Source organism: Panthera onca, chromosome X (genome assembly GCF_046562875.1).
Source record: "Panthera onca isolate mPanOnc1 chromosome X, mPanOnc1 haplotype 2, whole genome shotgun sequence".
NCBI lineage: Eukaryota > Metazoa > Chordata > Mammalia > Carnivora > Felidae > Panthera > Panthera onca.
In genome coordinates, this window is record NC_138357.1 from 89,794,861 (window position 1) to 89,939,039 (window position 144,179).

The 144,179-nt window shown below is 42.2% G+C and overlaps 1 pseudogene; it reads right to left on the reverse strand.

Annotated features, from left to right (window-relative positions):
* Positions 1–39,032: 39,032 nt before the first annotated feature.
* LOC145713803 (nucleoplasmin-3 pseudogene) lies at positions 39,033–102,580 on the reverse strand (annotated as a pseudogene).
* Between the last annotated feature and the right edge of the window lie 41,599 nt (positions 102,581–144,179).

Consider the following 144,179-nt stretch of genomic DNA (forward strand, 5'->3'; position numbering starts at 1 on the left):
TATCCACGGCACAGCGATCAGAATCGGGAAATTGAACGCCGATACAATGCTATTGTCTAATCCCTGCTCCGCATTCAGATTTCACCATTGTCCCGATGTGCTTTAGAGCTATTTTGTCTTTGCTGATCCAGAATTTGATTCAGGATCATGCATTGCCTTTGGTTGTCATGTAATCCCAACCTCCCTTAAACTGGAACCATCTGTCAGCACTTCCTTGTCTCTTTTGGCCTTAGCATTTTTGCAGAGTACAAACTATTTTGTAAAATGTCCCTCGGCTTGGCTCCGGCTGGTGTTGCCACGTGATCAGATCCTCTGAGAGGACCACCACAGCAGCGAGGTTGCGCTTTCCCAGTGCATCATAGCAGGAGGCACACAGCGTTATTTTGTCATAATATCGGTGATGTTAAATTTGATCCCTTTGTTTAAAAGGGTGTCTGCTGGGCTTCTCCATCATATAATTATTATTTTCCCATGGTAATTAATAAGTGCTGTGGGGAGATTCTGTGAAACAATGTAAATACGTTCTTCATCCAATTTCTACTCATGAGATTTAGCATCTGTTGATGATTTTCTAACTCCATTATGCCTTCCACATTTATTGGTTGACATTCTACTCTCAGGGAAAGCTTTCCCCTTTCCCCCTGTTTGTTGATAACAGTATACATTCCTAAGACTTTATTATATTCGTTGGATGAGAATCTATTACTGTAGTTATTTATTTTAATCTCAAATTATCCAAGATTTCACCAGTGGGAGCTCCTCCAAGCTGGGTTCTGTGAAGTCCCCTCTATTCTTCGAGCACTTCCTTATTTTCCAGCATAACAAGATATTTCAGGATCATCTGCTTTCTATGCCGCAGCCCTGGAATCACACATTTCTCCAAGGAACCCGGGTTCCGTCGAATGGAGAATGGTATTTAGAAAACAAGATATGGCACTAGACATATTCGTTGTTCCTGATGTGTCCGTATTTCTAGAGCCTCTCAGAGAATAGAGCTAAGACATATAGGCATGTATGTGGACATCCAGGCACACGCACGGACACACACATATGTACACAGAAGATTGCGATTTGGGCTTAAGCCAAAAGGATGAAGCATTAGTTCAAATTTTGTTCTGTACCACGGTGAATGGAAGATGGCATTTTAAGGAGCAGGACAAGCCTTTTGCACCTGGGAAGGAGTTGGAGGCAAGCGTGACAAACGGAGGCTTTCTCTTTGGAAGTAGGAAGAAGGGAAGGAAGGGCAGGCGCCTGTAAAACTCACGGAGCCTAAAGTTAGAAATCTGATCTCAAAGGACGAAGAAAAATGTGGAGGGATGGTATGGAAATATTTTAGAAACAAGACTGTGCCGACATCGGAGCGAAACTGCTGATGAGTTGAAGAAGCCACCTGTGTAGAAGTGAGGTCACATTTCTCCTGAGATAGGAGATCACATATCTTCGTGAGTGTTTATTATTAGTTTCTTTGACTACCTGAGGACAAGTGGTCACTGTGTGTTGCTCAACCCTGTACCCCTGAAGCACTTACTACCTTAGAGTTGTTCAAGAAATGTCTGCTAAAAGTTTCTTACTTTGATTTCCATGGAATGTCTAAAATGTCCTTAATTGGCATGCATCACTTTTTCCTTTAATGTTTATTTTTGATAGACAGACAGACGGAGACAGAGCATGAACGGGGAAGGAGCAGAGAGAGAGGGAGACACAGAATCCGAAACAGGCTCCAGGCTCTGAGCTGTCAGCACAGAGCCCGATGCGGGTTTGGAACTCACGAACCGTGAGATCATGACTTGAGCCAAAGTTGGCGCTTAACAGACTGAGCCACCCAGGCGCCCCCGGCCCGTATAACTTTTGAAGTGACAATTGTAACTTAATTTTATTAGAAACCTTTAGTTTTGTTAATGACAATATATCTAGGAAAAAGAATGATTATAATATCTTAGACCCATGGGCTGCCTTTGGAAAAAGAAACGCACTGAGTGAGATAAATATTAAGTTCTACACTCAAAACACCTTCCCACTGGGGCACCTGGGTGGCTCAGTAAGTTGAGCATCCGACTTTTAATTTCAGCTCAGTTGATGATCCCAGGGTTGTAGGGTGAAGCCCTGCACTGGGCTCTGGGCTGAGTATGGAGCCTGCTTAAGATTCCCTCTCTCCCTCTGCTCCTCAACCCCACTGGTGTGCTCTCTCTCTCTCTCTAAAACAAAAGCAAAAACAAAAACAAAAACAAACACAAACAACAACAAACCCATTTTCCCACTTAAAAATAGTCCAGTTGCAGAGGGAGGCTGCCATGCTATCATCGTGCAAGCTGCACAGTGGAAGCCAATGTCATCCGCCCAGCAGCTCATAACTGCATCATCTTGGATAGATTCCATGACCTCTGGAACTCAACTTCCTTTTCTGTAAAATGGAAGCAACAATACCTGACTACTATAGCCTGAATGTGGCTCCCCAAAATTCATACATTGAAATCCTGCTGCCCACGTTGATGGTATTAGGAGGCGGGGTCTTTGGGAGGTGCATAGTTCATGAGAGTGGAGCCCTCATGAAGGAGAGTAGTGCCTTAGAAAGATTTTATTTTTAAGTAATCTCTGCACCCGATGCGGGGCTCAAACTTACAACCCTGAGATCAGGAGCTGCATGTTCTACTGACTGAGTCAGTCTGGTGCCCCAAGAGTAGTGCCTTATAAAAGAGACCCAAAAGAGATCCCTAGCCCCTTCCCTGTGAAGACACAGCGAAAAGGAGTTTGCTATGAAATAGAAAGAAAGGTCTCATCAGAATGTGACCATGCTGGAGCCTTGATCTTGGACTTCCCAGTCTCCAGAACGGTGAGGTATAAATCTCTGTTGTTTATTTTTTATTTTTTTTTAATTTTTTAAGCTTATTTTTTGAGAGACAGAGAGAGACAGAACATGAGCAGGGGAGGGGCAGAGAGAGAGAGAGAGAGAGAGAGAGTCACAGAGTCCGAAGCAGGCTCCAGGCTCTGAGCTGGCAGCACAGAGCCTGATGTGGGGCTTGAACTCGTGAACTGCGAGATCATGACCTGAGCCAAAGTCAGATGCTTAACCAACCAAGCCACCCAGGCACCCCTAAATCTCTGTTGTTTAAAAGCTACCCGGCCAGTGCAGTGTTTTGTCATAGCAACTTGGCAGATTAAGACACACTGATTTATAGGGTAGTTATGGGAATTAAGTGGGCTAATGTGTGCTGGAGATATTGCATGTCTCTTTAACGTCCTCCAGGTTCAGTTGGAAGGGGTGCTGAATGCGATGGGAGGAAGAGGTAGGGGGTAGATTCTTGGGTTGGGCTTGGCCATTGCAAAGGAAACTTGCCCGACTCTACAGATGTCCCTAGACATGTTGGAGTCAGCACAGAGCCCGACGCAGGGCTTGAACTCATGGACCGTGAGATCATGACCTGAGCTGAAGTTGGTCGCTCAACCGACTGAGCCACCCAGGTGTCCCACAATTTTATTCCTTTTTAAGGCTTCACGATATTTCATGTATGTATAGACCACATGTTGTGTATCTATTCATCCAGTCACGTACATTTGAGTTGTTTCCACTTTTTGGCTGTTGTCAGTAATGCTGCTGTGAACGTTGCTCTACAGGATGGCTTTCTGCCCTAGTGAAGTGGTAACTTTTAAACTTAGGAAAGAGATGCAAAGTGGGCTTTTAGGAAGCTTTGGTTCTAGAACATTGAAGCTAACTTGGCTTGGGTAAATGAGCCATCTGTGGAATCCAGCCTATTATCAGAGCTTCCTTCACATTTGGGTTTGGAAGCAAAATGCTAGTTCGTAATCAAGTTTTACTGAGTCTCACTTTGCAAGTGTTTTTGTTTCTATCTTCTGAGGTCCTTGCAAGGATGACAGACAGATGAGTTGAAACAATGTCCTTGGATCTCTAGCCCAACACCATCGTATCATGCCTTTGTCGTATTCCATCGTAGCCCCAACTGCAGGGTCTTTCTGGAGCCAATAACTGCCCTTCTAGAAAGAAAAAGATGATTTTGACATCTACTCTAATATGTGTTTTTTCGTAGAAAACAATGGATCAGACCTCGGCCCACCAAATTGGAATTGTGTGTCTACCAGATTTGGCCATTGTTGTGGGGAAAGGTTCTTTATTGGTGTGTGGGGCTTTCTTGTTGTTGTTGTTGTTCCCAGCATTTCCCAGGATTTGGGTAATTTATTCAAAAGTAAGGTGGGCCACTCATAATCTAGAGAGCTCCTGTTGAAGTGAATTTTCAAATTTCATCCATCCATAACAACCCAGGAGTGATTCTCTTTTAGGTTGAATTGGGTCTCCCTTCCCGGTACCGCTGCAAATTCTTATGTTGAGGTCTTAACCCCCAGGGGACATCTGACTTTCACCTGGCCAGAGCTATGAGGAGCACCCAGTGCTTGAGGATTCTCAAACATGAGCTTGCATCTCTATGTTTATTGGAAAACGCCTAGCCTGCGCCTTCTCTTAAAAATTTTAATATTCTGTGTGACAAAGTGAGAAATACGCACAAAGCACTTCTGTCCACTAACATGTGATAGTTGTCTGAAGAACAAGTAGTTGTACAATTGAGTCGTGAGCTGAACTAGCTGCCTTTTTCATGGAGGGCCATTTTCACTTGAACAACTAACTGAGAGACAAATCACGGTTATTCGGACTCGGGTATTTGGCAGATACATTTTTTTTTTTTTTTGACAATGAACAAAGTGAGTCTGTTATTTCAAGGAAAACAACTGACGGTGTTTGTTGCCAAAGATAAAATTCCAACTTTCAAGAGAAAATTAAAATTTTGGAAAGCTTACATCCATCACCATGTGCCTGGCAGCTTCCCGAACTTTAAAGACGTTTGCTGTTGAGATTAGTGTTGATATTAACAAATACGATTTAAAAGTTTTTGTGTCGTGAGATGTGTCAACATTTGGAATATCTGCATAACTTGGTGAACCAATATCTTCTAAATGACCAGTTCATGGTTTTCTAAAAGTATGCACAGGGGAAAAAAAATGTATTCCACGCGTGAGACGTCCCGATGAATTTTAATGTGATAGAGAATGAAAAGCTCACTGACGTGGTCTCAGATTCCATGTTGCAACGAACCTTTACAGGACTCTACACTTTGTTGCATTTTGGTGTAGTATCTAAAACAGCTATGAAAATACTCCCTCTCTTTTCCAACTACATGTCTGCATGAGCTGGATTTTGTTCATATGTATGCTTCCATCAAAACAACATATTGCAACAGCTAGAATGCAGAAGCAAATATGAGAACCCATCTGTCTTCTATTAAGCCAGATGATAAAGAGATTTGAAAACAAAATAATGCCACTCTTCTCACTGATCTTCTTGGTTTGGGAAGAGAAAAAAAAGTTATTTTTCACAAAAATATTTTACTCGTGTTAAATTGTAAAACGGGTATTGTTGTTATTTCAAAGATGATTTCTAAATAGATATTTACAATATTTCTCGGTTCTAATTTTTAATATGGTAAGAGTCAACAGATATAACCCACATAAGCCAAGGCTCATTGGGGTCCTAAATAATTTTTCGACCCTGTCAGGGGATTCTGGGCTCCAAAAATTTAAGAGGTGTTGGCCTAGGTGGCCCAGGACAATGGTTCCCAAAGTAAGGTCAGGGAACTCTTTGTATCAGAGCCATCTGGGTAGCTTGTTATAAAATGCAGATTCCTGGGTCTTGTCCCAGATTGAATTGGGCTTCTTAAAGGGCCAGCCTGTATTTGTTTTCACATATTGACCTTTCCAAACAAAACGAAACTTGGGTTTCTGCAGAGATGACTTAGATATGGAGAGAGAGTGACATATGGCAGTGGCATGCATTTGACACATTTTCTCCAGCTTGTTGTGGAGCCAAATATGTATTCCTTTTCCTTCTTTCTGTTCCAGTATTGAAGCCAACCACTGTGGTGGCCATTTGAGATGAGACGGGGTGGGGTGGGGGGGATGTGCAATGAGGCCAAGTTAAGCCCAGAAGAGTGGATCTTGGCAACTAAGACACACAGAAGCCAAGCTAAGGAATGTGTTTTTCTGAAAAGCCACATCTGGACCCCTGGTTAACATCCCGACTAATCTTTTGCCTCAGACAACAGTCCAATCACAGAAAAACACAGAATATGGAGATTGGTCCACTCCTTTGATTTGTCACATAGAGTAACATGAATCCAAAGCACTTTGGCCATAGTCATGAAGAAGCGTGTGCATGTGTTGGAAGCTTCAATATTCAACTGGGAAACACGTTGTCTTGTAATCTGCTTCCTGGATCAAACCCAATCTCTTCCTTTATGAACTCTCAAAACAGACAACACGGCAGGCTCTTGTCGTTGGAATAGCCAAGCAACAGTACGGGCTAGAAGCTAAGGCCTGAAGGTCTGTTGTTGGTACGTGGTACAGGATTTCTCTTGCTTTTTTCAATGACCATTTTTGTTATTGCACTGGACATGTTTACAGAGCGAAGCTTCTGACATGTGATTCTATCACACTCGATTCACTTGTCCTTTTCCTTTGTCTTACTCATGGATGTTTATCTCCCAATCCTTCCTCGACCCTACACTCCTGTCCCTGCGTAGACCTCTGAAGTTGGTTTCATTCTGATCAAGGCTTCTCCTCTCAAAGTTCGCCTGCGTCCTGCACAGCACAAAGCGTAAGAGGTTTGGTTGGCTTTATTTTTTCCATAAAGCAAAAAAATGTGGCTGGCAAGTCACTTACGTGTTACAGATGCAAGGGACGCGGGCAGGGAACATTGATTTGAGCGAAGAAATCCAGAAAACGGAGTCCATAGCGGCCAGACGTGTTGGAAAGATGAATTAGACTCGTGCAAGGTTAGGATGCGGGTCAGTATAACAGGCTGCGTTTGTGGCTTCTCCTTTAATACAGTATCCCCTCTGTACTGGCGGGGCTGCTGGCCAGAGAATGATATCTCTGGTTGCTCATGGCTTCCTCCGGCCTTCCCACCCTTTTTACCCCTCCTCTGAGAGGTGCTGTGTGGCCACCCCCCCATGCCCCACCACTGCAGAACTGCCTCTGAGCTCCAGAACAGCTTTCCTTCTTCCCTCCAGGTTAAACTTTTACTTAAGGACAATCTCTTCTGGGCCGGACGTTTGGTATGTGTTACTTGACTTGATTCTCACCGCAATCCCATTAGTAGCCCCTTTCTACAAGTAAGGAAAAGTGAGGTTACGACACCTAGTGAGTATCAAAGAATTCTGGGTGTTCATTCCACTGGACGACCCTATCCACACCCACCTGGACACCTTCCCCTTTTCTCATCCCTGAAATGGATGCAATGAGCTAGCATGATTTAAGCAGCTAGTGAGTGATGAGTTCTCAATGTGCTCCCCACAAGGATGACTTTGCATTTCTTTTAAATTTAAATTTAAGTTAGTTAGCATACAGCGTAGTATGTTCTGTGGCTTCAGAAGTAAAACCCAGTGATTCTTCTCGAACACACGACACCCTGTGCTCATCCCCCAGAGTGCCCTCCTTAATGCCCATGATCCATTTAACCCATCTCCCCGCCCACCTCCCCTCCATCCAGCCTCAGTTTGTTCTCTGTATTTAAGAGTCTCTTATTAATGAAGCAGCAAAAAGAGATATCAAGGAATCGATCCCATTTACAACTGCACCAAAAACCATAAGGTACCGAGGAATAAATCTAACCAAAGAGGTAGAAGATCTCCACACTGAGAGCGACAGAAAGCTTATGAAAAAAAATAGAAGAAGACATGAAACAATGGAAAAACATTCCATGCTCCTGGATAGGAAGAACACATATTGTTAAAATGTCAATGCTACCCAAAGCAATGTACACATTCAGTGCAATCGCTTATCAAAGTAACACCAGCATTCTTCCCAGAGCTAGAACAAACGATCCTAAAATTTGTATGGAACCAGAAAAGACCCGGAACAAGCAAAGTAATGTTTAAAAAGAAAACCAAAGCTGGAGGCATCACAATTCCGGACTTCAAGCTGTATTACAAAGCTGTAATCATCAAGACAGTATGGTACTGGCACAAAAACAGACCCATAGATCAATGGGATGGAATAGAGGCCCCAGAATTGGACCCACAAACGTATGGCCAACTAATCTTTGACAAAGCAGGAAGAGCATCCAATGGAAAACAGACAGTCTCTTCAGCAAATGGCGCTGGGAACACCGGACTGCGACATGCAGAAGAATGAACTTGGACCACTTTCTTAGACCTTACGCAAGAATAAACTCAAGATGGATGAAAGACCTCAATGTGAGACAGGAAACCATCCAAACGGAGAAAACAGGCAGAAGCGTCTTTGACCTCAGCCGCAGCAACTTCGTACTTGACACGACTCCAGAGACAAGGGAAATAAAAGCAAAAATGAACCCTCGGGACCTCATGAAGACAACAAGCTTCTGCACAATGACGGAAACAGTCAGCAAAACTAAAGACGTCAGACGGAATGCGTGGCTTTGCACCTTGAAAGAAAGGTCGTAGAACTGGGAAAGACTGCTGCAGACTTCCGGGGGAGTAGCATATGGTAGGGCACACGTTTGGGGTCAGAAGAAACCTCTCCGGGAAACTGAAGTTGTACCGTATAGCGGACGGCCCCAATCCTTGGTCCGTGGCTGGCAAGCATTTTATTTGACCCACACGGTGTTTTTAAAAACTTGAATATCCGCCAACATTTAAAAACTAGGCGATTCAACCTAGAAAGCTAGCTTTGTACTTTCTCCTGAAAAATCAGAGGACCTGACATGACCGTATCCATGTTCTTCGGTGACAGCAACCTTCTGGAGCTGCCCTCTGGTGAGATCCAAGCTCTCTTGTCATCACAAGCCCTACAGGTTTTCTGGTCTATTTTGCTCACTTCTGGGCTGCTGTAGGCATCTGAGTCGAAGGCCTCTGAAGTACATGACAGTCTCTTCTGCCCATGGGAGGGGCACCATCCTTGAAGGTTAAGTCTATGAAGAGACCTGGAGGCCAAAATACTGTTTGCTTTCTCTTCCATTTTCCTTCCAGAGAGCAGAGAATAAGTACATCAGCCCTCATATTCCAAGGCTGGGAAATCTCTGACAAAATAAGGGCCCCGTGAAATAAAAAGCGCCCCAGACTTGTGGGCAGGGCTCTGCAGTCTGATGAGGCTGTGTTCTCATTAAGAGTCAGACCTTTGTCTCAATCATAATTAAGGTGCTGAGGCCACGGAGAGCTGGCAGCTAGCTACATTCACCACTACGATTTAGCTGAGAGAATTGAAAAGTATCCAGGCCCACGAAAATGGCAATAGGCCCATAAAACTCACAGGACCTTACCCACTTTTGTAGGCATTCTTTCTCCCCTAACTTGGTCGTCGCGATGTCCACTCATGGGGAAACCTACTCCCTCTGTTGATCCTTAACTAATCATAATGCATTTCCAATCGAGGGGTCACATAGGAAAAGTCGTCAAGATTCATGCTATATTGTAATAATCACAACTGCAATTGTACCTCAAATTCATCCAACTTCTGGTTTATAACCAGGCGCTGTGCTGAGCTCTTCTAATGCCATATCTCATTTGATCCTTGCAACGATCTCGGAACTAATCATCATTACTATTCCCTGTCTACGGAGAAACAAACCGAGACCAAAGGGGTTGAGCCATTTGCCAAAGGTCGCACAGTTAAAAAGTCTTGGAGTCAGAATTCAGGACCAATTACCAGGGATGGGTACCCTTCCCGTGGGCAAAGACGGTCTCCATCTACACTATTAACTTTGGAAATCTTTCATTAAAAACCCACAATTAGGAAGCCTTTTCAATCAGAGTTTGATATGTGCTGAGAATTTAGTAGTGAGTGGGAGAACTTGAGCAGATCTGTTGAAGTCGAGACAGTACCAATGATTTCCCCTTTAACGGGAAATGCCTTAAACTTTATATCCATGGAATATGGTGCTCGCGTGTGCCTGGATAATTTTATGTCTCGGGACGGCGTAAACATGGCCATTATTCTACCAGCCACCATTCTTCTGTTTTATGTGGGACTCCATAGAATGGAGCAGTTCCATTCTCCTATTCGCAGAAGGTTGTTATTTTTTCTCCCCCGCCCAGAAGAAAAATATGGAGTGTGCTGAGTTATGTTTAGGTGGTAGCAAAGAACAAAGGTGCAAATGACAGTTTGAAAAATTTTGGTGTTGAGTGGGCAGCTCTAAAATGTCATAGAAATAAACTCAGTTAGATCTTTGGCTGGAAACCATCAACATGGATTATCACCGCTTAGGCTGGCTTCTTATAGCCTGAAACAACGTGGCACAGAAAGGGTATTCAAAGGCATTGGTTGTAGGAAAATTGCTACCCCAAGCAGGGCTTGGGCAGGGTGAGTTTTGGGGATGGAGGAAAAAGAAACCTCTTTGTATATGGGCCAGAAGTTAAAAAGGAGACGGTGATAAAACCGAGACAGCACTTTTCTGTATCAAAGCACAGACTTCACCTCTGAATTAGCAAGCAGGTGCCCTGAGCAGGTGGCCTGTGCGTCCACCATCAATCTCTATTGAGCTCTGCAAAGCGTGAGGGGAGCGCGAAGGGTGCCAGAAGGGCCAAGTTTCAGAGTGAGTTAAGGCATGCGGAAAGCACAAAGAACACAAAAAGGGCTCATTTAGTCATACACAAAAGAAATGCAAGGAAGGGAGCTGTTCACCAAACGGGATAAAAGCAAAATGCCTCAACTTTTTTTTCGCCTTCACAATTGAGAAAAAGGATCTTCAACCTCCCAAATATATAGTCAACAATGCACGGAGGGACAAAAGCGCCAGAGAATTAGAGAGCTATAAAGAGCTCTTACCCAATAAAATGGATTTAAATTATACCCTGGACACTGAAAGAGGGTGTGAGAGGCTCCCGAAGAATGGGGATGGTCCTATGAGTCTAGTTCCCTGGGAAACAGACTCTGAGTCAGAGACTCACATTAGGGTGTGCCTTCAGGACCAACGCTGGTGAAGAAAGAGGGGAAGCAGAACAGGAAAGAGAGAGAGAAACTGAATGGAAATTCAGTTACAACAAAGACCTGGGTTGATCCCATGGTGGGCTCTGAGGCAAGAGAACCAGGTCTTTATAAACTCACTTCCACCAGTTGACAAATATGAAGATTAACCACCCCCTCCCCCCACCCAGGAGCGGGAGGTGGCCTTAGGAGAGGTGGCTTCTCTTTAGCAGGGGGCAGTGCCCAGAGAAGGATGCAGCTATAAGCTGTCAATAACCTAACTCCCAGAAGTTGGAGAAATGAGTTCCTTGGTCTTAATGGGGTATCCAGCCGTGCACCGTCAGAGTATCCCGATTTACGAAAGGAGGAGAAATTTGGATTCCAGAAACTATATACTGGTAGTCTTGATATTGTACCTCAACCAAATTGTAGAAGGATTATCAGATAGATGCTCTTGGGGCCTTTAGAAAAGGAAGTGGGGACCACTAAGAACCTAGGTGGGATCGGGGTGCCTGGGTGGCTCAGTCGGTTGAGTGACTGACTCTTGATTTTGGCTCAGGTCATGATCTCATGGTTCATGAGATCAAGCCCCGCATCGGGCTCCGTGCTGAGAGTGTGGTACATGCTTGGGATTCTCTCTTTCTCATCCTATGCCCCTATCCCTCATGTTCTCTCTCTCTCTCTCCCTCTCTCTCTCACTCAAAATAAATAAACTAAAAAAAAAAAAAAGAGAACCTAGGTAGGATCATTGGGAACAGTGTTACATGCATGAATTTATTATTGTCCATCATGGTGACAGCCCTCTAGACTCCACTTAGCTTTGCCATTTTCAGCATTTTAAGTCAAATGCCTGGCGGAATACATATAAGACACATTTGTCAAATCTGCAGATGACCTAGAGTTTGAAAGCTAGCCAAACCCAAAACACGTATAATGTATTTTTTTAAACCGTGTCCAAAACATCAACAAAATGAAATTTAGGAAGAATGAATGTAAAGTAATTCCCTGAGGTCCAAAAGTGCAAGAAGGAACAGATTTGACGTAACAGTAGCCCATAATGAAAGGTGACGTTGGCTTTCATATAATTTCAATCAGCGGCGTGACGTGATTGCCAAGAAGGTTAATGCAGTATTGGGATTCACCAAGAGAGATATGATGTCCAAAGCAATTGAAGTAAATCCCAATTTATCAGCAGCTCTATTAGAGAGAGTGCTCTATGAGAGATTAAGTATGTGAGGTTTTTCATGTCTTTAGAGAGAGACCTTCTAAGATCATCACCATGGAGGCAGAAGCAAGGAACCTGCCTCAGAAGGAGTGGTGGCCTTGGAATCCCTGAAAGCAAACTTTCTTATCATGGTGGGACTGAGAACCTTAGAAAAAGGGTGCCAGATAGGCTTTAAGGGGGTGCCTATGATCCCAACCTTCTAGGATTCACACCTTTCTATGATCCCCTCCCCTTGAATGTAGGCAGGACCTGAGACTTCCCTCGAACTAATAGAACCCTAGCAAAGGTGATGGAATGCAATTCCTGTGGTTATATTTGGTTATATACCATTCCATCTTGCTAGTGGACTCACTCCTTTCCTCCGTTTCTGAGTCTGGAGAAGCAAACCGCCATGTTGTTGGGGTGCCTAGGGAGAGAGCCACGCGGCCTTCAGGAACGGTGAGAAGTCTCTGGGAGTCCAGGGCTGCCTCCAGCTGGCAGCCAGCAAGAACCAAAGCCTGGAATGGATTCGGACAACAACTTGAGGGAGCTTGAAAGCAGACCTAGCTCCAATTGAGCCTCTGAATAATAACTGAGCCTTGACCAGCACCTTGATCCGAGCCTGACAGAGGACTCAGCTAAGCCAGGCTCAGACTCCTGACTGACCTCCATAAACTGATACTTTAAGCTGCTACACTCGCGGCAAATTTGCTTCGCTCAGCAACCAGTCAGTAATACGGAAGGGAAGGCAGGGTGGAGGAAAGAAAGAGAGGTTGGGTTGGGGGGCTCTGTGTTTGTGAGGTAACAGATGCCCGATCACGTGCCCATACATGATCCAATCAGTGTGGCCACAGAAGGTGACACTCGGATTGATCAGGCCTGTGTCCTGTAACTACCCTGAACACAGAGTCTCGGAGGGCAGGTAGCGGACCCTGTTAATGCCTTTTCCCTCAGCCCATCTTTAGTCCACTGGTAGCTGAAGTTTTTCAACCTCAAATTCCTGAGCCTTTCTGCTTTTTTTTTTTTTGCCTGAGGGCTTGCTCAGCCTTCCAGTAGGGCAAGCCAGAACTATTAGCCATGTTACACCCCCCCTCCCCACCCCGGGGCCGCCTCCAGCTGCTGAGGGATGGGAGTCAACAGATAAATGCTGTGGCCTCCCTCGCCCTTGATGGAACAATTGTGAGGCGTGTTTGACACAATTCCTGTGAGGGTCACGGTGGGATTGAGCAAACTACCCATTAACACACCCTTTATTGACTTTCCTCTCTTCCTGTCTCACGCGTGCTTCTGGGACCATCTCCCAAATCAACTACCTACACCCAAGTCCTTGTTTCACAGCCTGCATTTGGAGAAGCCCAAAGTAAGACAGAGGATCAAACCCACTGGCGTCACCTAAATTGACAGGAGGTGGTGTTGAAGAAAAGCAGAGAAAACGCATTCAGAGCAAACCTGAATACCAGATTTCATGGCAGGATTGATTTCAGGCATTTTGTCGACTTCTCTGTTCCTATTCCATAGGGAATGCCAGCATCAGTTTCCTGTACTTCTAAGCCTGGCCATTCCCCTTACTGGAGAAGGCCACTGGCGACTAGAGAGGCCAAGTTAGAGTGCGGGATGGGTTGGAGAAAGCCCATTCTTTCACCTCAAAATACAAAAAGTCAAAATACAGGTTTAGTAGACAGTAGCTCAATGGTATCATCTTTCTATCCTTAAAGGTGAAATTTACAGTCCGTTTTCTGAAGTTGAGGCAAATTTTAACAAAGTGGGAAGATAATGTGATCTTGCGTACGTATACATACAGACTATCTTATTTTTAATGCTTATGTATTTGTTTTTGAGAGAGAGAGAGCACACACAAGCAGGGGAGGGGCAGAGAGAGAGAGAGAGGATTGAGAGAGGGAGACACAGAATTCACAGCAGGCTCCCGGCTCCGAGCTGTCAGCACAGATCCCACCCGACGCGGGGCTTGAACTCACAAGCTGTGAGATCATGACCTGAACCGAAGTCGGATGCTCAACTGACTGAGCCACCCAGGTGCCCCCAGAATATCTTATTTTGATGTCAATAACAAAATTTAGACAACATGCTCATGTTCCCTTGCTTTTATAAAATAATCCAGTGGGATTTAGAATTCAATACTCGGGGGGAGCCTGGGTAGCTCAGTCGGTTAAGTGTCCGACTTCAGCTCAGGTCATGATCTCACGGTCCGTGAGTTCGAGCCCTGCGTCGGGCTCTGTGCTGACAGCTCAGAGCCCGGAGCCTGCTTTGGATTCTGTGTCTCCCTCTCTCTCTGACCCTCCCCCATTCATGCTCTGTCTCTCTCTGTCTCAAAAATAAATAAAACATTTAAAAAATTTTTTAGAATTCAATACTTGGAAGACTGTACTGTTGATTACTAGGCATATTATAGGAGAGATAATATCCATTTTTGCCTTCTTTTACCTACTGGAACCCTGTATTAATGGAAGCAACTGTGTGCCTGGCTAAATGCTACCATCTGTTACACATAGGGGTGGCCGATAAGGGGTGCTGATATAATTGGGAAATGTACCTTTCCCCCTCTTCCCCTTTCCTTCCTTTCTGATGCGAGATTGTTGGAGCTCTAGAACCATCTCTAATGATGAGAGAGTCTTAACAAAGGGAGCCGTGTGTTAGGATGAGTTAGAGCCATGTGTTAGAGTCAAGGGACTAAAGGGACATCCGTCTCTGACATCTGTAGACCTGTTATACCAGTTCTAGAGAGCTTATCATCACAGTATAATGTGGGCAAGAAATTGGTGTTGCGTCTAAAACATGGTTAGTTGGCTTCTGTGGTACCTTCAACCAACCTTGATCCTAGCTGCTACTTATCCCCGCACATAAAGTCAGAAGACAACAGTTGAAAGGCTAGCTTAAAATTATCAAAAGTGAAGATGGTTCATTAATATCAGCGATGGGTATGCTTGCACAACGCAAGAATAGTTCCACTGCAAACCAAATTATGATGTGCACAAACATATCCACAAACATAGGCACAGTTGGATAACGCCGTTGTTTGGGAGTATGGTCGAATTCAACAGCAGGATGTTGAGAAAGGGGACCTGTTCTGGACAAAATGTCTGTGTCCCCTCCAAATTCATATGTTGAAGCCCTGGCCCTCAGTGTGATGGCATTCAAAGGTGGGGTCTTTGGCGGGTCATTAGGGTTGGTTGAGGTCACGAGGGTGGGCACCTCGTGATGGGATTCATGCCTTTGCAAGAGACCAGAGTCAGTTCTTTCTCCTTCTGCCATGGAAGGACACAGCAAGAAGGCAGCTTTCAGTAAGCCAGGAAGGGACTTTCATAGGAACTGATCTGCCAGCACCTCGACCTTGGACTTCCCATCCTCCGAAACTGTGAGAAAATAAACATCTGTTAGTTAAGCCGCCCAGTCTGTGGTCGGGTATAGCAGCCTGAGTTACACCACGAGAACGTGTGTGTTTTCAATTTTTCCCTTCCCCTTGATTATCCGAGACTCAGAGATCTTATATAGCTTGATGTAAACTCAAGCATCTCTTTTAACCCCGTCCCTTTCGAAACGAGAGAGCCAAAGTTGCCCCCTCCAGTCCCTCTGTTACCAAGTTGCACAAACCTTTCTTTGAAACACGGCAGATTTATCTTCTCTTTCTTGTGTGTTCTCCTCACATATCAAACCAGCTCTCACCGCTTCACTTGGGAGAGTCCACTACCCCCTCACTGAACCTCCCTGTCTACAGTCTCCCCTTCCTTCAGTTAATTCTATGCCTTTCTCCTGTGCCAACGATCCTCACAAAACCCTACTTTTGCCCAGCGACTTCCCTTTTAGAGCACCTCCGACGGTCTTCAGTGGGCTAATCAACCCACCACTGTGGGTCCTGCTTTTCCCCAGCTCTAAATTTTATTCTTTCGTGTTCGACTGTGCCCAGAGAAAGCGTTTACATCAATCTTTACTATTTCAATGGGCTCATTCATCAGTCTCAATAACGGATCCATCAGATTTAGCTGCCCCGCTGCACACTCAGGCATTGGTTTGACTTGCAAACAGGCAGAGGCAGGTTGAGACAGAAAGCAAGGACAAGGAACAGAAGCAGTGTGTGCAAGGACTGCCGCGTCCACAGGGAAATGGGATTCGCCACCTTGCCTTTGATCGCGCTGTGCTGACCCGGTGCTCCTTTCTTCTCTCCGACCATTCAAATTCTGTGACATCCACCCAGAGGAGTCAAGTCCCCCTCCTCTCTCTATGACTGTTGGAGGCATTTGGCTGGGGATTTTGTTTTATTTTCCAGCTTATTATATAGCCTGGTTTGGCAGTAGCATTGTCTGAGATATGCAAGGCCCATCTCTCCCAAATAATGTTTCCAAATAAAGAGAACTAGTGGTATGTTGTCGTTGACAGATAGATAGATAGATGATAGATAGATTGATAGATAGATAGATGATAGATAGATAGATAGATAGATAGATGATAGATATATAGATAGATAGATGATAGATAGATAGATAGATGATAGATATATAGATAGATAGATGATAGATAGATAGATGATAGATATATAGATAGAGAGATGATAGATAGATAGATAGATAGATAGATAGATAGATAGATGATAGATAGATAGATAAATGATAGATATATAGATAGATGATAGATAGATGATAGATTGATAGATAGATGATAGATTGATAGATAGATGATAGATAGATAGATGATAGATAGATTGATAGATAGATGATAGATAGATGATAGATTGACAGATAGATAGATGATAGACTGATAGATGATAGATTGATAAATAGATGATAGATGATAGATTGATAGATAGATGATAGATTGATAGATAGATGATAGATAGATACATAGATGATAGATAGATGATAGATACATAGATGATAGATATAGATATAGATATAGATATAGATATAGATATACATATACATATACATATACATTTACATATACATTTACATATACATATATTATCACAACAGGGCTTGGCATATAGAAAGTACCAAAGAGATTGACTGAGATTATCTGAATGTAGACAAGATATATTTAACATATATAAATATGTACAGTTGAGAAAATTTTCTTCAATATAACAAATATTCTCTTCAATATAAGTAAATTTGATTTGTATAATATTTTACTAATAAAATTGAACATTCTGTAGTCATTAAAGCTATACACACCCCGTAGGCACCTGAGTGGCTCAGTTGGTTGAGCGTTCGACTTCGGCTTGGGTCATGATCTTACAGTTCATGAGTTCGAGCCCCACGTTGGACTCTGTGGTGACAGCTCGGAGCCTGGAGCCTGCTTCGGATTCTGTGTCTCCCTCTCTCTCTCTGTTCCTCCCCCACTCACGCTCTCTCTCTCTTTCAAAAATAAATGAAGATTAAAAACTAAAAAAAAATATAGACACCCCAATTCTTTAAATCGGCAGAAATTACATTCAACATGTTTTTCACCATTAGATTGACAGGGACTTAGGGACTCTGATCACACAGATTTCTTTTTCATGAAAATTTACTATATATACACCAGCAGAGCAATTTCAACCTGGATGGTTAATCAGATCATGAAAATAGGCTCGTTATGTAATTATGACAGTTCAGTGGTACTCATTAAGATCAGATTCCGCCTATAATATTACATTTTATAACATCAACAATAGAACATTTTCTCTGCACAACAGAGAAATACAACGTCTGTGAAAGCATATTCCATGGACTGATGATGTTAACGGGTCTTACGTTTAAAAAAGAGGTTCCTTAGTCCAACAAGCTCGGGAAAGCTAAGCTGACATCTCGGTGCCTTTTAGATAGTAATGTGCTTTTTGAGTCTCCAAAAAGAAATACGTAGCTACGCCAGCTATCCAAGAACAGGCATCAGACGTGTGGATAATGAAGTCATCTGAGACGCCCCAGCTCTAGCAAACGTCATGCGGAGAAGAATCCAGGAACTCGACCAACAGGTAGAGCCGTGACAGCTTTCTCCAGCCATCCAATCTACTCTAGCTAAGACCTTAGTTATTGTGGAGCAGAGGCGAGACCGCCCCACCGTGCCCTGTCTGAATTCCTGGCCCCAAAGGCTGTGAGATGAATACAGTTGCTGTTTTGTGACACTAAGGTGTAGGCTAATTTGGTAGGCAGCAGCAGATTCCTGGGCAGTTTTGGTGACATGAGTACAAACGTGAGGTTTACCTTGATATTTGGCATAAAATGGATGTTCACTAGCATGAGTTTCTTTCCTTTTTTTCCTCCAGAGGCCTTCCATCATGTGGCCCACATGCCCATGGTTGACTCTATTCTTATGTAGGTCGTGATGCTGAAAGAGAATAAAGGTGATGACAGGACAAAAGTCAAGATTCCAGATACCGAAAACACTGAAAATGTGGATATCCGTGGGGGTGAATATCTGGGCGAAAGAAGGTCTGTCTTAAGATTGACCGGCACTCAGTCATTCTCCACAAGGAATGTAAATTGTCCTCCTCTACTTTCTGGTGTATTTGCAGTGATTTTTAAATATGTCTGCAAATTTCTTGACTCTCACCACATCGAGAGTTTGGATCTAGATCCCCACCCATTGAAAATGGGTGGGATTTTGTGACTGGGTTGACCAAACAGAGTATGACAGAATTAATGTTATGTGACTCTCAAGGCTAGTCATAAAGACGATTCAGTTTCTACCTTGTGAGCTGGAATATTTGCTCTTTTTTTAATGTTTGTTATTTTTGAGAGAGAGAGAGGGAGAGAGAGAGAGAGAGAGAACGTGAGCAGGGGAAGGGCAGAGAGAGAAGGGGACACAGAATCCGGATCAGGCTCCAAGCTCCGAGCTGTCAGCACAGAGCCCGACGCGGGACTCAAACCCATGAACCGTGAGATCATGACCCGAAGGGAAGTTGGACGCTTAACCAACTGAGCCACCCAGGCGCCCCTGGAGTATTTGCTGCTGAAGCTTTCGGCAACCATCAAGCAGTCTGATAGTTACAACGAAATCCGAACTAGCCCATGTAGAGAGACCACATGGAGAGTCCCAGAGACTCCTGGAAGAGAGATACCTGAACAGCCCCCGCTGTTTCCAATCCAGTCATTGCCCGGCAGCAACCACATGAGAAAATCAGAGCCAGAACCATTCAGATGAGCTCTTTCCCAACTCTCCTCTAAATTCCCGTCACACAGAAACCATTAGCAATGATAAAATAATTGTTCCCTTAGGCGGCTAACTTTTGTGGTGGCGCGGGCTAATAGCCAATTGGAACTGTATCCTTTCGGGGCGCCTGGGGGGCTCAGTCGGTTGGGCGTCCGACTTCGGCTCGGGTCACGATCTCACGTCCCGTGGGTTCGAGCCCCACGTCGGGCTCTGTGCTGACAGCTCAGAGCCTGGAGCCTGCTTTGGATTCTGGGTCCCCCTCTCTCTCTGCCCCTCTTCCACTTGCCCTCTGTCTCTGTCTCTCTCTCTCTGCGAAAAATACATAAACATTATGTGTCTCCCTCTTTCTCTGACCCTCCCCTGTTCATGCTCTCTCTCTGTCTCAAAAATAAATAAGTGTTAAAAAAAAATTAAAAAAAAAAGAAACTGTATCCTTTCAAATACATTAGTAAAGTGTTAGACTCTTGTTAAATTATGATCACCAGGTAGTGCCCATTTTCCTTTGTGTGTGTGTGATTCTATTAAATTTGGTACTTTTTTTTTTTCTAACCACTCAACTATCTGTGGGCAAATGATATATTTACCCGTGAGCGGAAAGCCTCCGTTCGTTAAGCTAACTCAAACTGCAAAAAACAGTTCCGACCTATGAAATAAAAAGTTACGTTGCGGGGGTGCCTGGGTGGCTTGGTCGGTTAAGCATCTGACTTTTTTTTTGCGTTTTTTTTTTTTTTTTTTAATTTTTGAGAGAGAGATTGAGAGTGAGAGCGTGCATGTGAGAGATGGGTAGGGGCAGAGAGAGCAGAGGGCAGTGGATCTGCGGCGCCCCTGACTCTTGGTTTCAGCTGAGGTCCTGATCTCACGTGGGATAGAGGGATCAAGCCCCCACTCTGGGCTCAGTGCCGACAGTACGGAGCCTGCTTGGGGTTCTCTCTCTCTCTCTCTCTCTCTCTCTCTCTCTCTCTTTCTCTCTGCGCCTTTCTTGCTCGCCAACACACATGTGCTCTCCCTTCCTCTCTCTCTCTCTCTCTCACACAATAAATAAATCAGCCTGAAAAAAGTTCAAGCGCATAATTGCTTTTTACATTTTCAAACACTCCAATCATTCTGTCTTCCAGTGGGCGCATACTTCCCCTGGGTATTGAGATTTCTGAGTTTGTGGACACAAGAAAAAGCATTGAGGACGGTGTTACTCAGACTTCTTTTCTTTGATTCCTATTCAGGAGGACATGAATAAAAGGACTATTTTTACTCCTCTCTGGGCCATCTCTTATCAGTCTACTCTGTATGGCGAGTGAGACGTGAATATTTTAGAGGGGAAGAAATTTCAAGGAAGGATGCACAAACTCTTAAGGGCTCAGCTAACACAGATCTCCCCTCTCACTATCACATTGAAAACTGCATAGCTTCTCCATAACACTAATCACTGTTTGGCTCATTTGGCAGGGACCCCAAGTCCACAGCCTTGGCAAAACTCAGATTTTTAATTGCTCCTGAGCTCTACTTCCAAATGTGCCTCTCCGCTTTCCACATGATTGAAAGTGAAAAGACCGGCTGGCTTCTTTACCTGTTTTCACAGAAAATCACCTCCCAACTACGATGACCAAGAGTTCAGCAACTTTGCTGTAGATCTTAAAGGCCGTGGAGGGTTGTGAAGTCACAGAAGACAAGGTGTTCTTTCTCTCCACTGGCTCTCACCCTCTTTCTCCTTATGTCGCTAGATCATCTTCTCTCCTTTTCACATGTACTGGTTTCTTACACTTCTCACCCAAAAGCCCTTTTGGATTTTAATTTTTGAAAGTAGGCCTTAAAAACTATAAATCGAGGGGCGCCTGGGTGGCTCAGTCGGTTAGGCGTCTGACTTCGGCTCAGGTCATGATCTCACGGTCCGTGAGTTCGAGCCCCGCGTCGGGCTCTGCGCTGACAGCTCGGAGCCTGGAGCCTGCTTCGGATTCTGTGTCTCCCTCTCTCTCTGCCCCTTCCCCACTCGGGTTCTGTTTCTCTCTCTGTCTCTCAAAACTAAATAAACATTTTTAAAAAATTTAAAACTATAAATCCAACTACAAACTAAAACTTTTGGCGTCTGGAGAGAAATATATAGCCTTAAATGCTTAAGCTGAAAAAGAAGAAAAGAAAAATAATTAACGGGATAAGCATCCGACTTAATAGAGGGTTTATAAAATCAATAGTGAATTCTTTGAACAGACTCATATATGTGCAAACTTGTGGTAAGATTGATCAAGAAAAAAAGCAAAAATACAAAAATACTAAGAATGACAAAGGATACAGGGGTGCCTGGGTGACTCAGTCGATTAAGCACCTGACTCTTGATTTCAGCTCAGATCATGATCTTACGATTTCTGAGTTCGAGCCCCACATCAGGCTCTGCACTGACAGAATGGAGCCTGCTTGGGATTCTCTCTCTCCCTCCCTCTCTGCCCCTTTCTCTCTGTCTTTCTCTTTCTTTCTCTCAAATTAAATAAATTAAATAAAAACTTTGAAAAAAAGAATGAGAAAGGATACAGGCATTAAAAAGAACTTTGTCCAGGAACCCATGGGGGAGGGGAAGGAAAAAAAAGAAAAGAGAGAGGTTAGAGTGGGAGGGAGCCAAAGCATAAGAGATTCTTAAAAACTGAGAACAAACTGAGGGTTGGGGGGGGGGGTGGGAGGGAAGGGGGGGGTGGGTGATGGGTAGTGAGGAGGGCACCTTTTGGGATGAGCACTGGGTGTTGTATGGAAACCAATTTGACAATAAATTTCATATATTTAGAACAAAACAAAACAAAACAAAATCAGGAAATTATTCTGAATAAAGTATGCACTTTAATTAATAAAAAAAAAGAACTTTGTCCATATGTTAAAAATTTCAGGCAAAAAATTAAAAATATGATCCAGCAAGGAATTTACCCAAGGGATACAGGAGTACTGATTCATAGGGGCACTTGTACCCCGATGTTTATAGCAGCACTCTCAACAATAGCCAAATTACGGAAAGAGCCTAAATGTCCATCAACTGATGAATGGATAAAGAAATTGTGGTTTATATACACAATGGAATACTACGTGGCAATGAGAAAGAATGACATATGGCCCTTTGTAGCAACGTGGATGGAACTGGAGAGTGTGATGCTAAGTGAAATAAGCCATACAGAGAAAGACAGATACCATATGTTTTCACTCTTATGTGGATCCTGACAAACTCAACAGAAGACCATGGGGGAGGGGAAGGAAAAAAAAGAGAGGGAGGGGGCCAAATCATAAGAGACTCTTAAAAACTGGGAACAAACTGAGGGTTGATGGGGGGTGGGAGGGAGGGGAGGGTGGGTGATGGGCATTGATGAGGGCACCTGTTGGGATGAGCACTGGGTGTTGTATGGAAACCAGTCGGACAATAAATTTCATATTTAACAAATAAATAAAAATATGTACAAGAAAATTTCAGGAAAATGCTCAAATTCCTAGAAAAATATAAAATTAACTCAAGATGAAATAAAGTGTCTAAAATACTACTTTAAAAACTCCTTTCACAAGGAGGACACTTACAAAGAACATACACATTTCTATAAGTGATTCCAGAGGGGAATTGCCCAACTCTTTTTATGAGACCAGCATAAGCTGGATGTCAAAACCCACCTTCGACAGTATGAGAAAGGAGAATCATAGGCTATCTGAATGATTGATGTAATGCAAAATACTAAATCAAATACTACCCAATAGGACAGTGTAATGTAAAATAAAAGTAATACATCATGACAATATTGGGTTTATCCCGGCAACGGAAGCTTGGATGAAATAGAAAATCATCTGAATATACGTAAATGTGTTTAATGAACGTTTAAACAATTCTGAGCAAGATTCATACTTAATGTAAGAACGGTAAAAGCATTTCCTTACAGAGCAGGAACAAAAGACAATGGACTGTGTTATCAGAAGTTCTATATCTACAATTGTCATAATGAGCACAGTAAGGAGAGAAATCAAAGATGTGAGGGCTCAAAAACAAGAAATAGTAAACTGCTGTTTTTCAAGAGTGAGATTATTGTCTCTATCGAAAACCCAATTTATTAGAATTTGTAAAAAGTTGAGCAGGATGCCGGGGGCAGAGGGGAAAGTTGTATTTAAGAACGGATTGTCCTCGACAATAGTTTGTTAATGGATAAACAATATAAAAAGGTGCGAATGGTGACATCCAAAGCGTAAAAAGGTGGAGACTCAAAGGGTAGAGTGATCCAAGTTAAGTTGCTATCAGCTTAAAATAAACCATTATGTCTATAAACAGTGTTATGTAAGCTGCACGGGAACCAAAAAGAAAAAGCCTACAGTAGATACACAGAAGATAAAGAGAAGGGAACTAAAGCATATCACTACAAAAAATCAATTCACAGGAGCGCCTGGGTGGCTCAGTCGGTTGAGCGGTGACTTCGGCTCCCATCGGGACCTCACGGGCTCGTGAGTTCGAGCCCCATGTCCGGCTCGGTGCTGACAGCTCGGAGCCTGGAGCCTGCTTTGGATTCCCTGTCTCCCTCTCTCTCTCTGCCCCTCCCCCACTTGCGCTCTGTCTCTCTCTCTCAAAAATAAAAGAAACATTACAAGATTTTTAAAAAATCAAGTCACAAAAGAAGACATTGAAGAGAGGAGGAAAAGAAAAAGCAGCCAGGGAATAATGAATAAGTGGCATTAATAAGTCCTTACTTATCAATAATTACTTTAAATGCACATAAATGGCTTCAGTTCTCCAAACAAAAGACAAAACTCAGCTATATACTGCCTACAAGAGACTCGCTTCTGTTCTAAGGACACATTTGTTAACATATCTGAAGGGAAAAATCAGCAGTGGTACAACAGTGTAGGGCTTCAGTACCTCACTTTCAACAACGAATGAATCTTCCAGAGAGAAAAGCAATGCAAAAATGTTGGACTTGAACTGTACGTTAAACCGGAAGGACCTAACAGACATACACAGAACATTCCATCCAACGGCAACAGATACACGCTCTTCTCAGAAGCACACATGAAGTATTCGCCAGGATAGGTCATGTTACATCACAAAACAAGCCTTAGCAAATTTGAGAAGATTAAAATCACGCCAAGTATCTTTTCTGACCACAATAATATAAAGCTAGACATAAGTAGCAGGAGGAAGATAAGGCAATTGATAAATATGTGGAAATTAAACAACACGCTCCTAAACAGCCAATGGACCAGAGAAGAAATCAAAAAGAGAATAAAAAAACATCTTGAAAGAAGTGATCACGGAAACAGAGCATACCAATACTTACGGGATGTAGCAAAAGCAGTTCTAAGAAGGAGAGTTATAGTGATAAACACCTACATTAGGAAAAAAGAAAGATCTCAAATCAATAACCTAACGTTACACCTCAAGGAACTAGAAAAAGAGCAAACTAAGCCCAAAGTTAGCAGGAGGTAGGAAATAACAAAGATCAGAGCAGAAATAAATGAAATAGAGACCAGAGGACAATAAAAAAAAAAAAAAAAAAAAAAAGATTAACAACATGAAGGGCTTTTTTTTTTAAAAACAAAAAAACACAAACCAAATTGACAATGCTCTAGCTAGACTAATTAAAAAAGGGAGAGGACTCCAACATATAAAATCATAAATGAAAGAGGAGAGATTACAACTAAAATAAATGTGTGTGTCTATAATTAACCAAATCGAGGGTTTCCGGGCCATTACTTTGTTGTTATAAATTTGTATTAGATTAAGAATCATTTTAGAAACGAGCAGAGCCAATGTAGCAAGAAGTCAGCACCTGTGAAGGCAGTCGGGATCACTGGATGGGCTGAGGACCAAGAAAAGGACAATCCTCCCTGTGAAAAGAAACCTTAACCTCTCATTCCTTAACGACCCCCTAGGCCCCCCCCCCAGGCCAGTCCCTGAAACAGCTACTCCCCAAAAAAACCCCAGGCCTGATCCCCACCTGTCTTGTCAACAGACCTTAGACCAACCCCTAGCAAAACCCGCAACTGCAAATCCCATTGGAGGGCAACGCATTCCGATGCACCTGCAACTTTTTACTCCTTGGAATTCTTGCCACTGACCCCTCTCTTGATCGATAGTACTATTTTTATCCCCACTGGCCAGCCTCTTGATCAACAGTACTATTTTTATCCCCAGCAGCAGGCCGAAGTTCCCTAAAGCTTCTACCTTATAGATTCCCTTATGCGGGCACTTGCTTGAATTCTGACACTATTAAATTTTCGCTAATTCTTCAAACTCTTTCTTCCTGACATCACGTACCCATGATTTTTCTCCTACTTCTATGTAGGAGGGGCATCCTCCTCTGGAGGCCCATCAATAGAGTTTCTCAAGACTTGGTTTGTTTGAGGCCCCTTTTCCCTCTCTCTCTCTCTCTCTGTAACTCTTCCTATGAGGCAAAGTCATCCACATCCAAGGATGATTGTTATTTTTTTAAACATTTATTTTTATTTTGGAGAGAGAGAGAGCACAAGTGGGGAAGGGGCAGAGGGAGATTGAGAGAGAGAGAGAATCTCAAGCAGTCTCCACCCTCAGCACGGAGTCTGATGCAGGGCTCGATCCCATGACCCTGGGATCACGACCTGTGCCGAAATCAAGAGTTGGACCCTCAAGCTCCTGAGCCACCCAGGTGCCCCCACAGGTGATTATTAAAAACGGTATAACCCCATCCCAAATCGCCCCTCTGAGATTCAGACCAGTGCATCCAATGTCAGACACCCCAATTCAACAGGTCCACATTGGACTTTATGCTTTCTCTCCAATGTCTGATCCTCTCTTAGTGCCCCTTACTGTTTTGATTGTTTCCAGTAGGCTCCATGCTGGGTGTGTCAAAGCTCAGGTCAAACTTCATTTCCTGAAGGAAGCCAGGTAGAAATGCTTTTCTACCCGCACCAGAGTACAGGCCAAAGGAGGCCTCCAGGGCAGGAAAGGAAGGCATTTGTAGAACCTTGTTTTCTCATTCTTCCCTACATCTGTTTTATATATTGGTAACTTGGGAGCTCTAGTTTCCAAAACTCCCTGCATCTCCTCATATCACCACAAGGTCACAGCCGCGTCCCTGGGAAACACGGGTCCATGGTTTTGCATCATGGCCAACTTGGCAGTTGACAACTGACTCAACTTTGAGATATAAAGGACAAAAAAATCCATCCTTTCCTTGTCCCCATTGATCTTGAGATCAAGGAGCTGTTATTCTTATTAGGCACTAAGGAGCAGAAACCAAGAACTTCCCTTTTTCAGCCCGGATGGACACAGATCTCCAACAGTTCAAGATTGGGTCTAAATTTAGAATTGCTAACGTTGGAGTGTTTGCTTAGTCCTACAAGTACGCTATTCTCCTGAGTCTAATATTTAAAGCCTACCTATTTGTTTTTCCCATTCACGAATCGCTACAGACTGTGACTGCTAGTCAGCTGGGAGTTCTAATCGTAACCCTTAAAAATGCTCAAGTCATTCTGACTTGGACCCTGTTCACCCAAAGACATAACCAACGTATTTTACTTTAGCAAAACGTACTTACCATTTTCCCCATGCGAGTCTGTCTTACATGTCTCCTGGTTTCTCCCCAGAATTTAGTAGTGAAACTGCCATTTATGGGAACACATTTTGCTAGTTGTCCCAATTTGGAAGAGTCACAGGAGCCACATTGCTAAGTTGTGATGACACATTGTGCTGTGGCTGAACTGCCCCAAACAGGAAAATATAAACTGTAACATAATCTACTCCAGAAATGGGAGAATGGGCCACCTCCTTAGATTTGATTAGATATTAATCGTGTCAATCATTTAGGGGCCCCCGCCCATTTTTCAATCATTTAGGCACCCCCCCCCATTTTTTCCAGCTTTCTTGAGATGTAATTGACATATGACGTTGTGTAAGTTTAAGGTGTACAATGTCGTGATTTTATATATGCATATATTGCAAAATGATTACCACGATAAGGTGAATTACCTCACCTCCATCACCTCACATAGTTATAATTTGTGTGTGTGTGTGGTGGGAACTTTTACATTCTGCTTCATTAGCGACTTCCAAATACACAATACGGTATTGTCATGCTGTCGATTACATCCTCTGAACTTAATCACCTTATAACTAGACGTTTGTACCATTTGACTACTGTCATCCATTTCCCCCACTCTACACTCCTCGCCTCTGGCAACCGCCAATCTGTCCTCTGTTTCTAGGAGTTCAAGTGTTTTAGGTTCCACGTATATGTAAGATCATACAGTATTGGTCTGTCTCTGTCTGATTTATTTCCGATTTAGTTCTCTGATTTCTTTAGCATGACGCCCTCAAGTTTCATCCACGCTTTTGCAAATGGCGAGATTTCATGAGTTTTTTTTATGGCTGAATATAAATACGAAGAGTATATCCAGGGGCGCCTGGGTGGCTCAGTCGGTTGAGCGTCCGACTTCGGCCCAGGTCATTATCCTGCAGTTCGTGAGTTGAAGCCCCGCGTCGGGCTCTGGGCTGACGGCTCGGAGCCTGGAGCCTGCTTCGGAGTCTGTGTTTCCCTCTCTCTGTGCCCCTCCCCCGCTCACACTCTGTCTCTCAAAAATTAATGTTTAAAAAAATTTAAAAATGAATATATATATATATGTATATACACATATATAGTCTTTATCCATTCATCCAGTGATTGATGGACACTCAGTTTGTTTTTATGTCTTGGCTTTTGTAAATAATGCTGCTATGAATAGGAGTTTGCAGATATCTCTTTGATATGATGATTTCATTTCCTTTGCATATACACCCAGAAGAGGAATTGCTGGGTCGTAGGGTAGTTCTATTTTTAACTTTTCGAAGAACCTCCATACTGTTTTCCGCGGTGGCTGCACCAGTTGGCATGCCCACCAGCGGCGCACCAGGGTTCCTTCTCTGTACACGCTTCCGAGCACTTGTTATGGCTTTTTGATAATAGCCGTTCTAACAGGTGTGAGGTGATGTCTCGTTGTGGTTTTGATTTGTATTTCCCTGCCGATGGGTGATGTTGAGCGCATTTTCGTGTCCTTGCTGTCCATTTGAGTAACTTCTTGGTTGTGACAGTTTCTATCGAATTTCTCAGTTAACTCGTTGCATTTCTCAGCTCTTGGATTTCGGTTTGGTTTTTTTATGGTTTCTATTCTTTTGCTGAGCTTCTCATTATGTCCCTGCACCGTTTTCCTAATTTTGGTGTCTGCCTGTGTGTCCTTGTAGTTCGCTGAACATCTTTATGAGGGTTATTCTGAATTCCTTATCAGAATTCCTTGGCGTTTGATAGATCTCTCTTTCCTCACCGTCAGTTATCGGAGCTTCGTTAGTATCTTTGGTGATGTCATGTTTACCTGATTTTTTTTTCCATGATCTTCGATCCCTTGCATTGGTCTCTATTCATCTGAATAAGGGGTCTCCTCCTGTAGACATTACAGATTCACCTGGGCGGGGATAGTTCTGCACCACTCGGCTCAGCCTGGTCCCCGGGATGGGTCAGTCGGTGCCATCCTTGGGAAGGTGGAGCTTCCTTTTGAGGGTCTCTATTTGGGCAACACGCCGCAGCCTTGGGGGTGGGGTCTCACACGCTGTGATCCCCGACGGTGCTCTGCGATGAGGCGAGGATTCGCGCTGTGCCCCGGAGTCGGGCTGGGCCGTAGGCTGGGCTTCGTGATCAGGTAAGGCCCCTGGTTGTGCTCGGTTGCTGGTCGGGCTCACTGGCCGGACCCTTTGGTCAGGAAGATCGTCCAGTTGTGTCTTGCAGTTGGGTGGGGCCAGAGACTTGGCTCCACGGTTGGGTGGGGTCACTTTTCCCGGGCTTTTTGTGGTCGTTGTTGTGGGGAGGGGCCGCAGGGAATGCGTCATGACTGGACTGCATCACTGGCTGGGCTCTGGGGCTGGGGGGGACTGTGGACTAGCTTCTGAGGCCGTCCAGTGTCACTATTAAGGTTTTCCGGTTATTCAGAGCCAGAGGCTCTATTCTTCACTGTTGGGCTGCAACACCGGCTTCATTTCCGGCCCAAGCATGGCTATCGGATGGGCTCTGTAGCTGCCCAGATTCTCTTGGCAGGTGACACTCCAGGTGGCAGTTGGGGCTTCACACTGGCTTTCCTGCCCGTGTGGCTCTGAACCAGGCAGAACTGCCCACTATGCTCCCCAGTCATACGGGGGCCACTAGCTCAGCTCTGGGGCAGAGTTGCTGGCCGGAAGCCCTTCTGGAGCACAGCCGGGGCCTTATTGCCATCATGGTGCACGTATCATCCGTCCTGTGCCGGAAGGCTTCGACTTGCTCGTCCATAGATGCTAATGTACTCAGGCCAGATTCACTCACAAAGCCACACAGGCATTCCCGCAACACCACACTGCCAAACACACCAACTTGCGCATGGTGGGGCATTATCCGCGTCTTTTTGGTTGACTGCAGTTGTTTTAGGGAAGGCCCACCGACAACTTTGCGGCTTGCTACAGTGTAGGGCCTGAATCCGTAGGCCATACTCACACGCAGCCTGAAAGCGCACGACTGGATTGGAGAAAAGAACCTGTCCCGATCAAACAGTTAAAGTCCCAAGAGCTTGGCAGAAGAGAGGAAGGAATCATGGGTGGCATCTTCTCAAGACTGGGTTTTCCGCTTGCCGGGTAATCATACACAGGTGAGGGCAATACAAATACATTTTTTCCTGAAAGGTAAGCTACGGTTACCAACGCCAAGGTAGAAAACAAGACGGGAATTGTTGTGACAAACAAAGAGCCATAAGCAATAGCAGCACCGCTAAACCCAGAGATCGTGCCAAACTTCAGGTTATAGGGATGACTCCCTAAGGCCGGAAAGGGTGTGTTATTACTTTAGGTTCAAGTTCTGAGTGCAGTTTTTTCAAAACCAGAAATAACATCCTTTGCAGAATTCAATTTCAACTTGGCAGTGGAGTCACTTTGTTTTCGTGCTGATTCACTCAGAACATGCCGAAGAAAGTACCGGCAACGATGTTCATGAAGTTCTTGATAAAGCAGGAGACAGAGCGAGTGGTCTTTGAGGCTTCTCTGAATGATTTCTCTAAATTCTTCTTGAATTTGAAAGACGAATCTGCACTCCTTCAGGCTCTGAAGGTCAGGCTAGACCAGTTACGACTTTTCCAGGAAATGAGTCATAGTAGGACCAGGGGACTCATTTCTAGAAGCCGGGAGGGACGTTTCATCCAGAGCCTGTAGGTGGGGTTTTCCCTCACAAAAGACTTCAGGGAGTTCCAGAGGCGTGTGCAAACTTGAGATGGGAATAGTCAACCTGACACAAGCTTGCCCTGGGGATTCTGCCAACTCTCTTAACTCTTGCCTTGGTTTTCCCCACCCAGCACGGCTGGTCCTTCCCATTCCTTCTCATTCTTCTCTCATTTTCAGCTCACTGTCCAACATTCCTCCCTACAAACTCCAAATCTTAAAACCTGAGAATTCTTAAATAAGCACCATTTAGAATTCTCTCTTCCTGGAAGACTTGGGAGGAGGCTGCAACAGCCATGGAGAATTCATAAGAATCATCGCTGGGTGGCGGGCGGGGGTGGGAGGCTGTGCATTCATAATTCTTTTGAAATTTGTCTTCTCTATAGAGTGAAATTTATAGTTTTTGTGTTAACATTCAGTTAAGTGGCTTCACTTCCTTCCTTCCTTCCTTCACCAAAAATGTATTATGCACCTACTGTATGCCAGGTGTGGTGGCTGGGAGATCCCGCGATAGAAGACACAGTCGCTACCCACGAAGATTTTTATGGCGTGGCGAAGAAGGTAAGAAACATGATAATGATAATTACCCAATTCCTGGAGCCCTGAAAGATGAGTAGTAGTTAATGAGGAGGTGATGTGTATGCGTGTGTGCACTCTCCTTTCAGTTGTTCAATGTCTCTCCTTCTCATTAGGTTGTGATACTCAACACTGACAACATTGTTTCCAAGCAAAGCCTTGGGCTCAGGAGTCTCCATACGAGGATAGAGCAAACCGATAAGTCATGCTCTCCCCAGAAAAGGGTGAGGAGACAGCGGAGAGATCACAAGGAGGGGAGCTACTGGGATTTTCAAACGTGAGGAACTTCTGGGGTTGCTCAGTTTTACAAAGGCTCAAGTTATCACCCAAAGTCACTTTCTAAAGCTTATGACATGGCAGTAGGATTCTGTAGGCAGAAGAGTGAAGTGGACCAAGCTTTCCTCAGTCTACCTTTTCGTCTCTCTGGTACCCCCAAGTTTTCTTCTCCCTTCCCCTTCTTTCTTCCCAATGTTCAGGAAAGAAGCAACAGGTTCAACTCTTCTTTGGGTTGTGTTTTATTGCTTACCCCTCACAGGGACATATGCACCTCAGTAAATGGCAGTGTCTTCATTCAAAGTCGAAATCTGTAACGGAATGTATTTGGAAATCAGGGGTAGGTGGGAGGGAACCCTTCTGGTGTCTTAACCCTTGCCCTGGTAGGCAAACACCTCTTCTGCCCATCCTGCCCATTTCTTGAAGGAATGATCTTGACACTTAATGGCACTGAGGAGCAAAAGGGAAACCTATCCTACACACCTTCAACTGTAGGTCAGGGTCCATCAAGGTGAATTCCAACGGCTGCCCAAATTCTGTAGCTCTATTGGAATATAGTTGCATCTAGTGTTAGGCAAACCGAGTAAACTTTGCACTGGTTTAGAAATAGCTAATGTCGCAGGACGGATGATCTCTCCAGCTCCAAAGTGCCACAAATTCTATGAATTCTGTCCCCATTAAGTTCTAGTTGTGACTTGGGGATAAGGCTACAAAATAAAATTAAAAGCTTAAGTTTGCCTTTTTTCATCTAAGTTTGTATGATGAAGCCATGCACGAGAATGTTAAAAAGTCCACCCTCTGATGAACATACAAAATGTGAACTAAATCTCCCTGCCACTCCTGGTTTCTCTACCCAGAGTCAAACACTGTTAATATTTTCTTGTAGATCTGCTCAGATATTTTCTGCGCATGCACAAAGATCTTAGTCTTTTTAAGAGAAGAATTTTTCCATTATGCAGGACTGCTAGAAACAGACACAATGAATAATATATTTTCTATTTTAGTGTATTTAACTTATTGTTCTTTCTACTGTTTCTCGTGTTAAAATTCTTGTTCTTAAAATGATTTTCTTAAAAAACGCATACATATAGGCAGCAGAATATTCTCGGATCATTTACATAAACTGGAGAATTTGGGGAACATTCGATTTTTACTGGTAGTTGGGTTCTTTTTCAAAACACACTTACATAACCTCAGATATATTTACACTTAAGTTAAAAGTGAGCAAATTCATGTCAAGCATATATTTTTAATCTGTCTTCAGAAAGGATCACACATGGGGGTGTCTGGGTGGCTTAGTCTGTTAAGCATCCGACTTTGGCTCAGGTCATGATCTCACGGTTCATGGGTTCGAATGCCGCGATGGGCTCTGTGCTGACAGCGCGGAGCCTGGAGCCTGGGGCCTAGAGCCTGGAGCCTGCTTCAGATTCTGTGTCTCCCTCTCTCTCTCTCTGCCCCTTCCCCCCTTCCCCTGCTCGCACTCTGTCCCTCTCACGCTCTCAAAAATAAATGTTGAAAAAAAAATTAAAAAAGAAAGGACCACACACGTCAGGTGGTTTGTATTCAAATGCTGATGTTTCATTCATGGATCCATATTACTTTATAAAATATATAGTTTCAAAAATTCTGTCAGTGTGCCTTCTCGAAACTGTGACTGTTTGACACATTAGTAACTTCCTGGCATGAGGCTTTTTTGAAGGAACCACCCTAGCTCTATTCTAGGTCTTATGAATGACATATTAGATGATATCGGGAAAACACGACAGTATAGTTAATAGCAATTATCAGATAAGATCTGTGTGATTTTTGTTTTGTGGATTTCTAAAGAGAAGAATCCCAGGGAAGTGATTGTTTAGCTTACTGAAATGCCTTTTAAACAAGGGTTTTTTTTTTTTTTTTTTTTTTCAGCTTTGTGGAAAGCCTAGACGCAGAGCTCTTTATTGTTACTAAATGCTAAACTCTGTACCTCCGGCCAGACCTCCTGCTGCCTGAATTGATCCTATTAACCAGATGGTTGCTAGGTTTCCATTTCAACCTGAAATGACTCCCCCAGAGATGAGAGGGGGGGTATTTTGAGATGAAAAACCCAGCCCCTGGATACAGTTTTTATATCAGCAACAAGGTATGTCCCTGAAGAGAGTGTGAAACAGATCGTAGGAATGAACAGCGGTTTGTCGCTTTGGCTTTCAGAATGCGTGTAGGTGACAAGGAACAGAACAGGTGCAATGGCACCAAAGCACATGGGGCTGTCGGCTGGGGCCCTGGGGGTTTCCCTGCACCCACACACCCCCTAGATGGCTCCAGATGGATAGAAAACTCGAAACTTCTCCTTCCAGCATCAAGAGGCAGGTGATGAGCATTTGCTGAGGCATGTGACACAGAAGAAGCACTTGAACGTTAGGCAAAGACAGCCACCCTTGTTCTGTTCCCAGTAGGATGTAAAGGGAAAGCCCCACAAAATAGCAAGATCAGACCTGTGGAAACACCAAGCGGCTATAGCTGCAAACCTTATGTAAGTGCCTCTCAGGGATGCACAAAAGGAGAAAAGAGATGGGGAAAGAGAGCAGACTAAGTAAGGGAAGCCTAAGGAAAGGTACTGACATTTTTGTGGGGTGGGGAATAGTACTTGGAATCCGAAGGGATCAGAATGTTAGCGTGTTCGAGTAGTGTATTGGATCCAGGAAGACGAGGGGCCAAGTCAACAGTTAGGGAGAACTACAACAGAAGGGGAAAATTTGTCTACAGCGCTTTTTTTTGGGGGGGGGGGCAGTTGAAGACAAAGGAATTCGACCTATGATGGCGTATGCTGATTCTGAGGAAAATCTGGAATCATGGTGGGGTAGACTGTTCCGTTGATGGCCTCCAATGAAACACACCTCGCGGCATTCATACCTTGTGTAGTCTTCTTCCGAACGGACTTAGGTTTGCCCATCTGACTGGCTTTGGCCAACGGAACGTGAGCAAGCAAGATGACAAGGAGGCTGGATGAACCCTCTACGTTGGAACTTGCCCTATGGGAAGACTGCATCTTGGAAGTACTGTTGTAAAGATACTTGGGCTAGGCCATGGGGTGGAAAGAGGACACAGGGAGAGAGACCGTCGGTGGCGAGAGGCCACTTTACATGGTACTGCCCCAGCCAAACTCCCAACGGAATGCAGCTCCCTGAGTGACCTCAGCGATTCTACGTAGAGCAAAAGAACCTTCCAGCTAATACCAGCGAACCCACAGAGTTATGAGAATACTGAACTGTCATTTTAAGACACTAAGTTTTGGTGGCTTACGATCCAGCAGCAGATATCTGAAACAAATAGTCATGGGAATGCCCTCCTTTTCCGAAGGGGAACCTGGGACAGAAAACGGCCAAGGAATTTGCCCAAAGTCCTGCAACTAGTTAGCGAAAGAATGGGGACTAGAACTCAGATCTCTTGACCAATCCAGTACCCAAAACACTACTATCAATATCTAACACTTCGTAAAGAATTTCTGCATGCCAGGCACTATGGGAAGCATTTTATACTCACTGAGGCAGATACTACCATTATCCCCACTTTATAAGCCAGGGAACCAACGTTTAGAGAATAATTTGCCTGAAGTCACACAGCAGGTAAATGATAGAGCTTAGGCTTCTAAGCCTGCACTCTGGCTTCACAGATTTGTCTGAAGCAAGTCATTCTTGGCTTCAGATAAATTATAGGTTAAGTCTGAGTAAAATAAAACAGCCTATACAACAGCTCATTTCATCCATGTCTGTCTTATTCGTCAACTCATTTGAATTAAAAAGGAGTTGATCCCCACTAACTACTGTTGTTGAGGATTAAATCAGCTGGGCCTTGATCTTGTTCAGATATATGGTCTGCCACTTTGGGGATTTGGAAACCAACACTAACACCTTGTCACTATTTAAATGTTTGGCAAAAGTCTCTCTTTCTGTAAGTTCATATAGGACTTAAACCCGTGGCTTTTTTTTTTTCTTTTTGCAATAAAAGTATCCATATGGTATTTTCTCGGTTACATTTGAATGATTGATATGTTATTTAGCAAGAACTGTTTGCTTCATAAGGAGCCTTAAAAATGCATATCTTTTATGCTTGAAAAATGTTTTTGGCAACTGAAGTAAGACGTTTAAGTATACCTCTTCTATAAAGCCTTTCTTGGCAAATCCTGGTCCTTAATGGCTCACTCCTTTATCCATTCTCCTTATTCAGTATATATTAAAGCGTTCTGGTGTGAATATACTAGACACAGGGGCACACAAATGAACAAAACAGAGCCCTGGTTTAACAAGTTCAGGGTAATGGCAATATATGTGGACATGTCCCGTAACAAAGGTTCGGGTGAAGTCTTCTTCATTGTTCATGAAGCCAATTTTGATTAAGTGCTGACCTTGGGCCAGATAGAGAGCAGATAGACAGACACAGCTCCTGTCTTCAAGATCCCACAGCCCAACGGGGGAGGCCGCTCATGGTCTGGTAGACACATTGAGAGAAGTGACGGGAACAAAAATGAGGAGGCTGCTGGAATCATCCGGGGAGAGAGAGCTGGAGAGGGAGTATTGCTAAGAAAGGAAGATGGGGGAAGATCTCGGGCATGATAACATTTAAACAGCCAGACGTGTGAAGGAGGGGAGAGGGGAGGAGACGCATTACAGAGCCAACGGAAAGTGCAAAGGTGCCCGGGGAAGAGGCGGGCCTGTGACTGGGGCTTGGTGAGCTCAAGTACTGGGCAGCGGTAGAGGACGAGCAAGGCAGGGAGTAGATCACATAGGCCTTGAAAACCATGGTAAGAATTGTCCTGTCAGTGGGATGAACGGCCGAGAGGGGGACGGCATGGGGACGGTGCAATGCCGAGATCAAGGACTCCGGAGCCACGCTGTCTTGGTAGTGAATGTGCTCTCTTGGGTAAGCAACTTAACCTTTCCGTGCCTCATCGTGCTCATCCGTAAAGTGAGAAGAGGAATACACACCCTTGTGAATATTTAAGGCGTCAATAGACACAGGGTGCTTAGGAGTGCACCTGACATGAAGCATTTGGTCTGTTGTAGCAATTCAGCAAGGAAGGGGCCTGATCCGAGGCACGCTTTTTCAAGATCATTCTTCCTGCAACATGACGTCGAAATGTCCACCGACTGACAAATGGATCAAGAAGATGTGGTTTGTATACGCAAGGGAGTATTACCCGGCAATGAGAAAGAATGACATCTGGCCATTTGCAGCAACGTGGATGGAACTGGAGGGTCTTCTGCTAAAGTGAAATAAGTCAGGCAGAGAAAGACAGATACCATATGGTTTCACTCATAGGTGGATCCTGAGAAACTTAACGGAAGACCATGGGGGAGGGGAACAGAGGAAAAAAAGTTACAGAGAGGGAAGGAGGCAAACCATAAGAGACTCTTAAAAACTGAGAATAAACTGAGAGTTGATGGGGGGTGGGAGGGAGGGGAAAGTGGGTGAGGGGCACGGAGGAGGGCGCCTGTTGGGATGAACACTGGGTGTTGTAGGGAAAACAGTTTCACAATACATTATGCTTAATTTTAAAAAAGGAAAGAAAAGAGGAGGTTGGGGGAGAAAGAGGAGAGACCTACCTTTGCTATTTATCTGAACTGGAGAGAGGACTTGGACTGGGCTTGGACTTTTAACTGCTATGCTCTCGTATTAGACCATATTGCCTCTCCAGCCATATGAGGTCACTTGACAGGTAGCTGAAAGGAGATTTACTCAGCATGGTCAGAAATGGACTTTGGTTAAGTTAGAACAAGCCAGACGCATATCCACCAGGAAGGTTAGTGAAACCAGAAAGATCTCTGAGATAGTAAATCATCCAGGTAGATGGGACTGGTATCTAGAACCAGAGGGACGCCTGGGTGGCTCAGTCGGTTAAGCATCTGACTTCAGCTCAGGTCACGATCCCGCGGTCCGTGAGGTCGAGCCCCGCGTCGGGCTCTGGGCCGACAGCTCGGAGCCTGGAGCCTGCTTCGGATTCCCTCTCTCCCTCTCTCTCTCTCTGCCCCTCCTCCGCTTGCACTCTGATTCTCTCTGTCTCAACAATCATAAGTAAGCGTTAAAAAAACTTAGAACCAGAGTGATCCAGCAGGGGACTAACTGAGCTTCCCACAGACAAGCTGAGGGAATTTGGTAGAAACCAGTGTAGTTCAAAGAGAATTTCTGGGTGTCGACTGTGTGTATGCCCACAGTTGGGCAGACGGTTGGCACAATGGGTATGGCATTACCCCGATGTTCACATTCGTCTTCCAGGTGGGTAACAGGAGTCTATCCTGAATGCACTGACTTCTCGAGTCAGAAGTGAAGGCAGAGGCTCAATTCTAAACACCGGCAATGACCCTTTTACCCATGCTAAAGAGTGACTTTCTTAAGAGTCGGGAAATGATCTTATGTGTATTTTAAAAGCTGGTAGCTTTATTGAGATGTAATTCACAGAACATAAAGTTCAATATTTTAAAATATGAAATTCAGTGGTTTTTATGAAGCACACAGTTTGCGTGGCAGTTTGTCTGGCTTCCTTCACTTAGCATAATGTTTTCAAGATTCATTCATGTTGTAGCAGGTGTCAGAACTTTATTCCTTTCTATGGCCAAATAATATTACATTGTACGCTTATGCCACATTTTGTTTATCCAGTTTTCAGTTGATGGTTTTTTCCATTTTTTTTCTTTGAGGGAGAGAGAGAGCGGGAGCGAGTGAGCGAGAGAACAGGGGAGAGGGGCAGAGGGAGAAAGAGAATCTTTCTTATTTTATTTATTTGTGGATTTTATTATTTTATTTTTTTTTATCACTTATGGACAAGTTAGTAAGTTAGTTAACATATACTGTATACAGTGTGCTTTTGTTTTGGGGAGTAGATTCCCGTGATGCATCACTTAAGTAAAACACCCAGGGCTCATCCCAAGACCTGCCCTCCTCAATGCCCATCACCCGTTTTCCCCGCCACCCCCTTGCACCCTCAGTTTGTTCTCTGTATTTAAGAGCCTCTGATGGCTTGCCTCCCTCTCTGTTCGTAACTATTCTTTTTCTTTCCCTTCCCCCGTGGTCTTGTGTTGAGTTTCTCAACTTCCACATATGAGTGAAAACATATGATATCTGTCCTTTTTTTGGACTGACTCATTTCGAGAAAGAGAATCTTAAGCAGCCTCTACGCTCAGGCCGAAGCCCCATATGAGGCTCAGTCCCACGACCCTGGGATCATGACCTGAGCCAAAATCAAGAGTCGGGTACCCGACTGACTGAGCCACCCAGGCACCCCAGGTTTTTTTCCAGTTTCGATTTTATGAATGATGCTTCTACGAACATTCATGTCCAAGTTTTTCACGGACATCTGCTTTCCCTTGAGGATACAGCTCAGGATAGAATTTCTGGGTCGTGTGGTAACTGTATGTTTAATTATTGAAAGAACACCTAAACTATTTCCCAAAGGGCCTACGCCCTTTAACATTCCCTCTGTCGATGTGTAAAAGTGCCGATTTCTCCACATCCTCGTCAACACTTATTCTTGTCCATCTTTTTTAGTATAGCCATCCTAGTGCCGTGTTGTTGTTGATTTGTTTGTTTTTGCAGAAAAAAAAACCCCACTCCACGTCGTTGTATTTCAACCTTTATCGAAAAATGTGGGAAGGATTAAACATGTGTAGTCCTGAGCTTCCGATGCTGACCTCTGATCTCATAGGTAAAATGGGGAAAGAAGGTCAGAATAGAAGTTCAGAGGTCCTGCCACCCAAGGAGACTAGGCCTGCCCCCTTGCCTCTTGGCAAGCAGGATGGGGCACAACTCGGCTTCCTCCTCCTCACTCCCCTCTTCACTCTCTTCTTCGTCAGAAACGTCATTGCTTTTCGCGTTGCCCCGCGATCCGCGCAGGCCTGGAACGCGACTCCAGATGGAAGGTTACAGGGGGTTGGAGCTGGACGTCCTCCAACCTGAGCGTGAGTTGGACAACTCAGGACAACTTGAGGTTGGCCACCGGGACTGCAGTCTCCTGGCGGTCCTGGTTCCCGACCATGACTTCTAGGACATTACACTGACCTTTGGCCCCCTTGATGAGGCAGAGCGTGGTCAAAGCCAGCACACGCCCCACATCATCCTCTTCCTCTACCTTGAAGGTGAAAGAGCGGATCTGGCTGGATTGCTGACAGTCCACTTAGGAAAAGGAAAAACTGTCCATGGTGACGGGAGGCCAGACCTGCCGACCACCCTCTACCCTGCCCGGGCCTGGGCTCGGCTCTCCTGATTCTAAAATGCTAAGGCGGTGGCAACACCGGCGGCCGTGCTGCAAGCTCGCTGTGATTTTGGTTTACATTTCTTCCCTGATGACTAATGATGTTAAGCAAGTGCTTGTTGACCATTTGTATATCTTCTTCGGAGAAAGGTCCATTCAATCCTTTGCCCCTGTTTTAATTCATTTAATTGTGTGTGGTTTTTTTAAAAAATTGTTAAATGGTGTTCTTTATTTACTCTGGGCACAACGCCCTATCAGATATATTATTTGCAAGTATTTTTCCACTTATGTGAATTGTCTTTTCATTTTCTTAAAGACGTCTGTTGACGCGCAAAAGTGTCTAATTTTGATGAAGTCTAATTAACGCATTTTGTCCTTAATTGCTTATGCTTTTGGTGTGGTCTCTAAGAAGACGTTGCCTAACCTGGGGTCATGAGGTTTTACTCCTTTATTTTCTTCCAAGAGTTTTATAGGTTTGGCTCTTACATTTAGGTCTATGATCTCTTTTGAATTATTTTTTGTATATAGTGTGAAGTAGGAGTCTAATTTCTTTCTTTCTTTCTTTCTTTCTTTCTTTCTTTCTTCCTTTCTTTCTTCTGTCTTTCTTCTCTCTTTTTTTCTTTCTTCTCTTTCTTTCTTCTTTCTTTTGTATTTCTTCTTTCTTTCTTCTTTCCTCTTTCTTTCTTTCTTCTGTCTTCTCTCTTTTTTCTTTCTTTATTCTTTCTTTCTTCTCTTTCTTCTTTTTCTTTCTTTCTTCTCTTTCTTTCTTCTTTCTTTCTTCTTCCTTCTTTCTTCTTTCTTTCTTCTCTTTCTTTCTTTCTTTCTTCTTTCTTTTGTCTTTCTTCTTTCTTTCTTCCTTTCTTTCTTCTTTCTTTCTTCTCTCTTCTTTCTTTCTTTCTTCTTTCTTTCTTCTCTTTCTTTCTTTCTTTCTTTCTTCTTTCTTTCTTCTCTTTCTCTCTTCTTCCTTCTTTCTTCTTTCTTTCTTTCTTCTCTTTCTTTCTTTCTTTCTTTCTTCTTTCTTTGTCTTTCTTCTTTCTTTCTTCCTTTTTGCATGTGGATGTCTAGCTGCCTTGGCACCATTCGTTGAAAAGACTATTCTGTCTCTCATTGCATTGTCTTGGCACTCTTGTCAAAAATCAATTAACCATGAGATCATACTTATCTGTGATTTCTGCTCTACAACTTAGAGTACTGACTGAGCTTTGAAATTTCCTAGTTTAACTCAATTCAGACTTCCATCGTATTTGACCTGACATGACCTTTTAAGTCTGCCATTACTGTACCATGCTGATCCTTTGTACCACCAAGCTCCGGGACCTCCCCCCCCCCCCATTTACTCCTATCCATCCCCAAAGTTTTGTGTCCCTCTCTGGTGTGCATGTCGACAAAAGGAGCAGAGAGGTGGATGACCTCTGGTGGGGCATTTAAGGTTTACATATGCTTTTCAAGTATAGCAAATGGGTAGAGGGCTAAGCAGGAAATATTTATAGAACGAAAATAAAAAATACATATGCCATCAATGATAATAATGGGAGACTTCACTAGCCTATGTTTAATAGTGGCTAGAAAAAAAAATAGATGATCAACAAGGAAATGGAAGATACGAACAATACTATAGATGACCTAGAAAAGACATCTTCGGATCACTCCATGGAACAACGGTAGAATGCACATTCTTTTCAAGTGCACACAAAACACAATCCAAGACAGACCATACGCAGAGCTATATAACAAGACTCAATAAATTTCAAAGGATTTAAGCCATACGAAGTATGTTCTCTGACCACAAAGGAATGAAATGAGAAACCAACAACACAAATAGTTTGTGAAACTCACAAATATGAAGAAATCAAGTCATGTACTTTTAAATAGCCAATGGGTAAAAGAAGAAATCACAAAGGAAATCAGAAAATACTTTGAGCCGAATAAAAGTGAAGATAAAATATACCAAAACCTATTGGATGCAGTGAAAGCAGTGACTAAAGAGAAATTTATAGCTCTGAACACCTATATAAAAATGATCTCACGATCAACAACCTAATCTCCCACCTTAAGGAACTAGAAAAAAAGGGAAACTAAGCCCAAAGAAATCAGGAGGGAAATAATAAAGATCAGAGAAGACATTAATGAAATAGAGAATACAAAACCAATAGAGAAAATCAACAAAACCAGAAGTTGATTGTTAAAAAAGATCAACGAAATGGACAGGGCTTTAGCCAAATCGACCAAGGTGAAAAGAGAGAAAACTCATATTGCTAAACCACGTATGAAAGAACGAATGTTACCTCCAATCTTACAGAAGTCTTAAAAAACTAGAAATAGAAGGGAAATTCCTCTTTCTGATAAAAGGCATCTACAAAAAAATTCACGGCTAACATCACACATAATACTGAATACTTTCTCCCAAAGATCAGAAACAAAATAAGGGTATCTATTCTAACTACTTCCTTCCAACATTGTACTGGAGGGTCTAGTCAGGGCAATTAGATAAGAAAAAGAAATAAAAAGTATCTAGATTAGAAAGGAAGAAGTAAAACCATTTCTATTTTTACATGAACGGATCTTGTATATAGGATATTTTAAGGAATACATACACAGAAAAACTATTAGAATAAAGAAGTTCAGTAAGGTTGTCAGGTACAAGATCAATATACATCAATTAACTGTATTTTTCTGGGAAAGAAAAGAATATAAAAAAAAAATACTTACGAATAAGTTTAACCAAAAAAGTGCAAAATGTATAGTCTGCAAGCTATAAAACAGGGTCGAAAGACAGGAAAGAAAATGTAAATAAGTAGAAAGCCATACTGTGTTCATGATTCAAAAAGCCTAATATTGTTGTATGGAGATACTCCCCACGTTGGTCTATAGATTTAATGCAATCTCAGTGAAAATCCAAGCTGGCTTCTTTGCCAGCCAATCCTAAAGCTAATCCCAAAATTCATATGGAAATTCAAAGTTCTCATAATAGCCTAAATGATATTTAAAAAGAAGAGCAAAGTTGGAGGACGCATTCTTTCTGATTTCAAAACTTACTACAAAGATACAGTAATAAAACCAGTGTAATATTGGCATAAAGATAGACATATAGATCAATGGAATAGAATTGGAGTCCATAAATAAAGGCTCACACTTAGAGTCAATTGATTTTATTTTTTATCTTTATTTTAAAAGTGCTTATTTATTTATTTATTTATTTTGAGAACGAGTGTCTGTGTGAGAGAGCAGGGGAGGGGCAGAGACAGAAGGAGAGAGAGAATTCCAAGCAGGCTGTGTGTTGACTTGGGCCTCAATCTCAGAGTGATCATGACGTGAGCTGAAATCAAGAGTCAGATGCTTAACCAACTGAGCCACCCAGGTGCCCTATAGTCAATTGATTTTCAGGAAGAGTGCCAAGTTAATTCCATAGGGTAAGAATCGTCTTCAACAAATGGTTCTGGGACAACTGGATATCCACCTGGAAAAAAAAAAGGGATTTACTACCTCACACCGTATACAAAAAATAATTCAAAAGGTATCATTAACTTAAATATAAGAGCTACAATTAGAAAACGCTTAGAAGAAAATATAGGAGTAAATCTTCATGACTTGGGTTAGGCAAAGACTTCTTAGATATGACACCAAAAGCATGAGAGCAAATCATATGTCTGTTAAGGGACTTGCCCCTAGAATATATAAAATTCTAGAATATATGAAATATAAAATATAATTCCGTAATAAAAGGGCAAGTAACCCAGTTGAACCATGCACAAGGATCTGATTACACATTTCTCCAGGAAGATATACCAATGGCCAATCAACATAAGAAAAATGCCTGACATCATTCAACTTCAGGGAAACGCAAGTCAACAGCACAATGAGCTACCAATTCATATCCACGGGGATGGCTAAAAGAAAACAGATGGGCAAGAGTAACTGTTGGTGAAGATGTGGGGAAATCAGAACCCTCATGTACTGCTGGTGGGAATGTAAAATATTTCAACCGCTTTGGAAAATGTCTTGCAGTTTTTCCAGAGGTTAAACATAGGGTTACCACAGGCCCCAGCAATTCCACTCCATTTTTACATATGTATTTTCTTGAATAAATATATAATGAATATTAGATCAATAAGTACATGATAAATATTGTCATTTTCCACAACAATCTCTTAAGGTGGGTACGGCCAGTATCCTTATATCACTGTGACAAGATTGAGATCCAAGGTTAAGTAACTTGCCTAAAGTCATACAACTGGTAAGTCGTGAGGCCAAAATTTGAACCAAGGTGTCTGACTCCAGAGCCCATGCTTTCAACCATAAACTTCACTGCTTCCATATAAAAATAGGTATCTGAAATATGTGTATAATAAAAATCCACAGTCTTCTTGAAAGGCTTCTTGAAAAATTGTCCCTTGTACATGGTAATAAACCACTGGTTTTTAAAATTTTATCCTACGTGTCAGACACCTAAAAAAAATTTTTTTTTTAATTGTGACATAAACACGTCGGCGTAGATGCTACTTTTGTCTCATTTTGTTAGAGTAGTTAAGCGATTTGCCCAAGATCACACAGCTAGTTAAGTGTCAGAGCTGGGATACAAACACAGCTAATCTGGCTCCAGTGTCCATGTTTTGAACCACTAGGAAATACGTTTCTCAATAAAATATATTGGGCTTAGGGGAGCCCCAATAATTGCCACCCTTCTTTTCCGTCTGAGCTCGCAGGACGCACACTATGAGATAGAAACACCAGCTTTGTTGTGGCTAATGCTGTTGGGAGAAATGAAACTTAGGTGTGTTATCTGCCTGTCCCAGGCCTCTCCCACGGAAACTCAAAGCTCTTTGCAGGCAGATGCCAGGGAGAGGCCGAAACAGTCACAGCGGCCCAGGTCTTTCTCCCAACCTCACCCACTAGGTAAATCTGACCACGGGCTGGACAGAAGCCAAGGAGTGTGACCACAGGCCATCAGGAGAGGTCAGAAATTATAGACAAATTCTACAGTTTGTTCACATGTAAACCAAGGTGTCCTTTTACAAATAGCGAGGCACGGCATCTGGAAAGCTTTCTCTACCCAGAAGGGAGGCAATACAGTGAAAAGAACCCCAGTTTAGGCATTAGGAGACCTGGTGGCCCGACCCAGCTCTGCCTGTACGACCATGGGCGTTACAGTTCACTCCTCTGAGCCAGTAACTAATTACTCCATCCAAGATTCTGCCAATAACATACACTCCGCGAGAACAGTTTCAGAACAAAATAAAGCAAGACAAAACAAAACTGTCCACTTAGAGAAAAATTAAGACTGTTCTTTCTTTTTTTTAAAAAAATGTTTATTTATTTGTTTTGAGAGAGAGACAGAGAGAGCATGAGTGAAGGAAGAGCAGAGTGGGGGAGGGGGAGGGAGAGGGAGAATCCCAAGGAGGCTCCTTATTGTCAGCGTGGAGCCTGACGCAGGGCTCGATCTCACAAACTGTGAGATCATGACCTGAGCCGAATCATGACCTGATCGTGACCTGGGTCAGAGGCTTAACTGACTGAGCCACCCAGGTGCCCCAAGAATCTTCCTTCTTAAGTGATTTCCTTCTTCTGGATTTATTTCTCTAAGCTTACCAACTCTGCCATTAGTTTCTATTATGAAATATTTTAAACAGAATTCACCGGGTCTTTGGTGGTTTTCCTTCCTTTCTCCACTTCCTTTCCTACATCTTGTTCTTCTTCTTCCCATGCTTTCTACTTGAGGAAAGTGTTCACGTTGTCTTTTAGGTTTCCCTCATATTGATATATTCCAATCTCCTTCAACCTATACATTCTCCAATAAGCAACAAGGGGAGGAGGAGGGGGCAGGAAGGAAGGAAGGAAGGAAGGGAGAAAAAGAAAAGAAAAAATTTAAAGCTACTTTGCATTCCTTTAAAAAAATGCTTTTTCTGGGGGCACCTGGGTGGCTCAGTCGATTAAGCGTCGGACTGTTGACTTTAGCTCGGGTCATGATCTCACGGTCCACGAGTTCGAGCCCTGCATCAGGCTCTGTGCTGACAATGCAGAGCCTGCTTGGGATTCTCTCTTCCTCCCTCTCTCTCTCTTTGCTCCTCCCCTTCTTGCTGCCTCTCTCTCTCTCTCTCTTTCTCTCTTTCTCTCAAAATTAAAAAAAATGTTTTCTCTTCATTTTTTAAGTATAAAGTAAATCACACTCATCATGTGTATATATTTGTCTAATTATGTATTCAAACCCTCTCTCTTGTCATCTAAACTATCAGCTCCATGAGGGCAAAAATTACAATGGTTTGTTCAGTTTGCATACCTATACCTTGCCTGATGTTGAGCATAAAAGTGAGTAGTTACAAACAAGTTCAGCAATCATTTTAAAGAAACCCAAAGTGTATGGGATTTCTCATTACAAACAAGTGACGATCTTCATCAATTGTGAGAGTAGGATCGTTTCTCTCCCGTTTTCTTCTCGGTGAGCATGCAACCTCTTCCCTCTAGCCCTAATGTTGCAAGTTGATTCAATCAATCCAGTAAAATAACTCGCCGATTCAGCTACAAATTACAAAGCCACCGTCTAAGTGTATTGATCATGAAATTGATTGACTAGAGTAGCGCCTAAGTTCATCAATAGTGCCACGGAACATAGCACAGGGCTTAATGAAAATGCTTTACCCAAGCGCAGTGACACAACCAGGTCTAGGTACACACTGCCAGTGAATCTGTCCTTTCGGGGGTGTCCGTAGACATTTGAAACGGAAGGAGCTATTTAGATCATCTTAACCTGATAAAGATGAAAAAGGTGCATCTTGTTGGTGTCCAGCTTTTCCAAGTCTTAGAGTTTATTCCTCTGAGATGTTCAACATTTGTTATACTTGAGAAAATTACAAAAGGTAACTCATTGAAAGCTAAACGCTGTCATTGCCTCCTTTTTCTCTCCATACGTGTGTAAACTTCCCAAGAAGCTCTTGATGCTCATTTTGGCAGTTAACAACAGGTAAGGGAACCTTTTTTTCCCCCCTAATTTTTGCTGGGAGCAAATAGCAGTAATTCCTTCTGGAACCTCCCCTCTGGAAGCTCCCTAAGACTGGAGTCGCGATGGGCTGAGATTTTCAGTCCTGCAGTATTTCCACATTTGTTCTATTTATAGGGCTGTTATTTTTTTTTTTAATTTTATTTTTAAATTTTTTGTGCTTGAGTATAGGAGAGAAGTTAAGTTTCTAACTAACCAAGACATTTTTCCCCCCAAACTTCCAGCGAGTCCTTTGCATCATTTCTTCCCGTGCTGATCCTTCTTTTTGGAGTGCAAACAATGCCTTAGGTAATGCTGCAAACATTTGGTTCAAGCTGAAGATCCCTTGGTTAAAGTCACATTTGCAGACCTTGAGGGTACTTCATACCAAACCAATGCATCTCAAAGACTTCCATAGGCCTCCCAGAAGCCCCTATACCAGTTTTTCACCAAGAAGGAGGAAAATGGGTGTGTGAGGAAGCGATAACAACTATGGTGGAAAGAAGAGACAGAATGTGTGTGTGTGTGTGTGTGTGTGTGTGTGTACATACATGCTCGTGTACTTGGGTAGTAGGTGCCCAATAGGAGTCTGTTCTTTTTCTTCCTATTATTACTATCATCTTCATTATTATTATTAGTCACATGTGAAAAAAATGTCTTCTTTCTAAAAGGATACAGATCACACAGGTCAAGGGTAATATTGGCCCTACGCTTCAGTGACTGATAGGTCAACTCCTTAATCCATTGTTTTTTTCTGTGTCAATAGCGAAGTATCTGCCAACATAATGGGGAAAATGTCCAAGCAAACATGGTAAGTGTTCCTCATGACAGCTGAGGACATCTGGGTGCTCCATCAAAATTCGACCTCAAACTCTTGGAGTTTGACCTGAAAACAGAAAAATGCAAAGTTTAGATTATATGAATAACAGTATACTTGTTTCTAAAAAGTCCCAGGCACAACAAACAATTGTTGCAAACATAGTCTAATCACTGGATTCTGTTGTATTTGTTCCTCATACGAGAGAACGATGTTTTAAGCAATAGTTGTTTTTTTTTTAAATGTTTCCTCATCGAAAAAGAAAGCCCAGAAATGGCTTATTTATTAGCTTTCAACTTACAGTGAAATCACAGCTGAAGGAAGGAAAAAAGACTTTCTCTTCCATTAAAATGAGATGGGGGTGTCTGGGTGGCTCAGTTGGTCAAGCGTCTGACTTCGGCTCAGGTCATGATCTTGTGGTTTCATGGGTTCGAGCCCCACGTGGGGCTCTGTGCTGACAGCTCAGAGCCTGGAGCCTTGCTTCAGATTCTGTGTCTCCCTCTCTCTCTGCCCCTCCCCCGCTCATGCTCTGTCTCTGTCTCTCAAAAATAAAAAAAAAAAAAGTTTAAAAAAATGTAAAAAAATAAAATGAGATAAAAATAGTTAAATGATGAATACAAAACTTACTTATGTTTTAATTTTTCTCTCCCATTTTGATAACTGACTCATGCGAGTTCATTTCTTTTTCAACTTCTAATTAAATGAAATAATGTAAATTTCAGTCATAATACAAGTAGGTAAAGCAAGAAAATAAGTAATTCGTCTTTCCATGATTGGCTCTGTTACCAGATTAGAGTGGGTTCAAAAATATGTGTATTAACACTTGAATGATAATACTAATGTATTATTATTATTTTATATTATATTTATATTTATGTTATATTATTTTATTTATATTTATTATATATTATATTATGTTTATATTACTTTTTATATTTTATATTATATTTATTTATATTACAGTTATATTATTAATAATAATATTCTTAATATTCTATATTTATATAGTTCCTCACCTCGATAAAGAATATCTACAAAAAGTCTATAGCTAACACCATACTTAATGGTGAGAAACTAGAGGTATTTCCACTAGGATCAGGTACAATGCAAGGATGTCCCTCCCCATCAGTCCTTTTCAGCATTATCCTGGAATTTTTAGTGAATACAATAAGACAAGAAAGGGAAATAAAGGGCATACAGATTGGGAAGGGAAAATAAAACTATCTTTGTTCACAGATGACATGATGGTCAATGTAGAAAATCCTAAAGAATCAACAAAAAACTCTTGGAACTAATAAATGATTCTAGCAAGTGGGAGGATACAAAGTTATTATACAGAAGCCAGTCATTTTCTTATATGCCAACAATGAACAAGTGAAACTTGAAATTAATATCACAATAGCAATATTAGCAGCCCCAAAATGAAATACATAGGTATGAATCCAAAACAATGTGTATAAGATCTATATGATGAAAACTACGAAACTTTGATGAATGAAATCAAAGAAGAACTAAATAAATGAAAAGACAGTCCATATTCATGGATAGGAAGACTCAATACTATGAAGATGTCAGTTCTTCCCAACTTGATCTATACAGTCAATAGAATCCCAGTAAAAATCCCAGCAAGTTATTTTGTGGCTATCAACGAACTGATTGTAAAGTTTATATTGAGAAGCAAAAGACCTAAAATACCCAACTGAATACTGAAGAATAAAGTTGCAGGACTGCCACTACTCAACTTCAAAACTTACTATAAAACTACAGTAATCAAGACAGAGTGGTATTGGTGAAAGAATATACAAATAGATCTATGGGACAGAATCGAAAAAGCCCAGGAATAGGGACATATAAATATGGTCACCTGATATTTGATAGAGAGCAGAGGCAATACAATGGAGCAAAACTGGTCTTCAACAAATGGCGCTAGAGCAACAGCACATCCACATGTAAAACAATGAATCTAGACATAGTCTTTACGTCATTTACAACAATTAACTCAAAATGCATTGCAGAACTAAACGTAAAATATGAAGCTATCAAACTCCTGGAAGAGAAGACAAACCCTAAATGACTTTGGGTATGGTGATGACTTTTTAGATATAACACCAAAGACCACGATCCATGAAAGAAATCGTTGATAAGCTGAACTTTACTACAATTAAAAATTTCTGAGTGACAGCACCAAGATGGTGCCACAGGTTGTTCCTGACTTCCTTCCCTATCACTAGAAGAACAACTGACAGCTTTTTAAAAACAAGACACCACTCAGGGAATTATAGTACGTGGGGGGCGAGGTGAAGCACCTTCCCGTATCACAGAAACCAAGGCAGACTGCATTCGAGGGGTAAAGGAAGTGGCTACACATTGGCCACATAACCCCTCCCCCAAACCAGTGCAGCACCACGCAGAGATGTCTCCTCTAAGCCTCCAGTCTCTGTAGGAAAAGACAGCCCAGGTGGACAACTCATCCTCCCAGCATTGTGAGTTACCCAGCAGTAGGCGCTACTCTGATCTTGCACCATGGGGATTGTGGGGAGATCTATGGGGCTCCACCACGGGGCATCTGAGAAAGGGGAACACAGAGATGGGGGGAAGGGGCTCATAACAACCAGCGCGTGGATCTTAGTAGACCGAGTTCATATCTGCAGTGCCCCAAGTAGTAATCCCAACCAGTGGCATTGCTCCTCCGCAGAACCAAGGCAAAGACACGTTCTGACCAGGGAAAGTGATGGGGTACGGATTTGCCTGATTTGGATCCTCACATGAAAACTTTTGCCAGCTCAGGAGCCCGACTTGTCCACATGCAAGCAAGAGGCTGAATAATCACAGTCCCACCTTCTGCGGAGAGTGTCTTCTGGTCCTATCTTGACCAGAAGGGCTGGTAACAACTCCTGGAAGCTGTGCAGCCCAGAGGCACTCGAGCCAAGAAGTGAGCAGGAAGAGCTGGTAGTTTGTAGAAGGAATCGGCCTTGTTCAATTAGGAAACTTGGAGTGTGGGTCAGCTTGAGTTGAGACAACAAAGAGCTTTACCAGCCTTAGAATGACTTCTGCCACTACACCTGGGCAGGGAATCTAATTTATAGCCTTGCTCATCACTGAATAGAGCCTTCAGCCTGCCTGGCCAGGGAACCTAACTAGAGCATATGGGAAGCTGCATAGTCCATTCAACAGGCCTCTGTACAGTGGCACTTAAACAGAGAGCACATCCCATGGCTTCTTCCACCTGCAGAGCAAAACTGATGACTTCACTTCACCAGGGAATATAGTACACTCTCTGGCCTGATTTGGGTCCCCAAACAATGAGCTGTACAGACCCTAAGTCTTATCCTACTGCTCCGCCCATATAAGGAGGCTAGTTCATAGCCCCATCTATTATCAAATATAGTACCCAGCCCCAATCATCTAGTAAGCTTTACTGGAGAATCCACGCAACTTCACAGCTAATCGTATATCTTCACTTGGTTAGGGAGCCAAGCCAGCTGTCCTATCTAACTGTTCTCAGCAAGTGGCACACACCCCATTTCTGTCCTTAGGGCTCAAACACTCGTCTTGCCCCCAAATAGGCCATAACACCAGTCCCGACCTGCCCAAGGACATTACCAGAAGACACATCCAGAAACCCAAACTGAGCTAACTGGTCAACTGTCTCTTTCCAAGCAAACCATTAAAGTCTGAAAGAGGAACCTGATTCCCCAAGTGCACAGATACCAATGTAAGGAATCAAGGATCATGAAAAATCAGGTAAATATGACACCACCAAAGGAAATTAATAAAGCTCCAATAACTGATCCTAAAGAAATGGAAGTCTATGAATTCTCAGACAGAGAATGCAGAATAATTCTCTTAAGGAAGTTTAGGGAGCTACAAGAAAAAACAAACAGGTAACTGAACAAAATTAAGAAAACAATGCATGAACAGAATGAGAAGTTTGACAAGGAAAAAGCAAGCCACCAAAAAAAAAACCCATAGAAAAGTTTAAAAATGTAATAACTGAACTGAAAAATTCTATAGAAATTTCAAAAGTAGACTTAGTCATGTAGAGGACTCAGCAACCTGGAAGATAAGACGCTGGAAATTACCCAGTCAGAAGAGCAAAAAAGACTAAAAGGCTGAAAAAGAGTGAAAATACCCTATGAGAATTATGGATCAATATGAAAAGAAACAATATTTGCATTATGGGAATTCCAGAAGGCGAAGAGAAAGAGAACAGGACAAAAAGTATATTTAAAGGAATAATGACTGAAAATGTCTTGAATCCGTGGAGAAAATGGGCATACAGATGCATGAGGCCCAAAAGACCCCAAATAGGTTGAACCTGAATAGGGCTGCCCCATGACACACTATAATTAAATTATCAAAAACCAAAACACAAAGAAAGAATTTTAAAAGCAGCAAGAAAAAGAGAAGTTACATACAAGGGAGCCCCCATAAGACTATTGGTGGATTTCTTAACAGAAAATCTTGAGGCCTTTTCTCAACAGAAACCCTTCAGGCTAGGAGAGAATGCAATGACATATTCAAAATAGTCAAAGAAAATAGCTGTCAGCCAGGAATTCTATACCTGGTGAAGCTGTCCTCCAGAAGCAAAGAAAGGATAAAGACTTTCTCAAACAAAGAAAAGGTAAGAGAGTTCATTACCATCCGACCTGCCTTGCAAAGAAAGATGAAGGGAATTTGGTAGAAGTAAAAGAATGCTAATTGACGTCATAAAAACATTAAAAGGTAGTTCATCTCACTGGTAATGGTAAATATATAGTCATAGTCAGATTAGCAATATGGTCATAGTGGGACATAATTCACTTGCGACTCTAGTTTGAAAGTTAAAAAAATGAATGGAATAAAAATAACCATCGTTACAATAATCTATCATTAGTTACACAATATAAAAAACACATAGATTGTAACTGCAATAACCTAAAATGCGAGGAGGAGACATAAAAGTAGAAAGCTTATGAATTCTTTTGAAGTTAAGTAGTTATCAGTTTAATAGGGTGTTCAAGTCTAAGATATTTTGTCAGCCTCACTGTAACCACAAGGGAAAATCCTGTAGTAATTGCACAAAAGAATACAATGAAGAACACAATAAACACAACAAAAGAATACAATAAAGCACACTGACACCAAAAGACATCAAAACAAAAAATCGACACCACGATAAGAAACAAGAAACAACAGGTTTACAAAACAACCAGAAAACAACTAACAACATGGCAATAGTAAGTCCTTATTTATCAATAATTACTTTAAAAGTAAATGAATTAAATTCTCCAATTAAAAGACATAGAATGGGCAAACGAATAAAGAAGCAAGATTCAACAATATGCTGCCTGCAAGAGACCCACGTTAGCCGTCGACACACATATAGATGAAGAGTGAAGGGATGAAAAAGACATTTCAAGCAAATGGTAACCTCCTCCCACGCCCCTCCCCCCAAAAGCAGAAGTAGGCTATACTTACATCAGACAAAACAGACTTTAGGTTAAAAATAGTGAAAAGAGACAAAAAAGATCATTATATAATAACAAAGAGTCACTATATCAAGAAAACATACCAATTATAAGTATTTATGCACTTAACTGAGAAGCACCTAAATATATAAAACAAAAACTGGCAGAGCTAAAAGAAGAAATAAACAGTAGTACAGTAATAGCTGGAGGCTTTAATGCACCACTCTCAACAATAGATAGATCATCCAGGCAGATAATAAGGAAAGAGCAGATTTGAACAACATTACAGACCAAAAGGACCTAATAGATATACATAGAACATTTTAGTCAACAGCAGCAGAATAGACATTCTTCTCAAGTGCACACAGAACATTTGATAGGATAGACCATATGTTAGACCACAAAACAAGTCTTAGCAAACTCAAGATTGAAATCACATTTAATATCTTCTCTGAGCAACATGGCATGAAATCAATAACAAGAGGAAAACTGGAAAATTCACAACACATAGAAATTAAACAATGCTCTCCTGAACGAAGACGAAATTAGAGTGGAAATGAAAGTTTCTTGAGACAAATGAAAATGGAAACACAACATACTAGAACTTGTGGGATGCAACAAACGCAGTTCTAAGAGGGAAGCTGATAGCAATAAACACTTACGTTAAGAAGCAAGAAAGATCCTAAATAAGTAACCTAACTCTCTGCCTTAACGAACTAGAAAAAGAACAAACTGAGGCCAAAGCTAGCAGAAGAAAGGGAATAATAAAGATTAGGGAGGAAATAAATGAAATAGAGAGCAGAGAAACAATAGAAAAGACTAACCAAACTAAAAGGTGGTTCTTTAAAAAGATCAACAAAATTGACAAACCTTTAGTTAGGCTAAGTTAGCATAAAAGAGGAAGACCAAAACCAACAAGGTTATAAATGAAAAAGGAGACATTACAACTGATATCACAGAAATTTAAAGGATCATAGGAGGTTGTTCTGAGAAACTCTCCACCAAAAAACTGGACCACCAAAAGAAGTGAAAGTAACCGTAACAACATACAACTTACCAAGACTGAATCATGAAGAAATAGAAAATCCAAATCAATCAATTACCAGTAAGGAGATTGGATCCATAATCAAAAACCTCCCAGTGAAGAAAATCCTAGGACCAGATGGATTCACTGGTGAATTTTACCAAACATTTAAAAAAGAACACCGGTTCTTCTCAAACCCTTCCAAAGGAAAAAAAAAAAAAATCAAAGAGAAGGGAACATTCCTAACCTCATTTTAGGAGGCCAGGATTATCCTGATACAAAACCCAGAAAAGGACACTACTAGAAAAGAAAACTACAGGCCAATACCACTGATGAATATAGACGCAAAACTTCTCAATAAAATACAAGCAAGTCGAATTTAGCAGCACATTAAAAGGATCATCAAACACCATGATGAGTGAAATTTATCCCTGGGATGCCAAAGACGGTTCAACATATGCAAATAAGTCCAAATGATACATCGCATAAATAGAATGAAAGAAAAGAATTATATGGTCGTCTCAATAGATGCGGAAAAAGTATTTGACAAAATTCAAAATCCATTCTTGGTAAAAACTCTTAGCAATTTAGGTACAGAAGGAACATATCTTAAAACATAAAGGCCATGTATGAAAAGTCCATGGCTAACAACATACTCAATAGCGAAAGGTCCAAAGCTTTTCCTCTAAGAAGGTGAACAAGACATGCGTGCCCATTCTCACCACTGTTATTCAATACAGTACTAATAGCCTGGAACAATGAGGCAAGGGAAAGAAATAAAGGGTACTAGAATTAGGAAAGAGGAAGTAAAGTTGTCTGTTTGCAGATGATATGATTTGACATATAGAAAATCCTACTAGGAAACTGTTAGATCAATTCAATACAATTGCAGGATACAAAATCAACAAACAAAAATCAGCAGCATTTCTATACGTTAATGACGTATTATCTGAAAAAGAAGTAAAGGAAAAAAGAATAAAATGCTTAGGAGTAAATTTAAGGAGGTGAAAGAGCTCCCCTCTGAAAACTATAAGACACTGATTAAAGAAATTGAAGACACAAATAAATGGAAAAATACCTTGTGTTCATGAACGGAAAGAATTAATATTGTTAAAATGTCAATACTACCGAAAGCCATCTATGGATCCAATGCAATTTCTATCAAGATTCCAATGGCATTTTTTACAAATGTAGAAAAAACAATTCTAAAATTTACATGACATCACAAAAGACCCCGAATATTCAAAGAAATACTGAGAAAGAACAAAGCAGTAGGCACCACACTTTCTGATTTCAAGCTATACTGTAAAGTTATAATCAAAGCAGTATGGTACTGGCATAAAACCAAAGAGACCGGTGGAACAGAATAAAGAGTCCAGAAATAAGCCCAAGAATATACAGTCAACTAATAGCTGACTAGGGAGCCAGGAATTCTCAATGGAGAAAAATAGTCTTTTCAGGAAAAGCTGCTGGGATAATTGGATATTCACATGTAAAAGAATGAAACTGGATTCATATCTGACACCACTCACAAAAAATAACATGAAAATGGATTAAGAACTTAAATGTAAGACCTGAAACTATGAAACTCCTAGAAGAAAACACAGGAGTAAAGCTCCTTGTCGTGGATCTTAGTAATGATTTTTTGGATATGACGCCTAAAACACAAGCAACAGAGGCAAAAATAAGTAAGTGTGACGACATCAAAGTAAAAACTACACAGCAAAAGAAACCATCAACAAAGGGAAAAGACAACCTACAAAATGGGAAAAGTATATGCAAACCATATATCTGATAAGGGGTTAATATCCAAAATATATACAGAACTCAGACTCATCGTGGTTTTGATTTGCATTTCCCTGATGATGAGTGAGGCTGAGCATCTTTTTATATGTCTGTTGGCCATCTGTGTGTCTTCTTTGGAAAAATGTCTAGTTGGGGCCTCTGCCCATTTTTAATTGCATTATTTGGTTTATTTTTGGTATTGAGTTGCATCAGTTCTTTATATATTCTGAATAGTAACCCCTTATAGATGGATCCTTTGCAAATGTCTTTTCCCATTCAGTAGGCTGTCTCTTTTGTTTTGTTGATGGTTTCCTTCATTGTGCAAAAGCTTTTTATTTTAATGTGGTTCCAATTGTTGACTTTTGCTTTTGTTTCCCTTGCCGTAGGAGACATAGCTGGAAAACATGTTGCTATGGCGATGTCAAAGGAATTATTGCCTGTGCTCTCTTCGAGGAAATTTATGGTTTCAGGTCTCACATTTAGATATTTAACCCATTCTGAGTTTATTTTTGTGTACAGTATAAGAAAGTGGTTCTTCTGCGTGTAGCTGTCCAGTTTTCCCAGAACCACTTATTGAAGAGACTTAGCGACCATTTACAGATTCATTGACCATAAATGCATGGCTTTTATTTCTGGGCTCTCTATTCTGTTCCATTGATCCACGTGTCTATTTTACACAATGGAATATTACTCAGCCATAAAAAAAACGATGAGATCTTGCCATGTGCAATAATCTGGATGGACCTAGAGGTCAGTGAAATAAGTACAGAGAAAGACAAATACGATATGGTTTCACTTGCATGTAGAATGTAAGAAAGAACAAATGAATACACAAATAAAACGCAGAATCAGACCTATACATGTAGAAAACAAACTGGTGACTGCCACAAGGGGGGGTGAGGGGTGAGCAAAATGGGTGAAGGAGTAGGAGATAAGGCTTCCAGTTATGAAATAAATAAGTCATAGGAATAAAAGGCACAGCCTGGGGAATAGAGTCAGTGTTACCGTAATAATGTCGCATGGTGACAGATGGTCACTATGCTTGTGGTGAGCACAGCATAACGTATAGAGTGCTTAACATCACGTTGTATACCTGCAATGAATGTAACATTGTATGTCGATTCAAATTTTAAAAAGAACTCAAAAAAAAGAACTCAGACAACTTGCTAGCAAATAATAAAATAATAGTGATAACAACAACCCGATGTAAAAAATGGGCCAGAGACCCAAACAGACGTTTGTCGAAAGAAGATACAAGAAAAGCCAAAGGTACATGCAAAGATGCTCGACATCACCAGTCCTTAGGGAAATTCACATGAACAGCACCATGAGAAATCATCTCGCGCCAGTTAGAACGGCCATCATCAAAAAGATTGGAGGTAACCAATGTTGACATGGATGTGGAGAAAAGGGAGCCCTTGCGAACTGTTGGCGGGAATGCAAATTGGTGAAGCCACTACGGAAAACAGTATGGAGAATCATCAAAACATGAAAAATAGAACTACCATATGATTCAGCAATTTCACCTCTGGGACGATATCCAAAAGAAATGAAGGCATTAACTCAGAAAGGCATCTGCACCCCTTTGTCCATCACAGCATTATTTACAATAACCAGGACGTGGATGGATGAATGGATGAAGAAGTTGTGGTATATACATACAGTGGAATATTATTCAGCCATAAAAATGAGAAAAATCCTACCGTTTGCAGCAACATGGATGGACCTTGAAGGCATTACGCTAAGGGAGATAGGTTAGACAGAGAAAGACAAATCATGTATGATGTCACTTGCATGTGGAAAAAAACAAATACACAAACTCATAGAAAAAGAGATGAGAATTGTAGTTACCAGAGGCAGAGGGTAGGGGGAAGTGAAGGAAGGGGGTCAAAGGGTACAAACTTCCGGTTATAAGATAAATAAGTACTAGGGAGGGTCACCTGGGTGGCTCAGTCGGTTGAGCGTCTGACTTCAGCTCAGGTCATGATCTCACGGTTTGTGGGTTGGAGCCCCATGTAGGGCTCTGTGCTGACAGCTCGGAGCCTGGAGCCTGCTTCGGATTCTGTGTCTCCCTCTCTCTCTCTGCCCCTCCCCCGCTCACACTCTGTCTCTCTCTGTCTCTCAAAAGTAAATAAACATTACAAAAATTTTTAAGAAGTAAGTACTGGGGATGTAACATACAGCGTGACAACTGTAGCCAACCCTATTGTGTGATATACTGGACAGTTGTTACGAGAGTAAATCCTAAGAGTTTTCATCACAGGGAGAAACTATTTTCCTTTTTTTCCTTTTTATTGCATGTAGGTTAGAAGATGGATGTTAGTTGAAGCTATCACGGTAATCATTTCACTACGTATGTAAATCAAACCATCATATTGTATATCTGAACCTTAAGCAGCAATGTATGTCGATTGTTTCTCAACAAAACTGGAAAGAAAAGATACTTGTAGTAACATGTTTATAACAAGCTGCGTACAAACTTCATCAACAGCAGTGTTATGTCAGTGAATGTAAGAGATACACATTCTGTAATGCGTGTAGAGAAGTGTCTAAAAACTTGTAATAGTGATGTTTCTAACAAGCTACCTGAAAGCTGCCTTCAGAACAGTGTTATTTCAGAGACGGGAACTCATACTCATTCCTTAATGTATGTAGTGAAGTGTAAAAGTCTATCTTATTGAAGATTTTTAAGCGCCCACAGTTTTAAGCTGTGCTCGGCACAGTGTTATTTCAGTGAATGGAAGTGATCCCCACTCAGTGATGCAGGTAGTGAAGTGTTAAACAACGCTTGAGACGAACATGTTTTTAACAAGCTAAAAACAAAAACTAAAAAATAAATAAAAACTCTCTGCTCTGCCAAAGACAATGTGAAGACAATGAGAAGATAAGCCACAGTGTGTGTGTGTGTGTGTGTGTGTGTGTGTGTGTGTGTGTGTGTGTGCGGGGGGGTAGAATATAATTTATATTTGAGAGAGAGCACAAGTGGGGTAGGGTTAGAGAGACAGAGACACAGAATCCAAAGCAGGCTGCGGGCTCCGAGCTGTCAGCACAGAGCCCAACGCGGGGCTCGAACCCTCAATCCGTGAGATCATGACCTGAGCCGAAGTCGGGTGCTCAACCGACTGAGCCACCCAGGTGCCCCCCAGGAGAAAATATTTTTAAAAAGACACTTCTGATAAAGGGCTGTTATCCAAAATGTACAACGATCTCTTAAAACTCAACAATAGGGGCGCCTGGATGACTCAGTTGGTTAAGCATCTGACTTCCGCCCAGGTCATGATCTCGAGGTTCAAGCCCTACGTCGGGCTCCTCTCTGACAGTGCAGAGCCTGCTTGGGATTCTGTCTCTCCCTCTCTCTCTGTCCGGTCCTGCTTTCGCTCTCTCTCTCTCTCTCAAAATAAGTAAATAAAGTTTAAAAAAAAACCTCTCAACTATAAAAACAGACAATTAAAAAACGGGTAAAAGATTTTTATGGACACATTTTTATGGTCAAAAAGCAGTTGCAGAGAGCCGGCAAGCATATGGAAATATACCCCACATCCTATATCATCAGGGACATGTAAATTAAAACAATTGTGCTACTCCTGCATGCCTTTAAGAATGTAAAAAATCTGGAACACTGATCACTAAATGCTAGTGAGGAGGTAGAACAGTAGGGAACACTTATTCATTGCTGATGAGAATACACAGTGGTACAGCCATTTTGGAAGACACTTTGGCAGCTCTTTATCAAAGCGAAATATTCTTTTACTATACGAGCCAGCAACTGTACTCCTTGATGCTTACCCGAAGGAGTTGAAAACTCATGTTCTCACAAAAACCGGCACACAGATGTTCACAGCGGCTTTATTCACAGTTGCCAAACTTTGGGGACACCCAAGATGCCCTTTGGTAGGTGAACGGATAAATAATCCGTGGCACATTCAGACAATGGAATATTAGGGCTAAAAAAGAAATGAGCTCTCAAGCCATGAAAACACATGGAAGGACCTTCAGTGCACGTTACTAAGTGGGAGAAGCCAAACTGAAAAGGCTGCCTAACGTATGGTTCCAACTGCATGACCTCCTGGAAAAGGCGAAACTACGGAGACAATCTAGAGATCGGTGATTGCCAGGCTTTAGGGGTGAGAGAGCGTTAAATATACTCTGTGTGGTACTGTAATAATGGATAGATGTCATCATACATTTGTCCAAACCCATACAATGTACAGCACCAGGAGTGAACCGGAAAGTAAACAATGGGCTTGGAGTGATGACGGTGCCTCCATGTAGGTTCCTCAGTTGTAACAAATGCATCATTCTGGTGGGGGATGCTGGTAATGGGGGAGGCTGTGGGTGTATGGAAGCAGGGAAGGGGGTACATGGGAAATCTCTGTGATGTCACCTCAATGTTTCTATGAACCTAAAACTGCTTTAAAAGTTTGATTTAAAGAAGATTTAGGAGCGCCTGGGTGGCTCCGGCGGTCGAGCGTCCAACTTCGGCTCAGGTCACGGTCTCGAGGTTCGTGAGTTCGAGCCCCGCGTCGGGCTCTGTGCTGATGGCTCGGAGCCTGGAGCCCGCTTCGGATTCTGTGTCCCCCTCTCCCTCTGCCCCTGCCCTCTCTCTCTCTCTCTCTCAAAAATACATAAAATATTTAAAAAAATCCTTTTTAAAATTTAAAAAATGTTTTTGTCAGTCATTATGCTTCTCCACTCAGTGATGATCCTGTGGCAGGCGGCCCTCACCTCCTGACTCTCCCAGAGCTACCCACCAGCTCTTCCCAGCCCCAATCAGATCCTTTCGCACCATTTCTCTCCTGTTGTGCGTGTGCACCTACGTGCGCGTGCACGCATGCACGCTCTTGCACAACGGAAGTAGAGGATTGCTGGCTACCAGAGGCGCCTTTCCTTTTCTCCCGTTGCCTGAACACCTGGCACAGCCATAGACGTCAACCAGACCCCGTGGAGATGCTGCCGCGCCCTGGCACCAACACGCACCCGAACCCTCACCAGCACGCACCCAAATCACTTGGGGGCTCCGGTTGAAGTGACGGCGGTACCAGATCTGGAGCCCAGGAATCTGTATTTCAGCCAGATTCCCCAGGAGCGTTGAATGCGCGTGGATGCTTGAAAGTGGATGTTTCAAACGTGGTGTGTTGCTCATAGTCAATTTTCAACAGTATGCATTGCCCGCAGGAGTATATCGTTAGTATTTCAAACTTCATGTGTGGCGGTATTATTCTTTGAGAATATGCTTTAGAAAAGGCTAACGAGTGAATGCGTTTAGGCTTTTAGACAAGCTCGAAAGGCAACATTCCGTAAGTTAATGGTCGTTCAAACAGACTTAATCGAAAATGCATCGTGTCTTGCTATGGACCGACTTGTATACCCCCCCAATTCCTGTGTTGCAGCCCTCCACCCTCGGTGTTGGGGTGTGGGAAGTGGAGACTTTGGAAGATAATTAGGGTTAGATGAGATCATGACGGTGGGGCCCTCCCGATGGGGTTAGTATTCTTATAAGAGGAGACGACAGAGAACTTGCCTTCTGTCTCTCCGCCAAAAGAAGACAAGCCAGCAGTCCAAGCAAGAAGGCAGTCATCTGTAAGCCAGCTAAAGGGCCCGAGCATGCTGGCACCTTGATCTTGAATGCTCCACATCCAGAATTGTGAGAAAATCAGTTTTTGTTGTTTAAGCTATGCTGTCTATTGTATTTGGTTACGGTCGCCTGAGCAGACTAAAGCCATCCATCGTCAACGTCAGATTTGACTCTCTCCTTGACTTCTGACTCTCTCACTTCAATTATCCACCTCTTGAACCCTTTACTTCAGGAGATTGCACCACACCACATATCCTAGATCACTTCCGGGTTGTCTGGAACTCTGAAGTTGTGTCTAACAAACTCGGATTTATCATATTTTATTTCATCCACTTATCCTGTGATCCGTTCATTTTGAGACAATTTATTGAGGGCTTGCTATGGGCTGGGCCCCAACTTAAGTGGCGGTAAACAGAGGTGAATCAGATGTACGTGCTCCCTGCCTTTAGGGAGCTCCCGGCCCCATCAGGAGCCAGTAAGTTAATACACAGATATGTCATCATAAATCATGAAATAGGAAGAAGGAAAGCAGGAAGGCCTCACTGTGACACTGATATTTTAGCTCGTTTCTGAAGGATGAATGCATGACATTTTCTAAAGGAGAAATGACTTTGAACTGAAAGACACCTCGGCAGAATGCTTATCATGTACCATCTAGATCCCCTTTCACTGAAGGACTTATGGTCCCAACTTCTGGGAGTGCTAAGGGCAGACAAGCCCTCTCTAAAAAACATCCTGCACAGGGGCGCCTGGGTGGCTCAGTCGGTTGAGCGTCTGACTTCGGCTCAGGTCATGATCTCGCAGCCCGTGGGTTCGAGCCCCGCGTCGGGCTCCGTGCTGGCAGCTCAGAGCCTGGATGGAGCCTGCTTCAGATTCTGTGTCTCCCTCTCCCTCCGCCCCTCCCCCGCTCACGCTCTGTCTCTTTCTGTCTCTCAAAAATGAATACACTTTAAAAAAAAAAAAAAAGATCCTGCACAGTAAACTCTATCTCACGGTCTGCTTCCTGGGCAGCTCAAACTACCACACCGTGTGTGATTTTTTAATTCTAGTGTACTGGAGACCTCTGAAAAATCTTTCAATAAGGCCTACTCCAACGCCTCCTTCCAATCATTAAAAAACATCAGAAAAACCAAAACCAGGGGACATCTGACCGAAGTAACTATTACTCTTCAAATGTGTCAAGGTCATGAAAGAGAAGGAAAGAGTGAAGAACTTTTATAGATGGGGGGAGATTAAGGAAAACCAACAACCAAATGCAATGTGAGATCCTGTATAGGATCCTGAAAGAGAAAGAAAAAAAAAAAGGCAGTGGGAAAACTACTAAAATTAGAATAAAGCATGTAGTTTAGTTAGTATTATTGTGCCTATGCGAATTTCCTGGTTTTAATAAGTGTGCCGTGGTTATATAAGGTGCGAACGTTACGGAAACCTGATTGAGGGATACAAGGAACTCTCTTGTACTACTTATACACCTTTCCAATAAGCCTAAATTAGTTACACTTAAAAAACATAAAACAAATGTTATCCAGGCCGCTGTGTGGAGAATGGGTTGCAGGGAAAGCAAAAGTGAGAGAAGACAGACCCGTTGATAGAGAATCATAACGGTAGTAGCAACAGACAGTAGTAACAGTAGGTGTTAACTTTGACCATAGCAGCTAGTGGAGGGGGATTTAAGGGGGAAAAAAGAAGTCAACTGTGTCAACCACATCGCATCTTTTCTGTCGAAGACTTCTAGTCTGAAGCACAGAGTGAGAGAGAAATGTAGTTTAATGCTACATCAAGCTTGGAGTTTTGACTCAACCGGGACTGAACACTCTAATTTCTCAACGTAGACTGCCCCATAGAGCATCTTGAGGTCTGTCCAGCCATGGTCAAGAGTCTTAGGCTGCTGGAAGTTTTCAAGCCTAGGAAGTAGGGACAAGGCTGTCAAGACAATTCCGTGAAGGTTTCAGATGGAACGTATTACGCGTATAAAGGACGTATTTAACGCACACACATAGCTAAATGATAATTACAAAATAAACTTCTGTTTACCTACTACCTAGCTTGGTTCTCAACCCTTGTTGCCTACCAGAATCAACTGGAGAGCTAATAGAGAAGAAAGAGGTTCAAGTTCATGGAAGCAGGATAGGGCTCAGCCTTTGACCGAGTTTTCCTCCTGATTTTGACGCAGATCAAAGTTTAAGAACTGCTGAGTTAGAATATTACCAATATTTTTGAAGTCTTCTGTATACCTCTCCCTAGTCACATCCCACTCCTTCCAGATTCAACTATTGTCTTCAAGCTTTGTTAACCATTCCCTCATTGTTCATTATGGTTTTTCATTTGCACTCATTCAGGTATCCCTAAAAATATTTTGCTCAGGGTTGCTCAGTCGGTTAAGCGTCCGACTCTTGATTTCAACTCCGGTCATGATCTCACGGTCATGTGTTCGAGCCCTGCCTTGGTCTCTGTGCTGACAGTGCAGAGCCCGTTTGGGATTCTCTCTCTCTCTCTCTCTCTGCCCCTCCCCTGCTCACTTAGTTTTGCCCATTTTCAAGCTTTATTTAGTTATAAGTACAGTATATGTTTTCTTCTGTGACTTGCTTTTTATTTGTCACATTATGTTCTTGAAATTCATCCATTTTGACGCACGTAGCTACCATTTGTTTGTGGTCATTGGTGCATAGTATTCCATTGTATAAATATGTCACAATTAATTATCCATTGTCCTGATGTTGAATATTTAAGTTGTCTTAAGTAACTACATATTGAGAACTTCGCTGGCTGCTTGGGAAGTGTTAGGACCTAATGAAGGGTAGCATCTCTGCCCTCCGTTACTCCCTTGCTGTCCTCTCCTCATCCACATTTTTGGTACCCAACTGCCACCAAGGAATGACAAGGAGCCCCTTTCACCCAAGGGTTAATGGAAGCTGAATGGAGAACCTGAACTATCATCCTCACCCAAGGGTAATGAGGTGACCCTCTCACTCACCGGAATGGTATCAGAAAATACATGTTTATTTTCATTCGAGGACTTCCCACTGATACTAGACTATGTATTTACCTCTTTTATCTGTCCCCAACACTAGAATGTAAGCTCGATGACGCTTAAGAACTTTATATTGCTTATTGGTGAATTCTTAGATCCTACAGCTTGCCTGGGGAAAATCACCCTAAATCTGTGTTTATTGAATGAATGGATGGATGGATGAATGAATAAGATAATATCATTTCATTTTTATTAGGTGTCTGTAAGCCACCTATTGCGCATAGAATATTCTTTGAAAGGTCTTTAAATGTAAATGTAAGTTTTGCGGGTTATGGAATTGCCCAGATTTGGTACAAGCGCACAACAGGTTTATTCTACTCTACTGTTTATTCGACTTCCACCAGTGGCTCTGCTAAGGAAAGGATGGAGAAAAGAGAGCTTGGATTGGTGTTGTCGATGTTTCTCTTGGCTGTTGGATACCTTCCATGAAGTGCATTGGCGAAGCTACCTCACTATACCTTTCTGTTACCTTTAAGCTTTCTGGTAGACCTCTGTTAATAATACCGCTCATCTTCTGCTTCTAGGGGGTTTCCCATAATCTCTATTCTTGTGGGGTCTTTTTTTTTTTTTTTGCCCCAGCAGGTAGCTTTTTTGGGTGGAGTCCTTTCAAGGATCCCCTTCATGGCAAGGACTTGACTTTGCTCGCCCAAAGGTGGCAGTACGGTTTGACCCAGTACTGATGCTCCTCTCCATGCCATGCCCTCATGATCTACTCTACCAGGATCGATATCAGTTATCTACTGTTGCATACAGACTTAGTGGGTTAAAACACTCCAAATCTTAGTAGATGGAAACAACAGCCACTTTATTTGCTCAAAATTCTGTGGGTCAGTAATTTGGAAGAGGCTCAGATTGATGGTTTTTCTACTGGTTCGCCTTGGGGTAACACATAAAGCTGAAGATCACATTAGTGGCCATCTAGCCTCATATATATATTCTGAAGATTGGAGATGGGGTGAGTAACTGAAGGACCAGTTAGCCTACATCTTAGCAAACCTTGGGGGACTGTGCCTAATAGAGGCCTTGTACTCAACTTTGGACAAAATCATTCCATACCTTTTCATGTAACCTGTTACCCAAACTTTTCCTGGGCTGGATACATACATATGATTTATCTCTATATAAATAATCCATACTGAAGGATGTGCAGTCCTCCCATCCTAGAGATCCTAAATCTTATCCTTGAAATAAGCGAGAGCATCAGAAAGCCGTAAATCTACATGTTGGCGCTCTGCCGTTGGCCTACACAGACGCACGTGTGATTTAAAAAAAAAAAAAAATTAAAGCGAAGAGTTAACCATTCTATTTCCTCTCAGAACACTGCTTCACCCACAGGAAATGATGCCCCTGGCGCTTGCTTCTGCTGAACACCGAGAAGGCTTTATCTCACAAACACCGGAAGATTTGTAACAGGCCGAGTGTTTCATCTTGTTCTGGACATTAAAAAGTACACAAATGCTTTCCCTTCTCTAGCAATTGTTCAAGGTCACGACGGTTTGCAGTTCCCGCATCATCTGATCCTTCTAGACTTCTGCTTTTTTCCTTTCTTCCTTTCCTACTTTTCCCTCCGTAACCTCAGCATTGTCATGACCAGAGGCAGAGGGAGGCGGGGGTGGGGGGAGTGGAGGTTGGTGATCAAAGGTACAAACTTTCAGTTATAAGAGAATGTAACGGGGATGTAACATACAGCATGACGGCTGTAGCCAACCCTACTGTGTGATATTACCGGGCAGTTGTTATGAGAGTGAATCCCAAGAGTTTCCATCACAGGGAGAAAATAGTTTCCTTTTTCTCCTTTTTACTGTATGTAGGTTAGAAGACGGATGTTAGCTGAAGCTGTCATGGCAATCATTTCACAACATACGTAAACCAAATATGTAAATATTGTACATCTGAAAGTTATGCGCTAACGTGTGTCAATTGGCAAAAATCTCAATTTCTTCACCTTTTTTATTTTTTATCTTGTTTTATCACTCATGGCTTCATAAACGGCAACAATTTTTTTTTCTTTCAACCAAGAAGATGTACATAAAGAAATCATAAAAAGACTACTCTCCTCGGAGTGTGGTCCACGGGTCATCAGCATCACCTGGGAGTGTTAGAAAATGCAAAATCTCAGGCCTCGCCCCAGATCTACTGAATTAAAATCTACATTTAACAAAATCCCCCGGTGATCCAAGTACACATTCAAGTTGGAAAAGCACTGTGCTGAGGCACTCCTTCTGTTTGGTGCCTTGGAGTCCTCAACAGTAAATTGCAGCAACGCCAGGGGCGCCTGGGTGGCTCAGTGGGTGGAGCGTCCGACTTTGGCTCAGGTCATGACGTCGAGGTCTGTGAGTTCGAGCCCCGCGTCGGGCTCTGTGCTGACAGCTCGGAGTCCTGGAGCCTGCTTCCGATTCTGTGTCTCCCTCTCTGTCTCTCTCTCTGTCAAAAATAAATAAACATTAAATTTTTTTTTTTTTAATTGCAGCACGGTCACATCGATGGGTGCAGATTTCATACTCATGAATTTCTGTTTGCTTCTTCGTTCTCAGGACTTTCTACCTTCATAATGTAAGAGCCCGGCTAAGTCCCTAAGACCACGTTCCTGGGAGCCCTGAACAGAATTCTGAGAATGTTCTACCATCTGTGGGGTAGGTAGCACAAGTTGTTTGGCTACCAAGAGTGTGGTGCTTTAGCCATGAAACTTTGTGTTAACAACTTTCAAATAGACTGTCCGTCAAGCCACACAGATTTAAAATGGTAAATAATAATAGAGGATAAGAGAAACTGGGAGCAATGAGGGAGAAAGATGCAGGAGAGTTGTTCAGATAAGAAAGGCTATAAAATAGAAAGTTCTCACAGCAGGAACTTGACGTGAATTGACACCAGATTGATTTCCTGATCCTCAACTCCATGAATTACAATTTCTAAGTGATGTGTCTGAATGATGTGATGCTGTTTTTGACGCTAAGTCATGGGAACATCAATCTTATAACTTTTGTAAGGTCCAATTTGGGGGGGGGGTGGTGGACTAGGAAAGGATAGTAAATGTCTTATCACCGATCTCCACTGTCTTCAAAATACGTAAAGCAATTTCACCTTTAAAACTGCAGGCTCAAAAGTAAGTAAATAAATGAATGAAGAAATAAATAAGTAAATAAAAGTGCAGGCTCAGCATTAATTTCGGAGTCATCTTTCTTCGACACGAACAGTGTCTAATGGGGGCACATTACTTTTACTCATCTTTGAAACTACCCACAGAACTGAAGAATGAGTACAAGCCTCCTTCCCTCTTCTAAATTTTAGGCAGAGATCTTTGGTAGACCCTTCTTTGGAAAGCACATTTCTGGCCAAACCACTGGAAGAATGACCCTGCGACTCAGCATTTTGTCTCTGTGAGCAGCATCTTGGTGTACCTATGGAGAAGGGGTCACACATTCAAGAAACCATCAAATAACTCGAATATATAAAATTAAAAACTGATCCCAGCTCCCAGGCTTCAATGCACCTTGTCTTTCTTGTCTTCCATAAATATCTGTTAGGTGTCTACTATGGGCCAGGTACTACCTTTTGAGCTGGAGATGGAGGGACAAATAAAATAGTCCCTGGCCAAAGACTCCTATTCTCAGCGGCCATTTTAAGAGATTTTTCATAATGGAGAACAAAAGACCATGTTTTCTGGGGGTGGATGAGTTGTTGAAGAACGTCCATCCTTCCAAATAGGATCTGGTTTTTCTCCATGGCCTTGAAGATTCCAGAACTTAAGGAGAGGGTCTCTGTCGTCATGCTGACATGTCCAACCAGATGGAAACCTAACAATGAGAACACCAATCTCTTCAAAAAGGATGTGGAATAGCATGTAGAGTAAGAGAACGGTCTTGAAGACATGGCAAGAGAGTATTACATGCAAGCAGTATTGACTTTAGCCATCCCTTACATATGGATAGCCCTGTCCTAAGGTTCTTACTTAAGAAGCCTGACATACAGGCCCATTACATTGACCTAAACCACAGTCATCAGAGATAAAGGTGTCATAGAGCCCTGTATTATGAGTCAGTGTGCAACCGGAAGGTGAATTGTGGGGCCATTACGTGCCTTACCCTTTTAGAAGAAACTCTAGATCTGCAGGGAGTTGGGGGTCAGCCTGATGACAGTTCAATAAAAGTTCTCACCTGAGGCCACAGGGTCTCCAAGGAAGAATGGAGTAGAGAGCCAGAGCCACGCAGGGTTACTGAGATTCCAAAAGTCAGGAGGGATGTACAGGGCTGGCACGATCAAAAGAGGCCAGAGACAAATCACGGGAGTAGAGGCTGAGACTGAGGGTCTAGAACGATGATTAGAATTAGATGCTGGGGGCTGTGGCTGGCTTTTAGAATCTTCAGCAGTCTGAAACCATAGGGTCAGGAACATAACTGGACTGGATGCTTGTTGGGAAACGTGACCCCACTCTGGATGAATGGTGTCCCCTGCAAATTCATGTTACAGCCCCAAGCCCCAATGTGACTGTATTTAGAGTCAGGAAGCAATTAAAGTTAAATCAGTTCATAAGGGTGGGGCCCTGATCTGATGGGATTAGTGTTCTTATAAGAAGAGGCACCAGAGAGTTCCTTCTTTTCTCTTTGCCATGTGAAAATACAGCAAGATGGCAGCCATCTGCAAGTCAGGAAGAGAGCCCTCACTATCAAGTGAGTCAAATGGCACCTTGATCTTGGACTCCTGGCCCCCAGAACCACGAGAAATATGTGTCCGTTGTTTAAGCCGCCCAGTTTGTGGTATTTTGTCAGAACAACCTGAGCTAATACAGACCCCATTACAGATGCCATCCAAATGCCTGTTCATCACCAACAAAAACATAAAGAGCACAGTAGTAGAGGAAGAGCTGGCATTGATCAATGGAAGAGAAAGGAAAATCCAGAAATCGATCTGATCACAGATAACATAAAGGAGGCATCCAAAATATTGCAATTCAGATAAGTGGTGGGCAATGTAGAAAAAGAACAACTTAGAAGTGAATGTCACCGAATTCACCTAAATAAATTATAAGCATATAGGCAAGTTAAGTAGAAGAGTATTCGAATATCTTTCAGGTTTCTGGAGGAGAGTTAACTTTAAAAACTTTAAAGCCTTCGAAGGAAGCACAAGAGGAAAGATAGAGTCAATCATATAAACATCAAGACCATCGTTTTGAAAAACAAGATCAAACAGCAAGCCACATACTGAGAAGAATGCTTCAGGTAATGATTTGCAGGGATGTGAGTTTTAAACCACCCCCCCCAAAAGTAGAAATTGACCAGAATATAAAAATCTTCCATGGACCAGATATCCATGGAAGATTGGGACAAAGAAAATTCACACAAAAATTCCCTACTTTAGAAAATACAAATAAGATGAAAGTTTCAGCTTTGGTTCCAATTAAAGACGGGCAAATAAAAATCAAACAGAATGGGGCACCTGGGTGGCTCAGTCAGTTGAGCGTCTGACTTCAGCTGAGGTCATGATCTCATGAACTTTGTGAGTTTGAGCCCCACGTCGGGCTCGCCGCGGTCAGCGCAGAGCCCGCTGCGGATCCTCTGCCCTCCCCCCCCCAACTGCTCCTCTCCCGCTCATGCTCCCTCTCTCAGAAATAAACATTGAAAAAATCAAATAGAATATTTACACAAAAGCTTGCACATGATATTTACAGTAGCGTCATTCATGAATGTCAAACGTACAAGCAACCAAAATGTTCTTCAGCAGGTGAATGGATAAAATAAACTATGGTGCATCCAGGTAATGGAATATTATTCAGTATTAAAAAGAAACAAGCAGCCAGGCCATGAAAAGACATGGAGAAAATCTGAAATACATGTTACTAATGGAAGAAGCCAATCTGAACAGGCTACATACTGTCTGATTCCAACTATAGGACATTCTGGTAAAGGCAAAACCATGGAGACCGTAAAAGATCAGTGGTTGCCTGGGATTGGAGAGGAGGAAAGGATAAATAGGCAGAGTGCAGAGGATTTTTAGGATAGTGAAACTGCTCTGTATGATTCTCTGATGGTGGATACGTGTCATGATACGTTTGTCCAAATCCCTAGAATGTACGATATCAAGAGCGGCTCCCCGATGGAAACCATGGACGCTGGGCGATAATGACAGGTCAACGCAGATTCATCAATTGTAATAAACGTACCACTCTCCTTCGGGATGTTGATAAGGGGGGGAGGCTATGCATGTGTGGGCAGCGGGTATATAGAAAATTTTCCTCTTCGTTTTACAGTGAACCTGTTCTAAAAAAAAATAATAATAATAAAGCCTTTAAAGTTAAAAAAAAAAATCAAATAGGTGATGGCATAGAATACTAAATGAGGCCACGTCTCATCTACTAAATGGGCCCAAAGCATGATGATTAAGATAATCATGTGCAGGAGTGCTGAGGAGAATGTGGCAGATCTGGAAGGTACTTGACGCTGAAAGGTTGTCATTTGATTAACGGTACTTTTAGAAAGCGATTTGACAAGACAGGTCAATTGCCATAAAAGCACTCATATTCTGTTAGGGATTTATCTTAAGGAAACGATCGAAAGAGAAAGTGAACGCTGTAGAGGTGAAGACATTTTTGACACAATTTGCTTAATGTTGAAAAATAGGGAGCAATCTAGCTGTTTAATGGTAGAGAAATTACGCCATAGCCACTTTATTGGATGTCATCTTAGCACTAAGAATTATAACGTTGAAAGTAGGCACTTACACGATGAGATATGTAAAGGTGAGTAAAAAGCCCCCACTTGCACACACTTTGGGGCTATGTAAAAACGTGGGGCTACGAACAGAGGCTGGGAAGAAATGCACAGAATTGGACAGCACCCTTGTTGTAGGATGGTGAGATGTTCAATGGGTTTTCTTCATCGTTTTGCCAAACTTTCTGCAATGCTTTTATATGGCCTTTCAGTGGCAAGGAGAGAATAAGACACGATCTGCCTCATTGGGGTAATATTGTGAGCATTCTCTTCTATAAAAAGAAGAAACGACTGGGAAATGAAGAAAGGAAAAAATAGTTGCAGTAAGAAATTCTCAGTGACAAAAACAACCCAGGGGGACATGGACAAAATGGTGCTAATGCTAATCCTTTCTAGTGCAAAAGACTCTCCCAGTGTTTTCTTTCTTTCTCTTTTGAGTTTGGAATGAGCTTCATTCTGGAGTAAATGTCAATTTCCTTCCTTCCAGTGAAATAGAAGATACTCTGAAATAAAAGTAGTTTTATAGCCCTAGAGAAACAACGCTTCAGGAATCAAGGCCAACCTCAACTTACATTCACTATAGAGTAAACCCTTTGAGTTTTGATAATTCAAAAAGAAAAAACCCCACCCAAACCCTCATAATGGAAATGGTTTTCTTGCATTTTAGTTTTTAGAGAATGAGACGTATTACACATTTTTTCGTCCTTTCCCAAGATGTATCCTATTTTTTTATATTAAATGTAATTTATTGTCAAATTGGCTTCCATGCAACACCCAGTGCTCATCCCAACAGGTACCCTCCTCCGTGCCCGTCACCCACTTTCCCCTCCCCCCCCCACCATCAACCCTCAGTTTGTTCTCAGTGTTTAAGAGTCTCTTACGGTTTGCCATATTACACATTTTTAAGAGACTATCAGGTATTTTAGGAATGATCCCCAGAGACTGAATATTCAATCCAATGTTATGCCTTCTCTCCAGTGGCGGTTGGATATTGTTGCTAGAATATCCAGAATTTTTAATAGACATTACAGGAAACCTGGGGCTTTCTGGGCAGCATTTATGAATTTTAAGGGGACCGAAATAACCCATTTTTCTGGGAAGCACTCGCTTGGGTAGAATGGACTCTTCTTAATGATGTGTTAATGAGGCGGTGGCAAAGGCCTGATGCTGTGGCCTCCTGCTGCTCCCCCTCTGGGGCTTTTATTCAGGAGAATGCTCCTGCGGTCAAGTTTCTTGAATTCCTCCGCTCCTTCCCTCTTTGGGGCTTGACCTCTGTGCACATACACACGTCCCGATGTATACACCAGACCCCTCCCTGTCGCAGGCACAATCAACCCAAGCTGGGGTGTGGCCCATACCTGGTTTTAGCACTTGTTGTTCGATCTCTAAAACACCATCCCCTGAAACACCAAATTGCCCATTTGCTTTGTGCAGTTAACGCCCTACTGACGTCTAATGACAAAACCCAGAGACGTTTCCATCCTGCGAAACATGTGTTCTCCATTATGGAAGGGTCGACTTGGGGATTCGGAACGGGACCTTTTTCTGTTTTCTGATCACCCTGCCTCCTGCACCGGGGTTAAGATTTGAGCACAAAGGGAAACCCTTCCACCTGGCCTGCTCTCAAATGTTGCACCCGCCGCGAAGGTAGTATTTTTGGAGTAACTTTTTGTATGCTAATTTTTTACTTTGATTTGGTTTCAAGTTCCACGTATAAGTGTAAGGATCTCTCTTACGTTCTTCACTCAGATTCACCGATTGTTTACGTTTTGCCCCATCTGTTTTACTCTCTCTCTCTCTCTTCCTTTTCTTTTCTTAAATGTTTATTTTTCAGAGAGAGACAGACAGAGCGCGAGCAGGGGAAGGGCAGAGAGAGAGGGAGACACAGAACCCGAAGCAGGCTCCAGGCTTCGAGCTGTCAGCACAGAACCCTACGCGGGGCTCAAATCCATGAACTGCGAGATCATGACCTGAGCTGAAGTCGGCCGCTTAACTGACTGAGCCACGCAGGCGCCCCTCTCTCTCTTTCTTTCTACGTGCATGTGCATATATGCTTTTTTCTCTTAATTTTTTTAATGTTTATTTATTTTTGAGAGACAGAGACAGAGCATGAGTGGCAGAGGGGGAGAGAGAGAGGGAGACACAGAACTCATAACAGGCTCCAGGCTCCACACTGTCAGCACAGAGCCTGACGTGGGGCTCGAACCCACGAACTGTGAGATCCTGACTTGAACTGAAGTCAGATACTTAAGCGACTGAGTCACCCGGGTGTCCCTATGTGTTTTGTTTTTGGTTTTTTGTTTTCTGAATTGAACACTCTAAAATGAAAGTAAGCTGGCAACATCAAGCCCCATTACTGAATACTTCACTGTACGTTTCCTGAGATCAAGGACATTCTCTTAAATAACCACAGTACCACAGTCAAAATCCTCCTTCTCCTCCTTTTCTCCTTCTTCTCCTCTCACTTTTTTTCTCCACCCCTCCCTCTCTTTGGGTATCACAGGCCTTTAAATTTTTACTTATTTCCTGCTACAGTAAAATACAGCAATTTTCTCATTCATGCCCAAATTGTCAAATTGCAATTTGGATATCCTACAATATATTTATATTGTATATATATTGTATAAATATATATGTATATATTTATATACAATAAATATACAATATTTATCCTACAATATATTTCAACCAAACTGATAGTATTGACAATAAATCTAGGGAGTAAAGTTTAAGATATATATATATAGATATATATAGATATATCTATATATATATATTGCAGCTCTTTTTACCTTTAGAATATATGCCACTAAATATATAGCGTATTGGAGTCAGAGAACAGTGCTCATAAGTTGCTTGAAAGGATTTGTGGTTTTTTTCCCTGTGTGATTATATTATCAAGTTTTTTAATGTTTATTTATTTTTGAGAGAGAGAGAGAGTGCAAACGGGGGAAAGGTTGAGGCGGGGGAGGATGCAGACGATCTAAAGCGGGCTCTGCACTGACAGCAGCAAGCCCCAGGTGGGGCTTGAACTCACAAACCTGAGATCATGACCTGAGCCAAGTCAGACCCTCAACTGACTGAGCCACCCAGGTACACTATCTATTCTTTGATACACAGCAAGGTTCATCGGTTTCTGCTTATGGTCCATATTAGGATTTGATTTTTTTTTTTTTTTGCTTTTTTTGATGTAATTTTAGTCTTGAATATGTAAAATATTAATAGATTTCGAAAGCGAGAACTACACAGAAAGTCATCCTCAAAGAAGTCTCAGTCCCATCTTGATACCTTTCTCTCCGTTCATACCTCCATAGTAGCAATTTTTATGTTTCTGATGGTCCTTCCTGCATATTTTTTTGTTTTTGCAAATATTAAGCCCATGTACATGTAACTATACATATGGGGTTATATATAGTTTTATGTTTTATATATATATATATGCATATATATATATATATATATATATATACACACAATATACACAATGTAAATAATGTATATGTGTGTAGACACACGTTGTTATACCTATGTGTGTGGCAGGTGGTATTTTCCCCCTTCTTTCGTACACAAAATGTAGCCGACTGTAGACTGTTCTGTACCTTGATTCTTTTTTTTTTTTTTGCTTAATACATCTTGGGAAGTACTCAGGTTTTTTTTTTTTAAGTTTATTTATTTATTTTGAGAGAGAAAGATTGAGAGAGAGAGAACGAGTAGGGGAGGAGCAGAGAGAGAGATCTGGGGCTTGAACTCACGAACCAGTGAGATCATGACCTGCGCTGAAATCAAGACTTGGACGCTTAACTGACTGAGCCATCCAGGTGCCCCGGAAAGTACTCAGTTTCGATTCATGGAGTTTGTCTCCATTCCTTCTTTATAGCTGTATCGTACTCCATTGCGGGGCTAGTTTGTTCCACCACTCTGCAGGAACAGAGATGCATTATTTTCAGTCATGTGATAAATAATACATGACTAATAAACTTAGGAATATATTGTGTTAGTCTTGTGGAGGTATATTTTCAGTACGGCTGAGTAAAAGAGTATGTATGTATTTAATTCCATTCCATATTGCCAAAATCCCACCAAAGCGTTTGTGCTGTTTTGCACTTCCCGTCATTAACGATGTGTGTGCATATGCTTGGGCACTATCTTGCAACAGAGCGTTTGGTCAAGCATTTCATTAAAAAAAATTTTTTTTAAGTATGCTTTGCACCCAGTGCAGAGCCCAACAAGGGGCTTGAACTCACAACCCTGAGGTCAAAAACTGAGCTGAGATCAAGAGTTGGATGCTTAACCGAATGAGTCACCCAGGTGCCCCAAACATTTCATTTATGCCCATTAATAAGCATAAAGGATCTTTGGGTAGTAGTAATTTATATTTCTGAGTGATTTTAAGCATATTTTCCTATGTGTAAGGGCCGTTTTATATTTCTCCCTGCAATTTCTCTGTCACATCTTTTTCTCGTTTTTCTGTTGGGCTTTTGATATCTTTCTTCTCAATTTTAAAAAAGTTCATATATTTATTTATTTTCCTATTTTTATTTTATTGTGGTAAGGACACTTAATATGAGATTTAACCTCTTTACAAAATTTTAAGTGTACAATATATTGTTTCCTATATATACAATGTTGTACAGTAGATCTTTATTTTATTTGTTTAAATTTTTAAATGTTTAGTTTTGAGAGAGAAAGACAGAGCACGAGTGGGTGAAGGGCAGAGAGAGAGGGAGACACAGAATCCGAAGCAGGCCTCGGGTTCTGAGCTGTCAGCACAGAGCTTTACACGGGGCTCGAACTCACGAACTGTGAGATCATGACCTGAGCCGAAGTCAGACGCTCAACCGACTGAGCCACCCAGGCGCCCCTGTTGCATAGATCTTTCGAATTTATTCATCTTGCTTACCTGAAATGTTATACCCATTGATTACTAACTCCTCATTTCCCCCTTTCTCCAGCCTCTGGCAACCACCATTTCATTCTTTGATTTTATGAGGTTGACTATTTTAGATACCTCAAATAAATGGAATCAGGCAAAATTTGTTTTTCCCAACTAGCTCATTTCACTTAGCATAATGTCCTCAGTGTTCCTCCATGTTGTCACATATTGTGGCATTTCCTTTTTTTCAAAGACCAAATAGTATTCCGTTGTATGTATATACCATATATTTTTTAAGTCATTTCTCTGTTCATCGACATTTAGGTTGTTTCCACATCTTGGTTACGGTAAACAATGTTTGAATGAACATAAGAGTGCTAATATCTGTTTGAGATCCTAATGTCATTTCTTCTGGATAAGTACCCAGAAAGAGGATTGCTGGATTATATGGTAGTTCTAGTTTTAATTTTTTGAGGAACCTTCATACTATTTTCCAAAAAGCCTGCGCTATTTTTCACTTCTGCCAACACTGTGTGCAAGGGTTTCAAGTTCTCCACATACTTGCCAACATTTGCTGCCTTGTGTTTTTTTTTTTAAATAATAGCCACCCTGACAGTTGTGACCTTATTGTGGTTTTGATTTACATTCCGCTGATAATTAGTGATGTTGAGCATATTTTTTTCATATTCCTGTTGGCCATTTGTATGTCTTCTTTGGAAGAATGTCTATTCAAGTCCTTAGGCCATTTTTAAATTGGGTTATTAGTTTTTTTTACAATTGAGTTGAAGGAGTTCGTTATGTTTTGGATATCAACTCCTCAGATGTGTACTTCGTAAATATTTTCTTCCATTTTGTAGGTTGCTTTTTCACTCTTGACTTTTTTTCCTTTGCTGTGAAGAAACTTTTTAGTTTAGTGTGTGTGTGTGTGTGTGTGTGTGTGTGTGTGTGTATGTGTGTTTTGGCCTGTGCTTTTGGTGTCTTATCCATGAAACTGATGCCAAGACCAATGTCATGAAGCGTTTCAACCTATGTTTTCTTCTAGGAGTTTTACAGTTTGGGGTCTTACATTTAAACCTATAATTTATTTTATTGATACCTGTGTATGGTGTAAAATAACGGCTTAATTTCATTATTTTGCATGTGGATATCTCACTTTCCCAATACCATTTGTTGAAGAGACTTTTTCCTCCATTGTGTATTCTTGGCTTCCTTGTCAAAGACGAGTTGACTATATATATGGGAATTTATTTCTTCGCTCTTTATTCTGTTCCATTGGTCAATATGTCTGTCTTTATGTTAGTCTCATACATACTGTTTTGATTATTATAGCTTGCTAATATATTTTGAAATCAGGAAGGATGATGCCTCCAGCTTTTTCTTCTTTCTCAAGGTTGATTTGGCCATTCATGGTCTTTGTGGTTCCATATAAATTCTAGAAATATTTTCTGTTTCTGTGAAAAAAAATGCCATTAGAATTTTGATAGGTGTTGCATTAAATCTGTAGAAAACTTTGAGTGATATGGAAATTTTAACAATATTAATTCTTTCATTCCTTGAACATAGAATGTCATTTCATTTGATTTTGTATTGTTTAATTGTTGTCATCAATGTTTTGTAGTTTTTAGCATACAAGTATTTGATCTCTTTAGTTAAGTTTATTTCCAAGTGCTTAATGCTTTTTGGTGCTATTGTAAATGGATTGTTTCCTAACTTCTTTTTCAGACAATTCATTGTTGGTGTGTAGAAATGCAACAGATTTTTGGATATGATTTTGTGTCCTGCAACTTTACTAGAATTCGTTTCCTAGATATAATGTTTTTTTAATGAAGTTTTTTTAGGGTATTCTATTTATAGAATCGCTTAACTGGCTGACCCACCCAGGCCCCCCTACTTATGTTTTATAAGAAAATTTAATTTTCATTTTTGTGTAGTAGAATTTATCTATCTTCTCTTTTCACTCCTTTATTTTTTTAAAATGTTTATTCATTTTTCAGAGAGAGAGAGAGAGAGAGAGACAGAGCGGGAGTGGGGGAGGGGCAGAGAGAGGGGGAGACACAGGATCTGAAGCAGGCTCCAGGCTCCGAGCTATCAGCCCAGAGCCCGACGTGGGGCTCGGACCCATGACCCACGAGACCATGACCTGAGCCGAAGTCGGACCCTCAACTGACTGAGCCACCCAGGCGCCCCATCATTCCTTCTTGATTTTAAGGCCTATGTCCAAAAGCTGTCTCCACTTCTGTATTATAAAGGAATTTATCCATGCTTTATTTTAGTACTTAAATTGTCCATGTGTTTTTGTTTTTAAAATACATTTTCAATTTTAGCCTCAAAATGTCTATCGAACTGAATTTCCCTTTAATAGCCATCTGATTTCCTGTCTTGAGCTCCCCGGAAGCAGACCCTACGTTGAGGATTCATAAGTATGTGATTTATGTAAAAAGGGCTCCCAGAAGAAATTAGTAAGGAAGTGGGGGAAGCAGGACAGAGAAGGGGAAGAAGCCAAAGCAGAGTGAAACGTCAGGCAAGGTGATCCCTCAAGGGAACTTTATGGTTAAGTTACGCCTCCAAGATGTCCCGACTTGCGGCAAGGAAGCTGAGCTTTCGTATTGCCCCATCCATCAGTCACTGGCTTAAAGCTGTCCCAGGCAAAGAAAGCAGGTCATCAGAAGAGCCTCAGATGTGGCCTTTGGAAGCAAACGCACATCCAAACCAGGAGGGGGGGGGGGGGGTGCAGAAACAGTAAGAGAAATCTGAAGGGATCTGAGTACGAGCCATGCTTTCGCCACAGCTGGCAAAACCTAAAAAGCTTTTAGGTTGTGGAAGGGGCATGGCCGGTGTTGAGAAGGAAAGAGAGAGAGGAAAAAAACAAACAAACAAACCCGGAGAAGCAATCATCTCTGGTCTCAGCAATCCTGTTAATTGTGATATTTTCTGAGGGTTCCCCAGGAGCCTGTCCGCGACCTCCTCCTGCTGGCCGATCATCTGGAAATCCGAGGGCAGACTGCTGACCCTGACCGAGGGTCCCTTCCAGCCAGAAGAACTCGTGAACACACTTCTAGGTTTTCAGTGAGATGAACCCATGAAGTCTCCCTGGAGACCAAGGAGGTCATTGGAGGCCACTGACCAAAATGGGAGCTTCTCCAGCAACTACTCCCCTTCTATCCTTTCGCTGGTTGAAAGATTAAGCCTCGAAGTCAAATATGGGAAAATTGATTGGATACGTGACTTGAAACAAGTTTCTGCGTGCCCCCATTGTCCGTTTCTTCATATGAAAAAGAGCGATAACGCCTACATTGTAAAGTGAGGGTAATAATGAAAGAAAATAAATATATAAAACCCTTGGTATGGCTTCTGACACACATTATTATTATCACCCGTGATTGTTATTCTCCCTGGATATTTCTCACATTGTTGCCTTCCCTCCAATCCTTTCCTCAAAGTCCCTCATTCTCCTCTAAATAACCTCTCTTGTATCCTCAACCACTTCGCAGAGCACTTCTCCGGGCTCTCTCCAGAGCACAACGTCTTTCCTGAAATTTCCAAGCTGCTTCAATGGGAAAGGCTGATTCTTCCACACCCGCTTGATCTTCCACACCTGCTTGATCAGGTCTCCTAACACTCCCAGCACGACTGGCAGATTATTATTCCTCCATCCTGGGGCAAGAAATCCTCCTTTATTAAGATTTGTGCCAGGGGCGCCTGGGTGGCTCAGTCGGTTGAGCGTCTGACTTCGGCTCAGGTCATGATCTCACGGTTTGTGAGTTCGAGCCCCGCGTCGGGCTCTGGGCTGACGGCTCGGAGCCCAGAGCCTGCTTCAGATTCTGTGTCTCCCTCTCTCTCTGCCCCTCCCATGCTCCTGCTCTGTCTCCCTCTCTCTCTCTGTCTCTCTCCTCTCAAAAATAAATAAACATTCAAAAAAAGATCTATGCTAACTCTGTATACTTCCTTGATCCCTTTCCTCTTTGTGTTATCTTTGAACCTCTCACCTGTTCCTCTGTATTCATGAAAAGCCTGGATGCCTGCTGCCTCCTTTCTTCTCCTCCTCGTGTCCTGTCTTCACGCTCTCCATGAGAAGCCATCCAGCATCCTGGCCTCAGGGCCGTTTTCAAAAACGTCTTCAACACCAACGGTCGTCTCCTGTCACTGCCTCAGTGACCCACTTTGATTGTCGTACCCTAGACCTCAGATCACTTGGAACAGCTCTGCCTCTAAACTCATATTCTAATGTACCATTATGGACCTTATTCTTTTATGCTTCCGGCCTTTTCTCTCCCTTCAGCTCTTTAACCTCACACACAGAGACATCAAAGCCATTTTACGACCAGTCCATCAGCCCCGTTGGCTTTATTTTCTCATCTATCCAACCTTGATTCCACTCTACTCAACCCCTGTACCCTTGAACTCAGAACCGAGCCCATCATCTTTTCACCACATCTCTCCTACAGTCTTCAACCTTAGATCAACCTTACCATCTTCCTTTGCTGCTCCCACATCTGGGCAGCTGAACGCCACTCCAGAAAATCACATCCTTGAATGGATTAGGACCGCCATGGATGTATGGCGTCCAGTCTCTCCTAGACCCTCAACGTCCCTTACTAATTTGTTACCTGCTTTCTGACCAGTTTCTCCTCTTGTCTCTCTGAGTGGTTGCTCCACTAAATTCAAGTACTCCATCACTTCGGTGCAGATGGCCTTACCTCCGATTTCACCCAGAACATCAAGTCTATCGGGTATTGAACGTGTGTCATTTCCCGCCACACCGATGAGTCATTTTTATCTGCACCTACTTTCAGATTTGGTCACTGATGCTCATGAAGGAGAAAGTAGGCTGTGGAGGCTGTCCTTTCTCTTGCTCAAGGCAATTCCCTCCATAGCCCCCTCATCTATGGATTCAAGGCATTATTCTGCTCATTACCATCATTCTTCTCTATTTTCAACTTAGCTCTTTTCTGAGGGAGTTTTCTGTGGCTTCTCAATCTTCCAATAACACTATATCCTCCCTCCTCTTACACTAGCCTTCTCTGTTCCAGTCTTTTCACAGCCCAAATGCTAACAAACAATATTCTAGACTTCCCTTCTTTCTCACTTCCTGTATATGCTCCAACCTGCCCTAGCCAGGTTTCAGCCTCCACATTTCACACAGACGGATCTGCCCAAAGATACCAGAGGCCTCATGACTGCCAAATCCATGGACCGTTTTTCAAAATTATGTCACGAACTCCACAACGTGAAACACTACTTGTATTAAATCTCTCTCCTCCCTTGGCTTCTACTGTACCACTCTTCTTCTGTTCACTTACTTTCATCATTTTCCCTCCTTTATTAAAGTATTTTCACAGGCTCTCCTTCCCTTACACTTTCTTTATTTTGTCTTTAATTTTAAAAATTATTTTCTTTACGTTTTTTTTTAGAAAATAAAGTTTGGGGTTACGGACAGTCAACAACTCATACTCTTTTTAAAAATATAATTTATACCTTACACTTTCTTAATATTGGAGAAGCCAAGGATTTTCTTCTCTTCTCTCTATGCTCTTCCCAAAAGATCTCATCGTAGCCAGGACTTCAGTTACTGTCTTCATGTATACTCATATCCCAAATATACAGCTCTATTCAGGCCTCTTTCCTAAGCACTAGAACATATATCTAATTACTTATAGATGAGTATCTTGAATGTCTCACAGGTACCCTAAACTCATCATGCTCAAAGTAAAACTCATGCTTTATCTTAAAATCTGATTTTCTACAAACTCAATGCAATCCCTAAGAAAATTCCAGTGTCTTTTTTTTTGTAGAAATGGAAAAGCCAATATTCAAACAAATAATATTGCAAGGGATCCCCAATAACTAAAACAACCTAGAAAATGAACAAAGTTGGAAGACTCACATTTCCCAATTTCAAACATTACTACAAAGTTATAACAATCGAAACAACGTGATATATATAAATCAATGGAATAGAATTGAGAGTCCAGAAATAACTCCCCAATCAATTGGTCCCCATCTATGGCTAACTGATTTTCACTAAAGGTTCCCAAACCATTCAATGGAAAAATAATAGTCTCTTCAATAAATGGTTCTGGAGGGGCGCCTGGGTGACTCAGTCGGTTAAGCATCTGACTTCAGCGCAGGTCGTGAGGTCGCAGTTCATGGGTTCAAGCCCCGCATCAGGCTCTGTGCTGACAGCTTGGAGCCTGGAGCCTGCTTCAGATTCTGTGTCTCCCTCTCTCTCTGACCCTCCCCCACTCACACTCTGTCTCTCTCAAAAACAAATAGACATTTAAAAAAATTTAAAATAAATAAATAAATGGTTCTGGGACAACTGGATATCTACATGCAAAAGAATGAAGTTGGACACCTACCTCACACCATATGCAAAAGTTATCTCAAAATGAATGAAAAACCTAAATATAATAGTTAAAACCATAAACTTTCTATTAAAAATATAGGAGTAAGTCTTTATGACTTAGGATTTGTACAATGGAATCTTAGATATGACATCAAAATAGCATGAGCAACAGCAGAAAAACAGATAGATTGGACTTCTTCAGAATGAAAAACTTTTGCGCAACAAATAATACTATCAAGAGAGTGAAAGACAAGCCACAGAATGAAAGGAAGGATTTACAAATTATATATATATGATTAAGGTCTAGTATTTAGAATATATAAAGAACTCTCACCACTCAAGAACTATAGGATAGACATCCCAATTAAAAAATGGGCAAAGGACTTAAATACACATTTCTCCAAAGAAGGTAAACAACTTGCTAATAAGCACATGAAAAAATGCTCAACACCACCAGTCATTGGAGAAATGCAAATGAAAACCACGATGAGATTTCAGTTCACATCACTAGGATGGCTATAACAACAACAACAAAAGGAAAATAATAAGTGTTGGTAATGATATAGAGAAATTGGAACTCTTATACATTGTTGGCGGGAATGTAAAACGATGCAGTCACTGTGGAAAGCATTTCGGCAGTTCTTTCTAATGTTAAACAGAGTTACCATATAATTCAGCAATTCCTCTCCCAGGTGCGTACCCAAAAGAACTGAAAACGGGTATATGAAAATACATGTTCATTAAGCGACGAATGGATAAATTGCGCTATATCCATGCAGTGGAATATTAGCCGTTAAAAGGAATGAAATACCGATACATACTACCATGTAGATGAATCTCAAAAAAATTATGTCAAGTAGAAATAGCCAGACACAGTAGTTCACATACTGTACGATCCCATTTGCATGAAATACGCCAAACAGGTAAATCCCTAGCGACAAAACACAGATTGGGGGTTTCCCAGGGGCTGGGAAGTGAGGGAATGGAGCGAAACTGCTTCATTGGTACAGGACTTCAGTTTGGAGTGACGGAAATGCTTTGGATTTAGATATAGGTGGTGGTTGCTCGGTTACTTTTCTGTCACGTGAGTTTCACCTCGGTCAATTTTTAAAAATCCGCTTTTCCTGCTATACTTCTCCCTCCAAGCTCAATTCACCCATTCATCCCAGTCAGAAATCTGGACGTAACTCTGACTCTTTCAGTTTCCTCATTGCGAACATCCTATTAATGACGCAGTCCATTTGGCTTTGGATTCACTGAATTTCTTGAATTTTTTTCCTATACTCTATCTACAAGCAGCCCCTCAGTTTAGGCCATATGCTAGTGTAATCGTGCCCCAACTGGATTCGTTGTCTTTAAACTTACACCCTTTAACCTCTCATCCTTCCATCACACAGCAAGAATTATGTAGAGTAGTTACTCTCAAATCTTAGAGTGCGTCAAAATTATATAGAGTGCTTGTTAAAACATAAATTGGTGGACCCTGTGCTCGGATGTTCTGATTTGGTAGGTCTGATTCAGAGGAGCCTTAGAATGTGCATTTCGAACAATCTTTTATGTGATGCTTATAATTCTGGCCCAGAGGACTACACTTTGAGAACCTCTAATATATGACTTTATTGATTGATTGCTTTCTAGTTTAAAATCCCCTTGTTGTTATCCTAAGAGACTCCAGGGTCTGGCCCTTGTGAATCTCTCCAGCTTCAGTATTATCTAGGGCCCATGTTAATAACTTCAGCACCTTCTCTTCCATAAAGCTATACCATTTAGGGCTCTTTAGAAGCACCTGCAACTGACTTGGGTTTATTTAGGAAAAAAAAAAAAGGAAATTTATTAGAAGTGCATCACAGATATAATCGCAAGGTTGGAGTACCAGATTCAGAAATAGACAGGCGTCAGGACAGATCCGGGATCTAGGGAGCAGGAATTAGAATATGACCACCTGGCCCAAGAGGTAGTTTTGGAATAAGCCAACTGTATCTGTTTTTCCATCCTTGAATTTCTCAAGATGAAAAACCCATGGAGAAACCCTGTATTCCAGCCTCGGTTATATACAGTCCTCTTGGTCAGGGAAGGCACAGTCGCCTTAGACCCATAGTCACGCTGACACAGCACACAGTGGAGAAAGGTAATTCCCCAGAGGGAAATCAGGCTGTGGTTACCCGATTAGTGTGAATGAATACTCAAGGGACACAAAACCAAAAATACCCACTACTATTTCCTTCTTTGTGCCCTATTGTGTATTGTGTAAACTTCTATATTACTTAAGACTTCTAGTAATTTTTGTATATGTGTCTTTCCACCCTACCAGACAATGAGTTCCTTGGCAATGGGAACCATGTTTCTTTCTTTTTTTTTTTTTTTGTCTAGAACTTAGCATCACATGTGACATCAAGCAGGTGCCCAACAAATGTTTGTTGAATGGATAAAGAAATGAACAGAGAAATGAAATTGAATGGATCGAGGGCACAGGTGAATTACAGATGAGAGAGGAGACCAAGCACCAAAAGGAGAGGAAAAAAAGAAGAGTACAGTGGTTTGGGTGGTTCCTCAGAAGCGGGAAACACACAGAAAAAGAAGAAAAGTCACCTTGAGCAAGAGGAAATTTGCTGTTTCCTCCCAGGACCAGAGATGTTCAGCAAAAAGAATAAGAGTAAGAAGAAGAAGAAGAAGAAGAAGAAGAAGAAGAAGAAGAAGAATGGAACTTTTCAAAAACTATAATTTATTGTCAAATTGGTTTCCATACAACACCCAGTGCGCATCCCAACAAGTGCCCTCCTCAATGCACATCACCCACTTTCCCCTCTCCCCCATGCCCCCATCAATCCTTAGTTTAACCGCTTCATTGAGGCATGACTGCCTTACAACGAACTTCACATATTTACAGTGCACAATTTTGGGGCGCCTGGGTGGCTCAGTCGGTTGGGTGGCCGACTTCGGCTCAGGCCATGACCTCATGGCTCCTGGGTTCGAGCTCCATATGGGGCTCTGTGCTGACAGCTCAGAGCCTGGAGCCTGATTCAGATTCTGTCTCTCTCTCTCTCTCTTTGCCCTTCCCCCACTCGCGTTCTGTCTCTCTCTCTCTCTCTCTCTCTCTCTCAAAAATAAACATTAAAAAAATTAAAAAAAAATTGAAGCATACAATTTCATGTTTTGACACATATATTAGCTCGTGAATCACCACGATGAAGATAATTAGCATGTCCATCACACTGAAAGGTTTCTTCGTGCTTCGTTATTATCCCTCCCTCCAATCACTCCCAGTACATCTCGTCTATGGTATTTTCTGTTGCTACCAGTTAGTTTATGTTTTCTAGTAGGTTGTATAAAACTAATCATAGGGTACGTGTGGTTTTTTTTTTTTTTTTTTTTTGGTCTCACGTCTTTCACTTAGTGCAATTATTTTGAGATTCATCCATGCTGTTGTGTGTATAAACAGTTCGCCCTATTTCATCGCTGAGTAGTATTCTGATGTACTGATATATCATAATTCATCTATATATTCACTTGTTAATGGACATTTGAGTTATTTCCAATTGGGGACTATTACAAATAAAGTTGTTGGGAGCATTCGTGTACAAGTCTTTGTATAGACATATGTATTCTTTTCTCTTCGATAAATAATCAAGTGTGGAATGGCCAGTTCCTATGGTGGATATATATATTTAACTTAAAAAAAATTTCTAAGAATGTCACTTCTGACATGACAACATCATAGGCTTTGTGGATATGCTTCTCAGTTAAACTGGTAAAAATTAGTTTGAAAACAACCATTTAAAGTCTCTGAAAACTGAGAACAAACTGAGGGTTGATGGGGGGTGGGAGGGAGGGGAGGGTGGGTGATGGGTATTGAGGAGGGCACCTTTTGGGATGAGCACTGGGTGTTGTATGGAAACCAATTTGACAATAAATTTCATATATTGAAAAAAAATAAAAAAAAATAAATTTCTTACATAAAAAAAAATTCAATAGAAAGGCAGCTCTTATATTAAATGTTCTTACCGCATAAAATAAAATAAAATAAAATAAAATAAAGTCTCTGAAAATTGTTCTCAGGACATATGAGAAATGAAGAAATGTTTTTCAAGAAAATCTACAAAAACTCAGTGAGAACTGCAAGACTCTGTGGTATTTGAACCAACACCTATGCCCATCTTCCCCCCTCCCAGCTCAGTGAGGTGGAAACTATGCTCCAGATATGTGCGCCTAACAACAGAAGCAAAAATGGACAGAGTTAGAGGGAGACTGCAATAAACTACCTTCGACAAGGAATGGAACCACCGAGCAGGAAATCAACAAGGAAATAGATGACTTGGGAAACGCTATAATTCCTACAGCTTTGTAACAGAACTTGAAGTCTGGAACTGTGATAACTCTAGCTTTGCTTTTCCTCTTCAAAATTGCTTGGGCAATTCGGGGTCTTTTGCGGTACCATATAACTTTTAGGATTGTTTGTTGTTACCAAATGCTGTTGGTATTTTGATAGGGATGCATTAAATCTGTAGATTGCTTTGGGTAGTATAACCACTCCAACGATATCGGCAGTGATGCACAATGGAACATTATTCATCCATAAAAAGGAATGAAATCTTGTCATTTGCAATGGCGTGGATGGAGCTAGAGGTTCATGCCAAGCGAAAGAAGTCAGCCAAAGAAAGACAAATACCACATGGTCTCACTCATATGTGGCATTTAAGAAACAAATGAGTAAAGGAAGAAAGAGAGAGAGAGCAAACCAAGAAAGAAACTCTTAACTATAGAGAAAAAAATGATGGTTATCAGAGGGGAGGTGAGTGGAGAGATGGGTTAAATCGGTGATGAGGATTAAGGAAGGCACTTGCTGTGATGAGCACCGGGTGTTGTGTGGCCGTACTGAATCACTATATTGTACACCCGAATCTAACACTATTAATTTTACTGGAATTTAAAATAAAAAAGAACAACACTGTAAACCAACTATACCTAACAGACATCTGTAGAAAACTCCACCTCAAGACAACAGAATACACATTTTCTCACATGCACATGGGACATTTTCCAAGATAGACTATAAAACAAACCTAATTACGTTTAAAAGGATAGAAACAATATGAAGTATGTTCTCAGAACACAAGGGAATAACATTTAAAAACCAGTAGTAGGGTAACTTGCAAAAAGATGAAAATTAAACAGCACTCGCATAAATCTCACATAAACGACCAATAGTTCACAGAAGAAATCCCAAAGAAAATTAGAAAATAATCTAACATGAGTGAAAATTAATAACTTTCTGCCTGAAGACACTGGAAAAAAAGAAGAACAAACTAAACCTAAAGTGAGAAGAAGGAAGGAAATAATTATTAGGGCAGAAATTAAAGAAATAGAAAATATAAAAAAATAAAGAAAATCAGTGCAGCCGAGGACCAGTTTTTTGGAAAGAATGAGCTTTAATAAAATTAATAAAATTGGCAAATGTTTAGCAAGGATTATAAGTACAATGAACAATTATATGAAAATAAATTAGGCAACACAACTTAAATGAAATGGCTAAATTTCTAGAAAACTCACGAGCCACCGAATGCGACTCAAGAAAAACTAGACAATTTGAGTGGACTTACGGCAGTTAAAAGATTGAATTAGTCATCAAAAAACTACCTAAAAGAAAAGGCCGAGCCCAGACGGCTGCACTGGTGAATTCTACCAAACAGTTAAAGCAAATGAATAGCAGTTCTTCACAAAGTCTTCCAAAAGAAAGAGAGGAAGAACACTTCCCAACCTTGGTACCAAAACCAGAAGAATATATCACAAGGAAACTGCAGACCAATACATCTTATGAATATACATGTAAAAATCCACAACAAAATAGCAGGAAACCAAACTCAGCTACATATAAGAAGGATTATGCAACATAACCAAATGGGATGCCAAAGTGGAAAGTTGGTTTAAAATCCAAAACATCAATTAATGTCATATAACAAAGAACAAATGATCACCTCGCTAGAAGCAGAAAAAGCGTTTGAGAAAACACAATACCCATTAGAAATAGAGGGGAGCTCATTCTGATAGAGGGGATCTCACACCTGTTGTTCGGGTTTGAGTTTGGTATGTTCTTTATAGATTTTGGATACTAGCCCTTTATCCCATATGTCATTTGCAAATATCTTTTCCCATTCCGTCGGTTGCCTTTTAGTTTTGTTGATTGTTTCCTTTGCAGTGTAGAAGCTTTTTATCTTGATGAGGTCCCAATAGTTTATTATTGCTTTTAATTCCCTTGCCTTTGGAGATGTGTCGAGCAAGAAATTGTTGCAGCTGAGGTCAAAGAGGTTGTTGCTCGCTTTCTCCTCTAGGGTTTTGATGGTGTCCCGTTTCACATTTAGGCCTTTCATCCATTTGGGATTTATTTTTGTGTATACTTTTTGATTTATTAAGTCTTCTCTAATTTCTCTTGATGATGGTTTATACGTTTCAGTGTGCCGGTCTCACGTATATTTTGTCACGTTTATCCCCAAGTATCTTCTATATCTTATTGTGAATGGTATTGTTTTTGAGTTTCAATTGCTGATTGATTTTTGCACATTAATATAAAATCCTGTCACCTTGCTAAGCCATTTATGCATTCATGCCACATTTTTATTTATAGGATTTTATTCACGGATGACATATTGTTTGCAAATACAGTTAAACTTTTCAGTATGGATGTTCAGTTTTAAGGTGAATACATGTTTAGGATTGATGTGTTCTCTTGATGAACTGACCCACTTACAAGCTTACTGTCTTTATCCCTAGTAATATTACTTTTTCTGAAATCTACTTTGATATGAATGTATCTTCAGCTTTATTTTGATTAGTGTTATCATGGTCTGCCATTTCACACTTTTAATTTTAAGCTATTTATAGGCAAAGCATAGTTTGATCCTGATTCTTTTTTTTTTATTTTTAAATTTTTTTTTTTCAACGTTTTTTATTTATTTTTGGGACAGAGAGAGACAGAGCATGAACAGGGGAGGGGCAGAGAGAGAGGGAGACACAGAATCGGAAACAGGCTCCAGGCTCCGAGCCATCAGCCCAGAGCCTGACGCGGGGCTCGAACTCACAGACCGCGAGATCGTGACCTGGCTGAAGTCGGACGCTTAACCGACTGCGCCACCCAGGCGCCCCTGATCCTGATTCTTTAAACCTAATCTGAGCCTTTATGAAGTTTTAACTGGAGTGTCAAGATCATTTATATTTTATTTGATTATTGATTGTGTTTAAGTCAAACATCTATTTATTTTCTTCGAACTGTTCTTTGTTCTGCTCTCTTTTTTGCCTTCTTTTGGGCTGATTTTTTGTGATTCTGTTTTATCTCCTTTGTTGAATTATTGACTATAATGCTTTGTTTTGTTATTTTGGTGGCTGCTCTAGGTTTTATAATGTACATCCTTACGTTATACTAGTCTATCCTCAAATGATACACTTCACGGGTAGTATAACAGCCTTTCTGTTACATATATTTTCCTTTTTCCCTTCCAGTCATGGTGCCTTTTGGGGGGCATCTATCTTATGTGTATATATGTTATAAACCCTCCAATATATTGTTATTTTTGTTTTAAACCAAGGTTTGGTAAGCTATAGCCCATGAGTCAAGTCCAGACCACCATCTGTTTTTGTAGATAAAGTTTTATTGGAAAATCGTGACATGTACTCATTTGCGTATTGCTTATGGCTGCTTTCATGCAAAAACAGCAACATTAAGTAGTTGTGACAGAGACCATATAAGCTACCAAGCGTAAAATACTTTGGACTGGGCTCTGTACAGAAAAAGGTTTCCAATTCCTGCTTTAGACCATCAGTAATATCTTAAAAGGGATTTAAGCAATGAGAACTTATTTTTAATATTCATCCATGTAGTTATTATTTCCGCTGATCTTCCTGACTTTGTGTAGATCCAGATGTACATCTCAAATCATTTTCCTTCTTCTTGAAGGAATTTACTTTTTAGAGCACAGCTTTTATGTGTCTGAAAATGCCTTTATTTTGCCTTAAGTTTGAAATATATTTTCACTGGGAAAGAATTCTACGTGGACAGTTGTTTTTCTTTCAATGCTTTGAATATGCCGTGCCTTTGTTCCTCTGGACTTAATGTGTCTTTTTCTCTGGGTACTTTTTAGATTTCTTTTCTTTATCAATTGTTTTGTGAAATTTATTATGCGCCTCGATGTAATTTTCTCTCTGTTATTTGTGTTAGGGATTTGTTGAACTTTTAAAATATGTTCACCTATAGTTTGCATCAAAATTTTTTTTGCTATTATTTTTTCAGGGACTTTTTTCTCCTCCTTTCCCCCAAATCCTCTCCTTCGAGGACTCCAATTTTACATACATTAGGCTGCTAGAAATTGTTGTACAACCCATTAATGTTCTATTATTTTTCCCATCTTCTTGGATGTTTTTTATTGCTATGTGTTCAAGGTCAGAACTAGACATTCTGCGATGTCTAATCTGCCATTAATTCTATACAGTGCCTAGAAATTGTAGTCTTTTTATCTCTAGAATTAAAAGCCCAATTGATGTCTTTGTTTTATCTCCCATTTTCAACATGTTCAATCTGTCATGTAGCTTCTTGAACACTTGTTAACAAGTTAAGTGTCTTTGTCTACTAAGCTCTATCATTTCTGGACTTCTCTTGATTGATTCATTCGTCTTCTCACTGTGAGTGTTTTTTTTTTTTTTTCCAGTCTCTTTGCATCTTTGGTAACATTTGATTGAAATAAGGACGTCTGGCAGAGGCCCACACCCATGACAGCTGGAGAGAGGGTAGTGTATCTATTAGCTATGCCACATTAATGGGTAACACCCCAAACTTAGTGGCCGCAATAATGTGTAACAAACACCCCAAACTTAGTGGCTGAAATTAGCCAGCCTTTATTCTCACCGATCTATGGATCAGTTAAATTGGCTCTGCTGATGCAGGCTGGGCTCCACGTGATGGCTCACCTTCATTTTCTCATGGCTAGGGCAGCTCTGCCTTTACTGTATGTCTTTAAGTCAACTGGCGTGGCTCTACTCCGTATGTGTCCATTCTGGGACCCAGGATAAAGAGGCAGTAGCTACTCGAGGAAGCTCTTCTCATCGTAATGGCAGCGGTCCAACATGGCAAATGGAAACTGAGAAGTCAGGCTCTCGGTCAAACATCTAAATGTGATCTTTCAGGCCTGGCCACTCTGGCCATTACGAAGGGCCTACCTACCAGGCCTCATTGGCCAAAGCTGTCATCTCTCCACACCAGACTTGGTGCACAGATAACGAGTTACAGTCTGTAAAGGGAGCTGCAGTCAGGGATTCAGGCCTCCCAACCAGCCATGTTCTTTTTTTTTTTTTTAATTTTTTTAATGTTTATTTATTTTTGAGAGAAAGAGACAGAGAGACAGAGAGACAGAGCCTGAGCAGGGGAGGAGCAGAGAGTGAGGGAGACACAGAATCCGAAGCAGGCTCCAGGCTCTGAGCTGTCAGCACAGAGCCCAACGCGGGGCTCGAACCCACAAACCATGAGATCATGACCTGAGCCGAAGTCGGACACTCAACCGACTGAGCCACCCAGGTGCCCCTCAACCAGCCATGTTCTTATGCACATCTGCTTTCCTAGCCACGGCACCTCCATTCGGAGGCCTCTTTATTAGGGACCTTTGGCTAGTGCATCTCTCTGTCACCTCTGCCGAGAATATTTTTTCAGGGATTCTAAAGAATATTTTACCCACTCTACCTCAATATTCAGTACTTTCCACTCTTAACCTTTCCTTCTCTTTCTTCCCCTCACCTCCAGATCCATTAATGGAAGGAGGTTTTTTGCTTGGGGCTCCCTCAGCAATGAGATGATTCCTCCCATCCAATGATGTATCTGACCTTCACCTGGTGCTCTTTCATGGTGGAAAATGGAACACTGGGGAAACTAACACTTTCTACTGTTTATTCTCTTGCTTATAATACCACAGTAAGTGATTAAATGCTTGGCTGTTATTTCCTTTGGGCTTGTTATCTTTTTTAAAAAATCTTTTTAACATGTTTTTATTATATTATTGACAGAGAGAGAGAGAGAGAGAGAGAGAGTGCGGGAGGGGCAGAGAAAGAGGGAGGCACAGGATCCGAAGCAGGCTCCAGGCTCCGAGCCATCAGCACAGAGCCCGATGCGGGGCTAGGACTCACAGACCGTGAGATCATGATCTGAGCCGAAGTCGGTCGCTCAACCAACTGAGCCACCCAGGCGCCCCTTTGGGTTTGTTAACTGACTACCTGGAAGCTCAGATTTTTTTTTCCAGCTCGGCTCAGCTCTTCACAGAAACATGCAAAGGCTCTTGAGGTCTGGGCTCAGGATTGACTCAGCATCACTTCAGCCGACGTTGGCCAAAGCAAGACATGACTGAATCTAAAATCAAAGGCCACAGAAAGCACGAGGATAGGAAGGGTGAAGAATTGATTTCCATGATTTGGTCTACCATAGGTGGCATAGGGGCAAATTTCTTGTCCACAGAAGGTTAGACAACCTCTTGGCTCAGCCCAACATCCTCAATTCAGGTGGCTCGTGATGTTTCTGGGCCATATGTACAGATAAGTTGTCACCCTAGAGAGCCGTCCGTAAGTGGCAGAACCTTGATCACCAACCTTGTATTAGGTCACTTACCTAACATTCAACAAGTATTTACTGAGCACGTGCTATGAGCCAGAAACTGTCACTGGGAGTGACACCAAACCAGGAGCAACAGAGTTGCTGCCCTGGGAGAACGCAACCGAAATTTCAATGTAAGAAAACAGACATAACAATGATTGCAGACGTTATAAGCTTGACAAATAACGTGCTGAATCAAAGACTAGCTGAAAGTCTCCACCAGCTAAGGTGGCTGAGAACAGCACGATCTCAGGTGAGTTGTTTGAAGCACAGACAGAATTCCTGCAGGGAGGCTCAAGAAGGGACGAACTGCATGCATCTGGCTGGTATTTGCAAGTTCTAAGACGGATACCAAGAAGAGATTATCCATCATGGGAAGAAGCGGACCTTGTAGCAGGATCCAGGGTTTCCCTTTGTTTTCAGGGAAAACCTCACTTTTTACTATTTTTTTTGTAACTGCGTCAGAACGGCTCATCCTAATATATACAGAAGATCCTTCTTCTCTAGGAAGAAAATCTCTGGGGGGGGGGGGGGGGGTGGGCACGGGAAACCACACCATGAATTATGTTTCTGGAGAAGAATGGCCCTCGTCTTTGAGTAAGGGGGATCTAACTTTTTCACATTAAGGAAAAATTGGGCCTCATATTTAGTGGGCCATCAAAGCATCTCTCAGTAGCTGTCAAGAGGAATCATAATGAGAAGAAGAGAGTAGGGACTATGGGGAGGGGTAAACGATGTGTGAGTGGGAAGTAAGAAAGTCTGGGAGGAGACTGAGAAGAAGATCCCGAGCAGGGAGAAAATTTCAAGAGCGGGACCATTGTGTGGGAGACACAGAGAGAAAGCTGGCTGAGAAGGTGACATCCCAGGACGCATTTTGGGCCAGAGACTTTGCTGTCTAACTGCCTACGTGTGGGGAGGGAAAATATTGTCCAGGTAACTCTCGGGCTTTCCAGATTTGTAGCTGAAACAATGGGGCCATCTAAATATTATTCCTGGCACAGATCAGGTGAAGAAATCACAGTTTCAGAGTCACTTCCTCGTCTGTATACATCCTTTAAGAATCTAGATCGATTGGCCCAATCCTGTTAATAATTTCTTGATTCACTTTCTGCTTTACGTCAAGCAGTGGAGCCCGCTCTATAGAAATCACGTGGAGATTTGGTTGCCGGCGTCACAAAGCTCTACAATGTTTCAAAAAAACCACTTATTCTGCAAACCTTCCCTGGGCCTTCCTTTCCTTGTCTGTACAATGAATGGCACAGGGAAGGTATATGTGGAGGGTTGCATTGTCCGTGCTTTGAGGGGGGTGGGCAAAATGACCACTACCCCCAAGGTTCTGACATTCTAGCAAGTTTGCTCCAGATCAAAGGTACCTTCCATTTCCATCATGATTAGTCTGAATAAAATTAGATAGTTTAATGAATGATATTATTGTGCTTTCTTCCTCTTTGAGCACAAAGTATAACTTTTGAAGCCCCCATCAACGGTGAAGTGTTCCTTGTTCTTTTTGTATTCTTTATTCTCCATCCCCTTTGTCTGTGATCAAATCAGGGATCCTTCCATTCTACAGCCTGATTCATTATTTCAGCTGTATTTTCAATGCTCTCTCATTACCCCTCTTCTGTGTCCACCCACAACTCCACCTACAGTGTCTATAATGTGCCTTCTATCTACTGTAGCTTAATAAAAGGGAAATTATGCTAATTTTATTCCAACTTTAGAAAAGTAAAACCTGTACCATTATTATTCTGCCCCTCTTTCCCTTTTATTTATTCATTTCAAAAGAAAAAGTGTCTAATCATCTGAGAAAATTGTACTTGCACAATGTTAACCACTTTCCTATTTAATTAAGTAGATTTTTCCAATTGAGTTTGGATAGATTAAGAAAGCCAGTCTTCGAGTAGCCAGGTTCTGATGCAATTAGGGGCTGGGTCCAAGGCAACTTCAGTGTCAGCTAATAATTTTGGTGCCTGGGAGGTAGCCTGGAAGGTCTGTTGCCTGTGCTGCATTGGGGGTGAGGGGCACCATTTCTGGAGGCAAAAGTCCAAAGGCTTGGTACATAAGCGAGACCTGAGCGTCAAGCAGGCTGCTTGCACATTAAATACAGCCATTAATAGGCAAGGGATCTGTGTCTGCAAATGCCTACAGGTGCAAAAGTTTACCTTCAAATTCTTCTTCAAGAAGAAGAATTTCTTTGTAGGCATAGACCAGCTTTGTTGAAAAGATCCTTGAGTAAGGATACAGAGAGGGAGGATTGAATTTCCGAGGCCCAGAGTCCCTCAAGGAGGAGAGGCGAACTAGGCACTATTTGGGCCAAATCTGGGGAAGGAGAGACAGCCAGCGGCGGAAATCTCAACGACGAGTCTCGGAGCAGAGGTGGTTCTGTTTGGGAGTATTCACGTGGAACACTGTGTGTCATCTAACCCGCTTCTTCCCTGTGGCCCCCCAAAATCTTCCATAAAACCTAGGATATAGTCGGTATGATTGGCTTTCTTGCAGAGAGGGATTAAGGGGCCAAGACTTCATCAAGTTCCGCTCAGGAAAAAAATCATGCTCAAGACTCCTGGATGAAAGCTGCATCTGACATCAAGATTTTACAGAGACGTCTTTTTCCTTCCCAGGACGTGTGTTTTATCATTGTCAAGGCACTTCAGGAGTCTCGATGCGTGCATAATGTTACGTTGGGGGGGCTGTGTGATTGGGTCAGATTAACAGAGATTGTGTCTCCAGGTTGCCAGAACAAACAAGCGATTGTATTCCACTCTGAGAAAAAGTTCATCACATCAGCTACGGTAACTCATCACGTAACTGAATATTCAACTGAAAGTTTGACATTTTCACAAATTACATAAATCATCTTTGTGTTTCTTAACACATTTAGATCTCAGAACAATTCAAATCTTTCATTTTCCGGATGAAAAAAAAAAAAACCAAAAAACAAAAAACAAACCAATAAAGCTTGTCCCAAAGCAAGCAATCGGCTATTGGCAAAGCAGGGCTAGACTCTGAGGTCCTTTGACTCAGGTATCCTCTTAATTTGTGTAAATAGATGCAGCCAGCATTAAGTAGAAAACACATTTACAGATGGGACTTACATGAACTGAACTTTACAAGCCCACTTTTCAAAAGACGCAGAGATAAAGGGTAGGAGGAAGAAAGATTTGGAAGATTTTGCGTGTTTCTACCCCCGTTCTAGCCACAACGAGTAGGCCATGGCATAAGCATAAACTGTGGGGTTAGAATTTTGTTCTCTTTGCCTGTCTCAGACGCGGCTTAATATCTCGTGACAGGAGCATCTTAGCCCATTGAGTGTAATCATGTCTTTAAAGATATAGATTTTTATAAATAGCAGGATCACTAAAATCACAGCGACGCTTCATTTGATTTTAAAATGTAAAAACAATGACATAACTCTCATTGTTGGAGTAAGGGCTATCTGTGTTGTTGAGCTTAGTGAGTCAGTCCTTTGTAACTTCTTTCAAGAAAATGAATGAAGGAATGAATTACTTTTTAAAAAAAATTTAATGTTTATTTATTTTTGAGGGAGGGAGGGAGAGAGAGAGAGAGAGACAGAGCACAAGCAGGTGAGGGGCAGAGAGAGAGGGAGACACAGAATCCGAAGCAGGCTCCAGGCCCCGAGCTGTCAGCACAGAGCCCGACGCGGGGCTTGAACTCACGAACGTGAGAGATCATGACCCGAGCTGAAGTCGGACGCCCAACCGACTGAGCCACCCAGGCGCCCCAGAATGAATTACTTTTTTATAGATACAAAGTATCAAACACTCCCAAGAGGTTAGAAAATAATGCAACATACGTCTATATAACGGTCACTCAGAGCTCAGATTTAACAGTTATTTTGCCATAATAGAACTGTTTTGTTTTGTTTTGTTTTGCTTTGCTTTTTTAAGATAAGTTTAAGGAGACTATGAGAGTTCCATCCCTAAACCTTTCTTCCTGTCTCCCTCCCTCTCTGGAGGTAATCACTGTCCTTGAATTGGTACATAACATTTCCATGATGTTTCAGGCTTTCACTACCTACCTACATACCCATTAGCTATAATTGATGCGTATAATGGAAACATATGTTTATGGATTGACTTACGTTCCCCCCCCCCCCGAATTCACATATTTAAGTCCTATCCCCCAGTACCTTGGGATGTGACCTTACGTGGAAATAGTGTCATTGAGGATGACACTTAACTAGTGAGAGTTAAGAGGAGGTCATATTGAGGTAGGATGAGTCCCCAATCCAGTATGGAACTGGTATCCTTATGAAGAGTGGAATTTGGGAACAGACACACATTTTCCAGCTTTACTGAGATACGGGTAATATATAACATTGTGTAAGTTTAAGGGGTGCACTGTGAAGATTTCGTATTCCTATATATTGCAAAATGCTTACCACGGTAAGGGCAGTTAACACATCCTTTGCCTCCCATAATTAGCATTTGGTTGTTTCTGTTCTTGTTGTTGTTATGGAGAGAACATTTAAGAATCGGTCTCTTAGCAACTTTCAAGTATACAAGGCAGTTTTGTTAACTATAGTCCCATGCTTACGGGACGTCCCCAGAACGTACTCCTCTTATAACTTCAAGTGTGCACGCTCCGGTCAACGTCTCTTCATTCCCCCCAACCTAACCTGCCTCCCCCCCGCCCCCGGCTCCTAGTAAACACTGTTTTACTCTCCCGTTCTAGGAGTTGGGCTTTGTTAGATTCCACATATAAGTGAGATCTTATAGTATTTGTCCTCCTCTGTCTGACTTACCGCACTTAGCATAATGTCCTCACGGTTCACCCATGTTGTTGAAAATGACGAGATTTCCTTCATGTTTATAGCTGAATAGCATTTCATTAAATAGATATAATACATGCGTGTAAGATATAATATATTTTTTATCCATTCATCCATCAATGGACACTTAGGTTGTTTTCATACCTCAGCTATTGTCAATAATGCTGCAATGACCCTAGGGAATTTCTGGATTTACTTGGTAGTTCTATGATTAATTTTTTTTTTTTTAGGAGACTCCATACTGTTTTACTCGATGATTGTACAAATTTACATTTTGAAAACAGTGTAGATGGCTTCCCTTCTTTCCATACCCTTGCCCACACTCATTTCCTCTTGTCGTTTTTCTAATAGTCATCCTGACAGGTGTGAGGTGATATCTCTTTGTGGTTTTGATTTACATTCCCCTGATGACTGGTGATGTTGAGCACCCTCTCATACATCTGTCGGCTATTTGTATGTCTGTTTTGGAAAAATGGCTGTTTATGTCCTTTGCCCGCTTATAAATTGGATTGTTATTGTTTGTTTGCTTCTGCTCTTGAGTTTTATGAGTTCCTTATGTATTTTGGATATTAACTCCTTTCAGGTATATATCTATTTCAGTCTTCATACATTTTCTCCAATTCTGTAGGTTGCCTTTTCACTCTGTTGATTGTTTCGTTTTGGTGTGTGCAGAAGCTTTTTAATTTGATATCTTCCCACGTGTTTATCTTTGCTTTCGATGAATGTATTTAAATTCTAGTTAGTTGATCTACAGTGCAATATTGGTTTCAGTAGTAGAATTCAGTGATTCGTCACTTACATACGATACCCAGTGTTCATCACAAGTGCCCTCCTTAATGCCCATCACCCATCTAGCCCATCCCCACTCACCTCCCTCTGTCAACCCTCAGTTTGTTCTCTATCGTTAAGAATCTCTTGTGGTTTGGGGCGCCTGGGTGGCTCAGTCGGTTAAGTGTCCAACTTCCGCTCAGGTCATGATCTCATGGCTCGTGAATTCGAGCCCCGCGTCGGGCTCTGTGCTGACAGCTCAGAGCCCGGAGCTTGCTTTCGATTCTGTGTCTCCCGTTCTCTCTCTGCCCCTCCTCCACTCACAATCTGTCTCTCTCTCAAAAATTAATAAACGTAAAAAAAGAAGAAATTTAAAAAAAGAGTCTCTTGTGGCTTGCTTCCCTTTCTTCTTTTTCCCCCCACTTCCCTTATGTTCATCTGTCACTTCTCTCAAATTCCACGTATGAGTGAAATCATGTGATGTTTGTCTGATTTACTTATTTCGTTTAGCATAATAAGTTCTAGTTCCATCCACGTTGTTGCAAGTGGCAAGATTTCATTCTTTTTGATGGCTAATATTCCATTGCATGTCTATACCACATCTTCTTTATCCATTCATCAGTCGATGGACATTTGGGCTTTCTCCATAGTTTGGCTATTGTTGATAGTGCTGCTATAAACATTGGGGCGCATGTACCCCTTCGAATCTGTACTTTTGTATCCTTTGGGTAAATACCTAATAGTGCAACTGCTGGATTGTAGGGTAGATCTATTTTTAGTTTTTTGAGGAAGCTCCAGACTGTTCTCTGGAGTGGCTGCACCAGTTTGCATTCCCACCAACAATGTAAGAGGATCCCCCTTCTTCACCGTTCTCACCAACACCTGTTGTTTCCTGCGTTGTTAATTTTAGCCATTCTTACAATGTGTGAGGTGCTATCTCATCATGGTTTTGATTTGTATTTCTCTGACGATGAGTGATGTTGAGCATCTTTTCCTGTGTCTGTTAGCCATGTGGATTTTACAATAGACAATTGCAAAATTGTCTATTCATGTCTTCTGCCCATTTTTTAACTGGATTGTTTGTTGTTGTTGTTGTTGTTGTTGTTTTTTGGAGGGGGTTGAGTTTGAGAAGTTCTTTATAGATGTTGGATACTAACCATTTATTAGATATGTCATTTGCAAACATCTTCCCCCATTCCATAGGCTGCCTTTTAGTTTTGTTGATTGTTTTCTTTGCTGTGCAGAAGGTTTTTATCTTGATGAAGTCCAAAGAGTTCATGTTTGTTTTTGTCTCCCTTGTCTTGGGTGATGTGTCTAGTAAGAAGTTGCTACGGCCAAGGTCAAAGAGATTGCTGCTTGTGTTCTCCTCTAGGATTTTGATGTTTTCTTGCCTCATATTTAGGTCTTTCATCCACTTTGAATTTATTTTTGTGTATGGCATAAGAAAGTGGTCCAGTTTCATTCTTTTGCCTGTTGCTGTCCAGTTTTCCCAACACCATTCGTTGAAGGGACTTTTTTTTCCATTGGATATTCTTTCCTACTTTGTCAAAGATGAGTTGACCATATAGCTGTGGGCCCATTTATGGGTTCTCTATTCTGTTCCATGGATCTATGTGTCGGTTTTTGTGCCACTACCGTCCTGTGTTGATAAGCACAGCTTTGTAATATAGCTTGAAATCTGGACTCATGATGCCCCCAGTTTTGTTTTCCTTTTTCAGGATTGCTTTGGCAATTCAGGGGCTTTTGTGGTTCCATACACATTTTAGGATTGTTTGTTCTAGCTCTGTGAAGAATGCTGGTGGTATTTTGATAGGGATCATATTAAATGTGTAGATTGCTTTGGGTAGTATCGACATTTTAACAATATTTTTTCTTCCTATCCAGGAGCATGGGATCTTTTTCCATTTTTTTGTGTCGTCTTCAATTTCTTTCATAAGCTTCCTATAGTTTTCACAGTACAGATCTTTTACCTCTTTAGTTAGGCTTATTCCTAGGTGTCTTATTGTTTCTGGTGCCCTTGTAAATGGGATTAATTCCTTGATTTCTTTTTCTGCTGCTTCGTTACTGGTGTATAGAAATGCAACAGATTTCTGCATGTTGATTTTATATCCTGTGACTGCTGAATTTGTGTGTTAGTTCTAGCAATTTTTCGGTGGAGTCTTTTGGGTTTTCTACATAGAGTATCATGTCATCTGCAAATAGTGAAAGTTTGACTTCTTCCTTGCCAATTTGGATGCCCTGTATTTCTTTTCGTTGTCTGATTGCTGAGGCTGAGACTTTAATGTGATACACCACATTAATAAAAGAAAGGATAGAAACCATATGAGTCTCTCAACAGATGCAGAAAGAGCATTTGATGAAATACAGCACACATTCCTGATGATAAAAAAAAAAAACCCTCAACAAAGTTGGGATCTCTGGGACATACCTCAACATCATAAAGGCCATATATGAAAAGCCCACAGCTAATATGCTCAATGGGAAAATCTGAAAGCCTTTCCCTTATGGTCAGGAGCAAGACAAGGATGCCCGCTCTCACCATTACGATTTTTGTTCTTGTTGCTTATGCTTTTGATGTCCTACCCCCAAATCATTGCCAAAACCAGTCTCGAGGGGCCTTTTCCATATGTTTTCTGAGGGAGCTTTACAGTTCCAAATCTTACATTTAAGTCTTTAATCCGTTGCAAGTGGATTTTGTGTTTGGTCCAACATAAGGGTCCAATCTCATTCTTTTGTGTGTGGGTACCCAGGTTTATTGAACAGACCGCTCCTTTCTCACTGGGTATTTAGCACCTTTTGTCCAAGATGAGTTGACTATATATGTACTGGTTTATTTCTAGGCTCTTTATTCTGTTCTATTGGTCTATGTGTCTGTTTTTATGGCAGCAACACACTGTTTTGATTACCGTAGCTTTGTACTATAGTTTGAAATAAGGAGGTGTGATGTCTCTAGTTTTGTTCTTTTGTTTCAAGATCGCTTTGGTCATTTGACATCTATTGTGGTTCCATATGAATTTTAATATTATTTCTCTACTTCTGTGGAAGACGTCACTGGAATTTTGATCGAGATTGTATTAGATCTGTGGATCACTTTAGGTAGTATGGGTATTTTAACAATATTAATTTTTCTAATCTTTGCACATAAAATATCTTTCCATTTATTTGTGTCTTTTTCAATTTCTTTCATTGAAGTCTTATAGGTTTCAGTATAAGGATCTTTCACCTCCTTGGTTAAATGTGTTCCCAAGTATTTTATTCTTTTCCATGCAGTTGTAAACGGCATTGCTTTCTTAATTTCTTTCTAGATAGCTTATCGTTAGTGTATAGAAACATAACTGACTTTTGTGTGTTAATTTTGTATCCTGCAACTTTACTAAATTTGTTTATTCTAACATTTTTTTTTTTTTTGGTGTGGTTTTTAGTGCTTTCTATGTCTAAGACCATGTCGTGTGCTAACAGAGACGATTTAACTTCTTCCTTCCTGATGCTGGCTAGGACTTCCAGTACTATGTTGAATAAAAGTGTGAGGCTGAGACACCTTGTCTTTTTCCTGATTTTAAAGGAAAAGCTTTCAAGCTTTTATCACCGAGTATGATGGTAACTGTGGGCTTGTCATGCATGGCCTTTGTTTTGTTGAGGCTACTTCCTCTGGCCATGAGGATTCATTCAAATTTAGAGGTTCAATGTCCCCAGTTTCGTCAGGTCTTCCCATACATCCCCATTCCAGTTTTCAGGATCTCATTCCTTTTCAATCAATGCCCTCACTTTGATGGCAGGCACCCTGGGAAGTTGTGAATTCGATTCATGTTGTAGTGCCACAACTCATACATTGGGCTACAGGCTGGAGACCTCGGGAAGAGAGGCCGTCGGAGTTCAAAGGCAGTCTGCTGGCAGAATTTCTTGCTCAGGAAAGTTTTTGTTCTAATAAGGCCTTCAGCTGATTGGATGAGATCCACCCACATTATGGAGAGTAATCTGCTTTATACAAAGGCCATCAACGTAACTATTATGCCCATTCAAAAAACACTTTCACAGAAACATTCCGAACAATGCTTGACCAAACATCTGGGTGCGATGGCTCAACCAAGTTGACCCGTATAATTAACTATCACATTGGCCTTTTTGGTTTCCAGTAGTTAGTTTTGGTTTCTCTGTGTTCTCTCGTAGTTCTCTGAGCATCTTTAGATCGATTGTTTTAAATCCTTTGTTGGGCAATTCCTGGACCTCAACTTCTTCGGGATCAGTTACTGGAAGGTTATTATGTTCCTCTGGTCCTGTCATGTTTCCCTAATTCTCCGTGATCCCTAGAGCTTTGCACAGATATCTACACATTTGAAGAAGCAGTCACCTTCTCCAGATGTCGTGGGTTGACTTCATTAAGGGACGACTTCAGGTGGGGGCGTGCTGAAGCGTGCTGTGACCCTGGGTCTGGTGGTATAAGGCACCAAGTGCAAGGGCATGTGGCAGCACCAGCTCTGGGGAAAATCTGGTGGCTCGTCCACTCAGGCCACTGACAACTGCATGGTCCTTGGCAGGCCCTGCAGGGGATACACAAAGGTTACAAGAGCTGCTGGGGTCTTCAGCCATCCCTCCAGGCCCAGTAGCTAGGGACCGGGACAAGCAGTGGTAGTAGCCAGAGTTGGCGGTGTGCACATCCTTGGCTGTAGGTGAGGCGTTCCAGGGCAGGCGGCAAGGGACAGGGCCACCTACAGGTGCACTGACGGCTGCGGAGGCCCCGGGTGTCAGCGTTAGTGATGTGCACTAATGTGGCTGCTGAGTCCGGCCGTGCTAGCACAACAATGGAGGCTGGGGACGGGGCTCGTGCCAAGGGCGTGCAAGTACCTAACTGGAAGGGCCCGATTTGGCCCCAGAAGCAGCTGCGGGTCCCCTGCTTGTTGGCATGCTGTCCTGTGGCTGCAGGCCTCCCTCCGAGTGTGCTCGGTCTGGCAATAGAGGCTGGTCGTGGTGACAGGCCCGCAGCATGCGGGTACACAGCGGCCCAGCCTAGCCCAGAGCGCGCATCCAGCAGCGTGGGTCGTCCACACAGGGTCTAGGCTGGTGTCCTGCTCTTATGCAGGGGGATGGTGTGATGAGGGACTCAGGCAGCTGGTAGCAGGGAATATAAATGCCCGTGGGGGCCGAAGCCAGTGTAGTCTGCAGCAGGGGGGCGGCGGGGGGGTTTCGTCAGTGGCAAAACCTGCTGCGCTTGCCTACATAGCTGGTCACTGGGAACCCCAGTTGCTCCCAGTGAGTCCCTGCTCCTGGGAACCCCAGCTTTTCTTCCTTGTTCCTAGCCATCCCTATACACACCAGCTTTTCCAGTCCCTGGGTCGGGGAAAACCAAAGCGGAGCCCTCGCACAGGGCCTTCCAAGGCTGGGGAAGACGATCGTTCACACCAGTCTTTCTTTCCCCACCAGGGAAGCTCTTTCTAGCTGGGAATTTCCTCTTGACCCTGAGCAGTGCTGGGGGGGCGGCTTGCGGTAGGGGATGATGGACGCAAAGCGAAGCTGTCTTCCTTCCCTTTTGTGTGTGGGTGCTCTCGAGCTTTTTTGGTTCTACTCTGTCAGTCCGTTCCATCTACGTTGTCGAATTTATGTGCATAAAGTTGTTTGTAATGCAGGCATGCCTCGTTTGATTGTGCTTCGCTTTGTTGCGCCTCACGGATACTGCATTTTTACAAATTGGAGGCCCGTGGCAATCCTGGGTTGAGTGAGTCCACTGGCACCATTGACCGGCTTCGTGTCTCCGTGTCACATTTTGATAATTCTTTCAATGTCTCCAAGTGTTTCATGATTATTGTATTTGTTAAGCTTGTCTGTGATCAACAGTCTTTGATGTTACTGTTGTAATTGTTTGGGGATCCCATGAACCACACCCATATACGACGGCAAATTTAACACCCAAATGCGTGTGTTCGGACTGTTCCCCTGACCAGCCATTTCCTATATTTCTTTCTCCTCGGGCATCCCTCTCCTTTGAGACACAGCAATGTTGAAATCAGGCCCGTTACTAACCCTCCAACAGCCTCCAAGTGTTCAAGTGAAAGGAAGAGTTGTATGTCCCACTTCAAATGAAACACATAGACATGATTCAGCTTGCTGAGGAAGGCATGTTGCAAGCTGGGATAGGCCAAAAGCCAGTCTCTCGTGTCAAACAGCCAAGCTGTGAGTGCAAAGAAAATGTTCTTGAAGGAAACTGAAAGTGGCCCTCCAGTGAACACACAAATGAAAGAAAGGGAAATAGCCTTCTTGCTGGTAGGGAGAAAGTTTTAGCGGTCCAGACGGAAGATCAAGTTAGCCACCACATTCTGTCAGACCAAGACCTAATTCAGAGCAGGATGACAGCACATCTGTTTACAACATCGTTTACTGAATGTTTTTAAGCTCACTTTCGAGACCTACTCAGGAAAAAAAAAGCTTCCTTTAAAAGTATTACTATTCATTGACAATGCACCTGGCCACCCAAGAGCTCTGATGGAGACGTACAACGAGACTAATGTTGTTTTCGTGAATGCTAACACAAAATCCCTCCTGCAGCCCATGGATCAAAGAGTAGTTTGACTTTCAAAACTTCTTATTTAAGAAATGCGTCCCATAAGGCTGTAGCCGGCATGGATTGTGATTCCTCTGTGCAAAGGAAATCAAAAACCCTCTGGAAAGGATTCACCATCCTCGATGTCATTAAGAACATTTGTGACTCACGGGAAGAGGTCAAAATGTAAACATGAGCAGGAGCTTAGAAGTTGACACAGCCCTCATGGATGACTCTGAAGGGTTCAACGCTTCAGTGGAGGAAGTAACTGCAGATGTGGGGGGAACAGTAAGAGAACTAGAATTAGACGTGGAGGCTGAAGATGGGACTGAATTGCAGAAATCTCATGATCAAACTTTATGGGGTGAGGAGTTACTTCATATGGATGAGCGAAGAAAGTGGTTTCTTGAGACGGAATCTACTCCTGATGAAGATGCTGTGAAGACCGTTGAAGTGACCACAAAGGATTATATTACACAAACGTAGTTGATAAAGCAGTGGCAGGGTTTGAGAGGGTTGACTCCAATTTTGGAAGAATTTCTACTGTGGGTAAAATGCTATCAAACAGCATTTCACACTACAGAGAAATCATTTTGAGAAGAAGGATCCATTGATACGGAAAACTTCATGGTCTTCACCCTGACCAGCAACCATCAACATTGAAGCAAGACCCTCCACCAGAAAATGATTACGACTCACTGAAAGCTCAGATGAAGGTTAGCATTTTTTAGCAGTAAAGTATTTTTTAAGTTTTATTTCATTTATTTTGAGAGAGAGGGAGACAGTGAGCACATGCAAGTGGGGGAGGGGCAGAGAAAGAGGGAGATAGAAAATTCCAAGTGGCCTCTTCCAAGTGGCCCCAGGTGGGGCTTGATCTCATGAACCATGAGCTCATGACCTGAGCCTAAATCAAGAGTCAGACGCTTAACCAACTGAGCCACCCAGGTGCTCCAGCAGTAAAGTATTTTTAAACTTTTTAAAAAAATTATTTATTTTGAAGAGAGACAGACAGAGAGAGCGTGAGTTGGGGTGGGGGGCAGAGAGAGAGGGAGACACAGAATCCGAAGCAGGCTCCAGGCTCTGAACTGTCAGCATAGAGCCTGACACAGGGCTCGAACTCACAGAGTACAAGATCACGATCTGAGCCGAAGTCTGACACTTAACTGACAGAGCCACCCAGGCATACCAAGCGGTAAAGTATTTTTAAATTAAGGTATGTGTATTTTGTTTTTAGACATTATCCTATTGCCCACTTAGCAGACTACAGTATAATGTAAACATAACTTTTATATGCACTGGGAAACCAAAAATTTATTTGACTTACTTTATTATTATGTTTACTTTAGTATGGTGGTCTGGAACCCGCAATATCTCTGAGGATGCCTGTGTCACTTTAGTTGCCTTATGAATGGCTGCAAGTTATATCCAGTTTTATTCCCATTTTTGGTGATAGGGTCTTCTCTCTTTGTATTTATAACTCTTGCGAGAGATTTGTCAACTTTACTGATCTTTCTTGCTTTTTGTTTCATTGATCTTTTTTCTCTTTTGTTCTGTTTTCCATTTCTTTGAGTTTTGCTACCTGCATTACTTATTATTTCCTTACTTCTACTTGTTTTGCTCTTCTTTTTTTTTAGTTTCTTTAGGTAGGAAATTGCATTATTGATTTGAGACCTCCTTTCTAATCTAAGCAATTAGTGCTATGAATTTCCCTCTCAACACTGCTTTAGTCGCATCGTACAAATCTTGATAGGTTGTCTTTTCATTTAATCCTGTGAATTTTTAGATTTCCTTTGATATTTCTTCTTTAACCCATGGGTTATTAGTGTTTTGTTTAATTTCCAACTGTTTAGAAATTTTCCTGTTATCTTTCTGTTATTGGTTTTTATTTTATTTTATTGTACTTACTTTTAAAAAAAATTTTAATGTTTATTTATTCTTGAGAGAGAGATAGTGTGAACAGGGGATAGGCAGAGAGAGAGGGAGACACAGAATCTAAAGCAGGCTCCAGGCTCTGAGCTGTCAGCACAGAGCTCAATGAGGGGTTCGAACTCACGAACTGTGAGATCATGACCTGAGCTGAAGTCAGATGCTTAACCGACTGAGCCACCCAGGTGCCCCTCTTTCTGTTATTAGCTTTTAGAGTGATTCCATTATGGCCAGAAAGTATACACTGTATGATTTCAGTATTTAAAAACTTGTTAAGGTTTGTTTGGTGGTTCAGAATATGGTTTACCTTAATAAATATATTATAGGCACTTGAAAAGAACGTGTGTTCTACTATTGTGGGGTGAAGTATTCTATAAATGTGAATTCGATCCTGTTGGTTGATGGTAGCATTGAGTTCTATATTCTTGCTTATTTCCATATATTTGTTAAGAAAGGGCTTTTGACCTCTCGAGCTAGTATTGTGGTTTTGTGTATTTATCCATTCAGTTCCACCAATGTTTGTCTCTTACACTGTAGTAAATAACCTTTGTTTATTTTTAGTATTGGTTATTCCTTTTTTCTTTAATTTATGGATGGCCTCATCAGAGGTCTATAAATTTGGTGTTTTCGAAGGACCACCCTTTTGTTTTGTTGATCTCTATATTTTTTCTGTTTCATTATTTTTCCTTTTTTGAATTTATTTTTGCTTATTTTCCTGAGATCAATTTTCAGATTTCGTTTTCAATTACATGCATTTACAGGTCTAAATTTTACTCTACATCTTGTTTCACCTAGTTTTTATTTGTTTTTATGTTGTTGGGTTCTTTTGGTAACAGCTTTGTTGAGATATAATTCAACTACCACACCATTCATACATTTTATTTTTATTTTTATTCTTTTGACCTATTTATACCCACGTATACCAATTTTATTTATTTATTATTTATTTATTTTAATGTTTATTTATTTTTGAGAGAGAGAGAGAGAGAGAGAGAGAGAGAGAGAGACTGAGCATGAGCAGGGGAGGGGCAGAGAGAGAGGGAGACACAGAATCCGAAGCGGGCTCCAGGCTCCGAGCTGCCAGCACAGAGCCTGATGTGGGGCTTGAACTCACCAACCTCGAGATCATGACCTGAGCCGAAGTCGGACGCTCAACCGACTGAGCCACCCAGGCGCCCCTAATTTTTTTTAATTAATAGAACTCGTTGTCAGATTGGCTAACATACAGTGTGTAAAATGTGCTCTTGGTTTTGGGGGTAGATTCCCGTGGTTCGTTGCTTACATACAGCACCCAGTGCTCATTTTAAGGTGTACAAGTCAATGTTTCTTAGTATTGTCACGGAGACGTGCAACCATCACGACAGTCAGCTTTAGAACATTTTTATGACCTCAAAAAGAAGCTCTATGCTCTTTAGCTCTCACCTCCACCTCCATAGCCCCCCGCCCTCGGCAACCATTAATCTCCTTTCGGTCTCATTAGATTTGCCTGTTTGGGAAGGTCCGTATAAATGAAGTATATGCGGTCTTTGGTGACTGCTTTATTTTATGTAGCATGTTTTCAAGGTTCATCCATGGTGAAGCATGTATCAGCACATTTTTATGGCTTCAATATCCCGCTAGATGGGCATACCTCACTATGTTTAGTTATTATTCATTCATGTGGGTTGCTTCTACTCTTTGACTCTTACGAACAATGCTACTATGAAACATTCATATATGTCTTCATGTGGAAATATATTTTCATTTCTTTTGAGTATGTACCTAGGCATTGGGAATCGCTGAGTAATATAGTAACTCTGTGTGTAACTTCTTGAGAAACTGCCCGACTATTTTTTGCAGGGTTTGTTCCGTTTTGCATGCCTACCAGCAGGGCATGAGAGGTCCAGTTTTTCCAAATCCTCACTAACACTTGTTATTTTCCGTATGAAAACAATTATGCCTATCCTGACGAGTGTGAGGTTATAGCTCACTGTGGTTTTGATTTGGCTTACCCTGAGGACGAGTGATGTTAAGCATGTGTCTGTCAGCCATTTGTATGTCTTCTTTGCGAGAGCATCTATTCATATCTTGTGCCCATTTTAAAGTTCAGTTATTTTGCCTTTTATTGTTGAATTGTAAACCTTCCTTATATATTCTATTTTTTTTAACATTTATTTTTGAGACAGAGAGAGACAGAGCATGAACAGGGGAGGGTCAGAGAGAGAGGGAGACACAGAATCGGAAATAGGCTCCAGGTTCTGAGCTGTCAGCACAGAGCCTGACGTGGGGCTCGAACTCACTGACTGTGAGATCATGACCTGGGCCGAAGTCGGACGCTTAACCGACTGAGCCACCCAGGCGCCCCTTTCCTTATATATTCTAGATACAAGTCCTTTACGAGATATATGATTTACAACGGTTTCATGGTTTGCCTTATTCCTTTTCTGGTGGCGTATTTTGAGTCAAAAAAGCCCGGCAAACCCCTTTTTTAAATTTTGATGAGGTCCAATTTATCTATTTTTTCCTTTGGTTTCTCATGCTTTTGATGTTAGACCAAAGAAGGCTTTGCTAAATCCGAGGTCACGAAGATTTACCCCTACCTTTTTTCTAAGAGGCTTATGGTTTTAGTTCTCAAATTTACCTTACAATCCATTTCGAGTGAATATCTAGATATGGTGTAAAAAACGTGCATGGAGCTGGAGGGGATTATGCCGAGTGAAATAAGTCAGTCAGGGAAAGACAGATATCATGTGATTTCACTCCTATGTGGAATTTGAGAAACTTAACACATGATCATAGGAGAAGGGGAGGAAAAACAAACAAACAAACAAAAAAACAGAGAGGAAGGCAAACCATAAGAGAGTCTTAAGTACAGAGAACAAACTGAGGGCTGATGGGGGGCGGGGGTTGGGGGAGATGGGGAAAATGGGTGATGGGCATTAAGGAGGGCACTTGTTGGGATGAGTACTGGATGTTATATTTAAGTGATGAACCACTAGATTCTACTCCTGAAGCCAAGACTACACTGTATGTTAGCTAACTTGGGAATAAATAAGTTAATTAGCTAATGAATTAATTAAGAGATCTAAATCCATTCTTTTGCACGTGGATAGTCATTTGTCCCCACACCATTTGTTGAAAAGACTATTCTTTCCTGAATAGTGATGGCACACTTGTCAAAATAAATTGATTATGGATATATTTGTTTATTTCTGGACTTTATTCTATGGAATTCTATTCCATTGTTCTTGATGTCTATTCTTACATCAGTACCACACTGTCTTGACTACTGTAGCTTTCTGGTAACTTTTGAACTTGGGAAATGGGAACTGTGAGTCTTCCAATTTTGTTCTTCTTTGTCAACAGTATTTTGGCTATTTTCAGTCCCTCGAGTTTCCATATGAATTTGGAGATCAGCTTCTCAATTTGCACCAAGAAGCCCAGTGAGATTCAACAGACATTGAACTGAATTTATGGATCAGTTTGGAGACTCCTGCCATCTTGACAATATTGCCTTTTAATCCATGAAGCTAGGATGTCTTTCCACTTATTAAGACCTTTAAAACATTTCTTTCCACAATATTTTGTAGTTTTCAGGGGTAGGTTTTACACTTCTTCCGCTGAAGTTACTCTTTTTGATGCTACTGTAAATGAAGTTGTGTTCTTAATTTTATTTTTGGATTTTCCACTACAAATATATAGACATCCAACGAACTTCTGTATATTGATTTTGTATCCTGCAACACATTGAACTTGTTAGTTTTCCTAACTTTTTAGTGAATTTCTTGATATTTTCTATTTATAAAATCATGTCATCTGTGAATAAAGAGCATTTTACTTCTTCTTTTCCAATCTGGATGCCTATTGTCATTTTACTGACTAAATGTCCTGACTAAAATCTTCAGTCCAATGTTTGTTTGTAGATGAAGCGAGTTCCCTTCTATTCCTAGGTCATTGAGTGTTTTTATCGTGAAAGAGTATTATAATTAATCAACTGCTTCTCTCAGTCTGTTGAGGTAATCATATGGTTTTGGCTTTAATTCTATTGATGTGGTTTATTATATTAATTTATTTTAAGATACTAAACCAACCATGCATTCCTGAGATAAGTCCTGCTTAGTCATGGTGCATACTTCTTTCATATATTGATAGATTCTGTTGGTTAATATTCTGTTGAGAATGTTTACATTTATATCCATAATAAATATTGGTCTATAGTTTTCTTTTTTAAAGAATATTATCTCAGTCTAGTTTTGGTATCAGGGTGAGTATTGTCCCAATGGAATGAGTTAGGAAGCGTTTGTAAAGAATTGTTATTAATTGATTTAAGCTACTGCTCATTAGGATTTTCTGTCACTCATGGCTAAAGTGAATCCTAACTCATGTAATGTGTGCTTACTTACCTTCTTGAGTATCTCCAACTTCATTCTAAAATGGCCAACATTGGAAACAAAACCCAGGAAAAATTTTAAAGTCTTCCCCCGCCTTCAATAGAACCCATAGTATCAGAACTTTGCAGCCTCCTCATCCATTCTCTCCATTGGACTTTGGGTTTGTTAGCAGCAGAAATTATCTGTAACCAGCAGTTTGAAATAATGTCTCCAAAGAGGTAGGAACAACTCCAGGCTCTTCTTGCCAGCGTCCCTTTCCCTTGAGTCTTCACTTCTTTTTTTTTTCTTGACTAGATCTTAGGTTAGCTCTGGGTACCCTGGGATGTACCCAGAACGCTGAAGATTGACGACCAAGCTTTTATCAGGTCCCACTGAAGCATAAAGTGGTGGACTCAGGGCTCAAGGTTCAACATCTGGCTCTGTCACTTATAAACTGGATAATCCCGAGCAAGTTGCTTAAACTCTCTAAGCCTGTTTTCTCATCTGTGTAAAAAAAAAAAAAATGGTGGCAATAATGCTTATATCATAGAGTTGTGAGAATTAAATTATAAGTAAATATAAGTTAAATGCCTGCCACATAGTAGGTGCTCAATAAATTGTAGCCAGTACAAGTAATAATTGGAATAATAATATCACCCGGATCTGCCCCCATTCTGACTAACTTCCAGCTGGATAAAGGTAGCAGGATTCATCAGAGGGCCGTCTTCTTTCTTCAAAGTGTTGTGACAGTGAAGACAATAATTCTGGGGCGCCTGGGTGGCTCAGTCAGTTAAGCATCCGACTTCGGCTCAGATCGTGATGTCCTGGTCCTTGGGTTGCAGCCCCGCATTGGGCTCTGAGCTGATGGCTCAGAGCCTGGAGCCTGCTTTGGATTCTGGGTCTTCCTCTCTCTCTGCCGCTCCCCCATTCACAGTCTGTCTCTCTCTGTCTCTCAAAAATAAAGAAACATTAATATATCTATCTATATCTATAGACAGATGAAATACAATAATTCTACCCCCAGGGATACTAAGTCGCCTTATTTACCTGGCTTTGCAGCACTTAGTATTGAAAGTAAACCCGAATTATTTGAGGCGAACATTGATCACTCGACTTTCAAAACTAAGCTTCCCAAAGAAAAGGGTAACTTACAAAGAAAGTGGGAGGTACAGACGGGCTTGAACATCAAATACGTTTTACACCACCATATTTTTATTCATTAAATGCAAGTGGATCAAAACACACCACACAGGTCGATTTCCTTTTAATACACGGAGGTTTCCTAATTAAAGGACAGTCTTCGTAAAACTCCGTTTGTTGCTCCGCCCAAACCTAAGCGTTTGCAAAGCGCTTATGCCGTCCTTGGATTCTCTAAAACACACGATTCCCATCCAGTATTAATCTAGCCCATCGCAAAGTGCTATGTCTTTGTGACTGTTCCCCCAAATGTGTGATGAGAAAGTTACCAAGACACAAAAGGCCGTAAGTGTATTTGATACAGTGCTTTCAAATTCCAGGGCAAAAAAATAAATTTCTTAATCATATCTCATACTAGGACTAAGAAGTAAGTGGCAGCATTCGTATTTTTTTTTTAATTTTTTTTAACATTTATTTATTTTTGAGACAGAGAGAGACAGAGCATGAACAGGGGAGGGGCAGAGACAGAGGGAGACAGAATCCGAAAAGAGGCTCCAGGCTTTGAGCTGTCAGCACAGAGCCCGACCCGGGGCTCGAACTCACGCACCGCAAGATCATGACCTTAAGCTCGAAGTCGACCGCTTAACCGACTGAGCCACCCAGGTGCCCCAACTCGTATTTCAATTAATCTTGACAACATCCTTGAGAAACAAGTACTCGGATTACCTCTCCTTTCAAGATGTGGAAATTGAGGCTTAGAGAGATTAGGTAGAATTGGAAGAGCCAGGTCTTGAACCGAGGTGAGCAAAGCCTCAGCTCTCAGTCACTCGAGTCTCTACGAAACGTGACTGCTTCAGTTTGATGAAGGTATTTCAGACCACTTTTCACATAGAAAGGCCAAACGAAACTAGTTCTGTCTAGGTTGTCCGTCTATGAAAATTCCCCTCGCAGCAGGCTGGTGTTCTCGATTAAGTCATGCAGTTGAGGAGGTCTGCTTCCGTGCCTCCCACTGGTCCCCAAGTTCTCGGACCCCCTCCTCCACGCCCCTGCGTTATTTGGGTCAAGTCAGTGAATGGGAATTTTGCCAAATTTACCAACGTATTTAAAAATGTAACCATTTCAACATGTATAGCAACTCCAAATGGCTGGGGTGGTTGTATCAGCTTTTGGAGATGTTTGGGCGGAGTAAGTTACTGGCACCAAGATGTAACTGAGTCTGGTTTTGGTTATTCTGCCGCTATTTTGCAGAAAATAGCTTTCATCATGGGTGAAATTTAATGTATTCTAGATTCTTCAATACTCTGGCTGCAAGTGACCTTTCACATTGAGGATTACTTATATATTTCAAATTACAAGTGCTGCACATGTCTCAAATATTAAGGATTTCAGAAAAAAGGTAGAGGGATTTGCTTTACAAACGTATTTTAAATTCATCCCCTGGTATTTTGTAATGACTGTAATTCGTGGATTTTTTAAAACTGGCTAAATAAAATGAATATTTGCATGCGTTTTAGACAGTGTCAAGAACTGAGAAGTGTTTGGGATTTCAGTCTACTTGTAATCTAATGGTTTAGTTGGATACAGTTTCATGGACGCCAATAGAAGACACAAGACTCTTAGGTCTGAAGTGAAGGACAACCTATTACTCAAAGAAACAGAAGTAGCTAGGCTGTGAGCATCTTTTGTGCAAGTTCCCTGAGCCCCATTTCTCACAGGGTGATGGGTAGGGGGCCAGGTGATACCCCCCCACACACAGTGGGTTGCGTGACAGAAGAATTCTGAGCTTAGGGAACTCGAATCTTCTTAAATGGAAAGTAACCATTCCTGCCCTTTGCTTAGGAGAGAGACATTGTTCACTACACAAATATCTTTGAAAAGATAGCCCGGACCGAAGGATGGTCTCGTCTTGCTTATAAGATGCTTATCTTGCCTACAAGATGTACAGGAACACATGGAAAATTGTCTCCTAGTAGGCAAGTGAAAAGTGCTCGTCTTCTAAAATGCGAATCACACAAGAAAATGGGGTTCAAACTGACTTAGACCGGCAAGTTTACCACAAAATGGCTGTGGGAAAATGGCTGCGGGGAATAAAAAGCAAAACCTAAGCTAAACGACATTAACTAAAATAAAACTTTGAAAAATCTTCAGTGGCTTGTGAACGATCTTATTCAACCTAGGTTTCTATAAGTTTTATGCTAGTGAACGGAAACGATTTTTTGGTGAATCAATAATGCCACATTGGCACTTTGTCACGTTGGCCATCGGGCAAGTTGAATTGATTTCTGGCAAATAAATCTTTGTTTGAATTGGCCTGTATCTTAGGTCCACATTCAAGGTCCTATTCCCTATTAGATCTAGTTGCAACTGGCTATAAGCTAAGGTGCTAACAAAAAAGGACATAGTTTATTTCTTTCTCAAGAATGTCTGCACTTGAACAGAAAACTTGACACCCTGGCCAATTTGACCCTTTGACAAAATGACTGGCAATTCCCAGAGTAACTAATGTATATTGTCAAATTTTCTAGCTCCAGTATGCCTATAAATTGATGAATGCCAACCCAAAATGGGCACGTAATAACACCTGGCAATCTTACCTAAAATTACACATTTCTTTCCTAAAATGGCTTTCCCACTGCCCACAAGGATATTTCACACTTTATCCACTCTTCCAATTCCCTATGTCTCCTTCTCCCCTAAAAGAACTGTGCTATGATTTTTGTGGACTCTAGACACTTTTGCTTTCATGGGTCCCTTCCTTTATTAGAAAAGAAAAGAAAAGAAAAGAAAAGAAAAGAAAAGAAAAGAAAAGCAAGCTAAAAATTATGTTTTACCACTGAGCTGGTATAAAGCCAAATATAATCCAAGCTTGGTTCATTATTGTATATTCACGGTTGCTATATTCATTTTTTCTTCTGATTTCAAGAGAAATTAAAATGAAAGCATTTTAATGGACCCTTAAAAGTACTGTGTGTCCTTAAACAGGCACTGTGACTGACTAACTACCATGTCTCATGGATAAGTCAAGTTTGATCCCCAGTATTTCTTCATCTGATGACCTTGCTTTTTACTTTATTTAGAATATAGGTCAAAGATTCCTCATCTTGCCATGCAAAGCTTGGGAGTGAAACCTGGGCGGGAGACGTGGGCTGGGGGCCGTCTCTATAGAAAAGGGTGTCTCAACCTCGGCACCACTGAGAATTTGGAGTGGATGATTCCTTGTTGTGGGGGGACTGTCCTGTACATTGAAGGGTGTAAAAACAGCATCTCTGCTCTCTATCCTGTACACACCAGAAGCGTCTCCCCAGTCGCGGCGACCCGAAAATGTCTTCAGATATTGCCAAATGTCCCCTGGGGGGCAAGATAGCCCCTGGTTGAGAACCACTGCCATACAGGTAGATGAATCATCCTCAGGAAAGCGTTTAGAATAATACAAGAAAATACCAGTGAAAGCCAGCGTGGAAGGGACACGCAAAAGAAAAGAAACCACCAGGGAATACTGCCTTGCTTGTGACCTGGGGTAGGCCTCGAGGACTGAGAAAGATTCAAATGTGTACAACCTCCTCGTGCCATAGCTGAGCAAGGGATTCACAGAACCACCTCCTGGGTCTATCTCAAAGATGGAAAAGCTCCCCCCTAACAGGAGCATTCGATGCATCCCTGTCTAAAGACAAAGAGGTGGCCTGGGCAGTCTCAGAATTTGCATAAGCCCCTGAGGTTCTGAGATAGTTCTCATCACTATAAACAGGGGTACTGAGGGGCACCTGGGTGGCTCAGTCGGTTAAGCGTCCGACTTCGGCTCAGGTCATGATCTCGCCGTGCGTGAGTTCGAGCCCCGCGTCGGGCTCTGTGCTGGCAGCTCAGAGCCTGGAGTCTGCTTCGGATTCTGTGTCTCCCTGTCTCTCTCTCTGCCCCTCCCCCGTTCATGTTCTGTCTCTGTCTCAAAAATAAATAAACGTTAAAAAAAAATTTAAACAGGGGTACTGCAAAGATACTATGAAGCCATAGGATTTTTTTTTAATTGAAGGTCAGATCTGCGACCTCTGTGGGCCCCATGGAGTTGTGTCAGACACAACTGTTCCTTGCCAAATTCTGTTTCCTCACAAGGTGTTACCCCCCCCCCCCCCACAGCTAACTAACCCCACCCTGGGCAACTTCATTTCAGCACCTGCTTCTTAGAGAATCCAGGCAATACAGGAGTATAGACTGTTCTTTCCACAGCACGGAAACTATTTAAGGTGTATATTATCCTCAGTTCCCACCCCAGTTTGGGTCCATAATCTTGTGTGTGTGCATGAACCCATGCCAAAGAGAATGTTTACAGAAGGCGCTTTTTTATTTTATTTTATTATTTTATTTTATTATTTTATTTTATTTTATTTTATTTTATTTTATTTTATTTTATTTTTCAATGTTGCCTTTCGTTTGAAAGCAGGATGTGGCGTTTTAAAGACCTGTAGCACACGGATGCTTTCAACAGAAAATTGTGAAGCAAAGGCGCTATTGCACCAAAGAATGTCTTAGAATACAAACTATTTTAGAAACACTCTAAGGTGGTAGAGTGGGGAAAACCAAGAAAAAGAGGAAACGTAAACTGGTAAAGACTTCTCAAATGATAGAGAGGTTTGAAGATTCTGGAGATAATCCAGAAGAGAGAAGACATTAAAACAAAAGAGGGGAGCCTGGGTGGCTCAGTCGGTTGGGCGTCCGACTTCGGCTCAGGTCATGATCTCACGGGTCGTGGGTTCAAGCCCTGCGTCAGGCTCTGTGCTGATGGCTCGGAGCCTGGAACCTGCTTCGGATTCTGTGTCTCCCTCTCTCTCTGCCCCTCCCCCACTTGCACTCTGTCTCTCTCTCTCTCTCTCTCGAATAAATATTTTTAAAAAAAGCAAAAGAAAGTCATATATATGACTTTTCTACCGCTAAAAAAGTTGTGTTTTTGTTTTAAACTGGAGAAGAAATTAACAAATTGTTTATAGTGTGTAGGTAAAAAAAATCAGCTATATCCTCCTCTCACGGATAATGACAGCAACAATTCAGTACCCAATGTTCAGGTTCGAAGGGCCAATCTGTGGTGTTGGTGCCCAGGGCAGTAACAGTGGGGGCCTTTCTGGAGCCATTTTGAAGTGCCATTGACTATGGTTCCTGCCCTTCTATCTTCTAGGCTGAGTCTGTTGTCCTCTCAGATGGATACTGACACGTCTCATATCTGCCAGATAGAAGTCTGCTGTTGAACCAGCTATGGTGAATTCTCACGCTTGCAACCAAGAAACCTGACTGATATGGATCCCTTTCAAAACACAACAGCTATGAAACCCTAGGTACAAGGGGCTGCATCTACAGAGAGCTTTTCTAAAATTTTTGTTGCAATTTTATTGCAGCCAGAATCAGAAGAAATAGTGCCCTGGGGAAGTTGTTTGCAACTTGGTATTTTACTAAAAAAATTGGGAAATTGAAACACGCGCGCATGAGTATACTAGGATAAGATCAATGGAATGCTAGGTTTTGTTTTATTAGATGTATAAGGATCTATTTTCGGAAATAGTCACATATAATACAGTGGAAGTAAGAAACACCAGTGGTATAAATGAAATTGCTGAATCGCGGTGATGGATATTTCATTTACTTTATGTGGTTGACATTTTTCTTTTTTTTTTTTAGGTTTATTTAAGTAATCTCTGCACCCAACATGGAGCTCAAACTCATGACCCCGAGATCAAAAATTGCATGTCTTTCCAAGAGACATGCATGACTGAAACAGCCAGTCGCCACAAAATTTTTCTTTTTTCTTTTTTCTTTTCTTTTCTTTTCTTTTCCTTTCCTTTCCTTTCCTTTCTTCTCTTCTCTTTTTCTTTTCATTTCGTTTCTTTTCATTTCTTTTCTTTTCCCCTTTCCTTTATTTTCTTTTTTCCTTTCCTTTCCTTTCTTCTCTTCTCTTTTTCTTTTCTTTTTTCTCCTTTCTTTTCCTTTTCTTTTTTTCCTTTCCCTTCCTTTCCTTTCCTTTCCTTTCCTTTCCTTTCTTTCTTCCCTTCTCTTCCCTTCTCTTTTCTTTTCTTTTTCTTTTTGTTTCGTTTCATTTCTTTTCTCCTTTCCTTTTCTTTTTTTCCCTTTCCTTTCCTTTCCTTTCCTTTTCTTTTTTTTCCTTTCCTTTCCTTTCCTCTTTTTGAGAGACAGAGAGAGAGAGGGTGTATGCAAGCTGGTTGGGGGGAGGGTAGGTGAGAGGAAGAGAGAGAGAGAGAGAAAATCTTAGGCAGGCTCCATGCCCAGAGTTCAGCCCAATGCAGGGGCTCGATTTCACAATCCTGAGATCATGACCTGAGCCAAAATTAAGAATCAGATGCTTAGCTGACTGAGCCACCCAGGCGGCCCTGAAATTTTTCTTAGTAAAAAGTTGAAAATTGGGGCACCTGGGTGGCTCAGTTGGTTAAGCGTTGGACTTTGGCTCAGGTCATGATCTCATGTTTCATGGGTTCAAGCCCCGCATTGGGCTTTCTGCTGTAGCACAGAGCCTGCTTTGGATCCTCTGTCTCCCCCTCTCTCTACTCCTTCCCCTGCTCATATGTCGTGTGCACACACACTGTCTCTCTCAAAGATAAATAACCATTAAAAAATTATTTTTAAACAGTTTAAGGGGAACCTGGGTGGTTCAGTCGGTTAAGAGTCCAACTCTTGATTTCTGCTCAGGTCAGGATATCATGGTTGGTGAGATCGAGCCCTGCGTTGGGCTCCGTGCTGTTAGCAGAGCTTGGAATTTTCTCCCTCCCTCTCTCTCTGCCTCTCCCCTGCTTGCACACACCCTCTCTCTGTCTCAAAATAAATAAACCTAAAAACAACTAAAATTATTTTTAAAAGTTTAAAATAAAAAAATCATGAATTAGCGAGTTAGCAGTAGTTGGGGAAAATATATGCTTCCTTATTTACCTTTAAAATGAAGAAGACAGACAAGGCTACAGTGTTTAGAGATTTGGATATCCGTGTTTGCCAAGCAATAGAACTGAGAAATTTTTGTAAACATAAGAGATAAGGACAGACTTCCAGCTGATGCGTCTGCCTTTGAGGCCATTTTGACCCAGGCTTTTCAGGAGTAGTGCATTCCGCCAGTCCACCAATCTCTTTTTCTCAGTTTTAAGGAGAAATAATCGACACACGTAGAAGTTTGAGGTGTCCAGCATAATGGTTTGATGTGTATATATTGTGAAATGATCACCACAGCAGATTCAGCTAACGTCCGTCTTCTCATATAGATACAATAAAAAGAAAAGAAAGAAAACGCTTGTCCCTGTGATAAGAACCCTCAGGATTCACTCTCACAACAACTGTCCTATATCACCCACGTCAGTGTTAGCTGTAGTTACCAGGTGGTACATCACATCTCCAGTACTTACGTATCTTATAACTGGAAGTCTGTACCTTTTGACCACCTTCTTCCGGTTTCCCGACTCCCCACCCTCCACCTCTGGTAACCACAACTGCAAGTCTGATCTTTTTTTTTCCCTCTGGGTTTTATTTTATTTTTTATATTTTTTTATTTTTTTATTTTTTATTATTTTTTTAACTTTTTTTATTTTTTATTTTTTTATTATTTATTTATTTATTTATTTTTTATTTTTTTATTTTTTATTCTTTATATTTTTTTATTTTTTTATTTTTTTATTTTTTATTATTTTTTTAACTTTTTTTATTTTTTATTTTTTTATTTTTTATTTATTTTTTTATTTTTTATTTTTTATTTTTTATTCTTTATATTTTTTTATTTTTTTATTTTTTATTATTTTTTTAACTTTATTTTATTTTTTATTTTTTATTTATTTTTTATTTCATATTTTTTTATTTTTCTATTTTTTATTTTTTTATTTTTTAAAATTTTTTAACGTTTATTCATTTTTGAGACAGAGACAGAGTATGTATGGGTTTTATTTTAATTTTTTTTTTTAATGTTTATTTTATTTTTGAGGCAGGGAGAGACAGCATGAACAGGGGAGGGTCAGAGAGAGAGGGAGACACAGAATCTGAAACAGGCTCCAGGCTCTGAGCTGTCAGCACAGAGCCCGACGCGGGGCTCGAACTCGCGGACCACGAGATCATGACCTGAGCCGAAGTTGGATGCTTAACCGACTGAGCCACCCAGGCGCCCCTGGGTTTTATTTTAGATTTCACACATAAGCGAGATAATATAGTATTTGTCCTTCTCTGCCCAACTTACTTCACTTAGCATAATGCTTTCAAGTCCCATGCATGTTGTTGCAAATGGCAGGATTTCCTCATTTCTTACAGCTGAATAATATTCTATTCTATACCGCAAAGATCTTTATTAGTGCCTGCCATATGTCGGCATTGTTCTAGGTACTTGGGACACATCAAGAAGTCAAAGATCCTTGCCCCTAACTGAAGTGTTTTCTATATTTTATTACATACAATCTCAAAGATTTTTTTACACGTAACTCCAGTCCATAAGCCCAATCACCTAGTTAATAAATTTTTATTTCTTTATTTTTTTAAATTTGCATCCAAATTAGTTAGCATCTAGTGAACCGTGATTTCAGGAGTAGATGCCTTAGTGCCCCTGACCCATTTAGCCCGTCCCCCCTCCCACAACCCCTCCCGCAACCCTCTGTCTGTTCTCCATATTTATGAGTCTTCTGTTTTGTCCTCCTCCCTGTTTTTATATTATTTTTGTGTCCCTTCCCTTATGTTCATCTGTTTTGTCTCTTAAAGTCCTCATATGAGTGAATTCATACCTAATTAATAAACTTTAAAATTGCCTCCTATGTCTATGGTGTAGGACTGGAAGATTTCATAGTTGAAAAGAAGCTTAGATTTCATAAAATACTACTCCTCACTTTATTACAACTGATATAATACTTCGGCTTTGTAGAGCCTTCTATTTTATTTTTTAATGTTTATTTATTTTGAGAGAGAGATAGAGAGCGAGTGGGGGAGGGGCAGAGAGAGAGAGAGGGAGACAGAGAATCCCAAGCAGCCTCCACACCATCAGTGCAGAGCCTGATGCGGGGCTGGAACTCACGAACGGTGAGATCACGACCCGAGCCAAAACCAAGAGTTGGATGCTTAACCGACTAAGCCACCCAGGCGCCCCTGTTGAGCTTTTTGCAAGTTATGACATACCTTCCTGAGACCAAAGAGGATAAATGACTTGCCAAATCTATATGACCACTAGTAGCCGAACAAAGATCTCGACAATTTGCATGTGGGTACTCTTTCTGCTCTACCAAATTTCGCTTGCTTAAATGCAGTGGTTGGAAGAACTGGAACCTAAAAATCCTATTATTTGTACATCCTCAGTCTGCCTCTTCCTCTTGCCTCCATTGCTGTCTGTCCCCTTTCTTCTTCCTCTCTCATTGGCTCTAACCCAACCCTACAAATGACTAAGGGATACCTTTCTCTTTGTCACTGATATCCTCGTGCGCCTGCCATTCCTCAGCCATTGTTTGGCCAGGATCTCCTAATTCAGAGCCTTTAATTTTCTCAGATGACATCCTGTCTTCATTATTCTAAATAATTTGTCAGAGGTGGGGGTGCCTGGGTGACTCAGTCACTTAAACGTCCTACTCTTGATTTCGGTTCAGGTCATGATCTCACGGTTCATGAGATTGAGCTCTTTGTTGGGTTCTGCACTGACAGCACAGAGCCTTCTTGGGATTCTCTCCTTCTCTCTCTCTCTCTCTGTCTTCCCCTCCACACCTCCAGAATAAATAAATAAACTTAAAAAAATGAATGTCTTTTAATAAGTAAATAAGTGGCCAGAATACTGTAATACATCTTTCACTTATCTACACATTTCAGATGTCTATGGACCCAATAATGAGCAAAGAATGGGGGGCTCTAGGCTGACAATTCTACTGTTGCATTGAATGATCTCCAGGGTCTCGCCTACTTCTTAGCCCATTGGGTATGGCCCCATCTCGTGCAGTCCCAAAAGGCATTCTGTTTCTGTCTTCACTGTGTTAGGCCTACTGATAAGTATATGTTCATCACATCGCTAGTGTCATAAGATCCCTTAGAAAATCTTGGAGGTTCAGGCTATATCACAAGTGCTTCCAAGTGTTGGTTTGTAACATAATCTACCTATTCAGTTACTATTAGCCACCTGATATCTCTCTCTCCTTCTCCTTCTCCCCCTCCTCCTCCTCCTACTTCTTCTCCTTCTTCTTCTTCTCCTCCTTCTCCCCCTCCTCCCCCTCTTCCTCCTCCCCTTCCTCCTCCTCTTCCTCCTCCTCCTCCTCTTCCCCCTCCTCCTCTTCCCCCTCCTCCTCTTCCCCCTCCTCTTCTTCCCCCTCCTCCTCCTTCTCCTCCTTCTTCTCATTCTTCTTCTTCTTCTCCTCCTCCCCCTCCCCCTCCTCCTCCCCCTCCCCCTCCCCCTCCCCCTCCTCCTCCCCCTCCCCTTCCTTCTCCCCTCCTCCCCTCCTTCTCCCCCTCCTCCTCCCCCTCCCTCTCCTCCCCCTCCCCTCCTCCTCCTCCCCCTCCTTCTCCCCCTCCTCCTCCCCTTCCTCCTCCTTCTCCTCCTCCTTCTTCTTCTCCCCCTCCTCCCCCTCCTCCTCCTCTTTCTCCTCCCCCTCCTCCTCCTTCTCCTCCTCCTCCTTCTTCTCTTCTCTCTCTCTCTGTTTCTTTCTCTCTCTGCCCTCTCAATTTGAAGTGCCCAGGTTATGTATTGCAGTGCAAAAAAAAAAAAAAACGCCCACAAAAACATAGAAGCTTCAAAACCTTTCTTGTTATCTCTCATTGTCTTGTGGGTTGATGGAACTCAGCTAGGTGGTTTCGAGTTCTCTCAGATCGGTGAAGTTAGGTGGTGCCTGGATTCATCAGAAAGCTCAACTGGGCTGGATGTCTAAGATGGCTTCCTTCGTCACATGTCTAGCGTATCAGCTGGGGTGTCTGAAACAGCTGAGGGTCTGCGGGGAATTTCTGTCTCCCAGCAGCCCCTTCATGTCGACACTTGAGCTACCTGAAACACAGTGGTACTGAGGTAGTTAGACTTCTCACATGGCAGCTGGCACCTTTCACAGTGAGTGTTCCAAGAGACCCAAGTGGAAGCTGCGAGCCTTCCTTTGGCTTCAAAAGGAAGGGACTACACCCAGGTGTGAATGCCAGGAAGTGAGCTTCACTGTGTGTGTGGGGGGGGGAGGGGCGGGGGGGGAGGAGCATCTTTGGTGACTGGCTACCGCAGGAGGGGAAGTGGAATCCACAGCTTAAAAGTCCAGTTGGCTGTCCGTCCACCTGGCTGGCAGGACTCTATTTTTCAAACAGATATCATTGCCTACAGTACAGCCCTCGTTTTTTTTTTTTTGGTGAGGCATGGCGGACCCAGGGTTCCTTTTAATTCAACAAAAGAGAAAAAAAGAGAAGAGCCTTGAACTTGGATCTCTTTAAACTCTATTTCCTCCTCGGACTTGGCTCCGTCGGGGGGCCGGAGGCAGACTTGCACCACGCTAGAGCTGACGAGCCCAGACAGGTGAGCCCGTCTTGCATGATTCGCTTTGGTAGGAGCGACGACTGCCCGCGCTCCTGGCTGCTGAGCTACCTGCTCCCTTTCACGCGCGTAGGCTCGCCCACAGCCTGACGCACACCCTGTGCCCTTCCAGAAATGGCGGCGCGCACGCGTGCGAAGCGGCATCCAAACGCTTCGCTCTCCGAGAGACATCTTGTGAAGTCTCTGGCGGCACGCTGGCTGGCCAAGCCACCCGGCTGGCACACTCCTCCCGCTTCGAGTTATGGCACTGGCACCTCTGCTCTGGAGAGTTTCGAAATTTCGATTTGCGCACCCTGTGAGATGTGAGTCATTCCGCTCGCAGGGGAGGAGGCGGCCGCCATCTGCTAGTCATGAGCAGATGGCAAATACCCTGCACTGCGAATTTCCATCCTCATTTCACAATATTTAAGTAAACACATTTTGTAACCATTTTTTCTTCAGGGTTCCTTAGTGCTTCAGATGGATTTTTTTTTTTTTTTGTAAACAATATAGAAAAGCCACCTTCCCTCCTCGAAACAATTGTATTACTAAAGTGACACTGAAGGCAACCACAGCAAAGTGCTGTCTGCCGGATGACCGGAGCCAAAAGAATACACATCTGAATTGAACGGTGAAGCCCCACGCTATTTCCGACCCACCGAGCTATGTTGCCAGGTCTCTGAGCAGTCATTCCATCATGCGCAGCTCCATGGTGACCTCTACCGTCTGCCTGCAAGAATCCTTAAAACATCTCCCATGAAACGCAACGAGTTGCCCAATGCGATGCCACAGGAAGGAAGGAAATTGAGGAAAGAGGAGAGCGATGCTTTGCCCTTAAATCATCAGAGACGGATCACAGCCACAAAACAGCCGGGAACCCGGGCCCGGGTCTAAGTTTGTGTTCGCTTCAGGCTGCACCACGCGGCGCACCGTGCAACGTCGTCATTTCTTCCCCGACTTCACGCCGAGAAACTAACAAACGTCGACGACGACAAAACTCGTCCCACGGGAAGAGAAAACTGAGGTTAGGGGGAGGAGGGCACTGCAGATGGGCTCCGCCTGAAGGTCGGCGTTCGAAGGAGTTTCAGGTCTGGCCCTGGGCATCATCCTAAACGCCAGAAGAGGAAGAAAAGCAGTAGGGTGGATTGCCGAGGCCTTGCTGTCGTGAAGAAGGGAGACTGTCGTTCCCCCGGTGGAATCATTGCTCTCGGCGTGAAATGCTCATGGGGCTTTGGTGGCACGTGCCCGGGGGTAGAAGGGATGCTCCTCGGAATTTGTGCCATTGCTGCCAGAGCCGACGAAGGAGGGCTGCGTCAACTTTCATGAGAATTAAAAACGGTGTGCCACTGAGAAGATAAAAGCCATCCTGCTGACAAGCAGAGAAAGTGAGAAACGGACCTGCTGGCGGCCAGGCCGTGATGTTCTCCACTGACATAAACAAGGCCACTCCAGGGTCATATTTGGAACAAGATGAAGATAAAGCCACTCGGCAATCACAAAAATGACTAAACATCCTCCTTCCCTGGCTAACATGAGTGACTGCTGTTCCTTTACCGACGACGACGCCTGCCTTGTTTGTTCACGGAGAAGACGATCAAGGTACCAAACTCCCGAATCCCCCCCCCCCCCCCCGTTTCTTGAAAGCGGCCAATCCAGAATGGCCCCTGCTGCCCTAATCCCTCCTAGGAATTACTCTAAGTAAACCCAATCCCAAAAAGAGGCCCCTGCCCACTCCCCCCTTTCTAAGGTGCTCCGGGTTTCATCGGGTCCGTGCTCCCGCTTGCCCCAGTGAACTCAACAGTGAGGAGTGCGTTCCCTGCAGCTCTTTCGTTACTGAGCCTTAACAGCATTGGGCACTACACAGTGAAGGTGAGTCTAAGACGGCCTCAGCTTAGTATTTTGGCTGGTATTTTCGATCCAGGACAGCGTACCGAGTGTCTCTTGGAGGTTGAAGAATGGCTTTTCACTTGGACCACCTCCTCTAAATGTCCCTTTGCTTGTCCAGGCTTTTAATGCGAGGTCGCTTCCAGATAGGTGAGGCTCGTACTCTCTCTCTCTCTCTGAAAGTCTGGGAGAAGGAGCTGGGGTTCTGTTCCTGGGTGAGAGCAAAGCAACGTGGTTTGAGTAATCCCTGATGAATCGCTAACCGAGACGAATCTCTAGCCAGACGCTGTCGTTTTTCTGCCCAGGGCCCTCTTATTCCGTCTACCTTTCCTATGAATTCCTTTGGTTCTAACAGCCCACGCCAAACCTGGACACAGGTCGTCCCCGTCGTATTTCCCCACTGTCTCCCCTGGGGGCAGATCCATAAATCATTTGCACAGAATCCTCATCTCAAGCTTTGCTTCTGCAGGACTCGACCTATGACATTCATCTAGCCCTCACTGTATCACTACGGAGTAGAAATTATAATTTCTCAGACGAAGAAAGAAAGGCTCAGGGAGGTTGTGAGACCGGCTCAAGGTCACACAGCTAGTCAGCAGTGGGCTAGACCTAAAATTTTTATCTCTATAACCTTCAAGATTAAAGTACCCCTTTTTTTTTAATATGCCTCACTTCCTCTCCTTTGAGACCCTGTATCCGGCCTTACCTCCCACCTGTGGGCACTCCAAGGGAAGGTTCTGATGCATGGGGCAGGCAGCAAAAACCCAAATGTCCTCTGCCAAGCATCTGAGGCTTAATAGAATGTTAATGCTGCCGTCTGGGGCATAGTTTTTTTGTCCACGGTATGTGGACATGTTTCCTCTGACCTCTGGACAGATCACCCCATGCTGCTTATGGTAGATAATCCTCCGTCCCCTATAACCTACCACTTCTCCCAGCTTTCACGAGATAGACATCAAAGTAACAGCCCTCGGAGAATGCACGACTTCTGTCCCCTTCATCATACAGAAGGGTCACCACTGCGTCCTGGGTGGCCTTTCCTCCGGTCACCTCGGAAAAATGGAAGTCACCCTTAAGAACACCCCCCTGCAGAGTGACTTTCATTGTGAGGCTACCTTTTCAAATCAGGGTGCACTTGTGGAAGCAATACTACCTACGACTTCACAACCACTCACTGCGGGGGTCACCCTTAGCCTTGGACTTCCTCTCACTTCTCACAGACACTCCTGAAGGGAAGGGGTCAGGGATGACAGCATCCGGCCCCCACGTTCCATGGCCAGCATCACCCAGAAGGCTGAGTTGTTAACAGAAGCTAGGAGAGTTCAGAGAATCTCAGAGCCGGAGGGAGTTTTAATCCCAACTCAATCCTGCTGTGATGCAGGGGCAGGCATCACCTCAGCAGCAGACCCGCCATGCGGCTGGGTTGCTATGACCAAATCTGTTCACTGGCCACGAAACTTGCCAGTGGGCTTGGGAGATTTTCCTCTCCCCTCACCAAGCACTGGGGGAAGGTTGAGTAAACAGGAAAGTTACAGAACACAGAACACGATGAGTCCGTGCGTGCGTGTGTGTATATACACACACACACTCAAGCATACTAAGACAAGATGGGTTGGAATACGTAATTAAGGACACTAAGGTGTCCCTGAGCCTTAATCGTAACCACCACACTACTTTACTACCTCTCCAGGATTTTCATCAAAAGAGCTTATGTCTACCTTTACATGAAGATTCGGGGTTGGTCCTATGGGGGGGGGGGGGGGGTAGGCGACTAAGCATAGCGACTTTGAGAGTCGTCAGGGTCTGCACCAGTGCCTGAAACTCCATCCTTAGCTTCCATCTTTCGGGTTAAGATTCTGCTTCCATCAACACCTCAGAGCCCTCCGAGAGTTGGTTTATTTTTAGCAAACACACAGCCAGATCCAGAGAAATAACTATTCAGGTTTGGGGGTAGAAGGTTTGTATTTTGGGGAGGACCCTGGTCAGAAAGTAGGGGGAGGGCAGCGTGAGAGGTCGAGGACTAGATGGAGGGCAGAGGGCAATGCCATCAGACTTGCTACATGACAGGGCCCATATGGTACCTCCTCTCCGGGTAGCGTCTGTATAGCCATGAGAAGTTTTAAGAGAATGTCCTGTGGCCAAAACTATGCAACCTGACCTGGAATCATATGTGAGGGAAACCGAACTGCCCTTCTGGAAGCAACAGAAGCATCTTCCTTCCTGGAACCCCCAAGCCCCTCTTCCCTCCACGAGTCCTTGGCTGGATCTCAAGGCCAAACCACAGGTGAAGCTTTCTGTGTGGCACAAGGCCAAGGCCAGCCTGTCCAGTCACTCTTCAGTCAACCTTCCCCAGATTCATTAGCCCTCATGCCTCTGCTGTTTGGCTCCAAAGTAAAAGGCCAACCCAAATGATTACTTAGCCCAAATTTACTGCACAAAAATTTAGATGTGAGGTCCACGGTCTAGGCTCAGCTGTGGCAAACAAAGATTCACGGATAAAGTAGTCTCTAGTCCTATCTGTTACGTTTATCACTCTCTGAAAATCCAAAATGGAGATGATCTGGCTCTCATCCCTGGAACACAAGCCAAAGCCTTAAACCCTTAAACTTGGGTGAGGGAGGGGAGAAGGGGGAGGGAGTAGTCTACAGAAGCTTACTTCTTTATCACCCTAAGAAGTTTGTACAGTACAGAAAATGAGTCTTTCGTAGTATGGACAGCCAAAGATTCAAGAATTTGCGTTAGATGATACAGAATTAAGGAGCCCAAGAGAAAGGCTGTGGGTGGGTGGGTGGGTGGGTACGTGTGCATGCATTGCATTATTAGACCACTGCAATCAATATTAGTCAGAAAACCTACCACAACCCTAGATTAAGTCATGTGGACTTAATCTAGTCATTTTTTCTCTCTGGCCTCTGTTTCCACATTCTTAACAAGGAGGTAATACCTACCCCCATCGACCTCAAAATTAAATGGAATGACTCCCCTCAAGGCTTGAAACATGCTGGGGTTTCCATAAATAAGGGTAAGGCAACACTACTGGGATATCTCTGGGAATAAGTGACTAATTGGCTAAAGGAAAAGAAACCCCAAAGAATTAAACGCAACTTAATTCAATCGCAAAAGGTACTAATGTGAACGGCAAATATTTGCTGAGCACTTACTCTGTGCCAGGCGTTTCGTTGAGAGTGCTATAAACATTACCTGATTTAATATTCACAACAAATCAATGAGCCAAAGGCTATTACCCTCTCCATGTGACATGTTTAGAAACTGAGGCATAGAGCGATTAACTCACATGCCCAATATCACACAGCTAATGAGTAATAGAGCCAGGGCTTGGACCGATGCTTCCAGATCAGGAACTGTTTCTGCACAGATCCTTAAGACTTCTGCAAGCATCTGTAGGAGTAAGAACCCTAGCTAATAACAACAACAAAAGCCATTATTATTCTTACACCATATTATGTAGTGCTGGGTGCTTCATTCATTATCTCATTAACACGCTAGCAAAAAATGTAAGCTTAGCAAGGTACACAATTCCGGGGAAGGGTTGTATCTGGCTCCACCGCTTCCCAAGGATGTGGCCTTGGGCAAGTTAATTAACCTGTGCCTCTCTTTCCTAATGTGCAAAATGAAGATAAAAATGGTGCCTACTCCCTATGGTTCCAGTGGATTAAATGAGTTAGTATTTGCAAAGCCCTTAGGAGAGCGCTTGGAATGTAGCTGATGCTGTGCGTGTCGGTTACCTGAATACACTAAACAAATCAACGAAGAAAAATTGCTCAACTCAAAGCTGAAAATCATATGTGTGGTCAGTTTATATCCATGTGCTGCCGGTAGGAAGAATGTAGAATTCTCTAAGAAGAAAGAGTGTGTGTGGAGCTAATTATAGGCAGCGTGTTGGCTCGAAGGTCAGCCTCCCGGCTCCCTCCCCTTCCTCCCCCCAGCAGACCCAGTAATGGCCTCTGCTCATTGGTCTCCCTCCTCCAGGGCCATGGGCCAGAGAAGGCTGCTCTCCTGTCTCCAGTTCTCCAAACTGTACAAAACCAACTACTGTCAGCTCAGCCTTCACCTCACTTGCTGTCTGTTCCCTGCCAGCATCCACCTCTGTTCCAAATCGGGAGCTAGAATAAGCCCTATGTATAGATGCCTTCAGAGAAGAGCCTGTGGCGGGTTGAAGAGGAAGAGGAGTGGGCGTGTTGGAAGTGACTGAGGCAGTATCTTCAATCAGCTGGGGCGTAAGCAAGCGCAAAAGACAAGAAAACCACCCAGGTCGCCAGCGCTAGAGAGGGGCAACTGAGGGATGGTTCAGGGAAATGAGAAACCAAGGGAAACAGGAGGTAGCAGCAAAGGGATGACGGACCAGAGGAAAACCACTCCCAAATGTTTCGCAGATCCCTTTCTGCATGTCCACATGCGTCACTCCTTCATATAGAGCTCCCTGTTAGGTCATCGAATCCCCCCCAAGCAGGGGGAACACCCAGATTCCCTGGAGAATCGTTAGCTGCAGGCCATGCCCACACTCGGGGCTTGCCAAAAACATTCCCGCAAGGTGCCGCTCTCAAAAGCCTCTTCCGGTACAAGTTCCCCAGCACACCCACTGTAATGGAAGGGAAAGTAAAGACAAAATATTATTGAAAAGAAAATTTTACCCCCCCCCCCACACACACACACATACACCCTATCGTCACCAAAAGTCAACCGAAAACACGGATGGAGGTCTTTAAAAAGATGCTTCTCCAACTGCTCACCCTCTCTGCTGCCTTCCTCAAAATGAGTTCTGGTGAATTTAACTTCCATCCCCCTATCCAGAACTCCCTCCTGGATCTCTATACCCCAGCACTCAGAGGGAACCTTCTTCCTGCCCGGGCGTTGCCCTCCTCCTTGGCATTGCTTTCCCTGAACGGTTCCTGCCCCAGAACTTCCCATCACTCCTAGCCTCAGTGAGGAGCTCCCAGTCTACCACTCAGTCCACCATTCTCTCTCAGCCAGGCCCTTCCTGGTCCAAAAGGTGATGGCTGATTACTAAATGAAACCATTTGGGGAAAATCTGACGTGGCCGGTTGGGTTTCCATTCTAGAAGTCTTGCGTTGAAAGCTGGGACCTCTGGAGATGCCGTCAATTTTATCTCAAGGGGTATGGCCACGGGTAAGTGGGATGGATTGTTGCTATCCTTAGCACGTAGCTGGTGCCCAAGCTTCAGAGACTGTCTTTTCTCTGAGGACACTATTTAGCTGATGGTCATAGAATGGGTTGTTGCCATCCTTCTCAGCTTTGAATCTTGTCTTGGACGTTAACTACCTACGTGACTTCACGGCCATGACCTTCAGTTTCCTCGTCTATTAAATCGGAATTTAAAATCTCCACATTATTGGATGAGCGAAGATAATAATAAGTACTTGCTACACAGTAGGGACTCCGTAGTAATTGTCATACCCTCAGCCTTTAATGTCCTGCCCGGACCCTTGTGGGCATTCCATGATGCTTGACACAGAAGGAAGCTAGAGATGGCTATGAAGGTTTGCTGGAACCTTACCAGAGTCATGTCTCATGGGCCGTAGGCCAGCCTGTTTCTAACAGAGAATATGTCTATGTTGCCCTCAAGGATGTGGCTACTTTTCTGTTCCCCAATGAGGCCATTGTCCAGAGACGGGAACTAGAGCATTTCTCTGCTCTGATTTCCAGGAACGGTGAACGACACCGGGAGTGATTAGCTGAAACCAAGGAGAGGTCTTTGGGCTCTACCTGCAGAAGATTCATCTCGAAAAAGAAAGACCTGTTTCCACAACCGTTTCTGCTTTATACATGCCTTTTTCAAATGCCTTCTATTTGGGGAAAACCTTTCAGCTTTCAGTCTTTTCCCCTTCGGGCTTCTGACCTCTCACCTACTTTGAATGATTCACTCAGGCTATTCATTGCCCTGGAATGTTGGCTTTGGCAAGGGACCGCAAGTCTCTTAAAATAAACACAACTGTGCTTTCATCCCACAGAGATCACTGCTGGCTGCATATTTCACACACTGTATGGCAGGATATGTTAAATTAAAATCATAATCTCCCAAGTGAAATCCAGGGCCTGGTTAAGCCACGCGAGAATTACTCATGCATTTCCTTCCAAAGAAGTGTATGAGTAAGATCTTCAGCCATTAAGTCTCCCAGGTAATAGTCTCATCCCCTCCCAACTATCCTAGCCCACAGTAAATGAAACCCATCCAGAAGGAGGTCATTCGCAAAGGAAGAAGTCAAGGCCAACACCCTGTGAAATAGGTGGGTCCTAGAGAGGTGAGTTGGAATTACTTTGTCAGTTCTTTCAAGCGCATCTCGAAGTTCCACTCCAATCCTGCCAAGTCAATATACCCAACCCATATGGATTAAACACTCTGTTCAGCATGATGTTAAATGCTCTGGGCATTTCAAAGAAATGTATGACACCGAGCTTTCAGGAGCTTAAAGGGTTATGGGTGATCGATAAAATTAACATGCCAAAAATAGTAACAAAGGCCAGGTGCAAGGCAGTAGTGATGGGAAGAAGCAAAGGCCTTTCTCCAAGGAGAGTCTGGGGCGTGACTTCTCCCAGACTGTAAACCTTTGGTTTCCAGAGTATCTTGTAGCTTTCTCGCCTATGCAGCGGAGGATATTATACTAACCTTCCTGAGGTCACAGAGCGGTTGTCATGACAGATAGAAGATAAAGCCGCCGTGTATAACACCACCCATTATGGCGTATGATAAAACAAGCGGACCAACTTAAGAAGTAAGTTCAACTGGGGTGCCTGGGTGGCTCAGTCAGTTGAGTGTCTGACTTTGGCTCAGGTCATGATCTCGCGATCTGTGAGTTCGAGCCCCGCGTCAGGCTCTGTGCTGACAGCTCAGAGCCTGGAGCCTGTTTCAGATTCTGTGTCTCCCTCTCTCTGACCCTCCCCGGTTCATGCTCTGTCTCTCTCTGTCTCAAAAATAAATAAACATTAAAAAAACATTTTTAAGAAGTAAGTTCAACAAAGGTTGTTATCTGGGGTTGCCTTTATTTTTCTTTATGTTCAGTCGGTTTCAAATCTGGGGTTGCTTTTATTATTATTGGGGGGAGGGGGTTGCCTTTAAATGCTAGTGAACAGATAAGCTCCCAGCCCATAGGCTTCGTGAGGACCAAGAGTGTTCCTTTTTCACCCTGGGAGGTAGGTCCGACCTTGCTTCGTGTCTGATACATAGTCAGTACTTTGTATATCTTTTGTTAAACAATTCCTAAGTACAGCGAAATTAAATTTGTTTTCGGTACAGTGATGAGAGGCCCTGCCTTTCAGGCCTCCCAAGTGTCCTTCGTGTTTATATCATTTAAAGAATGTGAAAGAGGTGAAACCCTGATGCCTTTAAAAGAGGCTTTTTTTTCCCTGTCAGCTCTCTTGAGTTATTGCTGATAGCATATCCCTGGGCACCCAGTCACAGAAAAGAGTTTTCCTTCACCCGAAAAACCCCCAATGGGAAGAGATCAGCATCGTGGCTAAAACAAGACTGAAAATGCATCCGGCTTCACGTGGCTGCAGATATTCATCCCCCGGCACACAAGTTAGTTGAGTAGTAGTCTCAGGCTACAAAGACGTTCCTTGCTCCCTGCTCATGGGCACCTGCCCAGGCAAGCTAGAGTCAGGGGGACAACTGCCCATCGTGCAATGAGATCCACCATCTTGCTTAAGAAAACAACAAGGTCGAAATATTTATAGGGTTAACACGGCTCTTTTCCCTTCTCCTAAATGGAATGTGCTTCTCTTTCCGCTGGGCCGTTATAAAAGGAAAGGACAGGCTTTAGACAAACAGGAAAACATAAAATACCTTAGAACGGGATGATTTTCCCATTAGGAAGCATTACCTTCCCCGAGTGACACACGAAGCAGCAAGACCTTTCCCCAGAGACTGGCAAGCAAAAATTCTCATATTTCATATGTTATGATCGGCTTGCAGATGAGAGAGCTCACGGCACAAGCAGGCATTTGTGGGGCACACTGTGGTAGGAACCGAGACTCAGGGCGTCCCCGCTTTCCTACTTAGGTGCATCCTGCACCTGTCACCGTACATAGAGAGTTGATCTCGCTCTCGTTTCCTGGGTCCGGGGACTCACGTCCCTGTGTGTGTATTTGTCTGTCCCATTTCTGCGATGTGGCTGTGAGATCAGAAGTTTTTGTTCTTCCTTTAAAGTTCCACAGTACTTTCCTACCCTTAGTACTGTTTGCAAAAGTACTGTCAGCTGGACCTAGGGGACCCATCATATCGGTCAGGATCTCACCAGGAAACAGAACCTGCCTCATAAAATTCAAAGGAAGAGCTTTCATGAAGGGGCCACCCACTGGGCATGGAGAACAAACGAGGGATATTGAGGCACCCAGAGATTAAGACAGCAGGAAGCCCTTGCCATCTGTAGGCCTGAGGAGAATACGGGAAAGAAAAAACAGAATCCTGTGGGGGGCTGCTACATGGAGAAAGGAGGGGCCTTCCGGTGGGAGGTATGGTCATAGAAGGATCTCAGCTGCTGTCAGAGAAGGAGGGAGCAGGAGGCATACCTCTATGTGTTCTCCTTCTGGCCTCCTGTCTCGCGTCTGTGCCTCCCATGGACCACGCCCAACCAGAGCCAGGGGTAAGGGAGTCTAGTGATGTAGTCCATGGGGAGCCTCTTCTCAGATCAAGGAGCATGGCAGAGAAGGGTAGAGAATGGAATAGGGGCTGGGAGGAATGGTGACAGAGAATAACCCTCCCACCACACCCACCACCGTGTTCTTGTAGGGCTTAAAACCTGTTCTAGGGCGGTCGTCAAAGAGAAGCAAGAAAAGAGCTCTATCAGTCCTTGCTTGTTAAGATTATAAACGGAAGGAAAGGGGGGAAATAGGGAGGGAGAGGCGAAAATAACTGATGTTGAAAGGGAAGGAAGAATAAACAAGGAGAGCTGAAGTAATTGTTTGGAAAGTGTGTATTTTTATGGAGCTTTTAAATCTCTGATAATAGTCAGTGAAATTCTTCAGGGGGTGCATGTGGCAGTGGGGGAGGCGGGGGAGAGTGCTCATTAAGCAAATTGAAGCCATTACACTTCAGCTCCACTTTTCCCAGGAATTCAGAATCCCTTTGAAAGCAGTCAAACTTTCAAAATTGCCTGAGATCAGTTCTGGTTTGCTGAAGATTCTGTATTCATTACTGACCGTATCAGCCACTGGCCAAAGAAGTAAGGTTCCTTTTCAGTTCTAAGAGCCTGGATATATACTTATTTTACAAGTAATGAAGTGAAAGGGAATGAGTCCAGCATTTCCTTTCTAGCAGTCAAAAATAGAATAATTGGGGAAGGGGAGATTTAAGCATAATTATCTTAAGCTCCTTTAAATCACTTCGCTCTTTGCAGAACAGCTTGAAGACATATCCAGGCTTGTTTGCATGATGCTGCTAGAATATTACCGTTCTCTCCTATGAATCCCTGAATTCTCTCAACATCCCCTTGCCAGGGAAACTCTAGGCATTTATCAGGAGTCATCTTGTGTGATTACCACACTCATCTTCCTTCACTTCCACTAGCTTACGTTCGGAGACACCTGCTAACAGCTTCCAGAGTATCTGATACTTCCCCAGGAACATTCCTCTCACTCCATCACACTGTGGGCTCCCTAAGGGCTGGGCTGTATCTGTCTTGCTCCCCATTGTGCATAATGTCTGGCACATAGCACAATAAGAGCTCCAAATAGTTTGTGCATAAATGGAATGAGTGTCTTTGCCCTCTCTCCGAGGGCTTAAGTCTCTGGAGGTCAACAATCCAGCTACGCTAACCAAGTTTCCTTGATTCATCTCGGGTCACTAGCTCAAACCTACCAAGAAAGAAACAGGCGTTTTTGTGCAGCTAACACAGAGGTGCTCACATATCCATTTATTTGTTTCACAAATATTTATGGAACGCCCTCTATGGGCCAGGCTTGTGCTAGGTGCTAGAATAGAATCGTGAGCAAAACTAGACAAGGCCACTGCCCTCCCGGAGGATAGAGTTTTAGGAGACAGATGTTAACAAATAATTATGCGAACGAGAAATCAGAAATGTGAAGTAAACTATTAAACTTGCAAAATTTAGACAGTTAAATGATGCCAAGTGTTGTGTGGATGTAAACATCTAGAAATCTTTATGTTCTAATGGGGGGACTGTTGTAGACTGGTACATTCTGGAAACACCTGGAATTATATGATCAACGTAACTGTATGCATGCCGTATGGTCCAGTAATTCCCCCCAACAAATTGTTGTATGGGCCCAAAGGATATGGATAAATAGACAGATACATATTCATTTCAATAGTACTTGTGGTGTTGAAGAGTTAGACACAAACTAGCATCTAACTAGAAGGAAAAATAGGAAAAATGTAAGAGATATATTCCATGAAGATACCCAATGGTTGGAAGCTAGATCAGAGCAAACTGTGGTTGATGTGCGAAATATGGCCCACCTCCTATTGTTTGGGATTTTTGTAAATAAAATTTTATTGCAACATGATCGAGTCCATTTTTTTGTGCATTGTCTAGGGCTGTTTTCACACGACAGCAGTAAAGTTGGGCTACAGCGGACGATATATGGTGTGCAAAGTTGAAAATATTTAATATCTGACTCTTTACAGAAAATGCTTGCTGATCTTTGGACTAGATACACATGAAGAGATATGGACAGATCTTGAAAACATACTGCTGGGTTTAAAAACTAAAAAACAGAATGCTATATATCACTGATTTTCAAACTTGGCTGCATACTGGGATCATCTGGGGTAATTTAAAACTTGTGATGCCTGGGTCTTACCCCCAACAGATTCTGATTTTTTAATATGGGCTACAAGTTGGGTGTCAGATTAAAGTAACACAGGTGATTGTAAAGGGCAGCCAAATTCGAGAACCCCTCAGGTGTGTGTGTGTGTGTGTGTGCACGTGCGTGCGTGTGTCACAATATTTTTTTGATTGCACACGCAAAATGTGAACACGAACCAATACTACACATTTTAGGAGAACAGTTAATGAACTAAATGATACCTACCAAACACATTCAGAATAATTGCTTATGGAGGCAGAGGAAGAATGGAAATGATATATACATAAGTATACATACATACATATATACATACACACTAGAGACGGGCTTTGCATGAACTAATGGTGTTAACGTGCAATGGACTGAGAAATATGATAAGTCAACCTTCTTCAATAGAAGTCCAAAAATTAATACTAACAATCGCATCTGTCAAATACTGCATGTATTTAACTGCTTACTAAATATCTCCTCCAGGGCAAATTTGGTTCAGGTAGCCCAAAATGGACCTCGTTGCCTTTCCCTTCAAATCTGCACCTAAAGAAGCACTTCTGAAGTGACGGAATGAAGACCTTCAGAAATCTAGCCTTCCATAAAAGCAATGGCAATACTGGGGGAAAAAATGTCAAAATCAATGATTTCAGAACTCGAAATTAACTCAAAGCCTGCAACAATTCAAAGACGATTTATTTTAGAAAAATGGCTGAATCTCTGAAAGAACAGTGAGCTTGATGGCGTTTTAACTTGACTTACACTGATCCTCATGTCCCCAGCTTTTCAATAGTCTTTGAAAATCAGCAGCTTCAAAATCACAGTAGCTGTGAAAAACAGCAGCCTAGCAGCAACTAGAAGGGGGCCGAGAAGATTTGGAGCTCCCCTAAAAGATTCGCTCCCAGTGACTTATCACTATTTGATCTGGCTGGCAGCTTCCTGAAAAACTTCCATTCACTGAGTTTTTTTTTTCTTTTTTTACTTTGACCCGACTCAGATCACTCAGCAAGGAAAATCATATTCAAAATGTTTGTCAAAGACAATCAGTGGCAATTGTTTAACCACATAGTTTCTTGAGGCAAAGGGATAACCAATCACTTAAAGGGAAAATCTGGGAAATGAGATGCCTACAGGGAGCCTTGAAAATCTTCAACATATTTCCAGGTATCTAGAAAGCCCATGCATATGCAGGGTTCAGGAAAAACTTGAGAAGGCCTTAATCTCTCACCCCTCTCTGATCTTGAAGCTATGTGAAAGCGGTAAGTAAAGGCTCAGGCAGAGTTTGAAATTGCTAGAGCATTGAAGGTGTGCCCAACACCCACACACAGCACTTTGGCAAAGAGTGGTTCAGATATTTAAGGAAATCCTTGTCCAAGCGTTAGCTGACTACTAAGCTAATGAAACAAAGATTTCAGTCACAGTACACAACAAAGAATACAGACCTATATAACTGATTCAGGAGAGTCATTAAACAAACAAACAACAAAAATAATAATAAACTCTAGGGAGGGAAGGATCTGATTTCCAGAGTGTCCACATTACAGTTATTTAAAATATCCAACTTTTGACTAATAAATGACACACCAAGAAATAGGAAAGCATAGCTCATGTCCAGAGGAAAAAAGCAGCCAATAGAAACTTTCATTGAGGAAAGCCACATATTGGACCTACTGCACATAAACCAGCTATTATATATATTAATATATTAATCATTTAATGATTATATAATTAAAATAATTAATTATAATTATTAATTATATAATACAGTATTTAATATATAACTAATTAATTAATTATACAACTATTTTATATGTGTTCAGGAGCTAAAGGAAGCCATATCTAAAGAGCAAAAAGAAAGTATGAGAACAACATCTTGCCAAATAGGAAATATGAATAAAAGGGACAGAGATTACAACAAACGAACCAAACAAATTCTGGAGTTTGAAACTATAACACCTGAAAGTGGAAAAATTTACTAGAGTGGCTCAACAGTGGATTTGTGTAAGCAGAAGAAAAAAAAATGAGAGAACTTGAAGATAGGGTCAGTTGAGATTATCCAGTCAGAAGAACAGAAGGCAAAACAAATGAGGAAAAATGAACTGAGTGAAACATCACTGAATGTGCCAAAGTACGTGTAATGGGAGTCCCAAAAAGAGAGAGAGAGAGAAGCATAAAGAATATTTGAAGAAACAATAGTCACAAACTTACCAATTTGATGACAAAACGAAACCACGTTAATCTATGATCTATAAATCTAAACCAACTTTAAGTCAGAGAAACTCAAAGACACATTGTAATCAAACAGTTAAAAGACAAAGAAAAATATAATATATTGAAAGAAGCAAAAAAGGATATAATTTGTAATATAGGAGAGATCTCCCATAAGATTAATAGCTATTTTCTCATCAGAAACCCTAGCATCCAGAAGGCACTAGGATAACATATTCAAAATACTCAAAGAAAAAGCCTGTCAGCTAAGAATTCTAATTCCAGCGAAACTATTCTTTAACAAGGAAGGAGAAATGAAGACATTTGTAATAAATAAAAACTAAGAGAAATGCTTCCACCAGACTTGCCCTGCAAGAAATACTAAAAGGAGCTCTTCAGGCTGAAATAAAAGGACACTAGACAGCAGATTTAGTTGACAAGATGAAATAAAGAGCACTGGAATGGGTGACTGCATAGGTAAATATAAAAGACTATAAATATGTTTGTGTTTATAACTATTTTTTCTTAAATCCGACTTAAAAGACAATTGCATAAAGCGATAATTATGAACATGTGTTGATGGGATTATAACGTATAAAGATATAATTTGTATGACAAGAATAGCACAAAGAAGGGGGAAGAAATGGAGGTATATGGGAGCAATTTTTTTGGATATTATTGAAATTAAGTTGACATTATTCCAAATGAGATTTTTAAATATTTGCCCTGTAATCTCCAGGGCAAGCATTACAAAAATAACTCAAAAATATATAGTGAATAAAACAAGGGATTTGAAATGATACCCTAGAAAATACCGATTTAACACCAAAAAGGGCAGTAACAGAAGAATACAGGAACATAAAGTACATAAGATATATTAAAAAATAAATAGAAACAAAGCAAAGATGTCTCCTCTAAACACTCCTTTTCAGCATTATACTGGAAGTTCTAGCTAGTGCAATAAGACAAGAAAAGGAAATAAAAGGTATATAGACTGGGAGGGATCTCACCTCAGCGGTGCAGACACTCCTGCAACACATGAAAGATAATTTCAGACCATGTCTGACCAGATCGTTGGAAGAATTGATGACACGAGTAGTCGCATTGACAACCTGGAGAAACATGTTGCAGACCTCATGATAAGGCTGGGGTGGAAGAACTGGAAGGCAAAAGCAAGATACCTGTCATACCAAAGAGGTGACGTTTGTTAATTTACACGGAAACCTGAAACACCATTTTTATAAGCTAAGAGAAGACCAAATGGAGTTTTGAAACAACGATGTGTAGACAGGTGTTTTATTATAACATGTACATTCTTCTTATCACATACTATATGTTAGCTTATAGAGTGATTTCCCCCTCAAATTTCTTGAACATGGTAATTTCACATCTTGGAATTTGGTCGATTGTGCTGTTAAATATTAAACACTAAAACTTTGGCGGTTCCTGCAAAAAAAAAAAAAAAAAGGCAGAGACAATTAGAAAAAAACAAAAGTTGGTTCCTTAAAATATCAACAAAATGAATCTCTAGCTAGAATGATCAAGAAGAAAAGAAGACTCAAATTTCTAAAATCAGGAAAGAAAGAGGGAACACTATTACCGACTTTATATAAATAAAAAGAATCAAAAGTGAATACGGTGAGCAACTGTTTGCCAAAAAATTAAGTAAGAAAGATGAAGTGAACAAACTCTTAGAAAGATACAAACTATTGATACTGATTCAAGAAGAAATATACAATATTTTCCTATAAGGAAAAGATGAAATTAGTAACTTGAAACTTCCCACAAAGAAAAGCCCAAACCCAGATGGCTTCACCACTGAATTCTACCAAACACTTAAAGAAGACGAACCATACACAAAGTCTACCAAAAGTAGAAGAGGAAGGAACACTTTCCAACTCATTCTATGAGGTCATCTCCCCAGTTCCCAGCTTGGTAATGAGCCCTTCCATCTGGAAGGAGAATGGAGAGGCAGCTATAAAAAGGCAACCATTACCAGTATGAATCCCGTAGACTACCTAAATAGTTATGAATAAACTGCTGGTGACGATTATATCCTCAAATCTCCCCAAAATGAAGACAATTGTGGCTTCCTTTAGACAACTGAGTGTTTGCTGTGCAGATGACGCTCTGAGGAAAAGGTTACTGGCAACCATTGGGGGAGAAAATGGCCTTGATTTCCTTGAGTTATAGGGATATAGGTCAACTGGATTATTTTTTCTCATTTCAGGATTGCAAGGCCAAATAGAGTTGACTTTTGTTTCACCCATGGCTTTGGATTTCTGCACTGCCAATCGGATTTGTGTCCAGGGGTCCCTCATGTATGATCTGCAAATTATACGATTCACATGGGCCAGTTGTTCCTGATATCTTATCCCTGTTCTTCTTGGGAGGCTGAAAGACCAAAACGTCACGTAGGTGGCCTTCCACTCACGCTCCCTGCACCACTGCCCTCCAGTGTCATCCCCTCCCAGACCTAATCCCTTCTCCTGTATTTGCTCAAAGCTATATTGACAACTTGAGATACTGTCCAGACTTTTGAGCAAGTTTATGCCACCTGACGTCAGCTTTCCCGCTGACTTCCCTCAGCCGAATTCCTTACCGCTCCCTTTTTCCCTATTTATGTTTGGTATAATTCCCAGCACTCACCATGCTGATTCATGTCTCTGTACCTTTCGTCGTGATGTACTCCCTGCCGGACCACTCTTTCCATTTTCCTTTCCCCGCTGGATATGAAATCCAGAAAGCTTTAAAAAATCTATTTGTCACCAGAAAGCTTTTCTATGACTCAGGTGAACTAAATACCCCCCATGTCTACCTCCATAACCACACACACTACGTGATTTTGGAAGAGTCTGCTTATGTGTCCATTTCTTTCCTGTTGCTTCCACATCTTGTCTTTCTTTGACCCTCCATCAGGCTCAATGCCTGGCACATCGTGGTGGTCCGGTCCATCTGTGTTGAGGGCGCCCAAATGGCAACAGTACAAGAACTAACTTGCTCAGAAGTTCTGGCAACTGAGGCTGAGAACCAAGTGGCTTGAGGTCCTGTCAGCCTTGGTTGAGGAATCCATAGCAGTCCACACGACTACTCACTCCAGAGTCACAGAGGAGACTTAAAGCTCAAAAGTTTGGGACTCACGCCCAGGCTCTCAGACATATGACACATCCTTCAAATAACTGTGGTATTCCGAGGAAGCGCTTTTAAAAACACAGCCCCGCCAACAGGAGCTCTCGGGGATCCTGTTTGGTTCTGAGCATTAAAAGTTACAAGTGGAGTGGTCAGTGAGTGTAGGCTCCCACCCCATCGCTTCATTGGCCATTTTGAAATAGCCATATGCATCTCATGGACTGCACTGAAACACGTTTTATACTAGAATCCACTACAACGTTGAAAAACATCATTCCACGTGATTTAGTTGGTGTTCAAAGTTTTGTAAAGTTGCTGCGGGTCATAAAGAAAACCAGTGAAGTGACAGTTTCGCTCGATTGCGAGTCTTACTGTGGTTGTAAACTGTAGGAGTTAAATCATTACCTAACATAGCAGCTAGGAGCTAGAAAGGGACAAAGGTTTTTGGCTGGGTTTTCTTTATTTACACTCTCATCATGTATATTCTGTGCCCCTTTCTGCTCTGCTATATGGCCCAGGGGGTCATGTGGAATGTATTACCCAAGCCTCCTTGCCAGATGACTTCTGCTTAGGCTATTTCTACAGTAGCACTCATGGGGGGGGATTGAAAAGTGCCAGGAAAAAGGGGGGGGTATTTCTTTTCTTTCTTTTCATTTTTTTTAATGTTTATATATTTTTGAGAGAGACAGGCAGGCAGAATGTGAGCAGGGGAGGGGCAGAGAGAGAGGGAGACACAGGATCCAAAGCGGGCCCCAGGCTCCGAGCTGTCAGCACAGAGCCCGACGCCGGGCTTGAACTCACGAAACTGCGAGATCGTGACCTGCGCTGAAGTCAGACGCTTAACCGCTTACGCCACCCGGGCGCCCCGGAGTATTTCTTTTCTTGATTTCTCCATTCGTCGGTGGCACATCTCTGGCATGGCTGTGTCCCTGTGAGACTATAGCTCCTGCTGGGAATCTTCCCCTTCTGCCTTGTGGTATGGCTCCAGTGACAGATTTTTATTGCCACAGCCCCTTCAGGCCTAGAAGTGATAGTGGTTTTCCAATGTCACTAGTAGTCTCTGAATGCCTTAACCCTCTTTGCGGGATTTCTTGACCAAGTCCATGCCTCTGTAAGAGGCTATAAGACTAAGCATTATAATTAGCCCTATTTCATTAGTGCCTAAGGTGAGTGGATGTAAATAAAAGTCAGGAGGTGGACTCAGGATTGCTGAAACAAGACTGGAAGCTAAAGCTAAAGAACATTTATGCTCCCGATACATTCCAAGTGAATATAAAGCTACATAGAAATGTACTAGAAAGAATGGTCAGAGTTTAGGATAGGTCCAGACTGGAGAGAGGGGTCTGAGTAATGGGTACCGCTCCCCAAGCGAGAGATCTAGAAGGTAACTTGAAGAAGGCACTGGATACCAAACCCTTGCCTCATTCCACCGGGTTCTCTATGCTTCCATTATAATGATAAATCAAACCCCACTGAAGCTAGTCCATAGATCTTAGCTGTGTTTGGATTAAAAAAAAAAATGTGGGGCGCCTGGGTGGCTCAGTCGGTTGAGCGTCCGACTTCAGCTCAGGTCATGATCTCACAGTCTGGGAGTTCGAGCCCCACGTCGGGCTCTGTGCTGACAGCTCAGAACCGGGAGCCTGCTTCCGATTCTGTGTCTCCCTCTCCCTCTGCTCCTCCCTTGCTTGCGATCTGTCTGTCTCTGTCTCAAAGATAAAAACATTAAAAAAAAAAATTAAAAAAAAAATGTAACGAGAGAAAGGCAGTTTCGGTTCAGAGAAGAAGGGATCATTTGTAACTCAGAAATAGTATTGCGGACTGGCCCCCTTAATAAATAACTGAGTGATGTTTTTGGGTTTTTGGATTCATTTTTCAACCCAACGCTATACCGGATCAAGGTTTAGAGGTTCTAGGATAGACACGAACTCAATGTGTTTCCCTTACGAGGTACATGAAAAATTCTTTGGAATTACAGAAAGAACTTGATTAAAAAATACTTGTCTCACATTTCTGCTTCCAGCTAATACGAAGTAACAGGGTCAGATTAATTTCTCACTCCAAATAACAAAGCGGTGGACAAGATATAAGAAGCAATAATTCTGAAGACAATGGATATTAGGCAATGTGGATCGGCAAAGTGAGCCCTGAGAGAAGGAAAACAAATGAGGTAAGCCCTATAATGGCTTCAGCTTGGTCCCTTAACAGATGTCAGGCCACAGGGACAGAGAACCGAAGTAGGGCCTAATAGACTACCTGGGTTCGGAAGATGGAGCTGAGAGTTTAAGGAGACCAAAGTAGCCATAGTTAACAGAATCCGTTATCAGTAAAAAAAAGCGTTGCACACAGAGAGACATCTCTGTCGATTTGCCCACAAGGACCCTTTCTAGTACTCAGCTAAGTATCGATCAGGGGAAGCAAGTAAAGAAACCGCCCACGGCTGGCAAAACAATCATCTAA